The 116,449-nt window shown below is 37.9% G+C and overlaps 11 protein-coding genes and 7 pseudogenes across 15 annotated transcripts; 16 read left to right on the forward strand and 2 right to left on the reverse strand.

Moving 5' to 3' along the window:
- The first annotated feature begins 3,936 nt into the window (after positions 1-3,936).
- On the forward strand, positions 3,937-8,020 carry LOC145906861 (ribonuclease inhibitor-like). The gene is made up of 8 exons (XM_082994335.1): positions 3,937-4,089; positions 4,652-4,819; positions 4,881-5,036; positions 5,289-5,450; positions 5,805-5,966; positions 6,445-6,606; positions 7,172-7,333; positions 7,787-8,020. Exons 1-8 carry the CDS (start codon positions 3,937-3,939, stop codon positions 7,889-7,891), a joined length of 1,230 nt encoding a protein of 409 aa, XP_082850461.1. The 3' UTR covers positions 7,892-8,020.
- A 1,132-nt stretch (positions 8,021-9,152) lies between these two features.
- LOC145906863 (uncharacterized) lies at positions 9,153-10,124 on the forward strand (annotated as a pseudogene).
- A 12,762-nt stretch (positions 10,125-22,886) lies between these two features.
- LOC145906864 (NACHT, LRR and PYD domains-containing protein 14-like) lies at positions 22,887-26,741 on the forward strand. The gene is made up of 5 exons (XM_082994336.1): positions 22,887-24,512; positions 25,446-25,598; positions 25,823-25,984; positions 26,337-26,498; positions 26,703-26,741. Exons 1-5 carry the CDS (start codon positions 22,887-22,889, stop codon positions 26,739-26,741), a joined length of 2,142 nt encoding a protein of 713 aa, XP_082850462.1.
- A 330-nt stretch (positions 26,742-27,071) lies between these two features.
- On the forward strand, positions 27,072-28,320 carry LOC145906795 (uncharacterized). Its single transcript, XM_082994243.1, has 3 exons — positions 27,072-27,134; positions 27,658-27,819; positions 28,197-28,320. The coding sequence occupies exons 1-3, from the start codon at positions 27,078-27,080 to the stop codon at positions 28,299-28,301; spliced, it is 324 nt and encodes a 107-aa protein (XP_082850369.1). The 5' UTR covers positions 27,072-27,077; the 3' UTR covers positions 28,302-28,320.
- A 2,074-nt stretch (positions 28,321-30,394) lies between these two features.
- Positions 30,395-33,833, forward strand: LOC145906865 (uncharacterized; annotated as a pseudogene).
- Positions 33,834-34,262: 429 nt separating this feature from the next.
- LOC145906866 (uncharacterized) lies at positions 34,263-39,047 on the forward strand (annotated as a pseudogene).
- A 1,454-nt stretch (positions 39,048-40,501) lies between these two features.
- Positions 40,502-43,099, forward strand: LOC145906079 (uncharacterized). Its single transcript, XM_082993461.1, has 3 exons — positions 40,502-40,660; positions 40,811-40,897; positions 40,982-43,099. The coding sequence occupies exons 1-3, from the start codon at positions 40,594-40,596 to the stop codon at positions 42,784-42,786; spliced, it is 1,959 nt and encodes a 652-aa protein (XP_082849587.1). The 5' UTR covers positions 40,502-40,593; the 3' UTR covers positions 42,787-43,099.
- Positions 43,100-43,291: 192 nt separating this feature from the next.
- On the reverse strand, positions 43,292-44,868 carry LOC145906128 (uncharacterized). The gene is made up of 2 exons (XM_082993537.1): positions 44,626-44,868; positions 43,292-44,535 (listed from the first exon to the last, which is right to left on the reverse strand). Exons 1-2 carry the CDS (start codon positions 44,690-44,692, stop codon positions 43,391-43,393), a joined length of 1,212 nt encoding a protein of 403 aa, XP_082849663.1. The 5' UTR covers positions 44,693-44,868; the 3' UTR covers positions 43,292-43,390.
- A 2,518-nt stretch (positions 44,869-47,386) lies between these two features.
- Positions 47,387-56,153, forward strand: LOC145905816 (NACHT, LRR and PYD domains-containing protein 14-like). 3 transcript variants are annotated; one of them, XM_082993108.1, is made up of 12 exons: positions 47,387-47,527; positions 47,595-47,693; positions 47,909-47,941; positions 49,770-51,088; positions 51,158-51,532; positions 52,090-52,257; positions 52,318-52,473; positions 52,707-52,868; positions 53,217-53,378; positions 53,830-53,991; positions 54,393-54,554; positions 54,999-56,153. In XM_082993108.1, the coding sequence occupies exons 1-12, from the start codon at positions 47,503-47,505 to the stop codon at positions 55,101-55,103; spliced, it is 2,928 nt and encodes a 975-aa protein (XP_082849234.1). In that variant the 5' UTR covers positions 47,387-47,502; the 3' UTR covers positions 55,104-56,153. The 3 variants fall into 3 exon arrangements, with proteins under 3 accessions (XP_082849234.1, XP_082849235.1, XP_082849233.1); XM_082993109.1 differs by having other exon boundaries at positions 49,770-49,970; positions 50,814-51,532; XM_082993107.1 differs by having other exon boundaries at positions 49,770-51,532.
- A 531-nt stretch (positions 56,154-56,684) lies between these two features.
- On the forward strand, positions 56,685-58,114 carry LOC145906867 (uncharacterized; annotated as a pseudogene).
- A 3,204-nt stretch (positions 58,115-61,318) lies between these two features.
- On the reverse strand, positions 61,319-62,850 carry LOC145906868 (uncharacterized). The gene is made up of 2 exons (XM_082994338.1): positions 62,024-62,850; positions 61,319-61,961 (listed from the first exon to the last, which is right to left on the reverse strand). Exons 1-2 carry the CDS (start codon positions 62,848-62,850, stop codon positions 61,319-61,321), a joined length of 1,470 nt encoding a protein of 489 aa, XP_082850464.1.
- Positions 62,851-63,152: 302 nt separating this feature from the next.
- On the forward strand, positions 63,153-64,106 carry LOC145906869 (uncharacterized). The gene has a single exon (XM_082994339.1). It carries the CDS (start codon positions 63,153-63,155, stop codon positions 64,104-64,106), a length of 954 nt encoding a protein of 317 aa, XP_082850465.1.
- Positions 64,107-67,879: 3,773 nt separating this feature from the next.
- Positions 67,880-73,275, forward strand: LOC145906221 (ribonuclease inhibitor-like). Of its 2 annotated transcripts, XM_082993647.1 has the most exons (10): positions 67,880-68,210; positions 68,276-68,967; positions 69,211-69,274; positions 69,741-69,908; positions 69,970-70,122; positions 70,352-70,513; positions 70,866-71,027; positions 71,467-71,628; positions 72,194-72,355; positions 72,800-73,275. In XM_082993647.1, the coding sequence occupies exons 6-10, from the start codon at positions 70,352-70,354 to the stop codon at positions 72,902-72,904; spliced, it is 753 nt and encodes a 250-aa protein (XP_082849773.1). In that variant the 5' UTR covers positions 67,880-68,210; positions 68,276-68,967; positions 69,211-69,274; positions 69,741-69,908; positions 69,970-70,122; the 3' UTR covers positions 72,905-73,275. The 2 variants fall into 2 exon arrangements, with proteins under 2 accessions (XP_082849773.1, XP_082849772.1); XM_082993646.1 differs by having other exon boundaries at positions 68,276-69,274.
- Positions 73,276-74,172: 897 nt separating this feature from the next.
- Positions 74,173-76,397, forward strand: LOC145906870 (uncharacterized; annotated as a pseudogene).
- An 810-nt stretch (positions 76,398-77,207) lies between these two features.
- LOC145906871 (uncharacterized) lies at positions 77,208-83,414 on the forward strand (annotated as a pseudogene).
- A 6,039-nt stretch (positions 83,415-89,453) lies between these two features.
- LOC145905778 (NACHT, LRR and PYD domains-containing protein 14-like) lies at positions 89,454-97,327 on the forward strand. Of its 2 annotated transcripts, XM_082993064.1 has the most exons (10): positions 89,454-89,744; positions 90,528-90,560; positions 91,528-93,290; positions 93,848-94,015; positions 94,077-94,229; positions 94,466-94,627; positions 94,980-95,141; positions 95,625-95,786; positions 96,350-96,511; positions 96,930-97,327. In XM_082993064.1, exons 1-10 carry the CDS (start codon positions 89,735-89,737, stop codon positions 97,032-97,034), a joined length of 2,880 nt encoding a protein of 959 aa, XP_082849190.1. In that variant the 5' UTR covers positions 89,454-89,734; the 3' UTR covers positions 97,035-97,327. The 2 variants fall into 2 exon arrangements, with proteins under 2 accessions (XP_082849190.1, XP_082849189.1); XM_082993063.1 differs by having other exon boundaries at positions 89,454-90,560.
- A 2,078-nt stretch (positions 97,328-99,405) lies between these two features.
- Positions 99,406-100,323, forward strand: LOC145906873 (uncharacterized; annotated as a pseudogene).
- Positions 100,324-107,133: 6,810 nt separating this feature from the next.
- On the forward strand, positions 107,134-107,802 carry LOC145906874 (uncharacterized). Its single transcript, XM_082994340.1, has one exon. The coding sequence runs from the start codon at positions 107,134-107,136 to the stop codon at positions 107,800-107,802; it is 669 nt and encodes a 222-aa protein (XP_082850466.1).
- Positions 107,803-116,449: the final 8,647 nt, after the last annotated feature.

Here is a 116,449-nt window from a genome sequence, read left to right on the forward strand (position 1 = left end):
AGAATTTTAAGTCATAGATTCTACGTAAATAAGTTATGAAAAATAATTTTTTTTGTGTTCTAATACATGATTTACCACACAAATGACAAGTTATGCTGATTAACAACAGATACATCTCAGAATACAAATGCCCAATCATCTCTCAATGTTGGAAGTCAGGTTGCGATTCAGGGCAATGCCACTCAAACATTTAACTTTAACCTATATGCAGGTTAGTGTATTGTTATACAGTAGTTTCAAAGAAGGCATGTAAAACATTTTTGTTGAAACATTTCCCTATGTAGAGACGTGCTTAGTATGACATTGTCATTGTTGAACTAACTGTCATTGAATTAAAGGCCGCTGCTTCAGAGAAAAAAAAGTCAAACTTATGTTGACGTCATTGATGCGTAAAATATATATTAACTGTCGTTTTGCATGTAATTTATGTTGTTCTATGTTGTTTCATACTGTAATTTGTTTTTCAGGTGGAAGTTCATCAAACAGCTCAAATCTAAATGGTAAGCGCAGAGTTGGGTTATAAAGCATTTATAAATATCATAATAATGTTTTTGTGTAGTAACCACATTATAAAAGATTATATACATTTTTACCTGAAATACTTTTGAAAGAACTAAAAGCTATTCTTCTAGGGCAGTGGCAGATCTAGGGAGGGTGGGTTTGGTGTCAGAACACCCCCCTCAGCATTTCGGCATATTGTTTTAAGGGGGGTAAAAGTGTTGTTAAATTTCTGCTACGCAGTATTTAACACTACGACCAAGTGTTCGTCTCTGCTTTGTTTATTGATTGGACTCACTGCATTCATGTGGTGATGACCGCTTATGAAAAAATCGTTTGACGTGCCGTTGGTCAATAACCCATCAACTGTTTTCAAAAACGTGACCTTATAAGTTATTTATTTCTGCCACAATTTCTATACAGAAGCTGTATGCTGTAAGAGTTACAATTGTTTGACAAGATTCCACCAAAATATATATAGCTAATCGCAAATATTTATCTACTGCTGAAACATTGATGTATATTTAGCGGTGCAAGACCACATCCTAGACCATTAAAGATTTATTTTTTGTAGGCACAGTTTAAAAACAATTCCACCGCAATTACACTCTTTGACGATACAAACACATTCGTATTGTTTTGTATTATGGGGTTTGTTTTGCGTTTTTTTGTTAAACTGGACAAGCGCACATGCACAAAAGCAACTAAAAAGTCTAGTGTTCCGCGGAAGTTGTTTGATATTTTACTACTGTAATGCATTACCTGTTTTTTAAAGCTAAATTTGCATGGTAAATGTCCCCCAAAAAATTGTAATGCATCTAACGGCTTCATTAATTAGGTACCAGAACCGATCACCCCCCTCATATTTTTTCTAGATCCGCCACTGCTCTAGGGGTATCTTTTTGAAGTGCGCAACAAAATTTTTGGAATTTATCAATATATAATTTTTATGTGTATTTTAACGTTTTCAAAAAATTAGTTCAAAGTTTAGCCCATGAATTTTACACATTATCATCAAAATAATTTTGACATTTACATCATATTGATTTGTCTTTTGGTCCCTTTAATGCAACTGTCTGTGAGCCAGTGATTATTCTGGCTTGTTATATGACATGTACAAATTTCATTCATTTTAATGTTAATTGTATATATGAAATTAACATTAAAATGAATAAAATTTCTACATGTCATATACCGAGCCAGAATAATCACTGACCCACAGACAGTTGTGCATATTTTATCACACTATTAGGTCTTATTATAACAGCTGGTGGTTTGTCACTGTTGTTTGGGACCCATCAGATAAGCATTAACTTAAAAGTATCAATGTCTCAACTGTCTGTAGCTCAAACGTTGAATGGTTTTCATTTATTGTCACACCAAGATCACTGTCAACCAAAAATTGACATTACTTAATGTATGGAATACATGTTAGCATTGATTTTTAAGTGCAATATCCGACTAAATATTTGCAAAATATATCATAAGCTAAATTGAAAATTAAATGGTTTATAGGGTTCTAATTGTACTTTCTGTTACAAAAATTAAAAAAAGTAATGTTGACTCACAAAAACATGTGAAGTTAACCTTATCTGAAATCGCATGTGGAAGTTAACCCTTCAATATTGTTCCCACTAAGTAAACATCACACTTCACAGATTCAATCATAACAATATCCAGTTACATGTAGCAAGATCTTGTATTTAAATGAACTGCAGACAGGGTCACTGATTTGAGCTGTTATGTGTTTTAACCTATTGGAGCAGTCAGTCTGTCTGCAGCTCACCAAAACATTTATGGGTTTTATTGCTAATATCACATGTTTGTAGTTGAGGATATCAAGAAAGAATTACGAAACCATGCTGAGAAGGAATCGTCATTAGAATGTGGTCAAGAGTATGGGAGGATTGTGGATCCAGTTGAACTTGTCCTTGCTAAATACTCTGGGGGATCAAATTCTGATGAAAAAGATCCCCAAAAACGTCGAAAACGGTTGGCTAAGTTAATAGATCAAGGAAGTGGACTCAAAGGTGACATAACAGTGGAAAACATGTTTAATACGGCAAAACTTGAAGCACAATACAAAGTTAAACACAATAAATTGAGTGAAGTGAATGTTGATAAATACAGCAAATCAATTGCAGTTGTTGGTGTAGTTGGTGTTGGCAAAAGTACTTTGACCAAAGTCTACATCAAACATATATTAAACAAAACAAATCTACCAAATTCTTCTTGGGTTTTTTACATTAAGATGGGTGAAATTGACCAAACTAAAGAGTGTGACTTGTACACACTTCTGTTTGCCCCGCTAATAAACCAAAAAAAAATATCAAGCAAGAATGAAAACAACCTGATCGAAAATATCGAGCTTGACCCTGAAGTGAGGATCATTATAGATGGTTGGGATGAAGCTGGCACTACAAGTTTTCAGGATGCTGACAAGTTAAAATCTATCGACTCAACAGCCAAACCTATTGCTTGGTTGCTGAACATTTTAAATGGAACTCTCCTTCCTCATGCTTATAAGCTTGTGACATCCCGAAAATCAGAGTTTATGGATGTCCCTTTGAAATACCGACCAGAGTTTGTTGTTGAAATCTTAGGTCTCAGCTCAAATGCTCAGAAACAACTAACTGAGCGTGTTTGTGGAGAACAACATGAAGAAGTTCAAGACTTGCTAAATGCCAACTGTACACTGTTGGAAAACTGTGGTGTGCCTGTGAGAATGCTGATGATCCTCAACTACTTGTTGCAAAGGATTAAGTCTGGGGACGAAAGTACAGAACCGATAACTCTTACTGGCGTTTATGTTGCCATGCTAAACACATATATCCGATCAAAGCATTGTTGTTTTGGTGATGATGTTGATGCTGTAAAGAACCTCTCTGACTTGGCATGGTATGGATTTCAAGACAGGAAAGCAATATTTACAGACAATGACCTGGCCAAATTTGGCATTCCATTGAGAGCTCAACAGTCATTTGTTGATACTAATGTTGAATCAGATGAAAATCTGACAATGGTCATTCTACGACAAGACAAAATAAGTTTCTTTGTGCATCGCTCATGGCAAGAACTGTTGGTTGCACTCAAGCTTGTTCTCTTCAGGAATTTGGATGAGATGAAAAAGGATTTAAAAGATTCTCATGAATTGGGGGAATGGGAAAATATTCTCACATTCTGTTTTGGTCTCTGCAATGATCAAATTTTTAAAGAGGCCAAGAAACTGACCCAATTTGAACAAAATCAAAAAAAGGAAACGATTTTGGGAAGGCAAAGCATTTTGTCTGATGCTGTTGTAAACATAGCAAAACCTCTCGAGAATATGCCAGACCTTCCAAACTTGGCAGACTGGTTTCATCTTTTTGGATGTTTAAATGAACTAGACAACAAGGTCATCATAGTAAGGTCAAACCATATTTACATTCTGAATATAACATGAAAGGATTAACTTTCTCCTCGGATGTGAAAAATTTCCGCACAGTTTTTGAACATTGTGATGAATATCCACGTTTCTACTATGTTGATTTTCCTGTTGTTGGAAATGTCTTCGAAAGTTTTGCAGGATTTGTGAAAGAACATGAGATTGAGGTTAGTTGAGGTTATCAGTCAAACTATTGATGCAAAGATACTTCACTTGTTGACAGCACAAACCTAACTTTTATATATGTGTTTGTGATTAACATTGCTTAGTTGCATGAGTGTATATTTTCTAATGAGTTGAATGCCACCTGAATATGCAGTGATATTAACTCATAAATGTTCAGCCCAGAGCTTGGCAACCCCTGACATGCTAAGAACCAGTTAGAATCTTTTGTAATAAACCACATCAAACTCGAGGCCACGAATGATGGCAAGTATTATTTTTCCCTTCCAAAACACATAAACCAAATTAAACATCACAATTTTTTGTGAACTTGCAAAACATACAGAAACAGTCAAGTGCCACCAAAAGTGTGAAATTTATCTTTGTTTGTGTATTTTCCCTAAAGAAGCTTGTGGTTTGAATGGAGCCAAAGTGTACAGTGAAAGAGCCACATGGGGCTCCCAGAGTCATGGGTTGTCGACCTCTTGTTCAGCCAGTGTGATTTACTGTTCCGTTTGCATTGTTGTCATCAGCATTTGTTCCAGCATTAAACTTTTTTCATCATAGATTTTTGACCTAAACTTAGAGAAGTGGAATGACGAACAAGCAACACATCTAGCAATGTGCATTCCATTAACAGAATCACTTGCATTGTCTTCAAACCATCACAACTCACCGTGTTTAAAAACATTGAATTGCATTAAGGACTCTCTAAAAAATGAACGTCCACATAAGGTTTAAACTTTCTTTTATTAACGAGTGTTTGTATATTCTGTAGTCATTTGTTTTATTTCAGCTTAAAGCCCTGCTTCTAAATGGATTTAATATAAGCAATAATGATCTTCTTTGCTTGGGTGAAATTCTTCATTGTTTTGAAGATCTTTGGATTGTTAGATGTAATGTGACTAAAGTGGACAATTTTGCCACTGCTTTGGCCAAACTAGATACACCAGTAAGTCTTATTATGTTTCTGTGATGTTTCCTAATGTAAACACATGGTATGTAGTATTTGTACTTGCAAAAATTGCATATTAAAACTTTAGTGCATATTAATGCCAGATATCTACTTACTTTATAAATTAAAGCCAATGCAAAGCACACTGCCATGCTACATTTTGACAGCAGGCTATGGGTACAACTGTCTTTAATTGAACTCGCCTAAAATATCTTTGTCGCCCATAGGCCCAATTTTGTTTACTTTTAGATGAAATCATTTTCTCTGCATACAAACAACATCGGAAACTCTGGAGCAGAAAAAATTGGAAAATGTTTGAAGAATGTACAAAACCTGCACTTGGACACATGTGGAATCACTTCAGAAGGAATTCCGTATTTGTCTTCAGCTTTGCTCGAACTACCAGCTCCAGTAAGGTTTTGCAATAATGTAACTTGTATTCAACCAAACTACTTCTGAGAGAAAATTAGGCTACCTCTACAATATGTTGCTGGTTGAGATGGAAAGGACACTAATATGTTTATTTAGTTTTATTTGAAGTTTTGCAAACACATATATAAACAAACCTGATTACAACCTTTCATTTGATCTTGAAGCTTTAGTTTGAGAACAGTAACTTTTCTTATTAATTAGGATCATTACAGCATATTGTGTTGATAATTATCAAACAAAAGTTCACTCCTGCAAATTTAGCTTGAAAACATCAATAGTTATTTCAAGCATGCATAGTTATTTTATGCTGCATTCATACTAAATATTTTTTAGATGAAATTACTTGATTTGTGTGGAAATAACATTGGGAACTCTGGTGCAAAAGAAATAGCAAAATGTTTGAACAAAGTACAGGGACTGTGCTTGAGGAGTTGTGGAATAACATCAAAAGGAATTCCACATCTGTCTTCAGCTTTGCTCGAATTACCAGAACCAGTAAGGTTTCAGTTCTGTTTTAGTTCACTGCTATATTCTGTAAAATACAGGTTTACCAGTGGGATTTGCTAATTCTGAGAACATTACTTTGGTATTACTTTCCCAATAAATTAATTGTTGAACTATCACCTTTCATGAATGATATGAATGGGTTTCATGCACTCTGACTCAGAATACTTTCAAGTTCAAACTTTTTGCATCAGAGTGCAGATATTATTGATTACAATATAGAAGGACACTGATAAGTTTATCTAGTTTTGTTTAAAGTTTGACAGAATGCTAACACTGAAATGAACAAAACTTGAAGCTTTAGTTTGATAATAGTAACTTTTCTCATTAATAATGATGTTTACAGCATGTTGTGCTGATAATTATCAAACAAAATTTTATAAATGCAAATTTGGCTCAAAACGTCAATAGTTATTTCAAGCATACATAGTTATTTTATGCTGCTTTCATATTAATTTTTTTTTTTTAGATGAAAGAACTTTATCTGAATAGAAATAACATTGGTAACTCTGGTGCAAAAGAAATAGCAAAATGTTTGAACAAAGTACAGGACCTTAACTTGGGTTATTGTGGAATAACATCAGAAGGAATTCCACATCTGTCTTCAGCTTTGCTCGAACTACAAGAACCAGTAAGGTTTCAGTTCTGTTTTAGTTCACTACTATATTCTGTAAAATACCGGTTTACCAGCTGCACTTGTTACTTATAAGAACATTACTTTAGGGTTCCATTATTCATAGGTTTTAAACAATTCAACTTTAATGAATGACATGAATGGGTTTCATGCACTTTGACTCTGATTCAAAATACTAAATTTGTATCAGAATCAACATGTTATTGGTTACAAGAGAAAAAGGACAAAGATATGTTTACATAGTTTTGATTGAAGTTTAACATGATGCTAACACTGATATGAACAAAACTGGTCACAACATTAATTTTTATCTTGAATCTTTAATTTGGTAACAACAATGTGTTGCTGGTGGCACACACATATCTGTTCACTGCTTGGTTTGTGTTTATTATGACATAGTGCTTTTCACATTTAGAAAAATAAATAATTTAAAAAATATATTTTGATTTTTTATCATTTTGTCTTGGATGCAAAATTTCACTCATGGTTTTTGAGGACAGTTTATTATTTGTTTGTTTACCCTGAAGTTGACCTTTAAATGCTTAGCTTGAAATGTTTTTAGATTCAGAAAGTCAATTTAATTGGAAACCCTATTGGTGATGATGGCTGCAAAAAACTGTCAAAAAGTTTGGCTAAAGTGAAGAACCTCATTTTGTTTAGCTGTGGAATTACTTCTAATGGATTAAATGCATTGGCAAAAGAATTGTCAAAGTTGGAAGATCCAGTAAGTTACAATAAGTGGAGTCCCAGCATCTTTCATACATGAGTAGAATATCAGTCTGTAAGATGGTAACTTGACTGAATTGTATGGCTAGTTGTTGAAGTTTATTTTTGTGTTTGGAGGTTAATTTTTGTTTACAAATACTGAGATTCAACATTCAAGAATTTTACAACTAAGTTTGAATTTTCAGCATTTTGTGACAGACTAATGAAGAAATTTACAGCTTTACATCATGCTAGCAGTGCTAATCACTTATAATTGAAAACAAATTTAACTGATTACATGTTTACTATTAATGCCATAAGTTTACTATTACCATAAGTTCATAGTTTGCCAATCATGCCAGATTAACCACTACATACAGTTGTGTGTTTTCTACCTGCAAATATGTTGGTCTTTGTTACAGTTCTAATACTGGTAGGTTTATGTTTAATTACATCAAGATTTATTTATTAGATGGAATCCTTGAACATTAGTCCAAACAACGTGACGGAGGAAGAAGCTGAAAACATTTTCGGGGAAGTTCGAGGAAAAGTACAGAACTGGCGTGGTTTGTTTTAATGGGTCCACGCTGATTAACAACACTGTTTAAAGGAAAGTCAAACATTTAAGTCTTATGTGCTGTATAACTCTTATGTGCTGTGTAAGTTTTATGGGCTGTGTAAGTCTTATGTGCTGTATAACTCTTATGTGCTGTATAACTCTTATGTGCTGTATAAGTCTTATGGGCTGTATAAGTCTTATGTGATGTACAACTATTATGTGCTGTATAAGTTTTATGTGATGTACAACTCTTATGTGCTGTATAACTCTTATGTGCTGTGCAACTCTAATGCGCTGCATAACTCTTATGTGCTGTATAACTTTAATGTGCTGTATAACTCTTATGCGCTGTACAACTCTAATGCGCTGCATAACTCTTATGTGCTGTACAACTCTTATGTGCTGTATAACTCTTATGTGCTGTATAACTCTTATGCGCTGCATAACTCTAATGTGCTGTACAACTCTTATGTGCTGTATAACTCTTATGTGCTGTGCAACTCTAATGCGCTGCATAACTCTTATGTGCTGTATAACTTTAATGTGCTGTATAACTCTTATGTGCTGTAGAACTCTAATGTGTTGCATAACTCTTATGTGCTGTATAACTCTAATGTGCTGTATAACTCTTATGTGCTGTATAACTTTAATGTGCTGTATAACTCTTATGCGCTGTACAACTCTAATGCGCTGCATAACTCTAATGTGCTGTATAACTCTTATGCGCTGTACAACTCTTATGTGCTGTATAACTCTAATGTGCTGTATAACACTAATGTGCTGTATAACTCTTAAGTGCTGTATTTGTTAATGTATATATTAAACTGGTCGTTAGACTTTGGGTTGGAAAGTAGCCTTTTTATCAGGAGTCAGATATACGGCAGTGTTATTATTTTGTGTAGACGTTTTAAATGACGCCCTGCATAAAATTTGGTGACCCCGACGTGATATTTAAATGGGCAATTTAACATTCTGTTGTGTTTTTACGTGCTTTAATTATGTCGTAAAAGGCTTCTGGTGTAATTCCCCAATTTATAGAAAGTGTGATTAAATTAAAAGGGGTAGGAAAGTCAGACCCGTTGATCACGCCAGGTAATTTCGATGCTCTATGTCACGCAGCTACAGAGGCAGACATAAGTTAGCACAACAGCGATTATGTTGATTATTTACCAGGTAACGATTTGTTCCGTTGCGGTTTAAACGTTACAGGCAGTGCCGCGCCGCATTGTTAAACACGATTATTTGGCCAATCACTGCAAATCCCCAATCATCATATTCTATGCCTCAGCCTCGCTCGAGTTATTTTGCTCCCCCTGGAAATAATGACCAGGCCGCATCCATGTTTTTGCCTCGGGGTCGGGCACCGTTTTCGACGCCTTGTTATCCTGGTGTATCCGCACCGCATTCCCCCCCTAGCCGAACTGCACCTGTCACACCTATGGCAGCGAAAGTAAAATTAGGCTCAATGTGGCAGGATGCTGTAAAGTTGTGGTTAGCGACCGTTGAAGGTATTTTTCAGAACCATCAAATACCATCTGACGACGAGAAATTCAACTTAACCATTTCTTCCCTCAATCAAGAACAAGCTCAACGGGTTGGTCACGTCATTCTGGGTAAGGTTGGTCGTCGCTCTTATGGTGATTGAAACAAGCGCTTTTGAAGGCATTTGATAGTAACCCCATTACTGAAGTGCATGAATTATTTCACGATCTTGCGCTGGAAAATAAGCGTCCAAGTGTACTTTTGAATCGCATGAAAGTTCTCTTGGGTAATTACCAAGATTTATGCCCAGATGCGGAAAAATTATTAAAACAGTTGTTTTATGACAGATCAGAATGATATTGGGGCCTGACTATGGTTTGTCAGTTGATTTATTGGCTGAAAAAGCTGATTACATAATGTTGATTAGCGAACCAGGTAAGTTTCAGTCACACCAAGTGGTTAATAAACATCATGTTCCACATAATGTTTCGGATTCCAAAACATTTTTGCCAGCACTCAAATGGTAATAAATGATAACATAGAGAGGCGTCTAAGGGAAATGACCGAAGAGTTACAGGCGTTAAAATCTGATCAAACTGTAACTTCTGCAACTCCCCGATTTCAGGCACCAAGAGGGCAAAATGGCGGATATCACAGGTCCGTAAACTTTGCCGCACGCAACAACAATTATCGACCACCACAGCGCCGAGAATTTACTGCTCGACCTGGCCCGAGACAAACAAACTTTAATGGCGGACGGGACTTCTAACGACCGCGCTTCGCATAGGCGCCACCTTCCGACTTGTGTTATTATCACAGCAGGTATGGTTCGCATGCATATAATTGTATTCCGCCATTTTCTTTTGATCATCAGAAAAACGGTCAGCGTCTCTCTCATTAAGGGTGAACAATGTCAGGGGCGTCGAAAAGCATTCTAGCACTTTCACCATTTTTGATAAGAATCATAAACTTAATGTTCTTGTAGATACTGGCAGTGCTTTAAGTCTTATTCCCCGCAACTTAGAGCGTGAATTTTATCCTAGTTTACCTGTAAAAATGAAATGCGCGCTGGGTAACGAAAATCTTATAGGGAAATATTATCGTAAACTTACCTAAATAATGTAAACGAACAAAAAAATGTGGGGTAAATTCAGAATTCTATACCGCATATGCGCAAGTTATGTCAAATTACGCGACTCGTATTTAGAAACATTGCACTTTAGGCGACGCAAAGGTTCCTTTCTCCTGTAAAGTGACGCATTCTCTAGTCGCCTTTGCGCCCTTGTACGAGGTCCTAACGAGATGTGCTCGGCAAATCATTTTCCGTTCCTCGCTCGTAAACGCCTCGTTAAAATCAGATTTAACGAGCTCGTTTGTTTAACGAACGAGGGTCGGTTAATTAACAACTGCTAGTCGGCACTCGGTTCGTACGTTTGCACCAACAGCTTTTTAACAGGATGGAGAAGGAACGAAATATAAAATACTGTGATTAAATGTACAGAGAACACGATGCGTGCGTGATTCAAAGATTCCCACATTACTGTTTTAATGCAGTGATTCCCGACCTTTTTGTGGTTGCGTACCACTTGGAGGTAAAACAATTTCGACGCGTGTACCACCTAGTTGAGTGTTACAAATGAACCTAAGTCCTAAGGGATGAAGTAACAAACATTTCGAGATCACTTCCGATTTTTTAAATGCAAACCATCCGCAAACTACTGAAAGGTGCTCACGTATCTCCTGTAATGCCGTCACGTACCACCTGTAAAGCCGTCACGTACCACCGGTTGAGAAACACTGGTTCAATGACCCTACATTTCTCGTGACTTACAATGACGTACTTTGGAGTGTTTACTTTTCTCACAAAGGAAAGTTTACCCATGGAACTGCTTTTGTAATAAGCACCTGTGTTGGGCGTCATTGCAAATTTGCTTTCAGTGAGTTTTTGTCGGCGAAGCGAAACTCAACCCGCTCACAGTCTTCAACGTAGATTCAATTTAGCAGACTTGATGGGCGATTATCGTCCTGTAGCGGGAATTTGAGATAGACCTAAATGGATTTATGATGTATTGAATTTGGGAAATCCCAATGTTACAACTTTGTTTGACTTTACGAATTTTATTTGTTTAGGATGTAAAATTATGATATATGTTTTGTTTGTGATTAATGAATAAAAACTGGGCCAATTTAAAACCAAAGGCCCCTGGCAGGCTGTCGATCGCTCACCGTATCGATATAATTATATATTAAAATCCCAAAAAGCAATCTGTGGAAAGCTCAAATGGATTTTTTAATGAGAAAAATATATTTAGCCTAAAAACAGCCACCAATTGGAGAAACTGATGATGCCGTTTTTAGGCGAAATATATTTTTCTCATTAAATAATCCATCTGAGCTTTCCACAGATCGCTTTTTGGGATTTTAATATATAATTATGTTTTGTTTGGATGCAAATTAATTAATAAAATTATTTTCTTCGGCAATGTAGGTACAGTTTTTATCGAGGAAACATTTTGTTAATTGGTTTGTTGTCATTAGGGATCTTTGTTGCAATAAACTAAGTTCAAGGAGCAGTTTTACTTAAGAAGAGCCGAAGGTGGCCTCAGTATTTTCGTTGAACGAGGAGTTTTCGACTGGCACTTTCTGCAGATTCTTGGACATGTCTTGCAAACGAAAAAATGAAGGCATTGCGAATAATTCTGAACCTCCCTTAAAAAAAGGTCGTTCAGGTACGACTATAATTTGTTATTTTAACATATTGTTGGTTTAAATTTAGGCTATTTTATTAACTGTACAGAAACAAAGAATATGTTAGCTTTTTGAAGTTAAGATAATTACATAATTTGCAAAGTTATATTTTCACTTTTATTTTTGCTTCATGTTTGGTTCTTAAACTATGCTTTGTAGAGTTTATGTTAAGTTTATCTGTGATAACACAAAACCTAACTATGACTCCAAAAAGACTCCAACACTGTGCAATTAGTAATTACTGGGTTGTATTAAAATTAGTAAAGCATTCGAATACTCACAATAAAAGATGCAATTTCAATGGGGCAGTTCGAGTAAATACAATGATGTGTAATGAGACAGTACAATTGTTTGATGTTGCGGTTCAGAAACTGTCTGACTTTACAGCTCAAGCGGTCAATTATGAAGACTGAATTTCAGGCGTGTTTACCGGATAAAAATGTCATAAAACAAACGTGAATAACAAAGAATCGTAAAGCTTAGGTTTGCGAAAAATTCTGGTGTTACTAAGCTGACCAAGATTAATTTCTCTCACGTGCGAGAGCGGCTTATCAGAATAATAACGCACGAGAATCTCGACAAGGCGAATTACAGAGTGACCTGCGTTAATGAATGAATCTTGGTTAAACAATTAAAAGCGATAAAATACAATTTTAACTACATATTATATTCCCCCGTTTGCAAGACCTTTCTTGCAAAAAAGTTTGTAGCCGTTAGAAATCCGTGTTGCTCTTCACCATTTATCTTCATGAAGGTCTTCGATGATGAGGAAAACATTGTCTGTTGGTTCAAACTCATTCGGATGTAAACAAACAATCGTTTGTGTGTATTCGACCATGCCACCGCTGTGACTTCGCGTGATTGGTCGATTGTGTGTGATTGCGTACTTGGCATGGCTTGACAATTCTTTAAGCCGTCGTGAATTTGTGTTTGGCGTCGCGCGTATGAAGTTTCATTTCTTTGTTGATTCGTTGGTCTCCTGGACGATGAAAGGTGGTCAACGGGCATTGGTATGGTGTTGATTGATTGAAGCTCTGTCTTTAGATAGCGTCTCCAGCGAATAGCAAGGTATGATGATTGAATAGTGTTGTGTTCAGTGCACTCTGGAGGACGTAATAGCTTGGGTTGGTGTCTTGAGATCAGCGTCATGACTTCGTTACGTTGTTGTCTTGTAGTGTTTTGTGTCGTCATTTCTTGGCTTTGTTGATATGGTTTGTTGTTTGTGGTGCTGTGCTTGACGTCATGTGCGCTCGGTGCTGTGTTGTAGCTTGCCTTGGCTCGAACTGAGGTGTGGCGTTGTTTCCTGGGGCGGTGTGTAGAATCGCTGGTGACGTTTTAATGCGTTTCGTGATGACGTGGACGTTGGGTTGTTGAAGAAGATGCGTGGAAACGTATGGATGTGTCTCGTTTTGACGTTGAGATCACTTCTCATTGACGTAATTGCGCGATCAACGTTGTCGATGGCTCGTGTCTACGCGTTTCACAAAGTTTGAATGTTGTACATCGAATAAGGAACTATATCTTCAGCTTTTTATCTCTCGATGCGGCCAAACGGGGGTGAATGTGACGTCATATCTGTGAATGAACTTACAAAGCGGTACCAGTACAAAACAAATGCGTTGAAATTGAAAAAAAGAGTAAGGGCTAAACTGTGGGGCCTTCAAAAAGTAATTGGCTCATAATTCTCGCGTAAGCAGTCATCAGAAAAAAAAACTTTCGCCTCTCATAAACAGTAAGCAACGGCAGGTGGTTTACGCACGAGGTTTATCCCCTCGTAAAAAACATGCATACGCTGCAAGAAAACGTCTTTAAGAGCAGACGGGGATTTAATTTTGTTGCACTGAGAGCAAAAAAAATGTTTCGTTATCCTACAGCAACAAACGTCATAAAAACCATAAATGGTTAGTATTACGTAACCACTAAGGGCTAGGCGTTTGCTTGAAAGAGTAAAAGCGAAAACAATATGCGCATTACCAGGTAATTTTCGATAATGTTCCGACGTTTGTAGGCAAGATTTCTTGATGGATCCTTGATGCTTACAATGGCAGATAAAAATTCATTGCGTTTAATAATCCATGACTGTTGACAGTGAAATTGTAAAGTCCAACAACATTCCATAGGTGTGGCTGTAAAGTTCTTGAAAGTGGAAACCACCTGCCCCTCACGGCAGACTTTGCCTGTTCTCATTCTTGCCTGTTGGATTCTGGTTCAACACAGTTTTTGTTCTGCCGGAATTGTCCGTTTGATTTCCCGCAGCGACAACACCGACGCCCTCCGGCCGTCCTTGCCAAACCATTGAGACGGCTAAAAACTGCCCGCCAAACCAACGGTTCCGAAACTGACTCTTTTGCACAAACAATATCGTTAGAAGAATTTCTTACCTGCTTCATCTCAATATCATGTTCTATTTATGTCGGTTGGGATTAATTTTGAAAGGTTTGTCGTGATCGACACGATCCACGAGAGATCTCACCGTTAATTCCTTTTGCATAGCAATAGCAGTTGGTTGTATTTGGCATAATCTGTGCGTTTTGACATCCACGAGGATATCGTGAAACTCTAAAAAGTCTACTCCTAAAATACATTGGTTAACATCGCAAACAAGAAATTTCCATTAAAACAACCAATATTCAAGCACAGATTCAGTGTTATAGATCCGTAAGAACAAAATTCCGGTCCGTCTCTGAGGTTATATTGTGGTTTTGAAAAATCATGTCAATGGATGCCCTCCACAGTTTTACAAAGCCACTCCAAAATTCGGGAAACTTAACCTTGGACAGCGACCCCGGGTAACCTATCACGTTGCTAGTATTAGGGTTGAAAACCGTAGGCAACCGGGTGAAACGAAAGTAGTTTCCGTAAAAAGGGTTCGGCCATTCTGAGAGGGGTTGAAATTGGGGTAGTTATTGTAACCGGAAAGTATTCGTTAGAGCGGGGGTTGATTGAATTTCTGCGGGAATTTGGGGGTTGTCACTAACTACCGAGTAAGCGGCCTCCATACCCTGTCCCTCTACAGGCGAATCACACACCGACTCGCTTTGCGACATGGTTTATGAACACAATCGGCGTGGTCAATGCACTGCCCGCTAATGTAATAAGCGGTTCACTATCACACGCAACAGTCTTACCTTTACTACTAAATTTGATGATGCTAGGAAAAAATGAGATTTTCTTACTGGCCATTAAACAACAAAGATATACGTCAATAGCAATTTCACCGTACATGCAACGTACAATGGTTATTAAAACATGCAATTTGTGCACAGTTCTTGCAACAAGGACTTTGACAATACTACACAAAAATTACGAAAGTTCAGGCGCTAAATTAAGAGATACAATGACTTTTAAACGTACAAAAAGGCGATAAGTACGATTGCAGATCAGAAGGTATTTACATTGCGTAATTAAATCACGTGGGCGGGAAACCACTTGTAGAGTTTATGTTAAGTTTATCTGTGATAACACAAAACCTAACTATGACTCCAAAAAGACTCCAACACTGTGCAATTAGTAATTACTTGGTTGTATTAAAATTAGTAAAGCATTCGATTACTCACAATAAAAGATGCAATTACAATGATGCAGTTCGTTATAAATCCAATGAGGGATGAGACAGAACAATTGTTTAATGTCACGATTCAAAAACTGTCTGGATTTTCAACCCGAGTGTTCAATTATATAGACTCAATGTCAGGCGTGTTGGTCGAGTAAAAATTATATAAAACAAACGTAAATAACAGAGAACTCATAAGGCTTAGGTCAGCGGAAAATTCCAGTGCAGCAGAGCTGACCGATTAATTTTCTGTCACGTACAAGAGTGGGCTTATCAGGTTAATAACGCACGAGTATCATGACTTGGCGAATTAAAGAGTGACGTGCGTTAATGAACGAATGTTGGTTAAACAAACAAAAGCGATAACAAACAATTTTCATTATTTTCTACATTTTATCTCCCCCCGTTTACAAGAGCTTTCTTGCAATAAAGTTCGTGGCCGTTAGGAATCCGTGTTGCTCTTCTGCGTTTGAAGGTCTTCGATGAATAGAAAAACATTGTCTGTTGGTTCAAACTCATTCGGATGTGAATGAACAATCGTTCGTGTGTGCGTGTTCGACCAAGCCACCGCTGTGGTTTCGCGTGATTGGTCGATTGTATGTAATTGCGTACATGGCATGGCTTGCCAGTTCTTTGAACCGTCGTGCATTTGTGTATTGCGTCGTGCCTATGAATTTTCATTTCTTCGTGGAGTCGTTGGTCTCCTTGACGATGAGGTGGTCGACGATCAAAGGTGGTCAACGGGCGTTGGTATGTTGTTGATAGATTGATGGCGACTCCAGCGAATCGCAAGGTATGATGATTGAATAATGTGGTGTTCAGTGCACCCTGGATGACGTAATAGCTTGCGTTGGTGTCTTGATTAGCGTTATGGCGTCGTTACGTTGTAGCTTGCGGTGGTGCGAACCGATGTGTGGCGTTGTTGCCTGGGGCTTTTGTTTGCTCTGCCGGAATTGGCGGTTTGATTTTCCGCAGCGACACTCCCAACGCCCGACGGTCGTCCTGGCTAAACCATTCAGACGGTTCGAAAACTGTCTGCCAAGCGATTGAGACAGAACCCGTCCGCCAAGGCAAACATTATTTTCTACATGTTCGACGCGCGACACCACTGTTCGACACGGACGGAGTGAATAAATGTTGAGTTATACCGGTATACAGTACCGCGAACAGACCAACGCTATTGTTATCTACAAATGTCTATAAATTGAATTACTATAATAACTTAATTAAGTCTAACATATCGGGCACGCCAATCTTGCAACATTCACACCGTTCTTACTAGTTTTCTTTGTTCGAAGATTGGACGCCAACGATTTTCCTATTAACATATAGCCTTGTTGTCACTTTTTGCCGTAGATACTGGTGGCATAAGTGGTTCGAAGACGTTGGTGCCAATATAAGTCGTTTAAATTCAAACCGCAAACAATCATTTGGGGAGAAATTTGTGTTTCGAGTCACTATCAAGCAGCAGTCTGTATTTAACTGAACGGTTACGTAGTGTTGAAAACTTAATAGCATTATCGTTTAAGATCCCACCCCAAAATAAATATGTCTGTTTAGATGGCTAAATAAACGAAATCGCAATAAATTTTCGGACAAAATCCATGCAAAAACCTATCAGCACTTACTTTAACGTTCAGCGAATAAGCACATTTATACCTAAAACTAACCAGCATTGTTTCTAAACATAAGGCGTTATTACAGAACACGTGGCATTGTTACCAACAATGTTGCATTGTTATGAAACAAGTGCCATTCTTCGTTCAATCGGACCTTAAAAGAGACATATCAGTTTGCAACATGCAAGGTTTTTAATTGGTTTGTCGCTATTTTAACGTGTATTCCAAACTTATGCAAGTACAAGAATCCTGTAATCGAAATAAGCCTGGTCGTTCTAATGCGTTAGTTACCAGATACGACATTTTTGCTATTCGACACGCACGACAATTTTTCTCAAGATGTTCGACACGCAATAAAAAATCGATGACCTGCTCACAATAAAACATGCAATTTCAATGAGGCAGTTCGAGTACATCCAATGATGCGAATGAGACAGCACAAATGTTCAATGTGGTGGTTCGGAAACTGTCTGACTCTACAGCTCGATAAAATACAATTTTAACTACAGATTCATTAACACAACGATGCCAGACTCCTGGGTTCTGAAAAGGTGCAACACAACAATGTATTAGAATTTGAGTTTCTTTTCTGCCAAGAATTTTGGGTCATAGATTCTAATTTTTTTTTCTAAACATGCAAGTTATACTGACAATGGTTTCATTTAATAAGATTTTGCTTTTTTAACAACAGATGCATCTCAGAGTATAGATGCCCAATCATCTCACATTAGTGGTCGAAGTGTGGTTGGGGTTGGAGGCAATGTTATCCAAATAAACTTTACCTTACCTGCAGGTTAGTGTGTTATTATACTGGTTTCAAAGAAGCCATGTAAAACATTTTGTTATAACCTTTTCCTAGGAAGCGACATGCTTTAGTATAACATTGTCATTGTTGAATTGACTGTCATTGATCTATAGTCTGCAGTTTCAAAGAAAATTAAGACAAAATTGTATTGATGTCATTGGTGTGAAACTAAGTAATAAATTTTATGAGCAGTAAATATATATTTACTGTTGTTTCACATGTAATTTATATTTTTGTATGTTTTCTTACTGCAACTTTTTTCAGATGGAAGTTCATCTAAGAGCTCAAATCTAAATGGTAAGCAAAGAGTTATATGGCATAAAAATGTGACTGTGGTCCATAATAATATTTTAGTGTAGTAACTATATTATAAATGATTATGTACATTTTTACCTGAAAAACTTTCAAAAGAACTAAATGCTATTCTTCTTGGGGTATCTTTTTTGAACTGTGCTACAAAATTTTCAAAATTCAAAAATTAAGAATTTTTATATTTGTGCTTTGACATTTTCAAAAATAATAATTCAATGTTTAGCCCATGAATTTGACACATTGTCATCAAAATAATTATGCCATTCACATCATATTAATTTCCCTTTTCGTCCCTTTAATACAGGGGTGTCCAACCTTTTTGGCCAAAGGGCCACATGTGGTTTGAGGCCATTTGAGTTTTACTGCTAATTTGTAATCTTAGAAATAACTGTCTTATCATTTCTAATTAAAACCCTCACACCAAACTTCTAACTATTAGAAGTGTGTATGATTCACTTGTGCAAACATTACAACAAACATACCAAGAGTAAAGTCAACAAAGTTTTTGCTGAACGTTGACATTTCAATGTGAAGTTTGGCACTGTTTTTCTCCAACGTGTTTGGAATATTTGGTGAGATGGACGATGTAGCAATCCGAAGCGAGTTTTCCATATGGCTGTCAGAAATTAGTGATCTCACCGGAGATTTTACATTATTCATCGGCGAAAAAACTTGCTCGCACAATAAGTCTGTGCTGCCAAATAGTGAGGTCACGAAAACTGCCAATCTGTGAATCCTCTTTCTAGCAAAGTCTTTGAAATTCTACCTTAAATCAGATGAGCATTTGAAGAGCACTCCATCTGTAGGTTTTCAGGTACCTCTTCTATCTGAAAAGAAAAGGGGCGGGAAAACACATTGAAATACATGGCAGACTTTTTAAAACACACAAATTTTTACCTCACACAGTTTTTTGCTTCCTCGCGTTAGGACAAAACATGCACAACAATTATTAAAATATTACTGTGTCCCTATGTGGAATAAATTGCCCCAAACCATCAAAAATTTTAGCATCACCGAGTTGAAACATGCCGTGAAAGAATATCTTCTCGACAAGTAACGCCACGTACTTTTTTGTAAACATCCCTTGCGGTCTGTTTGGGCATTGCAGCAAAATCACACTACGATTGGGTTGCAAATGTTATCGCCTTCTGTTTATATCTTCTCTTGTGTATGAAAGTTTTTACCTTGCGTTTTCTTCCCTTTCATGTGTATTTTTGAATATGTGTTGTTTAAATATGTCAGTATCTCCACCTTCTCTCGGCAGCTTCTCGATAACCGCCTACGGTTCAAAGCTGTGTAAAAAGCGCCCAACTGGCAACACTGGATGTAACAATGTGGAATATGTGATGCGTAACAATGCGCATTGTGATACAACAAAAATTAGCTTACACTGTTTTGTACCCCTGCACTAGAGACTATAGAACAGTGGGTTCAACCACAACCCATTTTAGCAACACCATGTAGCTAATGACCCCCTGCCAAAAATTTGCATTCAGGCATACATGTTTTTTTGTATTACATTTTTGTATGCACTATTATTTATCAAAATTTTAGCAAACGACCTCCAGAAAAATGGAAAATGACCCCAGGTTAAAAACCACTGCTATAGAGCAATAGACAAAGAAAAAAAATGCTGTATCAAGTCCATCAGCCATGGCTAAAGTCTCAGCAGCCAGGGTGCTCTTTACTACTCTTCTTATTCGTTTAGATTGCCAACTTAGTAAATTACTTTTTCCATCTTGGCCAACGAGAATAACTAAATGAGCTCCTTGACTTCCTCCATCAGGAAGATTTGCAAAAGCCGCATCAGTAAACACAAAAATTTTCAAAGAGGAGTTGCTTCCAAGATTAGAATATTTCAAATTAATACAGCTTGACTGTGCCTTCCGAATTATTTTATTACATGCAACTAAGTCCCGGACTACAGCATTTTTATAATTTGTTGCTGAAACACAGACATCGAAACTTAAATCTGGTCTAGTTTGAGTTGCAAGCCAAAGAAGTTGTCCAATTTTTTATCGCAAAATATCCCTTTCTTCTTGTGTGAGTTTATCAGTAGGTTGTTTTTTTCGTTGAGATGATATTGGAATTTCCAGCAAATTTTTGACATAGGCAGATTGACTTAATAAAATGCTTTCCTGATCCTGTTTCAATTCTAATCCAATGTATTTAAATTCGCAAAGCCCTCCTAACCTTTTCTGAAATTTGAACTGCCATAATTTTTTTCCTTGCCAGACTGACAGATGCGACCCAACAGTACCATAGCCTTCTTCTAAAGCTGGAAGGCCATCTGTGAAAATAGAAGGTGGTCTTGGATTGCTTCCAAAAACAATCTGACTAGGACTAAATCCAATGTTGTTAACGAGTGAGTTTTTAGCTGAAAGTGCCCAGGCAAGACGTGTGTCCCAATCACATCCTGTATCAAGCTTGATCTTCTTCAAGATATCTGTGATAATCATGTTGTGCCTTTTTATAAACACCATTACTCCATGGAGAGTATGCAGGAGTGGTTTTTACTTCAATACCAAACTTGGAGCACATATCTTTAAATTCTTGGTTATTAAATTCTCTGCCGTTGTCACTCAGTACATTCTTTGGGGCACCAAAAATGCTTACCCAATATTTCAAAAAGTTTTTTACAATGACTGGAGCAGACTTGTTTCTGATAATCACAGCACAACTAAGCCGTGAGAATAAATCAATCATATGAAAATACCATAAACTGGGCTCAATTTCATGCAAATCCATTGCTACAGTTTCATTTACATCATTTGTCCAGGGAAGTGCAACAATGGGTCTTGCAACAGGACGTTTGTGTAAAGCAGAAACTTCACAATTTTGAATCACATTACAGATTACTTCAGAAAAATCATCTTTCCAAGCCTTTGCATCTTTCAATAATTTCATCAAATTTTCTTCTGACACATGTCCAAATTGAACATGTAACTTCCGCATGCACTTTAGAGCTTCGTCTGGAGGCAAGTTATCCAATATCAGGATATCATCACTTTCTCTGGAATTATTGCAACTAGGTAATATATCAATGCAGTAGTGACCACTGCTGGTCAGGTGAACTTGAATCCTTTTACCAAACATTGTCACTTTATCTTGAGATAAGTCAAGTTGAATTGGTGCCTTTTTCAAAGATGCTTTACTTGATAAAAGAGCGGTTTCTGACGGTACAATACACACTCTAATAGATAAACTCTTTCCAGCAATAAAAGCAGGAATCACAGTTTGCTTTTCACAATCTCCAAACTTGAAGATTGATTGCTGGTTAATGATTTTTAATTTATTTTTAAGAAGCTCAGTTAATTTTTTAAAATACCCATCAAACCAAGCTTTACTACACACAGTCTTCGTGCAAGCAGTGTCCAAAATGGCTGAGCATGAAGATTCCACTACGAAAATGTCATTGGAAGACAGACCAGTAGCCAATATTATCTCCACTTCTTCACATTGTTCTGCACTAACATCTTTTTGTCAGTTCTTCCACACAGTGTGCCCCATCTTTATGAGGACATGTGGGCGCCCAATGCATGATAGAATCACAAATGCTACATCTAGTGGGACGGCCCGATTTGTCGGGAGGATTTTGTTTACTTTTAAAAGTGTTTCTCTTTGTAAGAAACTTTGAGCCACCAATATAAGATTCCTCCTTAACAGATTAAAAAGATTCAGGGTTTTGAAAAACCCTTTTTAGAGCTGACTTCATTGTACAAAATTTTAATTCACTGCCAACTGTGAGAGCCAACTGTCTTTCACTTGGGCCTAAGTTAGCACCATCTAGCAGTTTGAAGGCCAGTATAGTATCTGGAAGTTACATGTCATGCAACGTTAGCCGATGGTGCAAGTGAACTCTAAGACATAATCATTCATTGACATACCTGCTTTTTTTAAAGAAGCTTGTAAAATTTGTACATGCAGAATATGCATCATCCACTTTTTCTGTTTTGAAGGCAAGAAGCTGTACACTATAAGAGTTGCAATTGTTTGACAAGATTCCAAAATATATGTAGCTAATCGCAAATATTTATCTACTGATAAAACATTGATGTATATCTAGCAGTGCAAGGCCATTACAGATTTATTTTTAGTAGGTACTTTGTTTTTGCATTTTTTTTTAAATAAACAGTTCCGCGGAAGTTGTTCGATTTTTCGCGAGTGTAATGCGCTACCTGTTTTTAAAGCTGAATTTACATGCGGTAAATCTCCGAAAAAAAAATTCAACTGCATCTAACGGCTTCATTAATTAGGTCCCTAAACCAAACACCCCCCTCATATTTTTTCTAGATCCGCCACTGCTCTAGGGGTATCTTTTTTGACGTATGCAACAAAATTTTTGAATGATAAGCAAAGTGGAGCCAATAATATGAATTTAAATGAGCTGCACACAGGGTCACTGATTTGACCTGTTATGTGTTTTGACCTATTGATGCAGTCAGTCTGTCTGCAGCTCAACAAGACATTTATAGGTTTTGTTGCTTATATCACATGTTTTTAGTTGAGGATATCAAAAAAGAATTACGAAACCATGCTGAGAAGGAATCTTCATTAGAATGTGGTGGAGAGTATGGGAGGATTGTGGATCCAGTTGAACTTGTCCTTGCTAAATACTCTGGGGGGTCAAATTCTGATGAAACAGATCCAAAAAAACGTCGAGAACGGTTGGCTAAGTTAATAAATCAAGGAAGTGGACTCAAAGATGACATAACAGTGGAAAACTTGTTTGAAAGTGCAAAACTTGAAGCACAAGATAGAGTTAAACACAAAACATTGAGTGAAGTGAATGTTGATAAATACAGCAAATCAATTGCAGTTGTTGGTGTAGTTGGTGTTGGCAAAAGTACTTTAACCAAACTCTATATCAAACATATATTAAACAAAACAAATGTACCAAATTCTTCTTGGGTTTTTTACATTAAGATGTGTGAAATTGACCCAACTAAAGAGTGTGATTTATACACACTTCTGTTTGCCCCGCTAAGTCTTTCATTAAGCAAAGATGAGAAACACAACCTGATCCAAAATATCGAGCTTGACCCTGAAGTGAGGGTCATTATAGATGGTTGGGATGAAGCTGGCACTACAAGTTTTCAGGATGTTTACAAGTTAAATTGTTTCGACCCAACAGCCAAACCCATTGCTTGGTTGTTGAACATTTTAAATGGAACTCTACTTCCACATGCTTACAAGCTTGTGACATCCCGAAAATCAGAGTTTATGGATGTCCCCTTGAAATACCGACCAGAGTTTGTTGTTGAAATCTTAGGTCTCAGCTCAAATGCTCAGAAACAACTAACTAAGCGTGTTTGTGGTGAACAACATGAAGAAGTTCAAACCATGCTACATGATAACTGTACACTGTTAGAAAACTGTGGTGTGCCTGTGAAAATGCTGATGATCCTTCAATACTTGCTGCAAAGAATTGAGTCAGGAAACGAAAGTACAGAACCGATTACTCTTACTGGTGTGTATGTTGCCATGCTAAACAGATACATCCGATCGGAGCATTGTGACTTTCCTGAAAATGTAGATGTTGTAGAACAGCTTGCGGGTTTGGCTTGGTATGGATTTTGTAACAAGAAAACAATGTTCTCTGAAAGTGATTTAAAGGAGTTCAAAATTCCGTTGAGGGATCAACAGTCATTTGTTGATACCAATGTTAAATCAGATGAAAATCTAACTATGAAGATTTTGGAACATGACAAAATAAGTTTCTTTGTGCATCGCTCATGGCAAGAACTGTTAGTTGCACTCAGGCTTGTTCTCTTTATGAATTTGGATGAGATGAAAATGCATTTAAAAGATGCTCACAAATTGGGGGAATGGGAAAATGTTCTCACATTCTGTTTTGGTCTCTGCAATGATGTCATTTTTAAACAGCCCATGAAACTGACCCAATTTGACCAAAAAAAGGAAACGATTTTGGGAAAGCAAGGCATTTTGTCTGATGTTGTTGTAAACATAGCAGAACATCTCCAGAATGTGCCAAACATGGCAGACTGGTTCCATCTTTTTGGATGTTTGAATGAACTAAACAACAAGGTCATCACAAGAAAAGTCAAACCTTATTTACTTTGTGAATATGACATAGTAGGATTAACTTCGCCCTCGGATGTAAGAAATTTCCGCACAGTTTTTAAACATTGTAAGAAATTTCCACGTTTCGAATATGTTGAATTTTCTGTTGTTGGAAATGGATTCCAAAGTTTTGCAGAATTTGTGGAAAAACATGAGATTGAGGTTAGTTGAGGTTTTCAGTCAAACTTTTAATGCAGAGATACTTCACTTGTTGACTGCACAAACCTATGTTTAATCTAAATTTTATATATATTACATGTTTGTGATTAACATTGCTTAGTCGCATCAGTGTATATTTTCTAATGAGTTGAATGCCTCCGGAATATGCACTGATATTAACTCATAAATGTTCAGCCCAGAGCTTGGCAACCCCTGACATGCTAAGAACCAGTTAGAATCTTTTGTAATAAACCACATCAAACTCGAGGTCACGAATGATGGCAAGTATTATTTTTCCCTTCCAAAACACATAAACCAAATTAAACATCACAATTTTTTGTGAACTTGCAAAGCATACAGAAACAGTCAAGTGCACAAAAAGTTTGAAATTTATCTTTATTTGTGTATTTTTCCCTAAAAAAGCTTGTGGTTTGAATTGAGTCAAAGTGAAGAGTGAAACAGCCACATGGGGCTCCCAGAGTCATGGGTTGTTGACCTCTGGTTTAGCCAGTGTGATTTTTTGTTCCATATGAATTTTTGTCATAAACATTTGTTCCCGTATTAAACTTTTTCCGCTGTAGATTGATGGCCTATTGTTAGAGAAGTGGAATGACGAACAAGCACGATATCTAGCAATGTGCATTCCATTCACAGAGGGACTTACATTGTCTTCAAACTATCACGACACACGATGTTCAAAAACATTGAATTACATTAAGGACTCGCTAAAAAATGGACGTCCACATGAGGTTTAAGCTTTCTTTTATTAATGAGTGTTTGTATATTCTGTAGTTATTTCTTTTATTTCAGCTTAAATTCTTGACTCTGAATGACTTCAATATAAGCAATGATGATCTTCTTTTGGGTGAAATTCTTCATTACTTTGAAGAACTTCAAATTGATAGTTGTAAAGTGACTAAAGTGGACAATCTTGCCACTGCTTTGGCCAAACTAGATACACCTGTAAGTCTTATTATGTTTCTGTGATGTTTCGTAATGTAAACACATGTTATGTAGTATTTGTACTTGCAAAAATTGAATAATAATGCCAGATATCAACTTACTTTATAAATTAAAACCAATGCAAAGCACACTGCCATGCTACATTTTGACAGCAGGCTATGGGTACAACTGTCTTTAATTGAACTCACTTTGTCGCCTATAAACCCAATTTTGTTTACTTTCAGATGAAAGCATTTTCTCTGCAAAACAACAACATCGGAAACTATGGAGCAAAAAAGATTGTAAAATGTTTGAAGAATGTACAGAAACTGGACTTGGGTAAATGTGGAATCACTCCAGAAGGAATTCCGTATTTGTCTTCGGCTTTGCTCGAACTACCAGATCCAGTAAGGTTTTGCAAGAATGTAATTTGCATTCAACCAAACTACTTATGAGAAAATTAAACTACCTGTACAATATCTTGCTGGTCGAGATGGAAAATGACACTGATATGTTTATTTAGTTTTGTTTAAAGTTCTGCGAACCCAGATATAAAAAAACCCAATCACAACCTTGTATGTGATCTTGAAGCATTAGTTTGAGAACAGGAACTTTTTTATTAATAAGGATCATTACAGCATATTGTATTGATAACTATTAAAGAAAAGTTCACTCCTGCAAATTTAGCCTGAAAACATCAATAGTTATTTTAAGCATACATAGTGTTTTTATGTTGCATTCATACTAAATATTTTTTAGATGGAATCCCTTGATTTTTCTGGAAATAACATTGGGAACTTTGGTGCAAAAGAAATAGCAAAACATTTGAAGAAAGTACAGGGACTGGGCTTGAATGATTGTGGAATAACATCAGAAGGAATTCCACAACTGTCTTCAGCTTTGCTCGAACTACCAGGACCAGTAAGGTTTCAGTTCTGTTTTAGTTCACTGCTATATTCTATAAATACAGGTTTACAAGCTCAATGTTTTACTTCTGAGAACATTACATTAGTATCACTTTCCCAATAAAGCAGTGATTTCACTACCCACCTTCTTGAATGATATAGGTTTCATGCACTTTGACTCTGACTTAAAATTCATTCAAGTTTAATTAATTTGCTTCAGAATCCAGATGTTATTGATTACAATATAGAGGTACACTGATATGATTATGTAGTGTTGTTTAAAGTTTGACAGAGTGATAACCCTGATATGAACAAAACTTGAAGCTTTAGTTTGATAACAGTAACTTTTCTTATTAATAATGATGTTTACAGCATGTTGTGCTGATAATTATTAAACAAAAACGTAAATGCAAATTTGGCTCAAATCGTCAATAGTTATTTAAAGCATGCATAATTATTTTATGCTGCATTCATACTAAATATTTTTTAGATGAAAGAACTTTACCTGAATACAAATAACATTGGGAACTCTGGTACAAAAGAAATAGCAAAATGTTTGAACAAAGTACAGAGACTGGACTTGGGTGATTGTGGAATGACAGAAGAAGGAATTCCACATCTGTCTTCAGCTTTGCTTAAATTACCAGATCCAGTAAGGTTTTAGTTCTGTTTTAGTTCGCTGCTATATTCTGTAATTTACAGGTTTACTAGCCAGACTTGTTACTTTTGAGAACATTACTTTGGTAATATTTTCCCAATAAATTTATTATTATTAAAGCTTTCAGAACAACATGAATGGGTTTTAAGCAATCTAACTTTCATGAATGATGTGAATGGGTTTCATGCACTTTGACAATGATTCAAAATACTAAATTTGTGTCAGAGTCAACATTTTATTGCTTACAAGAGGACACAGATGTGTTAGTTTTGCTTGAAGTTTAACATAATGCTAACAGTGATATGAACAAAGCTGCTCACAACATTAATTTTTATCTTGAAATCTTTAATTTAGTAACAACAATCTGTTGCTGATTGTACGCACATATCTGTTCACTACTTGATTTGTGTTTATTATGACATAGCTCTTTTTATATTTAAAAAACAAAATAATTAGTTTGTTGTTTGTTTGCTTCACCAGAAGTTGACCTTTAAATATTAGCTTGAAATATTTTTAGATTCATTTAGTCGATTTATCTGGAAACTCTATTGGTGATATCGGCTGCAAAAAACTGTCAGAAAGTTTGATTAATGTGGAGAGCCTCATTTTGTTTGGATGTGGAATTACTTCTATTGGATTAAAAGCATTGGCAGAAGGATTGTCAAAGTTGGAAGATCCAGTAAGTTACTATAAGTGGAGTTCCAGCAATGAGTAGAATATCAGTGTGTTAGATGGTGACTTGACTAAATTTTATGGCTAGTTGCTGAAGTTTATTTTTGTGTTTGGAGGTTACTTTGTGTTTACAAATACTGAAATTAAACATTCAAGAGTTTTACAACTAAGCTGGAGTTTTTACCAATTTGCTACAGACTAATTTTCAGTATTGGTGGAATTTCAGTATTGTGCGACAAATTTCATTATCTTAGCAGTGCAATTCATTATAATTTAAAACAAATTTAACTGATTACATGTTTACTATTCATGCTGTAAGTTCACAGTTTGTCAATCATGTCAGATTAAAGTTTATGTTTAATCACATCAAGATTTTTTTGTTAGATGAAAACATTGAACATTCATAACAACGTGACAAAGGAAGAAGCAAAAAATATTTTTAGGGACGTCAAAAAAAAAGTAAAGAATTGGTCACTTTTGTTTCAATGAGTCCATGATGATTAACAACACTGTTTAAAGGAAAATCAAACATAAAGCCTTTGTGTCCAAAGACATTAATTTATCATTTTACATAGAAATGATTTTCTTATCTGCTGTATAACTCTTATGCAGTGCATAACTCTTATATGCTGTATGACTCTTATGTGCTGTAAAACTCTTATGTGCTGCATAACTCTTATGTGCTGTATAACTCTTATGTGCTGTATAACTCTTATGCACTGCATAACTCTTATATGCTGTATAACTCTTATGTGCTGTATAACTCTTATGCGCTGTCTAACTCTAATGTGCTGTATAACTCTAATGTGCTGTATAACTCTTATGTGCTGTATAACTCTAATGTGCTCTTTAACTCTAATGTGCTCTATAACTGTAATATGCTGTAAAACTCTAATGCGCTGTCTAACTCTAATGTGCTGTTAAACTCTAATGTGCTGTATAACTCTTATATGCTGTATAACACTTATGTGCTGTATAACTCTTATGTGCTGTATAACTCTTATGTGCTGTAAAACTCTTATGTGCTGCATAACTCTTATGTGCTGTATAACTCTAATGTGCTGTTTAACTCTAATGTGCTGTATAACTCTTATGCGCTGTCTAACTCTAATGTGCTGTATAACTCTAATGCGCTGTATAACTCTTATGTGCTGTATAACTCTAATATGCTGTAAAACTCTAATGCGCTGTTTAACTCTAATGTGCTGTATAACTCTAATGTGCTGTAAAAATCTTATGTGCTGCAAAACTCTTATGTGCTGTATAACTCTAATATGCTGTAAAACTCTAATGTGCTGTATAACTCTAATGTGTGCTGTAAAAATCTTATGTGCTGCAAAACTCTAATGTGCTGTATAACTCTAATATGCTGTAAAACTCTAATGCGCTGTCTAACTCTAATGTGCTGTATAACTCTAATGTGCTGTAAAAATCTTATGTGCTGCAAAACTCTTATGTGCTGAATAACTTTTATGCGCTGTCTAACTCTAATGTGCTGTATAACTCTAATGTGCTGTAAAAATCTTATGTGCTGCAAAACTCTTATGTGCTGTATAACTCTTATGCGCTGTATAACTCTAATGTGCTGTATAACTCTTATGTGCTGTAAAACTCTTACGTGCTGCAAAACTCTTATGTGCTGTATAACTCTTATGTGCTGTAAAACTCTTACGTGCTGCAAAACTCTTATGTGCTGTATAACTCTAATGCGCTGTCTAACTCTAATGTGCTGTATAACTCTAATGTGCTGTAAAAATCTTATGTGCTGCAAAACTCTTATGTGCTGTATAACTCTTATGCGCTGTCTAACTCTAATGTGCTGTATAACTCTAATGTGCTGTAAAAATCTTATGTGCTGCAAAACTCTTATGTGCTGTATAACTCTTATGCGCTGTATAACTCTAATGTGCTGTATAACTCTAATGTGCTGTATAACTCTTATGTGCTGTACAACTCTTATGTGCTGTATAACTCTTATGTGCTGTATTTGTTAATGTATATATTAAACTGATCAATTGACTTTGGATTTGATAGCAGCCTTTTTATCAGGAGTCAGATATACGGCAGTATTATTATTTTGTGTAGACGTTTTAAATGACGCCCTGCATAAAATTTGGTGAACCCGACGTGATATTTAAATGGGCATTTTAACCTTCTGATTTAACATTTTTTTGCGTGCTTTAACTATGTCGCAAAAGGCTTCTGCTGTAATTCCCCAAATAATAGAAAGTGCGATCAAATGAAAAAGGGGTTGGAAAGTCGAACCCATTGATAACGCCAGGTAATTTCGATGCTATATCTCATGCAGCTACAGAGGCAGACATGAGTTCGCACAACAGCGATTATGTTGATGATTTACCAGGTAACGATTTGTTGCGGTTTAAACGCTACAGGCAGTGCCGCGCCGCATTGTTAAACACGATTATTACGACCGATCACTGCAAATCCCGAATCATCATATTCTATAGCTCCAGCCTCGCTCGATTCCCTGGAATTAGTGACCAGGTCGCCTCCATGTTTTTGCCTCGGGATCAGGGTCCGCACCGCATTTTCCCCCTAACTGAACTGCACCTTTCACACCTATGGCAGCGAAAGTAAAATTACCCTCAATATGGCAGGATGCTGTAAAGTTGTGGTTAGCGACCGTTGAAGGTATTTTTCAGAGCCATCAAATAACATCTGACGACGAGAAATTCAACTTAACCATTTTTCCCTCAATCAAGAACAAGCTCAACGGGTTGGTCACGTCATTTTGGGTAAGGTTGGTCGTCGCTCTTGTGGTGATTTAAAACAAGCGCTATTGAAGGCATTTGATAGTAACCCCATAACTGAAGTGCATGAATTATTTCACGACCTTGCGCTGGAAAATAAGCGTCCAAGTGTACTTTTGAATCGCATGAAAGTTCTCTTGGGCAATTACAAAGATTTGACTATGGTTTGTCAGTTGATTTATTATTGCATAATCAGGGCATCGATTTTTTATTGCGTGTCGAACATCTTGAGAAAAATTGTCGTGCGTGTCGAATAGCAAAAATGTCGTATCTGGTAACTAACGCATGAGAACGACCAGGCTTATTTCGATTACAGAATTGTTGTACTTACATCACTTTAAAATAACGACAAAACAATTAAAAAACCTTGCATGTTAAAGTCTGCTATGTCTCTTTTAAGTTCCGATTGTGTGAAAAATGGTACTTGTTTCGTAACAATGCCACGTGTTCGGTAACAATGCTCTATGTTTGGAAACAATGGTTAGTTTTAAGTTTAACGAGCTTATTCACTGGACGTAAAAGCAAGTGCTGGTTGGTTTTTGCATGGATTTTGTCCAAATATTTATTACCATTTCGTTTATTTAGCCATCTAAACAGAAAAAATTATTTTAGGTGGAGTTCCCAAACGATGATGCCATTAAGTTTTCAACACTATGTAACCGTTCAGTTAAATGCTGTTGTTTGATAGTGACTCTAAATACAAATTTCTTCCTAAATAATTGTTTGCGGTTTGAAATTAAACGACTTATACTGGCACCAACGTCTTCGAACCACATTTGCCACCAGCATGTATGGCAAAAAAATGACAATTACATGTTAATAGGAAAATCTATGTGAATGTGGCAAGATTGGCGTGACCGATATGTAGGCTTCATAAGGTTGTTATAGTAATTTAATTGATGGACAATTGTTGATAACTACAGCGTTTGTCTGTTCATGGTACTGCATACCGGTAACTTAACATTTATCCATGCCGCCCGTGTCGAACAGTGGCGTCACATGTCGAACACTTAGAATGGTGAAAAAGGCATAAATCGACACCCTGTACATAATGTTATTTAGCAAACCAGGTAAGTTTCAGTCACACCAAGTGGTTAATAAACAGCATGTTCCACATAACGTCTCGGATTCCAAAAACATTTTTGCCAGCTCTCAAATGGTAATAAATGATAACATAGAGAGGCGTCTAAGGGAAATGACCGAAGAGTTACAGGCGTTAAAATCGGCTCAAACTGTAAATTCTGCAACTCCTGCAACTCCCCGATTTCAGGCACCAAGAGGGCAAAATGGCGGATATCATAGGTTCGGAAACTTTGCCGCACGCAACAACAATTACCGACCACCACAGCGCCGAGATTTTACTGCTCGACCACGCCCGAGACAAACAAACTTTAATGGCGGACGGGACTTTCAACGACCCGCGCTTTTCACAGGCGCCACCTTCCGACTTTTGTTATTATCACAGCAGGTATTGGTCGCATACATATAATTGTATTCCGCCATTTTCTTACAATCATCAGAAAAACGGTCAGCGTCCCTCTCATTATGGGTGAACATAGTCAGGGGCGTCGAAAAACATTCTAGTACTTTCACCATTTTTGATAAAAATCATAAAACTTAATTTTCTTGTAGATACTGGCAGTGCTTTAAGTCTTATTCCCCGCAACTTAGCGCGTGAATTTAATTCTAGTTTACCTGTAAAAATGAAATGCGCGCTGGGTAACGAATTTCAATCTTATGTGGAAATATTATCGTAAACTTACCTAAATGATGTAAACGAACAAAATATTGTGGGGTAAATTCAAGATTCTATACCGCATATGAGGAAGTTATGTCAAATTACGCAACTCGTATTCAGAAACATAGTACTTAAGTCGACGCAAAGGTCCCTTTCTCCTGTAAAGTGACGCATTCTCTATAGTTGTCTTTGCGCCCTTGTACGAGATCCTAACGAGATGTGCTCGGAAAATCATTTCTGTACCGAGTTCCTCGCTCGTAAACGCCTCGTTAAAATCAATTTTAACGAGCTCGGTTGTTTAACGAACGTTGAACTTTTCATCATGCCGCCCCAGGTAACTGTTTTTAAGTTGCTAACTTTTCGTCACTTGTACCTTCAAACAATTATTTTTATGCAACTTTTTGAAACTTGATCTTTTGGAAATACTTGAGGAATTAAATTCATATTTCTCGTTGTGAAATTTGTTGTCCAAAAAACAGCTTGGATTAATTGAATATCCTCATGGTAGTTTTTGTTAATTTCAAATCAATTTGATTCTTGTTGTTATTTTCAGATGGAGAGTTTGGATGTTGGGTGGAATGTAAAAAAAGAGGACGCTAAACAAACTTTTCTGAAGGTGAGAGACAAGGTCATGGATTGGGGGAGTCGTTTCAAGTGATCACCAGCACCCACCAGTAACAATGTGTGAATATCCAACATACACAGTTTTTGAGTGGAATTTCTTCACTTTGACAATGTTTAAACAAAACATCAACGCAATCTTAACTTCGAACACGTGCTTTCGTTCAGCTGTTGTTTCTACTTTCTGTGTGGAATTTTGGTGTCTTTTCTATTCCACAGTATTCTCGCACTGTTTGTTTGCATGGATCACATCTTAAACGCCTGTATATGACGCATGTTAATACTTCCTACGTTGTCAGTGATAAAGTCATGTGACCAGTTTTAAGCCAATCACATTTAGCTGACAACACTTGAAAGCTACAATTTTTCCAACCCATTATGTACTGTTGCATATACAGCATTAAGGTGTTGTGCATTACAACCGGGTATTACTGATCAGATAAAGAGTGTGTGTCAGAACAGGCTGTCGGTTAATTAACAACTGCCAGTCGGCACTCGGTGCCTGTATACCATGCTGTGAACCGCAGGCCAATTAAATATCCACAGTGTTTACCTTCGTGTTCAACACTAACTGGTAACTCTCAATAAAGCTTGTTTGTTATTTTTATTGTTAATTCGAACTTTTGACACATGACAATACTCCAAGCTATTATTGCTTGTTTATTATCCTCAGATTTTCTGTCCTTGTTGTTATCGCAGGGCTTGAATAAAATGTCACTTGCTTCATTGCAACAAAACCGAAGCTGTTTGTCACGCAAAAAGTTTGATGAATACGTGACAATTTATATTAACGTGAAAATATTACCTGATAACATGCCTAGGAAACTTAACCATTGTTTGTTCGAGTATGTCTACAGATTACTATTGCAACAGTTCTACGATCTCCATTGAACTACAGCGCACACTAGAATGCTACGGTACGTTCGAACGATATATCGATACGATTGTTTCGTGAAGACATTCGGAACGATTAAAACGGTTGGGAAAGAATATCACACGAAGGACGCGAATCACATGAATACACAACCGTTGCTATCGCTACACTTTGAAATGAAACACGCTTGACAAGACGCTACCTAAGAATGCTTTTACCCACAAACCAATGGAGAGAGATTTCGAAAAATGGCAACCTTAGTCCATAAATGCAAACGTTTACATGCAACGTAAAATTACGCTGCACCCATGACGCACGTACATCAGCTGACAACCACTAACAAAACCTTTTCTGAACCTGGGGGCTCCTGCATCAAACTTTATTATTCATTGTTATTTTTTGTTACATTTTGTACCAAACTTTAATTACGTCGCATACTTGCGCATATGGAATTCTGGCTTAATCGTGATATAAGGTATGTTATATATGTGCAAAAAAGCCATGATGTTGGAGAGCTGCAGACAGGGTGTGTAGACGCACTGTTTCGACCTGTAAGGTCTCATCAGTGCAGCTGTTGACAGTGGCACTGTGCCAGCTTTTACACTAACGGGCACACTAATTTCCACTTTGTTGTACCTTTTGGTCAACGTAGATCCGTTGGGTACCCTATACTGAGTACCAAACAACAGAGAAGAACCACTGTGGAGCGCACTATGGCCAAACGAATCTGCTTGATAACCCATAGTGCTAAGGCGAAAACACCAATGTAATATTGGTAAGGCATAGTGATGTTCCCAGTTCCAAATTATCCGGCCCGGCCGGATCCGGATAGTTATTAATCAAATCCGGCTGGATAGAATGACAAGGATGAAATCAGTTACTTGAACGAGTTTTTAAACAGGACATCTTTGCAAGGCAAGAAACCCTCTGAATTGTTGCATGAAATGTTAATTCTTCTTAACCATTCTGGAGATTTAGAACCTAGTACAGAGCGCTTGTTAAAACGTTTCTTCATAGACAAGTTGACGCCGAATATTCGCTTAATTCTTGCTACCGATTATGATTTGGATTTGAATACTCTTGCTCTTAAAGCTGATGCCATGTTGTCCATAAGTTCTCCTAGTTAGCCTATTTCCCGTGTTGAGGAGGAAACATCAGTTAATGCTCAGATGCTTATGAATGACCATCTTGATCGAAAAATAAAACAGATTAGTTTAGTGGACTGTCTTCGCCGAAATCTTTTCCAACACATTCTTATAAACCGCAATATTCTTGCAATCATTCGTATCGCCCGAGGCGTGTTCATGACCAATCTTGGGTTAACTCTGCTCGAAGAAATTGGAATAGCTATGATAATCGCTTTCGAAATTCTTTTTCATCAGCTCCTAGACGTTTTTAAAGTCAAGTCAAAACATTTGTTACTCGCGTTATGGTTTTAATGCTCGGTCGTGTATTCCGCCTTGTTCCTTTCCACATTCGTTTAATGGTCCAAAAAACTAAGGCCGGCCTCCTCAAGGTGGGGTTGGAGAGGCCATAGGTTTTCTCACGAAACCTTTAACGTTTATGACTCCCGTTTGAATTTATTTTTTTTGTTGACACTGGATCTGATGTATCGTTGGTTCCTTTATGGTTTGTTAAGCATTGCTTCCAACGAGTTAACACCGTATTTCGCGGCATTTCTGGCAGTTGTCTTAAGATTTTTGGAATAACGCACTTGGAGGTAAATTTTGGTCCAAATCGTTCTTATTCTTGGAAGTTTTATGTTGCAGATATTGACCAAGGCATAATTGGAAGTGATTTTCTAAAATATTTTGATTTTCTTGTTGATGTCAAAGAAGACGTTTGATTAATAATTTTAGATCCTTTTCGCGCAACAGAGATGGACAGGAAGGCTTGCGTGATTACCATAATGCCCATGAAATGCGTAATTTTTATTCCAAATTACCATCTTATGAGCGTTATAATCATTACGCACGTAATAATCGACGCATATCTTTTCATGTAAACAATAAAAAGAAGTTTGTTCGTGTTGTCCAGCGAAGTAATAATAGTTATGGTGCAGTGACGTCAGATGTTGATAACAGAAATAATTAAGTGACTTTTGAACGAAAAGAAAAAAGTAGAATGAATTTGAGAAAATTATATCTGAATTTCCCAAGGTTACAGAGCCTATGCGCAGGGTGTCGATTTATGCCTTTTTCACCGTAATTGTTCGACACGCGACGCCACTGTTCAACACGGGGAGCGTAAATAAATTTTAAGTTACCGATATGCAGTACCACGAACAGAACAACGCTTTGTTATCTACCATAAATTGAATTACATATAATTACTCAATTTAGCCTAACGTATCGGTTAAGCCAATCTTGCAACATTCACATTGATCTTACTAGTTTTCTTTTTTCGAAGATTGGACGGCAACGATTTTCCTATTCACATGTAGTTGTCATTATTTTTTTGCCATACATGCTGGTGGCAAACATGGTTAGAAGACGTTGGTGCCAGTATAAGTCGTTTAATTTCAAACCGCAAACAACTTTTTGGGAAGAAATTTGAATTTCGAGTCTGTATTAAACAACAGCTTTGAACTGAACGGTTGCGTAGTGTTAAAAATTCAATGACATAATCGTTCGGGATCCCCACCCCAAAATAAATTTGTCTGTTTAGATGGCTAAATAAACGCAGCCGCAATAAATTTTTAGACAAAATCAGTTGTCGACCTAGACGCTTGTCTCCGGAAATGCTTAAGGTTGTACATGAACAGTTCGATGAACTTGAGACCAAAGGTATTGTTCGCCCTAGCAATTCTCCTTGGTCTTCTGCTATTCATGTTGTTCCTAAACCCAATCGTAAATGGCGCATCAAAAAGGCTAAATTTGATTACTGAGGCTGACAGATACCCAATTCCATATTTGGCTGATTTTGTTAACAATTTTAATGGTGCTGCTTGTTACATCTTATTTGCCAGTAATTGCTGATTTTTGTAAATGTACATTTTTCTCTACACTAATGTGTGACGTAATAATAAGAGACCAAGTTTTAAGTGACAACGCAACGTGGTTTTGTCCTTTTTGTGTCCGACAACTGTGCAGCACAGTGCTACGTCATTTTGATTCAGCAAAAGGTTTTTTGTGTTGCAAGCGAGCATTTTCTGGTGAGTCTATTTGTACATATATGTGTAACGACTGAAGTACCAAATAACCGAAATGTGTAAATTGTAATTTTGGCAAATTTAACTGCGATGACTTAGAAGTCAGTTCGCTGAACAGTATAGCTGCCCTTGTTGATGTGATTAAGTTTACACACGGTGTTGACGCTGTCTTTGTACTCACAGTGTCTCTCTTGCATTTGTACTAGTGATATTCCCAGTTCCAAATTATCCGGCCCTGCCGGATCCGGATAGTTATCAATTAAATCCGGCCGGATAATTTGGATCTGGCAGTTTGTTAACACCGATTCGTTTATTTTATCGGTATGGCAAAAATGTTTAATTGCCAAACAGAATGCTATGCTTATCATTAGGAACAAATAAACGTAGCCATTTATTAATATAGTAAAACACGTCAAGAAAAACCTAATAACAAACTACAGAAAAATCGGATGTCGGCAAGTATCACAGACAGGGCCCCAAAAACGAGTAATTTGCGAAATGTTTGTCCGTTTTTAGGACAAAAATGCTTTCCCAACTATCCGGTAAAATTAAGTGTATTATTCGGCCGGGTCCGGGTATTGAAAATTGGTCAATATCCGGCCGGGTCCGGGTACCCGGATCCGGAGCAACACATCACTAATTTGTACACACGTGAAGCGTGTGGTATTCAATCTTCTGTCGCCCAAAGTAATCGGTAAGCATTGTGTGTGTTACGTCATAGTGGCGCATTGTAGTTTATGCTGCCTGTTTCGTTTAGGTGTGCGACAGTAACTGCTTGGACCGTCTCTGTGGTCCAGAGTTTCCCGGTTCCCAAATAGTTGGTGAGCGTTATGCTGTAATTATCTACGTGAAGTGTATTTGTTTGACACATTGCCTTCTGTGTAGAAACCGTGTTCTAAGGGTCCACGTGTCCTACATGACCTTTCGTCTCCTCCCGACGTCTACGTCTACATTTCAAATTCATTCTTTCTTGCGTACTGCACACTCGACAACAAGAATAACATCAACTGAGTGGGCGAGTTTGAGGCCCATTACGGATACGCGTTTTAACCGCGGGAATTCCGCCTCGTGTGACGTTCCGCGCCAAGAACCGGGGCGCGTTCAACGGATTTTACAGATTTGTTTGGTTGCGGTTTAAACGCTACAGACAGCGCCGCGCCGCATTATTCTGCCACATTTTCAAACGCGACTATTCGACCGATTACTGCAAATCCCCAATCATCATATTCTACAGCTCCAGCCTCGTTTAAGTTATTTTGCATTCCCTGGAATTAATGACCAGGCCGCATCCATGTTTTTGCCTCGAGGTCAGGCACCGTTTTCGACGCCTTGTTATCCTGGTGTGTCCGCATCGAATTTCCCCCCCAGCCGAACTCCACCTTTCCACACCCATGGCAGCGAAACGATCTTGCGCTGGAAAATAAGCGTCCAAGTGTACTTTTAAATCACATGAAAGTTCTCTAGGGCAATTACCAAGATTTAAGTTAATATGCGGAAAAAGTATTAAAACAGTTGTTTTATGACAGATCAGAATGATATTGGGGCGACTATGGTTTGTCAGTTGAATTATTGGATGAAAAAACTGATTACATAATTTTGATTAGCGAACCAGGTAAGTTTCAGTCACACCAAGTGGTTAATAAACAGCATGTTCCACATAACGTCTCGGATTCCCAAACACATTTTTGCCAGCACTTAAATGGTAATAAATGATAATATGGAGAGGCGTCTAAGGGAAATGACCGAAGAGTTACAGGCGTTAAAATCGGCTCAAACTGTTACTTCTGCAACTCCCCGATTTCAGGCACCAAAAAGGCAAAATGGCGGATATCATAGGTCTGGAAACTTTGCATCACGCAACAACAATTACCGACCAACACAGCGCCGAGAATTTACTGCTCGACCACGCCCGAGACAAACCAACTTTAATGGCGGACGGGACTTCCAACGACCGCGCTTCTCACAGGCGCCACCTTCCGACTTGTGTTATTATCACAGCGGGTATGGTTCGCATGCATATAATTGTATTCCGCCCTGTTCTTTTAATCATCAAAAAAACGGGAAGCGTCCCTCTCATTAAGGGTGAACATTGTCAGGGCCGTCGAAAAGCATTCCAGCACTTTCATCATTTTTGATAAGAATCATAAACTTAATTTTCTTCTAGATACTGGCAGTGCTTTAAGTCTTATTCCCCGCAACTTAGCGCGTGAATTTAATCCTAGTTTAACTGTAAAAATGAAGTGCGCGCTGGGTAATGAATTTCAATTTTATGTGGAAATATTATCGTAAACTTACCTAAATAATGTAAACGAACAAAATATTGTGGGGTAAATTCAAGATTCTATGCCGCATATGCGCAAGTTATGTCAAATTACGCAACTCGTATTTCGAAACACTGGACTTAAGTCAACGCAAAGGTCCCTTTCTCCTGTAAACTGACGCATTCTCTATAGTTGTCTTTGCGCGCTTGTACGAGGTCCTAACGAGATGTGCTCGGCAAATCATTTTCCATACCGAGTTCCTCGCTCGTAAACTCCTCATTAAAATCAGTTTTAATGAGATCGGTTGTTTAACGAACGAGGGTCGGTTAATTGACAACTACCAGTCGGCACTCGGCTCGTACGTTTGCACCAACAGCTTATTAACAGGATGGAGAAAGAACGAAATATAAAATACTGTGAATAAATGTACAGAGAACACGATGTGTGCGTGGATCAAAGATTCCCACATTACTGTTTTAATGCAGTGATTCCCAACCTTTTTGTGGTTGCGTACCACTTGTAGGTAAAACAATTTCGACGCGTATACCACCTAGTTGAGTGTCACAAATGAACCTAGGTCCTAGGGGATGAAGTAACAAACATTTCAAGATTACTTCCGATTTTTTTTAAATTTAAACCATCCGCAAATTACTGAAAGGTGCTCACGTACCACCTGTAATGCCGTCACGTACCACCGGTTGGGAAACACTGGTTCAATGACCCTACATAACTCATGTCTAAGGCCGGGTCCACACTCACGCTTTGCGCCGGCGGATTCTTTGTTTGTTTCATTGCCGCGGGCGTATACGCCGGCGTGCGGGCGTACGCTCAGGACAAAGCTTGGAAGCGTGAGCTTTCGCCCACAAGAGGTCGCGGGCTTGCGAGCGCTCGGCGTATTACGCCCGCGACTTGCCGCTGAGTACGGTGGCCCACAAGTGCCACCGCGAAATATTAACGAATCGCGAAATATATTTTCACTGCGCGAAATATATTTACATCGCGCGAAATATATTTTGACTGCGCAAAATATATTTCGAGATCGCGAAATATATTTGCACTGCGCGAAATATTTTTTCACCGCGCGAAATATATTTTGACTGCGCGAAATATATTTGCACTGCGCGAAATATATTTTCACCTCGCGAAATATATTTTGACTGCGCGAAATATATTTGCACTGCGCGAAATATATTTGCGCTGTGCGATGTATATTTTCTTCGCGCGAAATATGTTGTTAGTTTTTATTAGAAATGCCTGGCGGGAAGTCTAGTTGTTTCAAGTTTTCACGTACATCTATATGCTACAGTCTGTGCATTTAAGTTCAAATAGAAAAATAGTTTGAGTGTTTTATCCCTATTTGTAATCATGTACTGCACAAATTGTGGAAGGCTACTTTTTCAAGAACACTTGTATTGCGCACATTGCGGACGCGGTAAGTGGTTTATTCTTTAATTGTCGTTTATCAGCCTTGTCAATCTGTTGTTTTGAGGTAACATTCTTGTAAATGTTAATATATCAGACAGACATATATGCCAGTAAAATAATATTGTGCAAGTATAATTAGATTGATTCTGTGTTGCAGAGAAAGCCCATGGCAGCAATCATCCTACTTTGTCTAAATCTGAAAATGAGGGTTCTGTGATTGAAAATGTTAATTCCAGTATAAATGGTTAGTATGCCAAACAACCTGTAGCTGAACAACTTTGGTTAACTTTGCAAAACAAAAGTTTAATAATACATGTAAAATCTACAGGTACATCATCCATGAAACGCAAAAGTGCAACAGAAATTTTGCCATTTAGTGAATTTAAAGCAATGAAAGGCTCACAATGGAAGCAAAGAGTGTCGAAAAAGGATGAAAATGAGGAAGTGTGTGTTAACATAGGCATGCTTGAATATGGAGGGAAAGATTTTAAGTTGAAGCCAGTTCGGGGTCAATCCATTATAATTAATGTTGGAAGAAAAGAGTGTGTTCAATCCATACTGAATAAAGCCAAAGAACGGTACTTTCAATTTTATCCAAAGAGTCAAAGACATGGTGCAGTATACCACCTTGCTTTTAAAGATGGACGAATTGTTGAAGTATTGCCTGGAACAAATGAGCCATTCACTCTAGTCAAATACAAGGAGAGCATTGGTAAAGATTACAAGAAGATCATGTTATATCTACTTGAATGTGACAGTGAAGATGATGAAACAAATGATGCAAGTAACATTGAATGCTCTGGTAATGGAAAACAATCTCCCTCTATTCTACAAAGTTCATTGCCTGATTTTACTGATTACTTTGATTCTAGTGAACTGGACAATATTATTGGCAATCAATGTGATTTGTTAGCCCCAAAACTCGAAAGGTATGATGGCAAAAAATTCAATGATTTGAATGCTGCACTAGAGTCATTGCATAAAAAAGTTGATGATTTAGACCAGTTGTTTATTTGTGTGCGCCGTGGGGCTCATATTCAACGTCAACTTAACTTGTGGAAAAGAGAAACCAAAAAGAAATCAGCAGAAAAGAAATTGGTTGTCCAATTTCAAGGTGAGACAGGGATTGATTCTGGTGCAATGGCTAAGGAGTTCTTTAGTCTTGTTTTGCAAAGTATTTGTGAACAATTCTTTCCTGATGGTGCCCCAGTTGACTCAATGCTTCATGTCCAAAATGGACATTTCAAAGCATGTGGTGAAATAATAGCTGCAAGTTTGGTGCAAGGTGGGCCAGCTCCACATTGCTTACACCCAAATGTGTTCACAATTCTTGCTAACATGGATTCAGTTGATATAACCAAACTAAATCTTGACCAACACTTTACTGAGAATGAAGGTCAACTGATACAGAGAGTTTGTGCTGACCCACTTGTTCATACTGACATAATAACAGAAAATGGATACACAGGCAAAATCAATATTGATAGCGCCAGTGAAATTAGTCGCACAATCATGGTGAGCATCACTAATAAGCGGCTTTGCTACCTCAAAGAGTTTGCTTCAGGGCTGAGTCTGTTTGGTTTGTTCAATGTTGTCAAAAATAATGCCTTACTTTTTGCACCTTTATTCATTCCAGGCAAATTGACTGTTGATGCCAATTATGTGTCAAGTTTACTGCAACCGCAATATTCCTCAAAAAATTCCACAAAGCGGTGCGTAGAGGAGAAGATAATGGATAACTTTCAAGATTTCTTGAACTATATTGAGGATAACTGTATTCGGGCCCCCACAGAAGAGGTTTTGGCTTACTGCTGTACTAACAGTGAAAATGAAGTCAATGTAGAAAATATTGGAGAGACAATGACTGCAGCAGCTGATTGTACTCCAGCTGGTGTGCTAGGTTGGCTAACAGGCCAAAAACATAGGCCAATATTTGGTGACAGTTTGTCCATATCTGTGGAATTTAATCATGACTGCATGAGCAACAACCCAAACCACACCATCTGTTTTCCTGTTGTTGGTGCATGTGCGAAAACAATTACGCTCCCTACAAAACATATGGAAGAACTTCAAGATTTCAAATCCATCTTTATTACAGCAATGTCCAATGGCCAGGCATTTGGTTTACATTAAAAAAATTCTTCTGTTTCATTGTTTATATTCATAAGTAGTTGTCACTTCATTGCATGTTTCAAGTGTTATATGGCAAAACAGCAATTTAGATTTTTTACGTACTCACTATTGTGTTCGTGACCGTCAGCATTGTCGAAGCAAAATTAGTGTTTTATTTTTTTATTCAACTGCCTCGTGTTTGTTTTGGTGAAACGTATTTCATCCTTTTATACCAAAATTGTTTTTACCTGACACTTGCTATTGCATTTTTGAGGTACTGCTGCATAATTGTGAGATTTTTGTGCCACTGCTACTTGCCACTGTACATTTATGCACTCACTTTTCTTCATTTACACTGCATGTTGTCTTTCACACTTTTCTATTCCATCATCTGTTTGCAATACAATGGGAAAAAAATTCGATTTGTATCCTAGCATTTACAAACCACCTCTTTTAGATTCTAGTAGTGCAGTACGCTGATTGTTAATCAGTGAGTAAAAAAACAATTTTTCACAAAGTTGCCTGTGTTTGTTGGTGTAATTTGACAATTAACATACTTGCACTAACAACAAAGTTCAATATACTGAAGTACAAACATGCATACATGGCTGTGGGCTTTGACTTTTTATTCTTTTGCAACCTCCATTATCCCTTTGTACATTGCCAGTGCTTCTGCACAGGAGGTTGGCATGACAAATCCAAGTTCAGTTCGAACATAGTCAAAATATTCCTCATATTCGTTCACTTCTTCGGGTGGGGAAATATCATTGCACACCACTTGAAATTTCTCTTGTGAGACTGCATTTATCATGTCTGCTCTTCCACCATACCTTTCTGGCATTAAGTAAAGTAAATTTGGGCGACCAGCTATAACATTGTGTCTTGATTTTCGTATTCGATGACTATTCCAGTGATCCATTACAAAATTTAAGTCACTTTGTAGAACTTTGGAGAAGCAATACCACACACACTCCTTGCTTAAAGGAAGTGAATAATCAACAACACCTTTAAACTCGAGATCACCAAAAAAGTTTCGCCACCAAGAAGTACGAAACTTGCACAATGTTGACCACCAACTTTCAATTCTCTGATTCCTTGGTGAAGGAACGTATCGATGTGCATTAATACTGTTTCTGAAAAAGCACTGTGCTGCTGCCAATATCCCATTTTCTGTGCCCAAATCAGACACAATTTGCACTGGACAACCTTGTACATGTGAAACAGTTCTAAGGTACATGGAAGCTATAGTGTGTGGGCATTTATTGGAGCGTATAACATGAAGCCATAGGACCTTACGACTAAAACCATCAATGGCTGCATGTATGGAAAAACCAAATGGCTTTAATTTATCATAACCATCTATATGCCAGGCATAATTGGGCCCTGGATTGTTATACTCTCTGCGCTTCAGACGATGGCCCCTCCTGAGTTCACAGCCATCAGGATCAATTTTATTCAAAACTTCTGCAACAAAGGATCTTGGAACTCTCAAACCCTCCATCTCCAAACCATGCCACACAGAACGGTACCCCCCACATGAAGATGGACCTTCTAAAATTTCTTTGATTCGTTTTTCAGCATCATTTATAATATTCGGATCTTTTTGCCAAGCACCACGTCTATGCAGCCCCATTTCTTGTAAGCGTCTTTTCAAGGTTCTCAAACTGAAAGTTACATTGTGGTAATTTTGCAACAAATGCAAAATTTCAGAGTGTTCATATCCTAGTTGAAAGTAGTGGGTGATGAGGTGTGTTTCATCAAAGGTGGTCCCTGCAAGGAAAAATTGTATTGTCCAAACCGAAATAACAAAATTGCAATGAATGTAGGCCAACTGGAAATACACAATACAAACACACTTACCATGGCCACAATGGGTACAAAATGAATGATCAAGTCCCACATAGTGATCACAATTTAAACAATTCATTCAGTTGAACAGTCCCTGCCAACAACTGGAGTAGGTAAATGCTTACTTAGCTGATATAGTCGGTCACCCGTCGTGCAAACATACGAACGGAGTGAAATCAACGAGAACCTGGCCTGTCACTACATTTTGCGTCACAAGAAATATATTTCGCGCGATGTAAATATATTTCGCGCGATGTAAATATATTTCGCGCGATGTAAATATATTTCGCGCGATGTAAATATATTTCGCGCGATGTAAATATATTTCGCGCGATGTAAATATATTTCGCGCAGTGAAAATATATTTCGCGATGTTACGAAATTTTATTTGTAGCGGTCGAAATATATTTCGCGATCTCGAAATATATTTCGCGCAGTGAAAATATATTTCGCGAAGTGAAAATATATTTCGCGCGATGTAAATATATTTCGCGCGGTGAAAAAATATTTCGCGCAGTGCAAATATATTTCGCGATCTCGAAATATATTTTGCGCGGTGAAAATATATTTCGCGCGATGTAAATATATTTCGCGCAGTGAAAATATATTTCGCGCTTCGTTAATATTTCGCGGTGGCACTTGTGGGCCACCGTAGCTGAGCGTATACGCCGGCGAAATCATTTTGATTTAGCTCACGCCCGCAAGCTTTGGAATTAGGTTGTGGGTCGAAGGTATAGGTGTTGTAAGTGGAAGTTTGATGTGGTCTAGAGTATTTTTTGAGTTTAATTACTTTCGAAAATTAATCACAAACTGTTTTTTTTTAAAAACTTTAAGTAACAAGACATTTTACCTTTGAAACCAAAATAGAAATTTGTTAAATCATGTTAGCTTTATAAAGTTGTAAGAACAGTTTTAGTAGAATTAACGCTTCAAAAGAACATGTCTAGTATTATGTAGAAGGGCAAAATCAACTTATCAAGATAATTTACACGTTGATTATACCATGGCATGTTTATATCTTCCAGGTTCCAGCTTTTGCATAGTTTAGGTATTTCCATTTAGCTAGTGAAAAAGCTGTTTAAATAGAAAATGTAAATTGTGCTCTTGCTGGCCAATTCACCTAAAAACCAAACAGCTTTTTGTTGTACAATAAACTAATGGATATTTAGACATGATTTCAATATCTTTTGGAGCAGTATTTCATGTGGTTTTATTTGAAATGCTTTGAGCAAGCCTCCTTTCTATTTTAAAGTGAAGTATCTTTCATTGGAATATGAACATGCATCCACTAACAATCAACATGTTTAAGAAAATGTTGCTGGTTTTGATCATACCATAATAAAGGTTGCTCATGTTTTCAAAATGTTGAATTGTTATATTTGGTATAGCTATCTTTTGCATCATCTACTGTTTAGCTTTAAAAATTGCATGTGATGTGATGCTTTAATTAAGTGATACATTGTATGGTTTCATGATACTGTATATTTGTCTAAAATGTGTGCTCTTATTTCTTTGTGAGGTTTTCTTCAATGTTGCCTATACATTTTTCTGTGTTTATTCAGCACTCGTTGCCAAAACTCAGCAGCATTGTTCAGAAAAATTTAAAAAGGAACCCAATAAATTCAATAACATGAAAGAATACCAGTTCACCATGACAACTACTCCAGTGATTAAAGTACTAATAAACATAATGATCATAATATCCGCCATTGATTTCAAACCAGTAACTTCTCATTTCATTTCTCGTATTACTTGTTCATTTGTGTTTTAGTCAATTCCACAAAATAAAAAGGTTTCATTTGGTGTTATTGTTCCATTGTAGATGCAGGCAAAAGTTTTTAAACAGGGCCTTTTGAATGTGGTCATTGCATGAGTTGTGCAAAACCAGCCAAACATACTTCAGTTGTTCTTGGTGATGGTTTTGACTAATGCAATACTTTTTGCCTTTGAGCACTTTCTCATCATTAACACCAGCATTCACCACGGCCGTAATGTCTTCGGTAATAAACAGCACATTTCTCACGTTTTTAAACGCCATACAAAACAAAGGACCAAGTGTGATAACTGGCAGCGAAAATACGCCGAGCGTGAGTGAGGACGCCGATTTTTTCTTTCCGCCAGCGCGCGAGCTCGCCAGCCCAAAGTTTCTCTCTCTGTGTGGAAGCCAATGCGCCAGCGCGCGAGCGTACGCTACGCTCGCGACAGTTTCTGTGTGGACCCGGCCTTAAAGTGACGTACTTTGGAGTGTTTATACTTTTCTCGCAAAGGAAAGTTTACCCATGGAACTGCATTTGGTGTAATAAGCACTTTTGTTGGGAGGCGTCAAAGAGAAAAAAAACAATTCTCATCAAAGAGATTTTAAGACCAAGTAGCATTCGGTGCAAAATTCGTGACTAAAATAGAGTTTCTATATTTCACGCGTGTTGCCCCAGAAGATGCGTGCAATGTTTAACTGAATTAAACTTATGAGTCAGCATGTTAGTGTGAAAAGTTGTCAGGTCAAAAGATTTGCTTGCCAACAACAGTGCAATAAATCGGAGCGAATTTACGACAAGTTTTATTGCAGCTTGTAAATTTGAGTTTTTATTGGCGAAGCGAAACTCAACCAGCTCACAGTCGTCAACGTAGATTCAATTTAGCAGATTTGATGGGCGAGTATCGTCCTATGTAGCGGGAATTTGAGATAGACCTAAATGGATTGATGATGTATCGAATTTTGGAAATCCCAGTGTTACAACTTTGTTTGAATTTATGAATTTTATTTGTTTAGGAGGTAAAATTAAGATGTATGTTTTTTGATGTAAAATTAGTTTCCTTCTGATAAAATCAAGAGTCCTGATTAACGATATTCTCAGATTGTGAAAAAAAGGGTGTTGAGAATTTTCGGAAATGGCGGAAGAAAAACATTCAACCAGTAACTGAATTTTGTGTTACTTATTGTTAATATTTTTAACTAACACTACTTTCAACGTTTCAAACAGACTCTACGTTCAAAGATTGCACATTTAAGGATGTCATAATAAACACAAATGCTGGTGATGTGAACACTGTTGAACCTCCAGCTAAGAAACTTTGTCCAGGTATGTTTTTAACGTACAAAACTTTTATATATTTAGGTTGTCCATTTCTGGACGTAGCCCAAATGATAATATTTCTTAGGTGCAGAAAACTTGGAGTTTACTAATTTAAGTCAAACTTATGTTGACGTCATTAATGCGTAAAATATATATTAACTGTTGTTTTGCATGTAATTTATGTTGTTCTATGTTGTTTCATACTGTAATTTGTTTTTCAGGTGGAAGTTCATCAAACAGCTCAAATCTAAATGGTAAGCACAGAGTTGGGTTATAAAGCATTTATAAATATGATAATAATGTTTTTGTGTAGTAACCACATTATAAAAGATTATATACATTTTTACCTGAAATACTTTTAAAAGAACTAAAAGCTATTCTTCTAGGGCAGTGGCAGATCTAGGGGGGGGGGGGGATGGGTTTGGTGTCAGAACACCCCCCTCAGCATTTTGGCATATTGTTTTAAGGGGTGTAAAAGTGTTGTTAAATTTCTGCTACGCAGTATTGAACACTACGACCAAGTGTTCGTCTCTGCTTTGTTTATTGATTGGACTCACTGCATTCATGTGGTGATGACCGCTTATGAAAAAATCGTTTGACGTGCCGTTGGTCAATAACCCATCAACTGTTTTCAAAAACGTGACCTTATAAGTTATTTATTTCTGCTATAATTTCTATACAGCAGCTGTATGCTGTAAGAGTTACAATTGTTTGACAAGATTCCACCAAAATATATGTAGCTAATCACAAATATTTATCTACTGCTGAAACATTGATGTATATTTAGCGGTGCAAGACCACATCCTAGACCATTACAGATTTATTTTTTGTAGGCACAGTTAAAAAACAATTCCACCTCAATTATACTCTTTGAGGATACAAACACAATCGTAATGTTTTGTATTATGGGGTTTGTTTTTGCGTAGTTTGTTAAACTGGACAAGCGCACATGCACAAAAGCAACTAAAAAGTCTAGTGTTACGCGGAAGTTGTTTGATATTTTACTACTGTAATGCATTACCTGTTTTTTAAAGCTAAATTTGCATGGTAAATGTCCCAAAAAAAATTGTAATGCATCTAACGGCTTCATTAATTAGGTACCAGAACCGATCACTCCCCTCATATTTTTTCTAGATCCGCCACTGCTCTAGGGGTATCTTTTTGAAGTGTGCAACAAAATTTTTAAAATTCATAAATTTAGAATTTTTATGTGTGTTTTTGACGTTTTCAAAAAAAATTATTCAAAGTTCAGCCCATGAATTTTACACATTATCATCAAAATAATTTTGACATTTACATCATATTGATTTGTCTTTTGGTCCCTTTAATGCAACTGTCTGTGAGCCAGTGATTATTCTGGCTTGTTATATGACATGTACAAATTTCATTCATTTTAATGTTAATTGTATATATGAAATTAACATTAAAATGAATAAAATTTCTACATGTCATATACCGAGCCAGAATAATCACTGACCCACAGACAGTTGTGCATATTTTATCACACTATTAGGTCTTATTATAACAGCTGGTGGTTTGTCACTGTTGTTTGGGACCCATCAGATAAGCATTAACTTAAAAGTATCAATGTCTCAACTGCCTGTAGCTCAAACGTTGAATGGTTTTCATTTATTGTCACACCAGATCACAGTCAACCAGAAATTGACATTACTTTATGTGTGGAATACATGATGTTAGCATTGATTTTAAGTGAAATATCCAACTAAATATTTGCAAAATATATCATAAGCTAAATTAAATGGTTTAATGGGTTCTGATTGTACTTTCCATGAAAAAAATTAAAACGTAATGTTAAATTACAAAAATATGTGAAGTTAACCTTATCTGAAATCGCATGTGGAAGTTAACCCTTCAATATTGTTCTCACTAAGTAAACATCGCACTTCACAGATTCATTCATAACAATCCCCAGTTACATGTAGCAAGATGTTGTATTTAAATGAACTACAGACAAGGTCACTGATTTGAGCTGTTATGTGTTTTAACCTATTGGAGCAGTCGGTCTGTCTGCAGCTCACCAAAACATTTATTGGTTTTATTGCTAATATCACATGTTTATAGTTGAGGATATCAAGAAAGAATTACGAAACCATGCTGAGAAGGAATCTTCCCTAAAATGTGGTCAAGAGTATGGGAGGATTGTGGATCCAGTTGAACTTGTCCTTGCTAAATATTCTGGGGGGTCAAATCCTGATGAAACAGATCCAAAAAAACGTCGAGAACGGTTGGCTAAGTTAATAGATCAAGGAAGTGGACTCAAAGGTGACATTACAGTGGAAAACATGTTTGATAAGGCAAAACTTGAAGCACAAGAAAAACTTAAACACAAAGAAATTAGTGAAGCAGATGTTGATAAATACAGCAAATGTATTGCAGTTGTTGGTGTAGTTGGTGTTGGCAAAAGTACTTTGACACAAATTCTTCTGAAGCATATATTAGACAAAAAATGTTTGATAAATGCTTCTTTTATATTCTACATAAAGATATGTAACATCGATTTTGAACGGAAAACGGATTTGTACAACTTTCTTTTTTTCCCCCTTATTGCAAATGTAAGTCTGTCTTTAGGAAAAAAAGCAATAGGAGAGTTGATTAAGTTTATCCTAAAAGATCGGAACACAGCAGTGCTTATAGATGGGCTGGATGAAGCTGGTACTAAAAATTTAAAACAAAACTACAAACCAATTTCGCCTCTTCTCAAATACAAACCTATGGCTTTTATATTTAATATTTTAAATGGAACTCTTCTACCCCATGCTTACAAGCTGGTTACTTCCAGAAAGACAGAATTTATGGATGCCCATCCAAAATACCGACCAGAGTTTGTTGTTGAAATCTTAGGTCTTAGCTCAAATGCTCAGAAAGAACTAACTAAGCGTGTTTGTGGCAAACAACATGAAGAAGTTCAAGCCATGCTACATGATAACTGTACACTGTTAGAAAACTGTGGTGTGCCTGTGAAAATGCTGATAATCCTTCATTACTTGCTGCAAAGAATTAAGTCAGGAAATAAATGTGCAAAACCAATTACGATTACCAGCATATATGTTGACATGCTAAACACATACACCCTAACAAAACATTGTACTTCCCCTTTCAATGTAGATGCTGTAGAACAGCTTGCTGGTTTGGCTTGGAAAGGATTTCATGACAAGAAAACAATGTTTTCTGAAAGTGATTTGGAGAAGTTTAAAATTCCGTTGAAGGATCAACAGTCATTTGTTGATACTAATGTTGAAATGCATCCAATAATGGGGATTTTTACACAAAACAAAACAAGTTTCTTTGTGCATCGCTCATGGCAAGAACTGTTGGTTGCACTCAGGCTTATTCTCTTCATGAATTTGGATGAGATGGAAATGGAGTTAAAAGATGCTGAGGTATTGGGGGAATGGAAAAATGTTCTCACATTCTGTTTTGGTCTCTGCAATGATGACATTTTTGAACAGGCCAAGAAACTGACCCAATCTGAACAAAATCAAAAACAGGAAACGATTTCGGGAAAGCAAAGCATTTTGTCTGATGTTGTTGTAAACATAGCAAAACCTCTTGAGAATATGCCAGACCTTCCAAACTTGGCAGACTGGTTTCATCTTTTTGGATGTTTAAATGAACTAGACAACAAGGTCATCATGAGTAAGGTCAAACCATATTTACGTCCTGAATATAACATGGAAGGATTAACTTTCTCCTCGGATGTGAGAAATTTCCGCACAGTTTTTGAACATTGTAAGAAATTTCCATGTTTCAACTTTGTTGATTTTCCTGTTGTTGGAAATGTCTTCCTAGATTTTGCAGAATTTGTGGAAGAATATGAGATTGAGGTTAGTTGAGGTTATCAGTTAAACTATTGATGCAAAGATACTTCACTTGTTGACAGCACAAACCTAACTTTTATATATGTGTTTGTGATTAACATTGCTTAGTTGCATGAGTGTATATTTTCTAATATATGTTAGTATATGCAGTGATATTAACTCGTAAATGTTCAGCCCAGAGGTTGGCAACCCCTGACATGCCAAGAACCAGTTAGAATCTTTTGTAATTAACCACATCAAACTCGACGCCACGAACGTGTGTTGGCAAGTATTATTTTTCCCTTCCAATACACATGAACCAAATTAAACATCACAATTTTTTGTGAACTTGCAAAACATACAGAAACACCCGAATGCACCAAAAGTTTGAAGTTTATCTTTATTTGTGTATTTTCCCTAAAAAAGCTTGTGGTTTGAATGGGGTCAAAGTGGGGAGTGAAACAGCCACATGGGGCTCCCAGAGTCATGGGTTGTCGACCTCTGGTTTAGCCAGTGTGATTTTTTGTTCCATATGCATTGATGTCATCAGCATTTGTTCCAGAATTAAACTTTTTCCATCGTAGATTTATGAACTATGGTTAAAGAAGTGGAATGACGAACAAGCACCATATCTTGCAAAGTGCATTCCATTAACAGAAAGACTTACATTGTCTTCAAACCATCCCAACAAATCATGTTTAGAAACATTGAATTGCATTAAGGACTCGCTAAAAAATGGATGTCCACATAAGGTTTAAACTTTTTTTATTATTGAGTGTTTGTATATTCTGTAGTCATTTGTTTTATTTCAGCTTAAATTCCTGATTCTGGATGACTTCAATATAAGCAATGATGATCTTCTTTGCTTGGGTGAAATTCTTCATTGTTTTGAAGTACTTCAGATTGTTGGTTGTAAAGTGACTAAAGTGGACAATCTTGCCACTGCTTTGGCCAAACTAGATACACCAGTAAGTCTTATTATGTTTCTGTGATGTCCTAAATGTAAACACATGTTATGTAGTATTTGCACTTGCAAAACTGGCATATTAATGCCAGATATTAACTTACTTTATAAATTAAAGCCAATGCAAAGCACACTGCCATGCTACATTTTGACAGCAGGCTATGGGTACAACTGTCTTTAATTAAACTCGCCTAAAATATCTTTGTCGCCCATAGGCCCAACTTTGTTTACTTTCAGATGGAATCATTTTCTCTGGAAAACAACAACATCGGAAACTCTGGAGCAGAAAAAATTGGAAAATGCTTGAAGAATGTACAGAAACTGGGATTGGGTAAATGTGGAATCACTCCAGAAGGAATTCCGTATTTGTCTTCAGCTTTGCTCGAACTACCAGCTCCAGTAAGGTTTTGCAATAATGTAACTTGTATTCAACTGAACTACTTATGAGAAAATTAGGCTACCTCTACAATATGTTGCTGGTTGAGATGGAAAGGACACTAATATGTTTATTTAGTTTTTGAAAGTTTGCAAACACATATCTAAAATAAAAACTGATGACAACCTTTCATGTGATCTTGAAGCTTTAGTTTGATAAAAGTAACTTTTCTTATCAATTGGGATCATTACAGCATATTGTAATAATTATCAAACAAAAGTTCACTCTTGCAAATTTAGCTTGAAAACATCAATTGTTATTTCAAGCATACATAGTGTTTTTATGTTGCATTCATACTAAATATTTTTTAGATGGAATCCCTTGATTTGTTTGGAAATAACATTGGGAACTCAGGTGCAAAAGAAATAGCAAAATGTTTGAACAAAGTACAGAGACTGGACTTGGGGTATTGTGGAATAACATCAGAAGGAATTCCACATTTGTCTTCAGCTTTGCTCGAACTACCAGAATCAGTAAGGTTTTAGTTCTGGTTTAGTTCACTGCTATATTCTGTAAAAACAGGTTTACCAGCTCGAAGTGTTACTTCTGAGAACATTACTTTGGTATCACTTTCCCAATGAATTAATTGTTAAACTATCACCTTTCATGAATGATATGAATGGGTTTCATGCACTTACATTTTGCATCAGAGTCCAGATATTATTGATTACAATATAGAAGGACACTGATAAGTTTATCTAGTTTTGTTTAAAGTTTGACAGAATGCTAACACTGAAATGAACAAAACTTGAAGCTTTAGTTTGATAACAGTAACTTTTCTCATTAATAATGATGTTTACAGCATGTTGTGCTGATAATTATTGAACAAAATTTTATAAATGCAAATTTGGCTCAAAACGTCAATAGTTATTTCAAGCATGCATAGTTATTTTATGCTGCTTTCATATTAATCTTTTTTTTTAGATGAAAGAACTTTATCTCAATATAAATAACATTGGTAACTCTGGTGCAAAAGAAATAGCAAAATGTTTGAACAAAGTACAGAGACTGGACTTGGGTAATTGTGGAATAACATCAGAAGGAATTCCACATCTGTCTTCAGCTTTGCTCGAACTACCAGAACCAGTAAGATTCAAAATACTAAATTTGTATCAGAATCAATATGTTATTGGTTACAAGAGAAAAAGGACACAGATATGTTTACATAGTTTTGTTTGAAGTTTAACATGATGCTAACACTGATATGAACAAAACTGGTCACAACATTAATTTTTATCTTGAATCTTTAATTTGGTAACAACAATGTTTTGCTGATTGCACGCACATATCTGTTCACTGCTTGGTTTGTGTTTATTATGACATTGCTCTTTTCACATTTAGAAAAATAAATAATTTAAAAATATATCTCGATTGTTTATCATTTTGTCTTTGATGCAAAATTTCACTTATGGTTTTTGACGACAGTTTATTATTTGTTTGTTTACCCTGAAGTTGACCTTTAAATGCTTAACTTGGAATGTTTTTAGATTCAGAAAGTCAATTTAATTGGAAACCCTATTGGTGATGATGGCTGCAAAAAACTGTCAAAAAGTTTGGCTAAAGTGAAGAACCTCATTTTGTTTAGCTGTGGAATTACTTCTAATGGATTAAATGCATTGGCAAAAGAATTGTCAAAGTTGGAAGATCCAGTAAGTTACAATAAGTGGAGTCCCAGCATCTTTCATACATGAGTAGAATATCAGTCTGTTAGATGGTAACTTGACTGAATTGTATGGCTGGTTGTTGAAGTTTATTTTTGTGTTTACAAATACTAAAATTCAACATTCAAGAATTTTACAACTAAGTTTGAATTTTCAGCATTTTGTGACAGACTAATGAAGAAATTTACAGCTTTACACCATGCTAGCAGTGCTAATCACTTATAATTGAAAACAAATTTAACTGATTACATGTTTACTATTAATGCCATCAGTTCACAGCTTACCAATCATGTCAGATTAACCACTACATACAGTTGTGTGTTTTCTACCTGCAAATATGTTGGTCTTTGTTGCAGTTCAAATAAGTTGGTCTTTGTTACAGTTCTAATACTGGTAGGTTTATGTTTAATTACATCAAGATTTATTTATTAGATGGAATCCTTGAACATTAGTCCAAACAACGTGACGAAGGAAGAAGCTGAAAACATTTTCGGGGAAGTTCGAGGAAAAGTACAGAACTGGCGTGGTTTGTTTTAATGGGTCCACGCTGATTAGCAACACTGTTTAAAGGAAAGTCAAACATTTAAGTCTTATGTGCTGTATAACTCTTATGCGCTGTACAACTCTTATGTGCTGTATAAGTCTTATGTGCTGTATAACTCTTATGTGCTGTATAACTCTTATGTGCTGTATAACTCTTATGTGCTGTATAAGTCTTATGTGCTGTATAACTCTTATGTGCTGTGTAAGTTTTATGGGCTGTGTAAGTCTTATGGGCTGTATAACTCTTATGTGCTGTATAACTCTTATGTGCTGTATAAGTCTTATGGGCTGTATAAGTCTTATGTGATGTACAACTATTATGTGCTGTATAAGTTTTATGTGATGTACAACTCTAATGTGCTGTATAACTCTTATGTGCTGTACAACTCTAATGCGTTGCATAACTCTTATGCGCTGTTTAACTCTTATGCGCTGTTTAACTCTTATGCGCTGTATAACTCTAATGTGCTGTATAACTGTTATGTGCTGTATAATTCTTATGTGCTGCATAACTCTTATGCGCTGTATAACTCTTATGCGCTGTATAACTCTTATGGGCTGTATAACTCTAATGTGCTGTATAACTCTTATGTGCTGTGTAACTCTTTATGCGCTGTTTAACTCTTATGCGCTGCATAACTCTTATGCGCTGTATAACTCTTATGGGCTGTATAACTCTTATGCGCTGTATAACTCTTATGTGCTGTATAACTCTTATGCGCTGTATAATTCTTATGGGCTGTATAACTCTTATGCGCTGTATAACTCTAATGTGCTGTATAACTCTTATGTGCTGTATAACTCTTATGCGCTGTATAACTCTAATGTGCTGTATAACTCTTATGCGCTGTATAACCCTAATGTGCTGTATGACTCTTATGTGCTGTATAACTCTTATGCGCTGTATAACTCTTATGCGCTGTATAACTCTAATGTGCTGTATAACTCTTATGCGCTGTATAACTCTAATGTGCTGTATAACCCTAATGCGCTGTATAACCCTAATGTGCTGTATTTATATATTAAACTGATCGTTTGACTTTGGGTTACTGAGTAGCGCTTTTATCAGGAGTCAAATACACGGCAGTGTTGTTATTTTGTGTAGACGTTTTAAATAACGCCTTACTTAAAATTTGGTGACCCCGACGTGATATTTAAATGGACATTTTAACCTTCTGATTTAACGTGTTGTTATGTGCTTTAATTATGTCGCAAATGGCTTCTGGTGTAACTCCCCAATTTATAAAAAGTGCGATCAAATTAAAAGGGGTTGGAAAGTCAGATCAGTTGACCACGCCAGGTAATTTCGATGCTATATCTCACGCAGCTACTTAGGCAGACATGTCAGACATGAGTGCCGCGCCGCATTGTTAAACACGATTATTACGACCGATCACTGCAAATCCCGAATCATCATATTCAATACCTAAGCCTCGCTCGAGTTATTTTGCACCCCCTGGAATTAATGACCAGGCCGCATCCATGTTTTTGCCTCGGGGTCAGCCACCGTTTCCTTGTTATCCTGGTGTGTCCGTACCGCATTTTTCCTCTAGCCGAACTGCACCTTTCACAACTATGGCAGCGAAAGTAAAATTACCCTCAATGTGGCAGGATGCTGTAAAGTTGTGGTTAGCGACCGTTGAAGGTATTTTTCAGAACCATCAAATAACATCTGACGACGACAAATTCAACTTAACCATTTTTCCCTCAATCAAGAACAAGCTTAACGGGTTGGTCACGTCATTTTGGGTAAGGTTGGTCGTCGCTCTTATGGTGATTTAAAACAAGCGATTTTGAAGGCATTTGATAGTAACCCCATAACGGAAGTGCATGAATTATTTCACGATCTTGCGCTGGAAAATAAGCGTCCAAGTGTACTTTTAAATCGCATGAAAGTTCTCTTGGGTAATTACCAAGATTGATGTCCAGATGCGGAAAAATTAGAAAATAAGTTGTTTCATGACAGATCAGAATGATATTTGGGCCTGACTATGGTTTGTCAGTTGATTTATTGGCCGAAAAACCTTATTACATAATCAGGGCATCGATTTTTTATTGCGTGTCTAACATCTTGAGAAAAATTGTCGTGCGTGTCGAATAGTAAAAGTCTCGTATCTGGTAACTAACGCATGAGAACGACCAGGCTTATTTCGATTACAGAATTGTTGTACTTACATCACGTTAAAATAACGACAAAACAATTAAAAAACATTGCATGTTAAAGTCTGCTATGTCTCTTTTGAGTTCCGATTGTGTGAAAAATGTTACCTGTTCCGTAACAATGCCACGTGTTCGGTAACAATGCTTCATGTTTGGAAACAATGGTTAGTTTTATGTGTAACGCGCTTATTCGCTGGTTTATTTAGCCATCTAAACAGAAAAAAATATTTTGGTTGGGGATCCCAAACGATTATGCCATTAAGTTTTCTACGTAACCGTTCAGTTAAATGCTGTTGTTTAATAGTGACTCGCAATACAAATTTCTCCCCAAATAATTGTTTGCGGTTTGAAATTAAACGACTTATACTGGTAACAACGTCTTCGAACCACTTTTGCCACCAGCATCTACGGCAAAAAATTGAACTACATGTTAATAGGAAAATCTATGTGAATGTTGCAAGATTGGCGTGACCGATATGTAGGCTTAATAAGGTTATTATAGTAATCTAATTGATGGAAATTTGTTGATAACTACAGCGTTTGTCTGATCGAGGTACTGCATACCGGTAACTTAACATTTATCCATGCCGCCCGTGTCGAACAGTGGCGTCGCGTGTCGAACACTTAGAATGGTGAAAAAGGCATAAATCGACACCCGGTACATAATGTTATTTAGCAAACCAGGTAAGTTTCAGTCACACCAAGTAGTTAATAAACAGCATGTTCCACATAACGTCTCGGATTCCAAAAACATTTTTGCCAGCACTCAAATGGTAATAAATGATAACATAGAGAGGCGTCTAAGGGAAATGACCGAAGAGTTACAGGCGTTAAAATCGGCTTAAACTGTAAATTCTGCAACTCCCCGATTTCAGGCACCAAGAGGGCAAAATGGCGGATATCATAGGCCCGGAAACTTTGCCGCACGCAACAACAATTATCGACCACCACAGCGCCGAGATTTTACTGCTCGACCACGCCCGAGACAAACAAACTTTAATGGCGGACGGGACTTTCAACGACCCGCGCTTTTCACAGGCGCCACCTTCCGACTTTTGTTATTGTCACAACAGGTAAGGTTCGCATGCATATAATTGTATTCCGCCATTTTCTTTCAATCATCAGAAAAACGGTCAGCGTCCCTCTCATTAAGGGTGAACAATGTCAGGGTCGTCGAAAAACATTCTAGCACTTTCACCATTTTTGATAAGAATCATAAACTTAATTTTCTTGTAGATACTGGCAGTGCTTTAAGTCTTATTCCCCGCAACTTAGCGGGTGAATTTAATCCTAGTTTACCTGTAAAAATGAAATGCGCGCTGGGTAACGAATTTCAATCTTATGTGGAAATATTATCGTAAACTTACCTAAATGATGTAAACGAACAAAATATTGTGGGGTAAATTCAAGATTCTATACCGCATATGAGGAAGTTATGTCAAATTACGCAACTCGTATTCAGAAACATAGTACTTAAGTCGACGCAAAGGTCCCTTTCTCCTGTAAAGTGACGCATTCTCTATAGTTGTCTTTGCGCCCTTGTACGAGATCCTAACGAGATGTGCTCGGAAAATCATTTCTGTACCGAGTTCCTCGCTCGTAAACGCCTCGTTAAAATCAATTTTAACGAGCTTGGTTGTTTAACGAACGTTGAACTTTTCATCATGCCGCCCCAGGTAACTGTTTTTAAGTTGCTAACTTTTCGTCACTTGTACCTTCAAACAATTATTTTTATGCAACTTTTTGAAACTTGATCTTTTGGAAATACTTGAGGAATTAAATTCATATTTCTCGTTGTGAAATTTGTTGTCCAAAAAACAGCTTGGATTTAATTGAATATCCTCATGGTAGTTTTATTAATTTCAAATCAATTTGATTCTTGTTGTTATTTTCAGATGGAGAGTTTGGATGTTGGGTGGAATGTAAAAAAAGAGGAGGCTAAACAAACTTTTCTGAAGGTGAGAGACAAGGTCATGGATTGGGGGAGTCGTTTCAAGTGATCACCAGCACCCACCAGTAACAATGTGTGAATATCCAACATACACAGTTTTTGAGTGGAATTTCTTCACTTTGACAATGTTTAAACAAAACATCAACGCAATCTTAACTTCGAACACGTGCTTTCGTTCAGCTGTTGTTTCTACTTTCTGTGTGGAATTTTGGTGTCTTTTCTATTCCACAGTATTCTCGCACTGTTTGTTTGCATGGATCACATCTTAAACGCCTGTATATGACGCATGTTAATACTTCCTACGTTGTCAGTGATAAAGTCATGTGACCAGTTTTAAGCCAATCACATTTAGCTGACAACACTTGAAAGCTACAATTTTTCCAACCCATTATGTACCGTTGCATATACAGCATTAAGGTGTTGTGCATTACAACCGGGTATTACTGATCAGATAAAGAGTGTGTGTCAGAACAGGCTGTCGGTTAATTAACAACTGCCAGTCGGCACTCGGTGCCTGTATACCATGCTGTGAACCGCAGGCCAATTAAATATCCACAGTGTTTACCTTCGTGTTCAACATTAACTGGTAACTCTCAATAAAGCTTGTTTGTTATTTTTATTGTTAATTCGAACTTTTGACCCATGACAATACTCCAAGCTATTATTGCTTGTTTATTATCCTCAGGTTTCTGTCCTTGTTGTCATCGCAGGGCTTGAATAAAATGTCACTTGCTTCATTGCAACAAAACCGAAGCTGTTTGTCACGCAAAAAGTTTGATGAATACGTGACAATTTATATTAACGTGAAAATATTACCTGATAACATGCCTAGGAAACTTAACCATTGTTTGTTCGAGTATGTCTACAGATTACTATTGCAACAGTTCTACGATCTCCATTGAACTACAGCGCACACTAGAATGCTACGGTACGTTCGAACGATATATCGATACGATTGTTTCGTGAAGACATTCGGAACGATTAAAACGGTTGGGAAAGAATATCACACGAAGGACGCGAATCACATGAATACACAACCGTTGCTATCGCTACACTTTGAAATGAAACACGCTTGACAAGACGCTACCTAAGAATGCTTTTACCCACAAACCAATGGAGAGAGATTTCGAAAAATGGCAACCTTAGTCCATAAATGCAAACGTTTACATGCAACGTAAAATTACGCTGCACCCATGACGCACGTACATCAGCCTAAAACTTCTGAAATTTTACATTTTTGAGTACTTATCAGCATAGATTGGTGTCGCTAATACAATGAGAATGTCTAGTGTTGGGCTAGACACTGACAAAATAAAGGAACTAATCTTACATCACAAATATTTTCACTATAACTTGACATGGTCTATCTTCGTCTGCGTCAATTCACGCAGCTGAAAGAAATTCCACTCCATGTGTTCTAATATGCCTTGTGTAAGAGAATTAACTTGCAATTTACAGTCCCAAAATCTACCAAACCACCAAAGATAGGCAAATTTATTGCATAACTATAAATAAGGTAATTGTGACAAAGGCGGACTTTACGCCCAGTTGAAGAACCCATATATTTTTTATTTACAGACGTATTTGGGCAACCAGAAATATTGGTAAATATTTGCCAGAGTTGATAGAAGTAAATTGATTTGCAAAGGGGAAGTCAAGATTTTTGCTTGATCAAAAATAAACTTAAAATATATGTCTGAAAGCTACAGTAACAAATTATTTGCTGGACTGCTTGTATAATGTAGCGGCACAGAAGTGAGAAATACGTCAAAACATAAGCAATTGTTTGTTGCTAACGCTGCCAGGCATACTATTTAGTAATGAAAAGCTCGTCTGGCAAAAGAAAAACTTGTTTGTTCGACGTTTCGGTTGTTATACAACAAACCTTCATCAGGATAATGAAGTAAAAACGCCCACACGGCGATAAATAGTCACGCGCGCATAAAGCAAAAAAGGCAAAAAAAGGCAAAAAAGGGCGAAAAAAACAACACAAGCTAAGAAGCGGGGAGGGGGGAACACCATTAATAGAAAATGCGCGCCAACCGGACGTTACCGAGGTCTAAAGCATCGCGCCTCGAGGTGCGCAAGACCATCACGTTCAACCAGGGGGCATGTCGTGCAGACCGTTTATCAAATTGCGATAAACGGGTGGAAAGAAGGTTTCCCTCTTATCATTAAGTGCAAACCCATGTGCGTTTATATGAACAGACTCGATGAACATCCTCTTGTACCTGTCCTTTTCCCGGTCCAGAATTACTGTGTCCTCAAAATTAATCGTGTGTCCTGTTGCTGCAACATGTTGCGACAATGCCGTCCCTGCTGCCTTATTGGGTTTGCCAACATCCCGTTGATGTTCCTTTAGACGTGTTCGTAGGGCGCGACCCGTCTCACCAATGTACACCTTCTCACACCCTCCACATGGAATGCGGTATATCACCCCTCTAGCATCTAACGTACCACCAGCGCGATCTTTAGGATGCGATACCAAGGAGCGTAGTGTAACCGCAGGACGCTCGTACACCAGGATGGAAAAGTCCCCCAGCAGTCTCTTTGAGGTCTCTGAAAGTCCTGGAAAATATGGGAGAACAACCACACCCGCGGTGGGACTTTTGTTGCACTTAGGCAGGGATGCAGGATTTTGGCGAAGAAAGGAGCTTGGGTAACCATTTCTTAAAAGAGCATCCCGCACACTACCCACCTCTTGTTCTCGGGCCTTTTCCTCTGTAACAAGATTGTCCGCTCTGGTGTATAGTGCACGGCCCGCTTGTGGGACATAGGGTGCGCTGACCGGAAGGATAGATACCTGTCAGAATGTGTCGGTTTTCGGTAAACACCCCTTTGAACAGCAACATCTAAAAACGATAAAATCCCACCATGCTCAACCTCCATGGTGAACTTAATGCTCGCTTCGATCGAGTTGAGGTGCTCAAGCAGCGATTCCACGTAGTCGCGATGCACAACCACAAACGTATCGTCCACGTAACGTCGCCACAAGCGTGGGGGACTCAAAAACGTTGACAACGCTCTTTGCTCCACGGATTCCATGACTATGTTGGCGACCACAACTGAAAGCGGAGACCCCATGGCTGTACCAAATATTTGCTTGTAAAATTCACCTTTGAACGACAAATAGGTGGCGTCCAGACAAAGTTGAATGCATTCCACGATCTCCGGTAGTGGCCACGAACAACGCGCCTCCAATGTTTCATCTCTCTGCAGTCTTTCTGCCGCCAACTTCACCGGTACGTTTGTGAAGAGAGAGACGATTACCTCCTCGTGGTCCACGCGCAATTCTTTCATCTGTGCTGCAAAATGAATAGAATTCCGGACGGCCTCATCCGTTGCACCCACAAGGGGGGCCAAAATACGGGCCACATGTTTAGCAAGGTTATACGTTGGAGATCCTACGAACGACACAATAGGCCTAAGTGGAACCCCAGGTTTATGAATCTTTGGAAGACCATAAAGACACGGCGTCCGCCCATCCGTGCTATGCAACTCGAAAAACTCCCTTACTGATAACACTTGCTTGTCCCTGTGTAAGCGACCAATCATTGCATTAACCTTTTGTTTAACAATGTGACAGGGATCCCTCTTCACCTTGCTGTAGGTCTTTTCGTCAGCCAACATTAACTTAAGCTTGTTCTCATAATCTCATCTATTCATAACCACCGCCACATTTCCTTTGTCCGCAGGGAGTATTACAATGTCATTATTATGGCGTAACTGCTTGATAGCTGCGAATTCTTCCCTTGACAAATTAGGCTGCGCCCGTTGATGGCTCTTGATGCAGTTAACCACTTTGCTCTGCAACATAGATTTTATGTGGGCCGGCTGGTGCGCAATTCCTTTTTCTACAGACGCTACGATTTGCCTCCAGGGTACACTTGACTGCGCGACGGCGAAGTTCAGTTGTGTTCGCCAACATAGTTATGGAATCTGTGGAGCAAAGAGCGTTGTCAACGTTTTTGAGTCCCCCACGCTTGTGGCGACGTTACGTGGACGATACGTTTGTGGTTGTGCATCGCGACTACGTGGAATCGCTGCTTGAGCACCTCAACTCGATCGAAGCGAGCATTAAGTTCACCATGGAGGTTGAGCATGGTGGGATTTTATCGTTTTTAGATGTTGCTGTTCAAAGGGGTGTTTACCGAAAACCGACACATTCTGACAGGTATCTATCCTTCCGGTCAGCGCACCCTATGTCCCACAAGCGGGCTGTAGGTCGTGCACTATACACCAGAGCGGACAATCTTGTTACAGAGGAAAAGGCCCGAGAACAAGAGGTGGGTAGTGTGCGGGATGCTCTTTTAAGAAATGGTTACCCAATCTCCTTTCTGCGCCAAAATCCTGCATCCCTGCCTAAGTGCAACAAAAGTCCCACCGCGGGTGTGGTTGTTCTCCCATATTTTCCAGGACTTTCAGAGACCTCAAAGAGACTGCTGGAGGACTTTTCCATCCTGGTGTACGAGCGTCCTGCGGTTACACTACGCTCCTTGGTATCGCATCCTAAAGATCGCGCTGGTGGTACGTTAGATGCTAGAGGGGTGATATACCGCATTCCATGTGGAGGGTGTGAGAAGGTGTACATTGGTGAGACGGGTCGCGCCCTACGAACACGTCTAAAGGAACATCAACGAGATGTTGGCAAACCCAATAAGGCAGCAGGGACGGCATTGTCGCAACATGTTGCAGCAACAGGACACACGGTTAATTTTGAGGACACAGTAATTCTGGACCGGGAAAAGGACAGGCACAAGAGGATGTTCATCGAGTCTGTTCATATAAACGCACATGGGTTGGCACTTAATGATAAGAGGGAAACCTTCTTTCCACCCGTTTATCGCAATTTGATAAACGGTCTGCACGACATGCCCCCTGGTTGAACGTGATGGTCTTGCGCACCTCGAGGCGCTATGCTTTAGACCTCGGTATCGTCCGGTTAGCGCGCATTTTCTATTAATGGTGTTCCCCCCTCCCCGCTTCTCAGTTTGTGTTGTTTCTTTCGCCCCCTTTTTTGCCTTTTTTTGCTTTATGCGCGCGTGACTATTTATCGCCGTGTGGGCGTTTTTACTTCATTATCCTGATGAAGGTTCGTTGTATAAGAACCAAAACGTCGAACAAACAAGTTTTTCTTTTGCCAGACGAGCTTTTCATTACTAAATAAGCAATTGTGTGGCGAACTATGTTTTTCGCAAAAGACAGCTTTGCTGGACAGAAAATTTGCTGTTATTGAGGAAGATTGAAAACCACGGATGATTGTCGAACTTATTTACATTTACACTAATGTTAGCACGATTTTTGTTGGTAACGAAACTTTTTATATATTTTGAACACATTTAGCTGATCTGGATGTTTGCGTTATAACAGGAAAGGTTTCGCCTAACATTCATCACCAGTTCAAGGAAGTAATCAAGCAGCCTCAGCCTTCGCTTGAAACCTCCCTACTCAGAAAGCAATCATGGTAATGAAGCCAACACGAAGGTGGCTGTGCAATCAAGTTCGTCTAGTGAATATGATAGAGTTGGCGAGGAGACCAGGAAGGCGAGAAACCTTAAATCTATCATCGACGTCATATCACGTCGATAAATGCAAGTAAGACAAGGTTGGTGAGTTAATTGGTCGAACCTGGGTCGCCTCAGACCAGATCAAGATTCTATGGAAAGGGACCAATCACAACAAACACCTCCAAGCAACAATTTGTGTGGTTGTTGTTTTTATTACTTGTTATAATTGTCGCAAACCCGCCATCCCTGGACTTATCACATGAAACTGCCAGCAAGTAGTTCTTATATTGGTTCCTTGCATTGAAAGGAATCGAAGAGCGTGAAGAAGCCTCGACCCATTAATTGGGGATTCACAAGCTTTTACTTGAAGGGTAACGAATTTTATGCCATATCATATTCCGTCACCTTTCCGTTGCTGCAATGATAAAAGTTTTCATATAAGTTCGTGAATTCACACCTAAGAAAGTTTAACAAAACCGTAGTTTCATTTTCCCTAAAATGGTCAACATTTTTTGTTGAGTGTGCGTAACATTTTATTAGCGGGAAATGCGTCACCGGGTCCATGAAAGTTGAGAGCAACTGATCCATTGTTTAAAGGTGAGCGGACCTGCGCGAGAAACTTTCTGTTTCCTGTTTAGAGCTTTTGTGGAAGTTTCCTTAATGCTTGAACTCACCACAGTAGTTGAATATTGTTACAGACAGTGGAGGGCTAAACTAAACCCTCATGTTGCTTACCACGAGTGAAGGAATTGCATTGGATTTACCCGTGGAATGAAGAAGCTCTGCAACTAATATCCTGAACTTATCAGTGTTTTGTTGTGAGTAAGGATATGAGTTGACAGAGGTTTCAACGAATTGTGAAGTGTTGGCGTTCTAAGGCCAGGTGCACAATATGGATATGATTCCATTAAAAATAGAATAAAGATGAACAAATCAAATCCTTGAAAGCTAAAGACAGGTTTACACATTGTTTCAGTGGAGTTGGTGACTGCGGCACTGGTCTCGCTTTTACAATAACAGACACATAGATTTGTGGTCTAAAAGGTTAATTCATTTAAGTTTGCGCAAAACTACTACGCAAATGAAGAATAAACACAAGAAACAACGTGGCAAAAACAGTGGTGACGTGACTGCAAGTTTGTCGCAGAGAATCACAATGGTGTTGAGTTGCGACCGGCGACGTTAGATGTCACTCATGAGTAGAAACGGTTCGCATCAGATGTCAGTGTTTGACGCCAAACCACATCGTCCCACTGTGCGGTGAACTTTCACCTAAATCTCCCTCCTTTCTTCTCTCCAGACACAGTAGGTGATTCCCCTCGTTGATAGTAAACGACTTGTTGTTTAACCTAAGACGCTAGATGTCGCTCATGAGTAGAAACGATTCGCATCAGATGTCGGTTTTGACGCCAACCACGTCGTCCCACTGTGCGGTCGGTGAACTTTTTGCTGAATTTCTGAAAGGAAATGATTACTTTAATCGCTCTGTTGTTTGTGATATGAACGTTCTGTTGTAACCACTGTGCTATGTGGAAGTCGGTAACCTGCGCAACCCCCATCATTACAATCCAACCCGGCGCCTCTTGCGAAAAGAAGGGTATTACTGCCAGTCGCGTGCTATAATACTTCCGTGTAAATTGTAGAGATATTTTGAACAAAGTAAGGTTGTATTTCAAATAAAATGTCCCAAAGTCGCATTCTCGAACAACGTAATAAACAGTGAAGAGTTTTGAATATAAAAATAGTAACGCCCCACTGAGACATTACAGAGTTTGGATTTGTTCCGCGGTTAGATTGTCGATGTCTGGTCTGGATGTTTGCGTTATAACAGTAAAGGTTTCGCCTCGCATTCATCACCAGTTCCAGGAAGTAATCAAGCAGCCTCAGCCTTCGCTTGAAATATCCCTACTCGGGAAGCAATCACGATATTAAAGAAATATAGTTTTCAGTCATAAGCCGACCCACATTAACCAAATCTTCTCTTTTTTTTTCCACACAAAATAAGATGGCAGTCGTTATATCTCCGCTTCGGAAGTTTAATATTATGCCTCATATAATACTTCGCAGAAATTCTAAAAAAGATAAAAGATATGACTAAATCAACTTTTTCATGTGATGCTGGTTTTCATTGAATCGCCCATGGGTTGATCATTTGCAACAGGTTACATATGACGTGCTGTTTTGATTCTCTTATAAATAACTTATAAATACCACGTGGGCTCGATAGACTTATAAAAACCCTATCCACTGCCAAACAGTAATGGAGTATTGTTTGTCAGGCTCTTGTATTGTGAAGGTGGTTTGCATACCATTGTCTAAAATTAACTAAACATTTGCACATTTGACATGTTTGTTGATTTAGGAAATACGTTTTCTTCTTGTGTAAAGAATGAGACTATATGTGATTTTGCCTAACAATGTGCAAATAAAACTTGCATCACGTGATATTTGAAAACCAGGGGCGGCATTACGAACACATCTCGCTAAGTTTAGCGAGCTCGGTATTGACGCACGACCTCGTTAAGTCGAGATTTGGTATTACGAACTGCCGTCTCGCTAACCGGACCTCGCTAAACTCCTCGCTAAGTAGCGAGGAGCTGAGACCACTCGCTAACGCCAAAATATTCCGGACAAAGCCGCACAGCTGCGTCGGCAATTAATAATGGCTGTCTATTTGGCCGCTAAACGCTCATATAAACGAAAAAAGGTAAGACAAAATCCCCTGGAAATGTCGGATTTAGAATTAATTTCAGAATAGCGAATGCCCAAAGCTGTGATAATGGAATTGTGCAACCACTTGCACCAAGATTTAAATCCAAAGAGTGCCAGTAAAAGATGTCTTACAGTGGAAGAACAAGTTTTGATATCATTAAAACTTTTGGCATCGGGAAGCTTTCAAAATTCAGCAAAAGGACAATATTAATGTTTCACAACCAACTGTCAGTGTATTGCTAAGTCGATTTATGGATAGTTTGATTTCAAAACGACATCAATTCATCCACATGCCAAACAGGATGTCTTCAACAATGATAAAGCAACACTTTTACTCAATTGCACGGTTTCCTGACGTCATAGGGGCCATTGATGGAACACATATTCCCATAATTGCACCAAGTGAGGAAGAACATCTCTTTGTCAACAGAAAGGGTTACCATTCCATCAATGTGCAGGCAAGTTGCATACTTTTCCCTTGAGATAAATTGGTTTTGACTTCAAATTCTGTTTGCAGGCTATATGTGACGCCAATATGGTATTTCTGGATGTGGTATGCAAGTGGCCTGGCTCATGTCATGATTCATTCATTCTTCGACAATCAAATGTGTACCAGGAGTTTGAGAGTGGAAAATATCACGATGACATTTTGCTGGGTGACAGTGGTTATCCATTAAAACCTTGGTTAATGATACCTCTTAGCCATCTAAGTACCCCTTCACAACAGAAGTATAATAAGGCTCACAAACAAACACGGCCAACTATAGAGAAGTAAGTTACACTTGTCTTGCACCTCATAACATTAACATAAATGATAATAAAGCTTTGTTGTTTAGGGCATTTGGTGTTTTAAAACAGAGATGGAGAGTTATTGATCACACAGGAGGAAGGTTATGTTATTCACCTTTACAAGTTTGTAAAATTACAATGTGTTGTTTCATTCTGCACAATATTTGTCGCCTTCACAATGTGCCACTGCCAGCAAATGCTGACATAGATTCACTACTAGACACCACCACAACAAATGAAATTCATGACTTACAAGGTAGTACTGTGAGAGATTCCATTGTTTCTACATTCCAATAAAGTCATGTTTGTGAAATGTTTTTGCGTTTGTTTATTGAAAAAAGTGGCTGCACAGCAACAGATTTGGACTTTTCAAAAAACTACAGTTTACACGATGACTAAACACAAGAAATAAAATGATTCGTCATAAAACTTGCAAAACAATGCCGCCAATGTCCACGTGAAGCTCAACTACCAACACAAAAAGCCTTCCGTAAGATGTCGCATAGCGCGACTTCCTAATTTTGCTGAGACAGACGTCTTTTTTCTCACGATTTTGACGCATTCTCTCGTTTTTGCGTCAGGCTTCAGCGAGGCGTTTGCGAGGACACTTCGTAATACCAAATATGTTACCGAGTTCCTCGCTCGTTAAGTCCTCGCTAAAAATTATTTTAGCGAGCTCGTTAACTTAGCGAGCGAGCAAGTGTTCATAATGCCGCCCCAGATCAACCGCAACTTTAAGGTGAGATTTTCGACAAAAATCATAGCGACCAATTTTTGTCAGGGAAAAGTGGCTGATCCAGCTAGGCTGCAGTGCCTGGGCTGTGAAGCCTGTAGACCTAGTGTTTAATATTTAATATTATATTTTTGACCTCAATGCAAAGCTACCACCTTGAAATGTTTCTATTTTAATAATATAAGCGTCACAAAAGTTTGTAATATTTTGTTGTCTGTTGGTAAAACTATTAACAAGCATATTTCCTAGCAAACTTTGAAGGAACGTTGAAACTTGCAGACAAATATATCATCATCTGCCCCACAAGAACAAGGTGACGTTAAGTCAACTTATATAAATACTTGAGTGCTCTGGAATTAGTTGGTTCAGTAAATATAATCCCTTTGCTCTGTCCACATGAAATGGTTTAAGGGTGAACAATGTCAGGGGCGTCGAAAAACATTCTAGCACTTTCACCATTTTTGATAAAAAAAATAAATTTAATTTTCTTGTAGATACTGGCAGTGCTTTAAGTCTTATTCCCCGCAACTTAGCGCGTGAATTTAATCCTAGTTTACCTGTAAAAATGAAGTGCGCGTTGGGTAACGAATTCCAATCTTATGGGGAAATATTATCGCAAACTTACCTAAATAATGTGAACGAATAAAAAATGTTGGGTAAATTCAAGATTCTATACCGCATATGCGCAAGTTATGTCAAATTAGGCAACTCGTATTCAGAAACATGGACTTAAGTCGACACAAAAGCATAAAACTGGAACAAAAGCTTTTCCATCTTAGATTCAAGAACTATGGTTAAAGAAGTGGAATGACGAACAAGCACCATATCTTGCAAAGTGCATTCCATTAACAGAAAGACTTACATTGTCTTCAAACCATCCCAACAAATCATGTTTAGAAACATTGAATTGTATTAAGGACTCGCTAAAAAATGGATGTCCACATAAGGTTTAAACTTTTTTTTATTAACGAGTGTTTGTATATTCTGTAGTCATTTGTTTTATTTCAGCTTAAAGTCCTGGAACTGGATGGATTTAATATAAGCAATGATGATCTTCTTTTGGGTGAAATTCTTCATTACTTTGAAGAACTTTACATTGTTAGTTGTAATGTGACTAAAGTGGACAATTTCGCCACTGCTTTGGCCAAACTGGATAAACCTGTAAGTCTTATTATGTTTGTGATGTTTCCTAAATGTAAACACATGTTATGTAGTACACATGCAAAATTTGCATAATAATGCCAGATTTCAACTTACTTTATATATTAAAACCAATGCAAAGCACACTGCCATGCTACATTTTGACAGCAGGCTATGGGTACAACTGTCTTTAATTGAACTAGCCTAAAATATCTTTGTCGCCCATAGGCCCAACTTTGTTTACTTTCAGATGGAATCATTTTCTCTGCGAAACAACAACATCGGAAACTCTGGAGCAAAAAAGATTGTAAAATGTTTGAAGAATGTAGAGAAACTACACTTGGGTAAATGTGGAATCACTTCAGAAGGAATTCCATATTTGTCTTCAGCTTTGCTCAAACTACCAGCTCCGGTAAGGTTTTGCAATAATGTAACTTATATTCAACCAAACTACTTCTGAGAAAAATAAGCTCCCTCTGCAATATGTTGCTGGTTGAGATGGAAAACGACACTGATATGTTTATTTAGTTTTATTTGAAGTTTTGCAAACTCAGATATAAACAAACCTGATTAGAATCTTTCATTTAATCTTGAAGCTTTAGTTTGATGACAGTAACTTTTCTTATTAATTAGAATCATTACAGAATATTGTGTTGATAATTATCAAACGAAAGTTCACTCTTGCATTTTAGCTTGAAAACATCATTAGTTATTTAAAGCATGCATAGTTATTTTATGCTGTATTCATACTAAATATTTTTTAGATGGAATTCCTTGAATTGTGTCGAAATAACATTGGCAACTCTGGTGCAAAAGAAATGGCAAAATGTTTGAACAAAGTACAGAAACTGGACTTGAGGGATTGTGGAATAACATCTGAAGGAATTCCACATCTGTCTTCAGCTTTGCTCGAATTAACAGAACCAGTAAGGTTTCAGTCCAATGCTATATTCTGTAAAACACAGGTTTACCAGCCGGATTTGCTAATTCTAAGAACATTACTTTAGTATCACTTTCCCAATAAATTAATTGTTGAACTATCACCTTTCAGGAATGATATGAATGGGTTTCATGCACTTTGTCTCTGATTCAAAATCAAACATTTTGCATCAGAATCCAAACATTATTGATTACAATATAGAAGGACACTAGTAAAACTATGTAGTTTTCTTTGAAGTTTGACAGAATGATAACCCTGATATGAACAAAACTTGAAGCTTTAGTTTGATAACAGTAACTTTTCTTATTAATAATGATGTTTACAGCATGTTGTGCTAATAATTATCAAACAAAATTTTATAAATGCAAATTTGGCTCAAAACGTCAATAGTTATTTTATGCTGCTTTCATATTAATTTTTTTTAGATGAAAGAACTTTATCTGAATATAAATAACATTGGCAACTCTGGTGCAAAAGAAATAGCAAAATGTTTGAACAAAGCACAGAGACTGGACTTGGAGAATTGTGGAATAACATCAGAAGGAATTCCACATCTGTCTTCAGCTTTGCTCGAACTACAAGAACCAGTAAGGTTTCAGTTCTGTTTTAGTTCACTGCTATATTCTGTAAAATACAGGTTTACCAGCTGCACTTGTTACTTTTAAGAACATTACTTTAGGGTTCCATCATTCATGGGTTTTAAACAATCCAACTTTCATTAATGATATAAATGGGTTTCATGCACTTTGACTCTGATTCAAAATACTAAATTTGTATCAGAGTCAACATGTTATTGGTTACAAGAGAAAAAGGACAAAGATATGTTTACATAGTTTTGATTGAAGTTTAACATGATGCTAACACTGATATGAACAAAACTGGTCACAACCTTAATTTTTATCTTGAATCTTTAGTTTGGTAACAACAAAGTGTTGCTGGTGGCACATACATATCTGTTCACTGCTTGGTTTGTGTTTATTATGACATAGTTCTTTTCACATTTAGAAAAATAAATAATTTAAAAAATATATTTTGATTTTTTATCATTTTGTCTTTGATGCAAAATTTCACTCATGGTTTTTGACGACAGTTTATTATTTGTTTGTTTACCCTGAAGTTGACCTTTAAATGCTTAGCTTGAAATGTTTTTAGATTCAGAAAGTCAATTTAATTGGAAACCCTATTGGTGATGATGGCTGCAAAAAACTGTCAAAAAGTTTGGCTAAAGTGAAGAACCTCATTTTGTTTAGCTGTGGAATTACTTCTATTGGATTAAAAGCATTGGCGGAAGGATTGTCAAAGTTGGAAGATCCAGTAAGTTACAATAAGTGGAGTCCCAGCATCTTTCATACATGAGTAGAATATCAGTCTGTTAGATGGTAACTTGACTGAATTGTATGGCTGGTTGTTGAAGTTTATTTTTGTGTTTACAAACACTAAAATTCAACATTCAAGAATTTTACAACTAAGTTTGAATTTTCAGCATTTTGTGACAGACTAATGAAGAAATTTACAGCTTTACACCATGCTAGCAGTGCTAATCACTTATAATTGAAAACAAATTTAACTGATTACATGTTTACTATTAATGCCATAAGTTCACAGCTTACCAATCATGCCAGATTAACCACTACATACAGTTGTGTGTTTTCTACCTGCAAATATGTTGGTCTTTGTTGCAGTTCAAATAAGTTGGTCTTTGTTACAGTTCTAATACTGGTAGGTTTATGTTTAATTACATCAAGATTTATTTATTAGATGGAATCCTTGAACATTAGTCCAAACAACGTGACGAAGGAAGAAGCTGAAAACATTTTCGGGGAAGTTCGAGGAAAAGTACAAAACTGGCGTGGTTTGTTTTAATGGGTCCACGCTGATTAGCAACACTGTTTAAAGGAAAGTCAAACATTTAAGTCTTATGTGCTGTATAACTCTTATGTGCTGTGTAAGTTTTATGGGCTGTGTAAGTCTTATGGGCTGTATAACTCTTATGTGCTGTATAACTCTTATGTGCTGTATAAGTCTTATGGGCTGTATAAGTCTTATGTGATGTACAACTATTATGTGCTGTATAAGTTTTATTTGATGTACAACTCTTATGTGCTGTACAACTCTTATGTGCTGTACAACTCTAATGCGCTGCATAACTCTTATGTGCTGTATAACTCTAATGTGCTGTATAACTCTAATGTGCTGTATAACTCTTATGTGCTGTATAACTCTAATGTGCTGTATAACTCTTATGCGCTGTACAACTCTAATGCGCTGCATAACTCTAATGTGCTGTATAACTCTTATGCGCTGTACAACTCTAATGCGCTGTGCAACTCTTATGTGCTGTATAACTCTTATGTGCTGTATAACTCTAATGTGCTGTATAACTCTTATGTGCTGTACAACTCTTATGTGCTGTATAACTCTAATGTGCTGTATAACTCTTATGCGCTGTATAACTCTTATGTGCTGTATAACTCTTATGTGCTGTATAACTCTAATGTGCTGTATAACTCTTATGCGCTGTATAACTCTTATGCGCTGTACAACTCTTATGCGCTGTATAACTCTTATGTGCTGTATAACTCTTATGCGCTGTACAACTCTAATGCGCTGCATAACTCTAATGTGCTGTATAACTCTTATGCGCTGTACAACTCTAATGCGCTGTGCAACTCTTATGTGCTGTATAACTCTTATGTGCTGTATAACTCTAATGTGCTGTATAACTCTTATGTGCTGTACAACTCTTATGTGCTGTATAACTCTAATGTGCTGTATAACTCTTATGCGCTGTATAACTCTTATGTGCTGTATAACTCTTATGTGCTGTATAACTCTAATGTGCTGTATAACTCTTATGCGCTGTATAACTCTTATGCGCTGTACAACTCTTATGCGCTGTATAACTCTTATGTGCTGTATAACTCTTATGTGCTTTATTTGTTAATATATATATTAAACTGGTCGTTTGACTTTGGGTTAGAGAGCAGCCTTTTTATCAGGAGTCAGATATACAGCAGTGTTATTATTTTGTGTAGACGTTTTAAATGACGCCCTGCATAAAATTTGGTGACCCCGACGTGATATTTAAATGGGCAATTTAACCTTCTGTTGTGTTTTTATGTGCTTTAATTATGTCGCAAAAGGCTTCTGGTGTAATTCCCCAATTTATAAAAAGTGCGATCAAATTAAAAGGGGTTGGAAAGCCAGATCAGTTGACCACGCCAGGTAATTTCGATGCTATATCTCACGCAGCTGCAGAGGCAGACGTAAGTTCGCACAACAGCGATCATGTTGATGATTTACCAGGTAACGATTTGTTGCGGTTTAAACGCTACAGGTAGTGCCGCGCCGCATTGTTAAACGCGATTATTCGACTGATCACTGCAAATCCCGAATCATCATATTCTATAGCTCCAGCCTCGCTCGAGTTATTTTGCACCCCCTGGAATTAATGACCAGGTCGCATCCATGTTTTTGCCTTGGGATCAGGCACCGTTTTCAACGCCTTGTTATCCAGGTGTGTCCGCACCGCATTTTTCCCCTAGTCGAACTGCACCTTTCACACCTATGGCAGCGAAAGTAAAATTACCCTCAATGTGGCAGGATGCTGTAAAGTTGTGGTTAGCAAACGTTGAAGGTATTTTTCAGAGCCATCAAATAACATCTGACGACGAGAAATTCAACTTAACCATTTCTTCCCTCAATCAAGAACAAGCTCAACGGGTTGATCATGTTATTTTGGGTAAGGTTGGTCGTCGCTCTTATGCTGATCTAAAACACGCGCTTTTAAAGGCATTTGATAGTAACCCCATAACGGAAGTGCATGAATTATTTCACGATCTTGCGCTGGAAAATAAGCGTCCAAGTGTACTTTTAAATCGTATGAAAGTTCTCTTGGGCAATTACCAAGATTTATGCCCAGATGCGGAAAAAGTATTTAAACAGTTGTTTTATGACAGATCAGAATGTTATTGGGGCCTTGCTATGGTTTGTCAGTCGATTTATTGGCCGAAAAAACTGATTACATAATTTTGATTAGCAAACCAGGTAAGTTTCAGTCACACCAAGTGGTTTATAAACAGCATGTTCCACATAACGTCTCGGATTCCCAAACACATTTTTGCCAGCACTCAAATGGTAATAAATGATAACATGGAGAGGCGTCTAAGGGAAATGACCGAAGAGTTACAGGCGTTAAAATCGGCTCAAACTGTAACTTCTGCAACTCCCCGATTTCAGGCACCAAGAGGGCAAAATGGCGGTTATCATAGGTCCGGAAACTTTGCCGCACGCAACAACAATTATTGACCACCACAGCGCCGAGAATTTACTGTTCGACCACGCCCGAGACAAACAAACTTTAATGACGGACGGGACTTCCAACGACCGCGCTTTTCACAGGCGCCATCTTCCGACTTGTGTTATTATCACAACAGGTAAGGTTCGCATGTATATAATTGTATTCTGCTCTGTTCTTTTAATCATCCAAAAAACGGTAAGCGTCCCTCTCATTAAGGGTGAACAATGTCAGGGGCGTCGAAAAACATTTTAGCACTTTCAACATTTTTAAAAAGAATCATAAACTTAATTTTCTTGTAGATCCTGGCAGTGCTTTAAGTCTTATTCCCCGCAACTTAGAGCGTGAATTTAATTCTAGTTTACCTGTAAAAATGAAATGCACGCTGGGTAACGAATTCCAATCTTATGGGGAAATATTATCGTAAACTTGTCAAAATTATGTAAACGAACAAAATATTGTGGGGTAAATTCAAGATTCTATGCCGCATATGCGCAAGTTATGTCAAATTACGCAACTCGTATTCAGAAACATGGACTTAAGTCGACGCAAAGGTCCCTTTCTCCTGTAAAGTGACGCATTCTCTAGTTGTGTTTGCGCCCTTGTACGAGGTCCTAACGAGATGTGCTCGGCAAATCATTTTCCGTACCTCGCTCGTAAACGCCTCGTTAAAATCAGTTTTAACGAGCTAGGTTGTTTAACGAACGTTGAACTTTTCATCATGCCGCCCCAGGTAACTGTTTTTAAGTTGCTAACTTTTCTTCACTTGTACCTTCAAACAATTACTTTTATGCAACTTTTTGAAACTTGCTGATCTTTTGGAAATACTTGAGGAATTAAATTCATATTTCTCGTTGTGAAATTTGTTGTCCAAAAAACAGCTTGAATTAATTGAATATCCTCATGGTAGTTTTTTTAATTTTAAACCAATTTGATGTTTGTTGTTGTTTTCAGATGGAGAGTTTGGATGTTGGGTGGAATGTAAAAAAAGAGGAGGCTAAACAAACTTTTCTGAAGGTGAGAGACAAGGTCATGGATTGGGGGAGTCGTTTCAAGTGATCACCAGCACCCACCAGTAACAATGTGTGAATATCCAACATACACAGTTTTTGAGTGGAATTTCTTCACTTTGACAATGTTTAAACAAAACATCAACGCAATCTTAACTTCGAACACGTGCTTTCGTTCAGCTGTTGTTTCTACTTTCTGTGTGGAATTTTGGTGTATTTTGTATTCCACAGTATTCTCGCACTGTTTGTTTGCATGGATCACATCTTAAACGCCTGTATATGACGCATGTTAATACTTCCTACGTTGTCAGTGATAAAGTCATGTGACCAGTTTTAAGCCAATCACATTTAGCTGACAACACTTGAAAGCTACAATTTTTCCAACCCATTATGTACTGTTGCTCATACAGCATTAAGGTGTTGTGCATTACAACCGGGTATTACTGATCAGATAAAGAGTGTGTGTCAGAACAGGCTGTCGGTTAATTAACAACTGCCAGTCGGCACTCGGTGCCTGTATACCATGCTGTGAACCGCAGGCCAATTAAATATCCACAGTGTTTACCTTCGTGTTCAACATTAACTGGTAACTCTCAATAAAGCTTGTTTGTTATTTTTATTGTTAATTCGAACTTTTGACGCATGACAATACTCCAAGCTATTATTGCTTGTTTATTATCCTCAGATTTTCTGTCCTTGTTGTTATCGCAGGGCTTGAATAAAATGTCACTTGCTTCATTGCAACAAAACCGAAGATGTTTGTCACGCAAAAAGTTTAAAGAATACGTGACAATTTATATTAACGTGAAAATATTACCTGATAACATGCCTAGGAAACTTAACCATTGTTTGTTCGAGTATGTCTACAGATTACTATTACAACAGTTCTACGATCTCCATTGAACTACAGAGCACACTAGAATGCTACGGTACGTTCGAACGATATATCGATACGATTGTTTCGTGAAGACATTCGGAACGATTAAAACGGTTGGGAAAGAATATCACACGAAGGACACGAATCACATGAATACACAACCGTTGCTATCGCTACACTTTGAAATGAAACACGCTTGGCAAGACGCTACCTAAGAATGCTTTTACCCACAACCCAATGGAGAGAGATTTCGAAAAATGGCAACCTTAGTCCATAAATGCAAACGTTTACATGTGACGTAAAATTGCGCTGCACCCATGACGCACGTACATCAGCTGACAACCACTAACAAAACCTTTTCTGAACCTGGGGGCTCCTGCATCAAACTTTATTATTCATTGTTATTTTTTGTTACATTTTGTACCAAACTTTAATTACGTCGCGTACTTGCGCATATGGCATTCTGGCTTAATCGTGATATAAGGTATGTTTTATATGTGCAAAAAAGCCATGATGTTGGAGAGCTGCAGACAGGGTGTGTATACGCACTGTTTCGACCTGTAAGGTCTCATCAGTGCAGCTGTTGATGTGGCACTGTGCTAGCTTTTACACAAGCGGGCACACTTAGTTTCCACTTTGTGGTACCTTTCGGTCACCGTCGATCTGTTGGGTACCCTATACTGAGTACCAAACAACAGAGAAGAACCACTGTGGAGCGCACTATGGCCAAACGGATCTGCTTGGTAACCCATAGTGCTAAGGCAAAAACACAAATGCAATATATGTGCAAAAATGCATTGTCAAAGATTCATTCAGATCAGATCACTCGACTCGATGCCATTCTGACTTTTTTCGAATGATGGTCCTCTGTATTTGACTGAAGTTCTTGAATGCATTGACAGTTTTGTTGTTGGAAGTTGTAACATAGATAGTTTGGAAAATTTTGCTTCTAAAAAAATCGATGCCATTCTGACTATTTCGATAACGAACGTTTAAAATGATAACTCAACTCTGTATAGTACTAAAAAAAGCAGTAGCTTTTTTGTACAGGATCAGCCTGGCTTTTGATCAGGAATATATATTTCACCCCAAGGACATCTTCAGTTCCTTGCAGTAAACACGATACAAGATATTAAGACATCTGCAGTTTTGGGTAGATCCCATTATTTCAATTTCTGAAGTCAACTCCGTATTTGCTGTTTTCATGTCTGTCAAGTTTTGCCATCTTAATAAAAGATTGTTTATTCTTGTGATGCAACAAGTGAGTCACAGAAATTTAACTACACTCTCTCTTGTCTAAATGAGGAAAAATCTCAAAGGTAGGACATGTAATATCGTATAGGGACACTGAAAGAATTTATGCTGCGCTTAAAGAGCCTTTGTTGAAATTTTATGACAAGGATGAAATCAGTCACTCGAACGAGTTTTTAAACAGGACATCTTTGCATGGAAAAAAAGCCCTCTGAGTTGTTGCATGAAATGTTAATTCTTCTCGACCATTCTGGAGATTTAGAACCTAGTACAGAGCGCTTGTTAAAACGTTTCTTCATAGACAAGTTGACGCCGAATATTCACTTAATTTTTGCTACCGATTATGATTTGGATTTGAATACTCTTGCTCTTAAAGCTGATGCCATGTTGTCTAGTTCTCCTAGTTAGCCTATTTCCCGTGTTGAAGAGGAAACATCAGTTAATGCTCAAATGCTTATGAATGACCATCTTGATCGAAAAATAAAACAGATTAGTCAAAAGAATAGTGAACTGTCTTCGCCGAAAACTTTTCCAACACATTCTTATAAACCGCAATATTCTTACAATCATTCGTATCGCCCGAGGCGTGTTCACGACCAATCTTGGGTTAACTCTGCTCGAAGAAATTGGAATGGCTATGATAATCGCTTTCGAAATTCTTTTTCATCAGCTCCTAGACGTTTTTAAAGTCAAGTCAAAACATTAGTTACAAGCATTATGGTTTTAATGCTCGGTCTTGTATTCCGCCTTGTTCCTTTCCACATTCGTTTAATGGTCCAAAAAACTAAGGCCGGCCTCCTCAAGGTGGGGTTGGAGAGGCCATAGGTTTTCTCACGAAACCTTTAACGTTTATGACTCCCGTTTGAATTTATCTTTTTTGGTCGACACTGGATCTGATGTATCGTTGGGTCCTTTATGGTTTGATAAGCATTGCTTCCAACGAGTTAACACCGTATTTCGAGGCATTTCTGGCAGTTGTCTTAAGATTTTTGAATAACGCACTTGAAAGTAAATTTTGGTCCAAATCGTTCTTATTCTTGGAAGTTTTATGTTGCTGACATTGACCATGACATAATTTCAAGTGATTTTCTGAAATATTTTGATTTTCTTGTTGATGTCAAAGAAGACGTTTGATTAATAATTTTAGATCCTTTTCGCGCAACAGAGATAGACAGGAAGGCTTGCGTGATTACCATAATGCTCATGAAATGCGTAATTTTTATTCCAAATTACCATCTTATGGACGTTGTAATCATTACGCACGCAGTATTCGACGCATATCTTTTCATGGAAATATTAGAAAGAAGTTTGTTCGTGTTGTCCAGCGAAGTATTAATAGTTGTGGTGCAGTGACGTCAGAAGTTGATAACAGAAATAATTAAGTGACTTTTGAACGAAAAGAAAAAGAGTTGAATGAATTTGAGAAAATTATATCTGAATTTCCCAAGGTTACAGAGCCTATGTGCAGGGTGTCGATTTATGCCATTTTCACCATTCTGAGTGTTCGACACGCAACGCCACTGTTCGACACGGGGAGCGTGAATAAATGTTAAGTTACCGGTATACAGTACCACGAACAGACCAACGCTTTGTTATCTACCATAAATTGAATTACATATAATTACTCAATTTAGCCTAACGTATCGGTTACGCCAATCTTGCAACATTCACATCGATCTTACTAGTTTTCTGTTTTTGAAGATTGGACGCCAACGATTCAACTATTCACATGTAGTTTTCATTATTTTTTTTGCCATACATGCTGGTGGCAAATGTGGTTCGAAGACGTTGGTGCCAGTATGAGTCGTTTAATTTCAAACCGCAAACAATTATTTGGGAAGAAATTTGAATTTCGAGTCTTTATTAAACAACAGCTTTGAACTGAACAGTTACGTAGTGTTGAAAATTCAATGGCATAATCGTTCGGGATCCCCACCCAAAATAAATTTGTCTGTTTAGATGGCTAAATAAACGCAGCCGCAATAAATTTTTGGACAAAATCCATACAAAAACCAACCAGCACTTGCTTTAACGTTTGGTGAATAAGCGTGTTACACCTAAAACTAACCATTGTTACCGAACACGTGGCATTGTTACGAAACAAGTTGCATTTTCCGTTCAATCGGACCTTAAAAGAGACATAGCAGCCTACAACATGCAATGTTTTAATTATTTTGTCGTTATTTTAACGCGTATTCCAAACTTATGCAAGTTCAAGAATCCTGTAATTGAAATAAGCCTGGCCGTCAAGCGTTAGTTACCTAATACGACATTTTAGCTATTCGACACGCTCGACAATTTTTCTCAAGATGTTCGACACGCAGAAAAATATCGATGCCCTGCTATGCGTATTGGTAAGCCTGCTCAACACACAGTGAAGCATAAGATTATTACTAAAGGCTACCCTGTCAGTTGTCGACCTAGACGCTTGTCTCCGGAAATGCTTCAGGTTGTACATGAACAGTTCGATGAACTTGAGAACCTAGCAATTCTCCTTGGTCTTCTGCCATTCATGTCGTTCCTAAACCCAATTGTAAATGGCGCATCAAAAAGGCTAAATTTGATTACTGAGGCTGACAGATATCCAATTCCATTTTTGGCTGATTTTGTTGACAATTTTGATGGTGCTACTTGTTACATCTTATTTGCCAGTAATTGCTGATTTTTATAAATGTACATTTTTCTCTACACTCATGTGTGACGTAATAATAAGAGACCAAGTTTTAAGTGATAACGCAACGTGCAGTGTTGTCAGTCGCTTTTTACGCCCAATTGGGCGTGTTGTCTTGGGTGTTTGCGCTTTTTTATTGCACCTTGCGCTTTGGGCGCATTTGGGCGTGTTTAAGAAATTTAAAAATTTGATAATTAACTCATTAATTATGTAACAAAACGCTGTTTCAGCCGTATTTAAAATACTGCAAACTGACCACACAACGAAATATGACGTCATAATCATATTTAAAAGACGACTGTAATCAAAATATTTAGTGTTACAGGTGTTGCGTCCTGCTCACGGTCTTAGTTTACGGTTTTAGTGTTCAACCATAAGCATAAAATGACCATTGGTGTACGTAACTGATATGTGTAAACTTCATTAACATTGGGCACATTTGGACGTGTTGTGTTTGCAGAAATTGGCGCTTTTGGGCGTGTTGAAACAAAAAATTAGGCGCTTTTGGTAAAAAAAATCTGCACTGGCAACGTGGTTCTGTCCTTTTTGTGTCTGACAACTGTGCAGCACAGTGCTACGTCATTTGATCTGTAAAGGATTTGTGTTGCGAGCGAGCATTTTCTGGTAAGTCTATTTGTACATATGTGTGAAACGACTGAAGTACCGAATAACCGAAATGTGTAAATTGTAACTTTGGCAAATTTAACTGCGATGACTTAGAAGTCAGTTCGCTGAACAGTATAGCTGCCCTTGTTAATGTGATTAAGTTTACACACGGTGTTGACGCTGTCTTTGTACTCACAGTGTCTCTCTTGCATTTGTACACACGTGAAGCGTGTGGTATTCAATCTTCTGTCGCCGAAAGTTATCGGTAAGCATTGTGTGTGTTACGTCATAGTGGCGCATTGTAGTTTATGTTGCCTGTTTCGTTTAGGTGTGCGACAGTAACTGCTTCGACCGTCTTTGCGGTCCAAAGTTTACCGGTTCCCAAATAGTTGCTGAGCCTTGTGCTGTAATTATCTACGTGTGCAGTGTATTTGTTTGACACATTGCCTTCTGTGTAGAAACCGTGTTCTAAGGGTCCACGTGTCCTACATGACCTTCCGTCTCCTCCCGACGTCTGTACCGTCTACATTTCAAATTCATTCTTTCTTGCGTACGATTGCGTACTGCACACTCAACAACAAGAATAACATCAACTGAGTGAGCGAGTTTGAGGCCCATTAAGGATACGCGTTTTCACCGCGGGAATTCCGCCTCGTGTGACGTTCTGCGCCAAGAACCGGGGCGCGTTCAACGGACCTTACAGATTTGTTTGGTTGCGTTTCAAACGATACAGGCAGCGCCGCGCCGCATTATTCTGCCGCATTTTCAAACGCGATGATTCAACCGATTACTGCAAATCCCCAATCATCATATTCTACAGCTCAGCCTCGTCTAAGTTATTTTGTACCCCCTGGAATTAATGACCACGCCGCATCCATATTTTTACCTCGAGGTCAGGCACCGTTTTTGAAACCTTGTTATCCTGGTTTATCCGCACCGCATTTTTCCCCCAGCCAAACTGCACCTTTCCACACCCATGGCATGGCAGCGAAACGATCTTGCGCTGGAAAATAAGCGTCCAAGTGTACTTTTAAATCACATGAAAGTTCTCTTGGGCAATTACCAAGATTTAAGTCCAGATGCGGAAAAATTGTTAAAAGAGTTGTTTTATGACAGATCAGAATGATATTGGGGCCTGACTATGGTTTGTCAGTTGATTTATTGGCCGACAAAACTGATTACATAATTTTGATTAGCAAACCAGGTAAGTTTCAGTCACACCAAGTGGTTAATAAACAGCATGTTCCACATAACGTCTCGGATCCCAAAAACATTTTTGCCAGCACTCAAATGGTAATAAATGATAACATAGAGAGGCGTCTAAGGGAAATGACCGAAGAGTTACAGGCGTTAAAATCTGATCAAACTGTAACTTCTGCAACTCCCCGATTTCAGGCACCAAGAGAGCAAAATGGCAGTTATTATAGGTCCGGAAACTTTGCCGCACGCAACAACAATTATCGACCACCACAGCGCCGAGAATTTACTGCCCGAGGCAAACAAACATTAATGGCGGACGGGATTTTCAATGACCGCGCTTCTCACAGGCGCCACCTTCCGACTTGTGTTATTATCACAACAGGTAAGGTTCGCATGCATATAATTGTATTCTGCTCTGTTCTTTTAATCATCAGGAAAACGGGAAGCGTCCCTCTCATTAAGGGTGAACAATGTCAGGGGCGAAAAACATTCTAGCACTTTCACCATTTTGATAAGATTCATAAACTTAATTTTTTTGTAGATACTGGCAGTGCTTTAAGTCTTATTCCCCGCAACTTAGTGCGTGAATTTAATCCTAGTTTACCTGTAAAAATGAAATGCGCGCTGGGTAACGAATTTTAATGTTATGGGGAAATATTATCGCAAACTTACCTAAATAATGTGAACGAATAAAAAATGTTGGGTAAATTCAAGATTCTATACCGCATATGCGCAAGTTACGTCAAATTACGCAACTCGTATTCAGAAAAATGGGACTTAAGTCGACGCAAAGGTCCCTTTTTCCTGTAAAGTGACGCATTCTATAGTTGTCTTTGTGCCCTTGTACGAGGTCCTAACGAGATGTGCTCGGCAAATCATTTTCGTACCTCGCTCGTAAACGCCTCGTTAAAATCAGTTTTAACGAGCTCGTTTGTTTAACGAACGAGGGTCGGTTAATTAACAACTGCCAGTCGGCACTCAGCTCGTACGTTTGCACCAACAGCTTATTAACAGGATGGAGAAAGAACGAAATATAAAATACTGTGATTAAATGTACAGAGAACACGATGCGTGCGTGGATCAAATATTCCCACATTACTGTTTTAATGCAGTGATTCCCAAACTTTTTGTGGTTGCGTACCACTTGGAGGCAAAACAATTTCGACGCGTACCACCTAGTTGAGTGTTACGAATGAACCTAAGGTCCCAGGGGATGAAGTAACAAACATTTCGAGATCAAATATAATGTTTTTCGAGATCACTTCCGATTTTTTTAAATTTGAACCATCCGCAAATTACTGATAGGTGCTCACGTACCACCTGTAATGCTGTCACGTACCACCTGTAATGCCGTCGCGTACCACCGGTTGAGAAACACTAGTTCAATGACCCTACATTACTCGTGACTTACAGTGACGTACTTTGGAGTGTTTACATTTCTCGCAAAGGCAAGTTTACCGATGGAACTTCATTTGGTGTAGTAAGCACTTACGTTGGGAGGCGTCAAAGAGAAAAAAAAACAATTCTCTTTGAAGAGATTCCAAGACAAAGTAGCATTGGGAAAATATAGTTTTTTATATTTTACGCGTGTCGCACCAGAAGATGCGTCCCATGTTTAACTGCGTTGTATCGTTTTGTTCATTCGTTAAGCACCAAAACTTCAAAGACAAAATTGTTTTTGGCAACTGACCAAAAATTAAACTTATGAGTCTGCATGTTGGTGTCAAAAGTTGTCAGGTCAAAAGATTTGCTTGCCAACAACAGTGCAATAAATCGGAGAGAATTTACGACAAGTTTCATTGCAGCTTGTAAATTTGAGTTTTTATTGGCGAAGCGAAACTCAACCAGCTCACAACGTTGATTCAATTTAGCAGACTTGATGGGCGAGTATCGTCCTATGTAGCGGGAACTTGAGATATACCTAAATGGATTTATGATGTATCGAATTTGGGAAATCCCAGTGTCGCAACTTTGTTTGCATTTATGAATTTTATTTGTTTAGAAGGTAAAATTAAGATATATGTTTTTGTTTGGATGCAAATTAATCAACAAACTTATATACTTCGGCAATGTAAAGTTTTTATCTAGTAAACATTTTGTTATTTGTTTTGTTGTCATTAGGGATCTTTGTTGCAATAAACTAAGTTTTAAGGAGCAGTTTTGCTTAGAAGAGCCGAAGATCGCCTCAGCATTTTCGTTGAACGAGAGATTTTCGATTGGTACTTTCTGCAGATTCTTGGACATGTCTCGCAAACGAAAATATGCAGACATTGGGAATAATTCTGAACCTCCCTTACAAAAAAATTGTGCAGGTGCGAATATAATTTGTAATTTTAATGCATTGTTGGTTTAAATTTAGATTAACAATAAATTCTGAAATGTAGCATTTGAATTTTGTGTTACTTATTGTTTATATTTGTAACTAACACTATGTTTAAACAGGCACTACATTAAATAATTGCCAATTGGAGAATGTCACAATACTCACAACTGCTGGTAATGTGAACAATGGTGAACCTCCATGTAAGAAACATTGTCCAGGTATGTTTTATAATATAAATAAACTTTTTTCATTTAGGTTGTCAATTTCTGGTCAAATGTAGGCTAAATAATAATATTTCATAGGTGCAAAAAACCTAGATTTAACTAATGTAAACAAAAAAGATTTGTTATACAAAATATTTCTACCTTCCGTCAGTGTCAATCTGCGTAGTTTGTTTTTTGTTTGCGTAATTGCAGCCTCATTTGTACAGAATTTGATATAATATAATGTACGTGTGGTTCTTGTGCTATCAGCTGGTTCATGGACTTGTCAAGGGTTCTAACGTTCCCTAGGTGCAGGTCGTCGATTTTTTTCTGCGTGTCGAACATCTTGAGAAAAATTGTCGTGCGCGTCGAATAGTAAAAATGTCGTATCTGGTAACTAACGCATGAGAACGACCAGGCTTATTTCGATTACAGAATTCTTGTACTAACATAAGTTTGAAATACACGTTAAAATAACGCCAAAACAATCAAAACCTTGCATGTTGTAAACTGATATGTCTCTTTTAAGGTCCGATTGAAAGAAAAATGGTACTTGTTTCGTCACAATGTAATATGTTCGGTAACAATGCAGCGTGTTCGGTAACAATGCGCCATGTTTGGAAACAATGGTTAGTTTTTAGGTTTAACGAGTTTATTCACTGAACGTTGAAAAGCAAGTTTTGGCTGGTTTAGCATGGATTTTGTCCAAAAATTTATTGCGGCTGCGTTTATTTAGCAATCTAAACATACAAATTTATTTTGGGGTGGGGATCCCGAACGATGATGACGTTAAGTTTTCAATACTCAGTAACCGTTCAGTTAAACGCTGTTGTTTAATAGTGACTCGAAACACAAATTTCTTCCCAAATAATTGTTTGCGGTTTGAATTTAAACGACTTATACTGGCACCAACGTCTTCGAACCACTTTTGCCACCAGCATGTACGGCAAAAAATTGTCAACTACATGTTAATAGGAAAATCGTTGGCGTCCAATCTTCGAAAAAAGAAAACTAGTAAGATCGATGTGAATGTAAGATTGGCGTAACCGATACGTTAGGCTAAATTGAGTAATTATATGTAATTCAATTTATGGTAGATAACAAAGCGTTGGTCTGTTCGTGGTACTGTATATCGATAACTTTCACGCCGCCCGTTCGAACAGTGGCGTCGCGTGTCGAACACTTAATGGCGAAAAAGGCATAAATCGACACCCTGCCTAGGTATACAAACCATACTTACACCAACATATTCTGCTCTATTTCCATTTTAAAACTTTTTCACAATTGGATTGTAATTTAATTTTCTGCACATGCCATTACAAAGCAATGTGAATCATTGACTGACACCAACTCACTGTTGAGTTCTGGTAAACTTTGGTTGCAATTGGACAAAATAACAAAGTTTTAAATATTGTTTATGAAGATAACATTTGATAACTTTTTCACAACAGATATATCTCTAATTATAAAAAGAAATATTTTTGGAAACAAACTTTACCACTGAAATGATAAGTTATACTGGTGATTTATAAGGGTTTCATTTCATAGCATTTTTTAACAACAGATGCATCAAATCAAATCAAATCAAATCAAATCAAATCATATCATGTTTATTTTTGCGAGAAAAGCAACTACGCGACGAACAAAAAACAAGGAAATGAAATGGCATGGGCACCGATAAAACCATAAAGGTTATCGAGTCAGGCCCCCATGTAAAGGTGATTTCCTCACGGAGAATCACCGTCTGCCGTGGGATCGCAGCCAGGCGCACTGGGAGGTGATGGGTTGCGACAAGCTGCATGTGACGAAAAGGTGGCCACCCGGCCGTGCTGGCCAAAGCAAAACCCATCGAAACGCAAACGCCAACTCGGTTCTCAGAACGTTTCCTTTAATCCACATCGACAGACCTTAACGTCCCGAGGACAGTCCAAACGTGGTGGTTTTGGTTGGAGATGGTCGGGATCGTCTGGAGGTTGCGTTTGTTGAATCATCGTAGGTCTTGCTGATGGTCCAGCGCACGTTGTGATGTTGGTGTGCAGCGCTCCTAGATCTGAAACAACAACGGATCCTACGGCAGTAAATTGTTCATTTAGGCGTAGAGTGTACAATGGAATATAGATAAAAACACCATAAAACAAAGACAGAAGAAACGCAATAAACGACAGGAGGACTACAAGAAAAAGGGAAAAACGGACTGCTAACAGGGTGGATGAAAAAGGAAGTTAATACTGAGATGTGAAACATTGGCGGATTTTTTTTTAAATGATGGACGGGAGAGCGATCTAATGGAAGGGTTTATTTCCTCCCATATCTGTGGGCCCCTGTATTTTAGCATACGTAAGCCGAAGGTGGTGTTAACTCTTGGGTGAAATAAGTTCTTTTGCGATGCATTTCTTGTGAAATGATCGTGTACTGTGTCTACTAACGAAAATAAGGAGTTGTAGGAGGCCGGTAGATTGCCGGTATGGAAATCGTGCATTGCTTTGGCCAGTTCGAGTTTGTAAATGTCTCTAATTTTTGTGAGATCTAATTTCTTGTATAATGGCGTGACGTGGCTTTGAAAGGAACTAAAGGTTATGGAGCGGAGTATGTTATTATGAATAGTGTTGAGTTTTTTCAGTGAGAGTGCCGATCCTCCACCCCAAGTACCAATAGCGTACTGATTATGGGAATATACAAATGAATAGTAAACATTTCTCAACGTTTTAACGTCAAGATAATTTCGCAACTGAAAAAAAGTGCCGCATGCTTGTGACAATTTCTTTTCCAAGTAATGAATGTGAGTTGTCCAGGTTAGTTTGTCATCAATGTATACACCGAGGTACTTAATATTATCTGATCGCAAAAGTTTTTCATGACCGATGGTGACGGTGAAATTGCCAGTGCTTGAGGTGGAAGGGGAAAACAATAGGAACTTTGTTTTCCGAATGTTGAGAGAAAGTCGATTGTGCCTTAACCAGTTGTCAACATTTGTGAGTTGTTCGTTAACGCGGGATTGTAAGTCAATAAGTGAAGGGGAGGGCATTGAAAGAACCGTGTCGTCAGCGAACAATTTGGTTGTAAAAGAGGATACTTGCGGAAGGTCATTGATGTACAATAAAAAAAGTAAAGGAGTTAATGGCGAACCCTGTGGACAACCGCATGTTATGGGTTTAATATCCGACACAGAATTTCCTATTCTAGTGCATTGACTTCTACCTACAAGGTAACTGTGGATTAAGTGTAGGGTATTTCCCCTAATTCCATACCGGCGCTCTAACTTTTCCAACAACTTCTCGTGATTTACGGTGTCGAATGCCTTAGACAGGTCTAGAAAAATGGCGCAGTGGTATCGGTTTAATTTTTTAGTATGTTGGTGTAGGAACCCTTCTGGTTGTTTGTGCTTAATTTCAAGTTTATGCAACGTCTTTTTCATTGTTACGTACAATTGTACACTATGGAACCTTATTAACGCCAACGTCGCTAAAGCGTGTTAACGTCGGTTGACGTTTTGATGATTTTTGAGAGAAATACTTGTTGGATTGTGTTGAGAATGGGCTCGATTGTCAAGGAGGGACTCTTGTTTATAATATTCGAGAACGGATTAAAATCGACTTTAAATGTAATTGTTACGTCACAAACAAATATTTGTCGTCAATAAACAAAGGGTTAATAAAGTGCTACCCAGTTAACTTTTTAGTATGTTGGTGTAGTCACCCTTGTGGTTGTCTGTACCAAATTTAAAGTTTGTGTGACGTCTCCTTTATTGATACGTATGGATGTATACTTTGGGACATGTTTACCGCCAACGGCGCTAAAGCGCGTTAACCCCGACTTTCATTTTTTCATATGTTGGTTTACGCACCCTTGTGGTTGATCGTACCCAATTTCAAGTTTCTCACAGGTTTGTTTCATTATGTAATCAATGAAGCGTAAAAATGTATTTCTTCGTTGCTGTTGTGCCTTTTGCCGACCTTCAGGTGCCTGCAGGAGAACCGCGTATGTGTGCGTGGGCGAGAAACTTCGTCGTTTCATATCTTCGGTTAGTGACGTCACAGTGACGCAAATTTTTGGTGTGACGTCATAACTTGACCCCACCTTCATTGTGACGTAATTTGGGTGTTCCCTGATTTTTAGAAGATAGGTACGTGCAATAGTACACTAGACCCCATATGACCAACAGTGGGTATGCCCAGCCATGAGGGAAGGCTTTGACACTTTTTCAGCAACTAAATTTGATGCCATTGCATAGAGAAAAGTTGGAACTTACAAAAAAATGCAAATGAGTGCGTAGTTGAACGATTCATTTTTCTACAAAATCCAGTTCCAATTTTTGTTGCTTTTTTGTCAAAATATTGACTAACCAGGGGGGAAAATGCCCCCAGGGGGTGGCTAAACCATTCTTCTAGTGACTAATTTTAATCAAAATTTGTAGATATGGGATGGATCTTTCATAAAATCACAAATGATTGCACACTTAAACGATTCATTTTTCCACAAATACAGCCTGAAATTTTTGCTCCATTTTCAACATAATTTTCAGCAGCACCCACCAGCAAGTAACTACCTGATTAAAATAGCCCAAAACCCCACCAAAACTGTCCCAAACACCCTAAAATCCGCCATTGACAGCAGCACACACATGTGTGCTTGTTCAACCGAAAAATTGAGCCCTTTGCATCACTGGTTTGCTTTGTGACGTAAAATTTCTATTGTGACATCGGTCTACACGGTGGGCATTTCCCAGCACCAAAACTTATTTTCATAGAAATACCAATATGCGTCCTTAATCATCTCACAAAGGATGCAGTTTAAGGATTTTTGTTATGACAAGAAATTCCCATCTTACCATTATTCTAGGTAGCGACATGCTTAGTACACCACTGTCATCATTGAACTTATACCATTGATCTAAAGTCTGCTACTTTAAAGAAAAATAAGACAAAATTGTATGGATGTCATCGGTGTGAAACTAAGTAATAAATTTTACGAGCAATAAATATATATTTCTTGTTGTTTCGCATGTAATTTATATTTTTGTATGTTTTTCTTACTGCAACTTTTTTCAGATGAAAGTTCATCAAAGACCTCAAATCTAAATGGTAAGCAAAGAGTTATATGGCATAAAAATGTGACCATGGTCCATAACAATGTTAATATAAATGATTATGATACAATTTTACCTGGAGAACGTTTAAAAAAACTAAATGCTTTTCTTCTAGGGGTATCTTTTTTGAAATGGGCTACAACATTTTTAAAATTCATAAATATATAATTTTTATGTGTATTTTGACGTTTTCAAAAAATTAGTTCAAAGTTTAGCTCCTGAATTGGACACCTTATCATCAAAATAATTTTGCCATTTACATCATATTAGTTTGTCTTTTGTTCACTTTAATACGGAAATTAACATTAAAATGAATGAAATTTCTACATGTCATATACCGAGCCAGAACAATCACTGACCCACAGACAGTTGTGCATATTTTATCAACCAATAATAAGGTTTTATTATTACAGCTGGTGGTTTGTCCCAGTTGTTTGGGACCCAACAGATCAACATTAACTTAAAAGTATCAATGTCTTAACTGTCTGTAGCTCAAACGTTGAATGGTTTCATTCATTGCCACACCAAGGTCACAGTCAACCAGAAATTGTCATTACTTTATGTTTGGAATGTTAGCATTGATTTTTAGTGCAATATCCAACTAAATATTTGCAAAATATACCATAAACAAAATTAAATGGTTAAATTGGTTCTGATTATACTTTCTGCTACAAAAATTAAAAAAAGTTACTTTGAAGTACAAAAACATGTGAAGTTAACGTTATTTGAAATCTCATGTGGAAGTTAACCCTTCAATATTGTTCCCAATAAGTAAATATCGCACTTCACAGATTCATTCATAACAATCCCCAGTTACATGTAGCAAGATGTTGTATTTAAATGAACTGCAGACAGGGTCACTGATTTGAGCTGTTATGTGTTTTAACCTATTGGAGCAGTCAGTCTGTCTGCAGCTCACCAAAACATTTATTGGTTTTATTGCTAATATCACATGTTTGTAGTTGAGGATATCAAGAAAGAATTACGAAACCATGCTAAGAAGGAATCTTCATTAAAATGTGGTGTGGAGTATGGGAGGATTGTGGATCCAGTTGAACTTGTCCTTGCTAAATACTCTGGAGGGTCAAATCCTGATGAAACAGATCCCAAAAAACGTCGAAAACAGTTGGCTAAGTTAATAGATCAAGGAAGTGGACTCAAAGGTGACATAACAGTGGAAAACTTGTTTGAAAGTGCAAAACAAGAAGCACAAGAAAAACTTAAACTCAAGAAAATTAGTGAAGCGGATGTTGATAAATACAGCAAATCAATTGCAGTTGTTGGTGTAGTTGGTGTTGGCAAAAGTACTTTAACACAAATTCTTCTGAAGCATATATTAGACAATGAATGTTTGAAAAATGCTTCTTTTATATTCTACATAAAGATAGGTGACATCAATTTTGAACGGGAAACGGATTTGTACAACTTTCTTTTCTTCCCACTTATTGCAAAGTTAAGTCTGTCTTTGGATGCAATAAAAGAGTTGATTGAGTTCATCTTAAATGATCGGAACACAGCAGTGCTAATAGATGGACTGGATGAAGCTGGCACTGAAAATTTAAAAAAAAACCACAAACCAATTCAGCCTTTTTCCAAATACAAACCTATGGCTTTTATATTTAATATTTTGAATGGAACTCTTCTACCCCATGCTTACAAGCTGGTGACTTCCCGAAAATCAGAATTTATGGATGTCCCCTTGAAATACCGACCAGAGTTTGTTGTTGAAATCTTAAGTCTCAGCTCAAATGCTCAAAAAGAACTAACTAAGCGTGTTTGTGGTAAACAACATGAAGAAGTTCTAGCCTTGCTAAATGCCAACTGTACACTGTTAGAAAACTGTGGTGTGCCTGTAAGAATGCTGATGATCCTCAACTACTTGTTGCAAAGGATTAAGTCTGGGGACGGAAGTACAGAACCGATTACTCTTACTGGTGTTTATGTTGCCATGCTAAACAGATACATCCGATCGAAGCATTGTCGCTTTCCTAGAGATGTTGATGCTGTAAGGAACCTCTCTGACTTGGCATGGTATGGATTTCAGGACAAGAAAGCAATATTTACAGACAATGACCTGGCCAAGTTTGGCATTCCATTGAGGGCTCAACAGTCATTTGTTGATACAAATGTTGAATCAGATGAAAATCTGGCAATGGACATTCTACAACAAGACAAAATAAGTTTCTTTGTGCATCGCTCATGGCAAGAACTGTTGGTTGCACTCAAGCTTGTTCTCTTCATGAATTTGGATGAGATGAAAAAGGATTTAAAAGATTCTCATGAATTTGGGGAATGGGAAAATATTCTCACATTCTGTTTTGGTCTCTGCAATGATCAAATTTTTGAAAAGGCCAAGAAACTGACCCAATTTGAACAAAATCAAAAACAGGAAACGATTTCGGGAAAGCAAAGCATTTTGTCTGATGTTGTTGTAAACATAGCAAAACCTCTCGAGAATGTGCCAGACCTTCCAAACTTGGCAGACTGGTTTCATCTTTTTGGATGTTTAAATGAACTAGACAACAAGGTCATCATGAACAAGGTCAAACCATATTTACATCCTGAATATAACATGGAAGGATTAACTTTCTCCTCGGATGTGAGAAATTTCCGCACAGTTTTTGAACATTGTGAGAAATTTCCATGTTTCAACTTTGTTGAATTTCCTGTTGTTGGAAATGTCTTCCTAGATTTTGCAGAATTTGTGAAAAACTATAAGATTCAGGTTAGTTGAGGTTATCAGTTAAACTATTGATGCAAAGATACTTCACTTGTTGACAGCACAAACCTAACTTTTATATATGTGTTTGTGATTAACATTGCTTAGTTGCATGAGTGTATATTTTCTAATATATGTTAGTATATGCAGTGATATTAACCCGTAAATGTTCAGCCCAGAGGTTGGCAACCCCTGACATGCCAAGAACCAGTTAGAATCTTTTGTAATTAACCACATCAAACTCGACGCCACGAACGCGTGTTGGCAAGTATTATTTTTCCTTTCCAATACACATGAACCAAATTAAACATCACAATTTTTTGTGAACTTGCAAAACATACAGAAGCACCCGAATGCACCAAAAGTTTGAAGTTTATCTTTATTTGTGTATTTTCCTTAAAGAAGCTTGTGGTTTAAATGGGGTCAAAGTGGGGAGTGAAACAGCCACATGGGGTTCCCAGAGTCATGGGTTGTCGACCTCTGGTTTAGCCAGTGTGATTTACTGTTCCGTTTGCATTCTTGTCATCAGCTTTTGTTCCAGCATTAAACTTTTTCCATCTTAGATTCAAGAACTATGGTTAAAGAAGTGGAATGACGAACAAGCACCATATCTTGCAAAGTGCATTCCATTAACAGAAAAACTTATATTGTCTTCAAACCATCCCAACAAATCATGTTTAGAAACATTGAATTGCATTAAGGACTCGCTACAAAATGGATGTCCACATAAGGTTTAAACTTTTTTTTATTAACGAGTGTTTGTATATTCTGTAGTTATTTGTTTTATTTCAGCTTAAACTCCTGGAACTGGATGGATTTAATATAAGCAATGATGATCTTCTTTTGGGTGAAATTCTTCATTACTTTGAAGAACTTTACATTGTTAGTTGTAAAGTGACTAAAGTGGACAATCTTGCCACTGCTTTGGCCAAACTAGAGAAACCAGTAAGTCTTATTATGTTTCTGTGATGTTTCCCTAAATGTAAACACATGTTATGTAGTATTTGCACTTGCAAAACTTGCATATTAATGCCAGATATCAACTTACTTTATATATTAAAACCAATGCAAAGCACACTGCCATGCTACATTTTGACAGCAGGCTATGGGTACAACTGCCTTTAATTGAACTCGCCTAAAATATCTTTGTCGCCCATAGGCCCAACTTTGTTTACTTTCAGATGGAATTATTTTCTCTGGAAAACAACAACATCGGAAACTCTGGAGCAGAAAAAATTGGAAAATGTTTGAAGAATGTAGAGAATTTGCACTTGGGTGAATGCGGAATCACTTCAGAAGGAATTCCGTATTTGTCTTCAGCTTTGCTCAAACTACCAGATCCAGTAAGGTTTTGCAATAATGTAACTTGTATTCAACCAAACTACTCATGAGAAAATTAGGCTACCTCTGCAATATGTTGCTGGTTGAGATGGAAAGGACACTAATATGTTTATTTAGTTTTATTTGAAGTTTTGCAAACACAGATATAAACAAACCTGATTAGAATCTTTCATTTGATCTTGAAGCTTTAGTTTAAGAACAGTAACTTTTCTTATTAATTAGAATCATTACAGCATATTTTGTTAATAATTATCAAACAAAAGTTCACTCTTGCAAACTTAGCTTGAAAACATCAATAGTTATTTTAAGCATGCATGGTTATTTTATGCTGCATTCATACTAAATATTTTTTAGATGGAATCCCTTAATTTATCTGGAAATAACATTGGCAACTCTGGTGCAAAAGAAATAGCAAAATGTTTGAACAAAGTACAGGAACTAAACTTGGGTAATTGTGGAATAACATCAGAAGGAATTCCACATCTGTCTTCAGCTTTGCTCGAACTACCAGAACCAGTAAGGTTTCAGTTGTGTTTTTGTTCACTGCTATATTCTGTAAAATACAGGTTTAGCAGCCGGATTTGCTAATTCTGAGAACATTACTTTAGTATCACTTTCCCAATAAATTAATTGTTGAACTATCACCTTTCATGAATGATATGAATGGGTTTCATGCACTTTGACTCTTGACTCAGAATACTTTCAAGTTTAAACATTTTGCATCAGAGTCCAGATATTATTGATTACAATATAGAAGGACACTGATATGTTTATGTAGTTTTCTTTGAAGTTTGACAGAATGCTAACACTGAAATGAACAAAACTTGAAGCTTTAGTTTGATAACAGTAACTTTTCTTATTAATAATGATGTTTACAGCATGTTGTGCTGATAATTATTGAACAAAATTTTATAAATGCAAATTTGGCTCAAAACGTCAATAGTTATTTTAAGCATACATAGTTATTTTATGCTGCTTTCATATTAATTTTTTTTTTAGATGAAAGAACTTCATCTCAATATAAATAACATTGGTAACTCTGGTGCAAAAGAAATAGCAAAATGTTTGAACAAAGTACAGGACCTTAACTTGGGTAATTGTGGAATAACATCAGAAGGAATTCCACATCTGTCTTCAGCTTTGCTCGAACTACCAGAACCAGTAAGGTTTCAGTTGTGTTTTAGTTCATTGCTATATTCTGTAAAATACAGGTTTACCAGCCGGACTTATTACTTTTAAGAACATTACTTTAGGGTTCCATCATTCATGGGTTTTAAACAATCCAACTTTCATGAATGATGTAAATGGGTTTCATGCACTTTGACTCTGATTCAAAATACTAAATTTGTATCAGAGTCAACATGTTTTGGTTACAAGAGAAAAAGGACAAAGATATGTTTACATAGTATTGATTGAAGTTTAACAGGATGCTAACACTGATATGAACAAAACTGGTCACAACATTAATTTTTATCCTGAATCTTTAGTTTGGTAACAACAATGTGTTGCTGATTGCACGCACATATCTGTTCATTGCTTGGTTTGTTTTTATTATGACATTGCTCTTTTCACATTTAGAAAAATAAATAATTTAAAAATATATCTCGATTGTTTATCATTTTGTCTTTGATGCAAAATTTCACTTATGGTTTTTGACGACAGTTTATTATTTGTTTGTTTACCCTGAAGTTGACCTTTAAATGCTTAACTTGGAATGTTTTTAGATTCAGAAAGTCAATTTAATTGGAAACCGTATTGGTGATGATGGCTGCAAAAAACTGTCAAAAAGTTTGGCTAAAGTGAAGAACCTCATTTTGTTTAGCTGTGGAATTACTTCTAATGGATTAAAAGCATTGGCAAAAGAATTGTCAAAGTTGGAAGATCCAGTAAGTTACAATAAGTGGAGTCCCAGCATCTTTCATACATGAGTAGAATATCAGTCTGTTAGATGGTAACTTGACTGAATTGTATGGCTAGTTGTTGAAGTTTATTTTTGTGTTCACAAATACTAAAATTCAACATTCAAGAATTTTACAACTAAGTTTGAATTTTCAGCATTTTGTGACAGACTTATGAAAAAATTTACAGCTTTACATCATGCTAGCAGTGCTAATCACTTATAATTGAAAACAAATTTAACTGATTACATGTTTACTATTAATGCCATCAGTTCACAGTTTGCCAATCATGCCAGATTAACCACTACATAAAGTTGTGTGTTTTCTACCTGCAAATATGTTGATCTTTGTTGCAGTTCTAATACTGGTACGTTTATGTGTAATTACATGAAGATTTATTTATTAGATGGAATCCTTGAACATTAGTCCAAACAACGTGATGAAGGAAGAAGCTGAAAACATTTTCGGGGAAGTTCGAGGAAAAGTACAGAACTGGCGTGGTTTGTTTTAATGGGTCCACGCTGATTAACAACACTGTTTAAAGGAAAGTCAAACATTTAAGTCTTATGTGCTGTATAACTCTTATGCGCTGTACAACTCTAATGCGCTGTATAACTCTTATGTGCTGTATAACTCTAATGTGCTGTATAACTCTTATGTGCTGTATAACTCTAATGTGCTGTATAACTCTTATGCGCTGTACAACTCTAATGCGCTGTATAACTCTTATCTGCTGTATAACTCTTATGTGCTGTATAACTCTTATGTGCTGTATAACTCTTATGTGTTGTATAACTCTAATGTGCTGTATAACTCTAATGTGCTGTATAACTCTAATGTGCTGTATAACTCTAATGTGCTGTATAACTCTTATGTGCTGTATAACTCTAATGTGCTGTATAACTCTTATGCGCTGTACAACTCTAATGCGCTGTATAACTCTTATCTGCTGTATAACTCTTATGTGCTGTATAACTCTTATGTGCTGTATAACTCTTATGTGCTGTATAACTCTTATGTGTTGTATAACTCTAATGTGCTGTATAACTCTAATGTGCTGTATAACTCTAATGTGCTGTATAACTCTTATGTGCTGTATAACTCTAATGTGCTGTATAACTCTTATGCGCTGTATAACTCTTATGTGCTGTATAACTCTAATGTGCTGTATAACTCTTATGTGCTGTATAACTCTAATGTGCTGTATAACTCTTATGTGCTGTACAACTCTTATGTGCTGTATAACTCTTATGTGCTGTATAATTCTAATGTGCTGTATAACTCTTATGTGCTGTATAATTCTAATGTGCTGTATAACTCTTATGTGCTGTATAATTCTAATGTGCTGTACAACTCTTATGTGCTGTATAACTCTAATGTGCTGTATAACTCTTATGTGCTGTATAACTCTAATGTGCTGTATAACTCTTATGTGCTGTATAATTCTAATGTGCTGTACAACTCTTATGTGCTGTATAACTCTAATGTGCTGTATAACTCTTATGCGCTGTATAACTCTTATGTGCTGTATAACTCTAATGTGCTGTATAACTCTTATGTGCTGTACAACTCTTATGTGCTGTATAACTCTTATGTGCTGTACAACTCTTATGTGCTGTATAACTCTTATGTGCTGTATAATTCTAATGTGCTGTATAACTCTTATGTGCTGTATAACTCTAATGTGCTGTACAACTCTTATGTGCTGTATAACTCTAATGTGCTGTATAACTCTTATGTGCTGTATAACTCTTATGTGCTGTATAACTCTAATGTGCTGTACAACTCTTATGTGCTGTATAACTCTTATGTGCTGTATAACTCTTATGTGCTGTATAACTCTTATGTGCTGTACAACTCTTATGTGCTGTATAACTCTTATGTGCTGTATAACTCTTATGTGCTGTATAACTCTTATGTGCTGTATAACTCTTATGTGCTGTATAACTCTTATGTGCTGTATAACTCTTATGTGCTGTACAACTCTTATGTGCTGTATAACTCTTATGTGCTGTATAACTCTTATGTGCTGTATAACTCTAATGTGCTGTACAACTCTTATGTGCTGTATAACTCTTATGTGCTGTATAACTCTTATGTGCTGTATAACTCTTATGTGCTGTACAACTCTTATGTGCTGTATAACTCTTATGTGCTGTATAATTCTAATGTGCTGTATAACTCTTATGTGCTGTATAACTCTAATGTGCTGTACAACTCTTATGTGCTGTATAACTCTTAAGTGCTTTATTTGTTAATGTATATATTAAACTGGTCGTTTGACTTTGGGTTGGAAAGCAGCCTTTTTATCAGGAGTCAGATATACAGCAGTGTTATTATTTTGTGTAGACGTTTTAAATGACACCCTGCATAAAATTTGGTGACCCCGACGTGATATTTCAATGGGCATTTTAACCTTCTGATTTAACGTATTTTTTGTGTGCTTTAATTATGTCGCAAAAGGCTTCTGGTGTAATTCCCCAATTTATAGAAAGTGTGATCAAATTAAAAGGGGTTGGAAAGTCAGATCAGTTGACCACGCCAGGTAATTTCGATGCTTTATCTCACGCATCTACAGACGCAGACATAAGTTCGCACAACAGCGATTATGTTGATGATTTACCAGGTAACGATTTGTTCGGTTGCGGTTTAAACGCTACAGGCAGTGCCGCGCCGCATTGTTAAACACGATTATTACGACCGATCACTGCAAATCCCGAATCATCATATTCTATAGATCAGCCTCGCTCGAGTTATTTTGCACCCCCTGGAATTAATGACCAGGCCGCATCCATGTTTTTTTACTCCGGCATCAGTTTCCTTGTTATCCTGGTGTGTCCGCACCGCATTTTTCACCTAGGCGAACTGCACCTATCACACATATGGCAACTACAGTAAAATTACCCTCAATGTGGCAGGATGCTGTAAAGTTGTTAGCAAACGTTGAAGGCATTTTCTAGATGCATCAAATAACATCTGACGACGAGAAATTCAACTTAACCATTTTTCCCCCTCAATCAAAAATAAGCTCAACAGGTTGGTCATGTTATTTTAGTTAAGGTTGGTCGTCGCTCTTATGGTGATTTAAAACAAGCCCTTTTAAAGGCATTTGATAGTAACCCCATAACTGAAGTGCATGAATTATTTCACGATCTTTCGCTGGAAAATAAGCGTCCAAGTGTACTTTTAAATCGTATGAAAGTTCTCCTGGGCAATTACCAAGATTTATGTCCAGATGCAGAAAAAGTATTAAAACAGTTGTTTTATGACAGATCAAAATAATATTGGGGCCTGACTATGGTTTGTCAGTTGATTTATTGGATGAAAAAACTGATTACCTAATGTTGATTAGCGAACCAGGTAAGTTTCATGTTCCACATAATCTTTCGGATCCCAAAAACATTTTTGCCAGCACTTAAATGGTAATAAATGATAACATAGAGAGGCGTCTAAGGGAAATGACCGAAGAGTTACAGGCGTTAAAATCGGCTCAAACTGTAACTTCTGCAACTCCCCGATTTCAGGCACCAAGAGGGCAAAATGGCGGATATTATAGGTCCGGAAGCTTTGTATCACGCAACAACGATTACCGACCAACACAGCGCCGAGATTTTACTGCTCGACCACGCCCGAGACAAACCAACTTTAATGGCGGACGGGACTTCCAACGACCGCGCTTCTCACAGGCGCCACCTTCCGACTTGTGTTATTATCACAACATGTAAGGTTCGCATGCATATAATTGTATCCCGCCCTGTTCTTTTAATCATCAGAAAAACGGGCAGCGTCCCTCTCATTAAGGTTGAACAATGTCAGGGGCGTCGAAAAGCATTCTAGCACTTTCATCATTTTTGATAAGAATCATAAACTTAATTTTCTTGTAGATACTGCTGGCAGTGCTTTAAGTCTTATTCTTTGCAACTTAGCGCGTGAATTTAATCCTAGTTTACCTGTAAAAATGGAATGTTCGCTGGGTAACGAATTTCAATCTCATGGGGAAATATTATCGTAAACTTACCTAAATGATGTAAACGAACAAAAAATGTGGGGTAAATTCAAGATTCTATAGCGCATATGCGCAAGTTATGTCAAATTACGCAACTCGTATTCAGAAACATTGCACTTAAGGCGACGCAAAGGTCCCTTTCTCCTGTAAACTGACACATTCTATAGTTGTCTTTGTGCCCTTGTACGAGGTCCAAACGAGATGTGCTCAGAAAATCATTTGCCGTTCCTCGCTCGTAAACGCCTCATTAAAATCAGTTTTAATGAGCTTGCTTGTTTAACGAACGAGAGTCGGTTAATTAACAACTGCCAGTCGGCACTCGGCTCGTACGTTTGCACCAACAGCTTATTAACAGGATGGAGAAAGAACGGAATATAAAATACTGTGATTAAATGTACAGAGAACACAATGCGTGCGTGGATCAAAGATTCCCACATTACTGTTTTAATGCAGTGATTCCCGAGCTTTTTGTGGTTGCGTACCACTTGTAGGTAAAACAATTTCGACGCGCGTACCACCTAGTTGAGTGTTACGAATGAACCTAGGTCCTAGGGGATGAAGTAACAAACATATCGAGATCACTTCCGATTTTTTAAATTCAAACTATATCCGCAAACCACTGAAAGGTGCTCACGTACCACCTGTAAAGCCGTCACGTACCACCGGTTGAGAAACACTGGTTCAATGACCCTACATTACTCGTGACTTACAGTGACGTACTTTGGAGTGTTTACTTTTCTCGCAAAGGCACGTTTACCCATGGAACTGCTTTTCCTGTAATAAGCACTTATTTGCTTTCAGTGAGTTTTTATTGGCGAAGCGAAACTCAACCAGCTCACAGTCGTCAACGTAGATTCAATTTAGCGGATTTGATGGGCGATTATCGTCCCATGTAGCGGGAATTTGAGATAGACCTAAATGGATTTATGATGTATCGAATTTGGGAAATCCCAATGTTACAACTTTGTTTGAATTTATGAATTTTATTTGTTTAGAAGGTAAAAATTATGATATATGTTTTGTTTGTGATTAATGAATTAAAACTGGACCAATTTAAAACCAAAGGCCTCTGGCAGGCTGTCGATCGCTCACCGTATCGATATAATTATATATTAATTTTCACAAAGCAATTAAATTTGGTCTCCAGCCACCAATTGGAGAAACTGGTGATGCCGTTTTTAGGCGAAATATATGTTTCTCATTAAAAAATCCATCTGAGCTTTCCACAGATCGCTTTGTGGGATTTAATATATCAATATGTTTTGTTTTGATGCAAATTAATGAACAAAATTATTTTCTTCGGAAATGTAGGTACAGTTTTTATCTAGTAAACATTTTGTTAATTGTTTTGTTGACATTAGGGATCTATGTTGCAATAAACTAAGTTTCAAGGAGCAGTTTTACTTAAGAAGAGCCGAAGGTGGCCTCAGTATTTTCGTTGAACGAGAGATTTTCGATTGGCACTTTCTGCAGATTCTTGGACATGTCTCAAAAACGAAAAAATGAAGGCATTGCGAATAATTCTGAACCTCCCTCACAAAAAGTTCGTTCAGGTACGAATATAATTTGTTTGTGGTTTAAATTTTTTTGTGGTTTAAATTTAAATAATATAAAAAAATATAGTTTGTAATTTTAACACATTGTTGGCTTATATTTAGGCTATTTTATTAATTGGGCAGAAACAAAGAATATGTTAGCTGTTTGAAGTTAGGATAATTACATAACTTGCAAAGTTATATTTTTACTTTATATTTTCGCTTCATGTTTGGTTCTTAAACTATGATTTGTAGAGTTTATGTTAAGTTTATCTGTGATAACACAAAACCTAACTATGACTCCAAAAAGACTCCAACACTGTGCAATTAGTAATACTGGGTTGTATTAAAATTAGTAAAGCATTCGAATACTCACAATAAAAGAAGCAATTTCAATGAGGCAGTTCAAGTAAATCCAATGATGTGTAATGAGACAGTACAAATGTTTGATGTTGCGGTTCAGAAACTTTCTGGCTACAGCTCAAGCGGTCAATTATGAAGACTCAATTTCAGGCGTGTTGACCGGGTGAAAATGTCATAAAACAAACGTGAATAACAAAGAATCGTAAAGCTTAGGTTTGCGGAAAATTCCGGTGTTACGAAGCTGACCAAGATGAATTTCTCTCACGTGCAAGAGCGGGCTTATCAGATTAATAACGCACAAGTATTGTGACGAGACGAATTACAGAGTGACGTGCGTTAATGAATGAGTCTTGGTTAAACAATTAAAAGCGATAAAATACAATTTTAACTACATATTATCTCCCCCGTTTGCAAGAGCTTTCTTGCAAAAAAGTTTCTGGCCGTTAGGAATCCGTGTTGTTCATCACCATTTATCTTCATGAAGGTCTTCGATGATGAGGAAACATTGTCTGTTGGTTCAAACTGATTCGGATGTAAACAAACAATCGTTTATGTGTATTCGACCAAGTCACCGCTGTGACTTCGCGTGATTGGTCGATTGTGTGTAATTGCGTACATGGCATGGTTTGCCAATTCTTGAAGCCGTCGTGAATTTGTGTTTGGCGTCGCGCGTATGAATTTTCATTTCATTGTTGATTCGTTGGTCTCCTGGACTAACTGACTGACTGACTAACTAACTGATGATAACTAATGATAACTGATGATAACTGAAACTGATGATAACTGATGATAACTGATGATAACTATGTGGTCAACGGGCGTTGGTATGGTGTTGATTGAAGGTCTGTCTTTAGATGGCGTTTCCAACGAGTAACAAGGTATGATGATTGAATAGTGTTGTGTTCAGTGCACCCTGGATGACGTAATAGCTTGCGTTGGTGTCTTGAGATCAGCGTCATGACGTCGTTACGTTGTTGTCTTGAAGTCAGCATAGCGTTGTGATGTTGTCTTGTAGTGTTTTGTGCCGTCATTTCCTGGCTTTGTTGATATGGTTTGTTGTTTGTGGTGCTGTGCTTGACGTCATGCGCGCTCGGTGCTGTGTTGTAGCTTGCCGTGGCGCGAACTGAGGTGTGACGTTGTTGCCTGGGGCGGTGCGTAGAATCGCTGGTGACGTTTTGATGCGTTTCGTGATGACGTAGACGTTGGGTTGTTGAAGAAGATGCGTGGAAACGTATGGATATGTCTCGTTTTGACGTTGAGATCACTTCTCATTGACGTAATTGCGCGATCAACGTTGTCGATGGCTCGTGTGTACGTGTTTCATAAAGTTTGAATGTTTTACATCGAATAAGGAACTATATCTTCAGCTTTTTATCTCTCGATGCGGCCAAACAGGGTGAATGTGACGTCATATCTGTGCAAAAACTTACAAAGCGGTACCAGTACAAAACAAATGCGTTGAAATTGAAAAAAAGAGTAAGGGCTAGTGGTTTACGCACGAGGCTTATCCCCTCGTAAAAAACATGCATACGCTGCAAGAAAACGTCTTGAAGAGCAGACGGGGATTTAATTTTGTGGCACTGAGAGCAAAAAAATGTTTCGTTATCCTACAGCAACAAACGTCATAAAAACCATAAATGGTTAGTATTACGTAACCACTAAGGGCTAGGCGTTTGCTTGAAAAAGTAAAAACAAAATCAACATTCGCATTACCAGGAAATTTTCGATAATGTTCCGACGTTTGTAGGCAAGATTTCTTGAAGGATCCTTGATGCTTACAATGGCAGATAAAATTTCAGTTAATAATCCATGACTGTTGACAGTGAAATTGTAAAGTCCAACAGCATTCCATAGGTGTGGCTGTAAAGTTCTTGAAAGTGGAAACCACCTGCCCCTCACGGCAGACTTTGCCTGTTCTCATTCTTGCCTGTTGGATTCTGGTTCAAAACAGTTTTTGTTCTGCCGGAATTGTCCGTTTGATTTCCCGCAGCGACAACACCGACGCCCTCCGGCCGTCCATGCCAAACCATTGAGACGGCAAAAAACTGCCCGCCGAACCAACGGTTCCGAAACTGACTCTTTTGCACAAACAATATCGTTAGAAGAATTTCTTACCTGCTTCATCTCAATATCATGTTCTGTTTATGTCGGTTGGGATTAATTTTGAAAGGTTTGTCGTGATCGATACGATCCACGAGAGATCTCACCGTTAATTCCTTTTGCATAGCAATAGCAGTTGGTATTTGGCATAATCTGTGCCTTTTCACATCCACGAGGATATCGTGAAACTCTAAAAAGTCAACTCCTAAAATACATTGGTTAACATCGCAAACAAGAAATTTCCATTAAAACAACCAATATTCAAGCACAGATTCAGTGTTATAGATCCGTAAGAACAAAATTCCGGTCCGTCTCTGAGGTTATATTGTGGTTTTGAAAAATCTTGTCAATGGATGCCAACCACAGTTTTACGGAGCCACTCCAAAATTCGGGCAACTTAACCTTGGACAGCGATCCCGAATAGCCTATCACGTTGCTAGTATTAGGGTTGAAAACCGTAGGCAACGGTCTACCGGGTGAAACGAAAGTAGTTTCCGTAAAAAGGGTTCGGCCATTCTGAGAGGGGTTGAAATTGGGGTAGTTATTGTAACAGGAAAGTATTCGTTAGAGCGGGGGTTGATTGAATTTCTGCTGGAATTTGGGGGTTGTCACTATTTACCGAGTAAGCGGCCTCCATACCCTGTCCCTCTACAGGCGAATCACACACCGACTCGCGTTGCGACATGGGTTTATGAACACAATCGGCGTGGTCAATGCACTGCCCGCTAATGTAATAAGCGGTTTACTATCACACGCGAAATACTCACAATAAAAGATGCAATTTCAATGATGCAGTTCGTTATAAATCCAATGAGGGATGAGACAGAACAATTGTTTAATGTCACGATTCAAAAACTGTCTGGATTTTCAACCCGAGTGTTCAATTATATAGACTCAATGTCAGGCGTGTTGGTCGAGTAAAAATTATATAAAACAAACGTAAATAACAGAGAACTCATAAGGCTTAGGTCAGCGGAAAATTCCAGTGCAGCAGAGCTGACCGATTAACTTTCTGTCACGTACAAGAGTGGGCTTATCAGGTTAATAACGCACGAGTATCGTGACAAGGCGAATTAAAGAGTGACGTGCGTTAATGAATGAATGTTGGTTAAACAAACAAAAGCGATAACAAACAATTTTCATTATTTTCTACATATATTTCCCTCGTTTACAAGAGCTTTCTTGCAATAAAGTTTGTGGCCGTTAGGAATCCGTGTTGCTCTTCTGCGTTTGAAGGTCTTCGATGAAAGGAAAAACATTGTCTGTTGGTTCAAACTCATTCGGATGTAAACAAACAATCGTTTGTGTGCGTGTTCGACCAAGCCACCGCTGTGACTTCGTGTGATTGGTCGATTGTGTGTAATTGCGTACATGGCATGGCTTGCCATATCTTTAAGCCGTCGTGAATTTGTGTTTGGCGTCGCGCGTATGAATTTTCATTTCTTCGTGGAGTCGTTGGTCTCCTGGACGATGAGGTGGTCGACGATCAAAGGTGGTCAACGGGCGTTGGTATGTTGTTGATAGATTGATGGCGACTCCAGCGAATCGCAAGGTATGATGATTGAATAATGTGGTGTTCAGTGCACCCTGGATGACGTAATAGCTTGCGTTGGTGTCTTGATTAGCGTTATGGCGTCGTTACGTTGTAGCTTGCGGTGGTGCGAACCGATGTGTGGCGTTGTTGCCTGGGGCTTTTGTTTGCTCTGCCGGAATTGGCGGTTTGATTTTCCGCAGCGACACTCCCAACGCCCGACGGTCGTCCTGGCCAAACCATTCAGACGGTTCGAAAACTGTCTGCCAAGCGATTGAGACAGAACCCGTCCGCCAAGGCAAACATTATTTTCTACATGTTCGACGCGCGACACCACTGTTCGACACGGACGGGGTGAATAAATGTTGAGTTATACCGGTATACAGTACCGCGAACAGACCAACGCTATTGTTATCTACAAATGTCTATAAATTGAATTACTATAATAACTTAATTAAGTCTAACATATCGGTTACGCCAATCTTGCAACATTCACATCGTTCTTACTAGTTTTCTTTGTTCGAAGATTGGACGCCAACGATTTTCCTATTAACATATAGCCTTGTTGTCACTTTTTGCCATACATGCTGGTGGCAAATGTGGTTCGAAGACGTTGGTGCCAGTATAAGTCGTTTAATTTCAAACCGCAAACAATCATTTGGGGAGAAATTTGTGTTTCGAGTCACTATCAAACAGCAGTCTATATTTAACTGAACGGTTAGGTAGTGTTGAAAACTTAATGTCATCATCGCTTGGGATCCCCACCCAAGATAAATTTGTCTGTTTAGATGGCTAAATAAACGCAATCGCAATAAATTTTCGGACAAAATCCATGCAAAAACCTATCAGCACTTACTTTAACGTTCAGCGAATAAGCACGGTATTGTAGCGCTCACTTTACCGCATTTTAGCGAAGCGGATTAATTGCCTTTTTCGCCGCGTTTCTCTTTTGCCGCTGTTGCGTAGACTCGTTGAGTCATTCTTAACTTTGCAACGGAATAAAGCTGTGTAACGCTTTAATGGTGACCCCGACGAGTCAGAAACGTATATTTCTTGACATAAATTTCAAGTTAAGATGGATGGTGGTGATCAAAACGCTGTGGCTATTAAACTCCCCACATTTTGGATGTCGCAGCCACGTGTTTGGTTCCAGCAAGCGGAAGCTCAATTTGCTTTGAAGAAAGTGACAGCTGACGAAACCAAGTACTTTTACGTTGTGTCAGCTCTCGATCAGAACACAGCTAGTCGCTTGATTGATTTACTTGAACAACCGCCGCATGAAGACAAGTATGCAGCAATTAAGGAGCGATTGCTGACTACTTTTACTTTAACACCGTCACAAAGAGCTCAACAATTACTCCACATGCCAACTTTGGGTGACCGGCTGCCAACTGCCCTAATGGACGAAATGCTGGCGTTGCTTGGGAGTGAGGAACCTTGTTTTTTGTTCAAAGAATTATTCCTGGAGAAGATGCCCGCTGCCGTACGCACGGGTTTGGCTGGAAAGGATTTTCTTTGTGCTCGCGTTTTAGCGCAACAGGCGGATGCTCTGCTCTTGGCTAGTAGAAAAGACGAGGAATACGAGGTATTAAAGGTGCGACGCTCGAGGTTCAGTTCTACTACACCACAACAAGTAAGAAACGCTCAAAAATTTTGCTTTTACCACCGTCGTTTCGGTAAAAACGCACGTCAGTGTTGTCCTCCATGTGTGTTTCGGGGAAACGAGCAAGCCGACCGTCTTTAGCTGCTGCGACGGCCGGCAAAACGAGCAGCCTCTTTTTTTTAATGGACCGCTTATCTGGGCGTAATTTTCTTGTCGACACGGGGGCAGAAATCAGCGTTTTACCACCGACTCGCTTTGAGCGCCACACAAACAGGCCCGGCAAAACCCTTGTGGCTGCGAACGGCAGCAGTATTCGGACGTACGGCTCACGTCTGATCTCGCTTAATTTGCCCGCTGGGAAGTTTAAATGGAATTTTGTTTTGGCGGATGTCTCCAGGCCATTGCTCGGCGCCGACTTCTTGAGAGCACATTCTTTGTTAGTTGATCTTCAACGACAGCGTTTGGTCAGCGCACAAACGTTTGCAAGTTTTCCTATTCGAAAAGCCGGATCTTTATTTCAACGCATAAATGTTCTCACCTCAGACAAGTGTGATTACGCGCGTTTGCTGGCCGCATTTCCCGCAGTTACAGCGCCTCACTTCTCTGAATTGCTCCCCAGGCACGGCGTGCAGCATTTCATCACAACAAGTGGACCTCCAGTTCACGCGCGTGCTCGGCGCCTTCCTCCTGAGAAACTCACTTTGGCAAGAAATGAGTTCGCCAATATGTTAAAAATGGGGATTGTCAGACGCTCGTCCAGCCCCTGGGCTTCGCCACTACACATGGTTCCAAAGTCTACAGGCGGTTGGAGGCCGTGTGGCGATTACAGGCGATTAAATGCTGCTACTCTGCCAGATCGTTATTCTATTCCTCACATTCAGGACTTTTCAGCAAGTTTGGCAGGATCTACCATTTTTTCCAAAATCGACCTTGTGCGTGGCTACCACCAAGTTTCAGTTGCCCCCGCGGATGTTGCCAAAACGGCGGTAATTACACCTTTCGGTCTTTTTGAATTTCTGCGCATGCCATTTGGGTTAAAAAATGCCGCCCAAACATTTCAACGTTTAATGGACACAGTTTGCCAGTCTCTTGATTTTGTATTTGTGTACCTAGATGACATCTTAGTAGCAAGCAAAACACCTGCTGATCACTACAACCATTTAAAACGACTTTTACACGGTTGGCAGATCATGGTCTGGTCATCAACGTAGCCAAGTGCCAGTTTGGCGTTGACCAAATTGATTTCCTCGGTCACAGAGTCAATATGCATGGTGCGTGTCCGTTGCCTCACAAAGTGAAAGCAATCCAGCAGTTTCCTCGTCCTACAACCATCAAGGGCCTTCAGGAATTCGCGGGTATGATAAATTTCTACCACAGGTTCATACCAAACGCAGCACGCATAATGTCCCCAATCTATGAAGCGTTTTCGGGCAAAGCAACACAACTCGTCTGGAGCAATCGCCTGATTTCAGCATTTGAAAAAGCGAAGGCAGCACTTGTGCGCGCGACGCTTTTACACCACCCTCTGCCTCAAGCGCCAACTGCCCTCACTACTGACGCGTCACAAACATCGGTTGGAGCAGTGTTGCAGCAATTCATTGATGGTGTCTGGCGACCGTTAGCATTTTTCAGTAAACGTCTTCGACCACCAGAAGTAAAGTATAGTGCATTTGACAGAGAACTTCTCGCTTTGCATTTGTCCATCAGACATTTTCGCTACTTTCTGGAAGGTCGCTGTTTTGCGGCTTACACTGACCACAAACCGTTGATTTTTGCCTTCACAAAAGTTTCCCAACCTTGGTCTGCGCGACAACAACGTCACTTGACCGCCATTTCCGAGTTCACTACCGATGTGCGATACATCAAAGGAAAGCAAAATCAGGTCGCAGATGCTCTATCCCGAGCCTCCATCGACTCCATTGACTTTCCTTTGGACTTGGATTACTCCGCTTTAGCAACCGCGCAGCTTGATCCGGAAGTTCAAGCATACCGCACGGCTGTGACCAATCTCAAGTTGCAAGACATACAGTATGGTATTTCCGAGGACACCATACTCTGTGATGTTTCTAAAAACGTCCCACGCCCCATTGTACCCAAGTCTTGGCAGCGTAAAATTTTTGAAATTGTGCATGGTTTGTCGCACCCATCTATTCGAGCCACCCGCCAGCTAATTGCTTCCAAATTCGTGTGGCATGGGATGAAACAGCAGGTTGTATTATGGGCACGGAACTGCATACAATGTCAAAAATCGAAAATCCAACAACATGTACGTTCACCGCTCGAAAACTACCCGCCTCCACGGGCTCGTTTTGCTCATGTTAATGTGGACATAGTCGGTCCACTTCCGTCTTCACAGGGCAATACCTATTTGTTTACAATGGTCGACCGCTTTACGAGATGGCCAGAAGCTGTGCCTTTTCCTGATGCTACCACGCCAACGTGTGCTAGGGCATTTGTTTACCACTGGGTGTCGCGTTTTGGTGTACCTTTGGACATTTCCTCCGACCGTGGTCCACAATTCACGTCTGATTTATGGACATCTTTCAATAGGTTTCTTGGTGTCAAGCTTCATCGCACGACGGCTTATCATGCCCAATCAAATGGTCTGGTCGAACGTTTCCATCGACACTTGAAGAGTGCCCTTATGGCTCGGCTCACCGACAGCAATTGGATGGACGCTCTGCCCTGGGTTATGCTTGGAATCCGCACCGCTCCAAAAGAAGATCTCGGGACATCGTCTGCTGAGCTCGTTTACGGTTCACCGTTGACTGTACCTGGCGATTTCATTGGTTCAACACCCACCGAACCGTCCCCGCGTCAACTTTTGCCCGCTTTGCGGTCGGCTGTTGGCAGGTTCCTGCCGACACCAATGTCGCGTCACTCACATCCGCATGATAATGTTCCAAAGTCATTGGACACTAGCGCTTATGTATTCTTGCGCACAGACAAACATCGCCCGCCTTTGACACCTCCGTATGAAGGGCCATACCGGGTCATAGCAAGAACACACAAAACGTTCACCCTGGACTTCGGTGGACGCCAACAGACAGTTTCTGTTGACCGTTTAAAACCTGCCCACGTCGACCTGACACGACCGGTCCGAACGGCTCAACCACCGCGTCGAGGAAGGTGGCGGGGGGTTATGTAGCGCTCACTTTACCGCATTTTAGCGAAGCGGATTAATTGCCTTTTTCGCCGCGTTTCTCTTTTGCCGCTGTTGCGTAGACTCGTTGAGTCATTCTTGACTTTGCAACGGAATAAAGCTGTGTAACGCTTTAGTATACCTAAAACTAACCAGCATTGTTTCCAAACATAAGGCGTTATTACAGAACACGTGGCATTGTTACCAACAATGTTGCATTGTTATGAAACAAGTGCCTTCGTCCAATCGGACCTCAAAAGAGACATATCAGTTTGCAACATGCAAGGTTTTTCATTGGTTTGTCGCTATTTTAACGTGTATTCCAAACTTATGCAAGTACAAGAATCCTGTAATCGAAATAAGCCTGGTCGTTCTAATGCGTTAGTTACCAGATACGACATTTTTGCTATTCGACACGCACGACAATTTTTCTCAAGATGTTCGACACGCAATAAAAAATCGATGACCTGCTCACAATAAAACATGCAATTTCAATGAGGCAGTTCGAGTACATCCAATGATGCGAATGAGACAGCACAAATGTTCAATGTGGTGGTTCGGAAACTGTCTGACTCTACAGCTCGATAAAATACAATTTTAACTACAGATTCATTAACACAACCATGCCAGACTCTTGGGTTCTGAAAAGGTGCAACACAACAATGTATTAGAATTTGAGTTTCTTTTCTGCCAAGAATTTTGGGTCATAGATTCTTATTTTTGTTTTGTAAACATGCAAGTTATACTGACGATGTTTTCATTTAATAAGATTTTGCTTTTTTAACAACAGATGCATCTCAGAGTATAGATGCCCAATCAGCTCACATTAGTGGTGGAGTTGTGGCTGCGGTTAGAGGCACTGTTTACCAAACAAACTATAACTTTCCTGCAGGTTAGTGTGTTATTATACTGGTTTCAAAGAAGGCATGTAAAACAATTTTGTTATAACCTTTTCCTAGGAAGCGACATGCTTTAGTATAACATTGTCATTGTTGAATTGACTGTCATTGATCTGAAGTCTGCAGTTTCAAAGAAAAATAAGACAAAATTGTATTGATGTGATTGGTGTGAAACTAAGTAATGAATTTTATGAGCAATAAATATATATTTCTTGTTGTTTCGCATGTAATTTATATTTTTGTATGTTTTTTTTACTGCAACTTTTTTCAGATGGAAGTTCATCTAAGAGCTCAAATCTAAATGGTAAGCAAAGAGTTATATGGCATAAAAATGTGACCGTGGTCCATAATAATATTTTAGTGTAGTAACTATATTATAAATGATTATGAACATTTTTACCTGAAAAACTTTCAAAAGAACTAAATGCTATTCTTCTAGGGGTATCTTTTTTGAACTGTGCTACAAAATTTTCAAAATTCAAAAATTAAGAATTTTTATATTTGTGATTTGACATTTTCAAAAATAATAATTCAATGTTTAGCCCATGAATTTGACACATCATCAAAATAATTATGCCATTCACATCATATTTTCTTAGAAATGACTGTCTTATCATTTCTAATTAAAACCCTCACACCAAACTTCTAACTATTAGAAGTGTGTATGATTCACTTGTGCAAACATTACAACAAACATACCAAGAGTAAAGTCAACAAAGTTTTTGCTGAACGTTGACATTTCAATGTGAAGTTTGGCACTGTTTTTCTCCAACGTGTTTGGAATATTTGGTGAGATGGACGATGTAGCAATCCGAAGCGAGTTTTCCATATGGCTGTCAGAAATTAGTGATCTCACAGGAGATTTTACATTATTCATCCGCGAAAAAACTTGCTCGCACAATAAGTCTGTGCTGCCAAATAGTGAGGTCACGAAAACTGCCAATCTGTGAATCCTCTTTCTAGCAATGGAAAGTCTTTGAAATTCTCCCTTAAATCAGATGAGCATTTGAAGAGCACTCCATCTGTAGGTTTTCAGGTACCTTTTCTATCTGAAAAGGAAAGGGGTGGGAAAACACATTGAAATACATGGCAGACTTTTTAAAACACACAAATTTTTACCTCACACAGTTTTTTGCTTCCTCGTGTTAGGACAAAACGTGCACAACAATTATTAAAATATTACTGTGTCCCTATGTGGAATAAATTGCCCCAAACTATCAAAAATTTTAGCATCACCGAGTTGAAACATGCCGTGAAAGAATATCTTCTCGACAAGTAACGCCACATACTTTTTTGTAAACATCCCTTGCGGTCTGTTAGGGCATTGCAGCAAAATCACACTACGATTGGGTTGCAAATGTTATCGCCTTCTGTTTATATCTTCTCTTGTGTATGAAAGTTTTTGCCTTGCGTTTTCTTCCCTTTTATGTATATTTTTGAATATGTGTTGTTTAAATATGTCAGTATCTCCACCTTCTCTCGGCAGCTTCTCGATAACCGCCTACGGTTCAAAGCTGTGTAAAAAGCGCCCAACTGGCAACACTGGATGTAACAATGTGGAATATGTGATGCGTAACAATGCGCATTGTGATACAACAAAAATTAGCTTACACTGTTTTGCACCTCTGCACTAGAGACTATAGAACAGTAGGTTCAACCGCAACCCATTTTAGCAACACCATGTAGCTAACGACCCTCTGCCAAAAATTTGCATTCAGGCATACATGTTTTTTTGTATTACATTTTTGTATGCACTATTATTTATCAAAATTTTAGCAAACGACCTCCAGAAAAATGGAAAATGACCCCAGGTTAAAAACCACTGCTATAGAGCAATAGACAAAGAAATCAAGTCCATCAGACATGGCTAAAGTCTCAGCAGCCAGGGTGCTCTTTACTACTCTTCTTATTCGTTTAGATTGCCAACTTAGTAAATTACTTTTTCCATCTTGTCCAACGAGAATAACTAAATGAGCTCCTTGACTTCCTCCATCAGGAAGATTTGCAAAAGCTGCATCAGTAAACACAAAAATTTTCAAAGAGGAGTTGCTTCCAAGATTAGAATATTTCAAATTAATACAGCTTGACTGTGCCTTCCGAATTATTTTATTACATGCAACTAAGTCCCGGACTACAGCATTTTTATAATTTGTTGCTGAAACACAGACATCAAAACTTAAATCTGGTCTAGTTTGAGTTGCAAGCCAAAGAAGTTGTCCAATTTTTGACCGTAAAATATCCCTTTCTTCTTGTGTGAGTTTATCAGTAAGTTGTTTTTTTTCGTTGAGATGATATTGGAATTTCCAGCAAATTTTTGACATAGGCAGATTGACTTAATAAAATGCTTTCCTGATCCTGTTTCAATTCTAATCCAATGTATTTAAATTCGCAAAGCCCTCCTAACCTTTTCTGAAATTTGAACTGCCATAAATTTTTTCCTTGCTGCATGTCAGACTGACAGATGCGACCCAACAGTACCATAACCTTCTTCTAAAGTTTGTAGGCCATCTGTGAAAATAGAAGGTAGTCTTGGATTGCTTCCTAAAACAATCTGACTAGGACTAAATCCAATGTTGTTAACAAGTGAGTTTTCAGCTGAAAGTGCCCAGGCAAGACGTGTGTCCCAATCACATCCTGTATCAAGCTTGATCTTCTGCAAGATATCTGTGATAATCATGTTGTGCCTTTCACACCATTACTCCATGGAGAGTATGCAGGAGTGGTTTTTACTTCAATACCAAACTTGGAGCACATATCTTTAAATTCTTGGTTATTAAATTCTCTGCCATTGTCACTCAGTACATTCTTTGGGGCACCAAAAATGCTTACCCAATATTTCAAAAAGTTTTTACAATGACTGGAGCAGACTTGTTTCTGATAATCACAGCACAACTAAGCCGTGAGAATAAATCAATCATATGGAAATACCACAAACTGGGCTCAATTTCATGTAAATCCATTGCTACAGTTTCATTTACATCATTTGCCCAGGGAAGTGCAACAACGGGTCTTGCAACAGGACGTTTGTGTAAAGCAGAAACTTCACAATTTTGAATCACATTACAGATTACTTCAGAAAAATCATCTTTCCAAGCCTTTGCACATTTTAATAATTTCATCAAATTTTCTTCTGACACATGTCCAAATTGAACATGTAACTTCCGCATGCACTTTAGAGCTTCGTCTGGAGGCAAGTTATCCAATATCAGGATATCATCACTTTCTCTGGAATTATTGCAACTAGGTAATATATCAATGCAGTAGTGACCACTGCTGGTCAGGTGAACTTGAATCCTTTTACCAAACATTGTCACTTTATCTTGAGATAAGTCAAGTTGAGTTGGTGCCTTTTTCAAAGATGCTTTACTTGATAAAAGAGGGATTTCTGACGGTACAATACACATTCTAATAGATAAACTCTTTCCAGCACTAAAAGCAGGAATCACAGTTTGCTTAAAGGAGATTACCTTTTTACAATCTCCAAACTTGAAGATTGATTGCTGGTTAATGATTTTTAATTTATTTGTAAGAAGCTCAGTTAATTTTTTAAAATACCCATCAAACCAAGCTTTACCACACACAGTCTTCGTGCAAGCAGTGTCCAAGATGGCTGAGCATGAAGATTCCACTACGAAAATGTCATTGGAAGACAGACCAGTAGCCAATATTATCTCCACTTCTTCACATTGTTCTGCACTAACATCTTTTTGTCAGTCCTTCTACACAGTGTGCCCCATCTTCATGAGGACATGTGGGCACCCAATGCATGATAGAATCACAAATGCTACATCTAATGGGACGGCCCGATTTGTCGGGAGGATTTTGTTTACTTTTAAAAGTGTTTCTCTATGTAAGCAACTTTGAGCCACCAATATAAGATTCCTCCTTAACAGATTAAAAAGATTCAGGGTTTTGAAAAACCCTTTTTAGAGCTGACTTCATTGTACAAAATTTTAATTCACTGCCAACTGTGAGAGCCAACTGTCTTTCACTTGGGCCTAAGTTAGCACCATCTAGAAGTTTGAAGGCCAGTATAGTATCTGGAAGTTACATGTCATGCAACGTTAGCCGATGGTGCAAGTGAACTCTAAGACATAATCATTCATTGACATACCTGCTTTTTTTAAAGAAGCTTGTAAAATTTGTAAATGCAGAATATGCATCATCCACTTTTTCTGTTTTGAAGGCAAGAAGCTGTACACTATAAGAGTTGCAATTGTTTGACAAGATTCCAAAATATATGTAGATAATCGCAAATATTTATCTACTGATAAAACATTGATGTATATCTAGCAGTGCAAGACCATTACAGATTTATTTTTAGTAGGTACTTTGTTTTTGCATTTTTTTTTAAATAAACAGTTCCGCGGAAGTTTTTCGATATTTCGCGAGTGTAATGCGCTACCTGTATTTAAAGCTGAATTTACATGCGGTAAATCTCCGAAAAAAAAATTCAACTGCATCTAACGGCTTCATTAATTAGGTCCCTAAACCGAACACCCCCCTCATATTTTTTCTAGATCCGCCACTGCTCTAGGGGTATCTTTTTTGATGTATGCAACAAAATTTTTGAATGATAAGCAAAGTGGAGCCAATAATATGAATTTAAATGAGCTGCACACAGGGTCACTGATTTGACCTGTTATGACCTATTGAAGCAGTCAGTCTGTCTGCAGCTCAACAAGACATTTATAGGTTTTATTGCTAATATCACATGTTTGTAGTTGAGGATATCAAGAAAGAATTA

The sequence above is a fragment of the Ascidia mentula genome, chromosome 6 (genome assembly GCF_947561715.1).
Source record: "Ascidia mentula chromosome 6, kaAscMent1.1, whole genome shotgun sequence".
NCBI classification, from domain to species: Eukaryota; Metazoa; Chordata; class Ascidiacea; order Phlebobranchia; family Ascidiidae; genus Ascidia; species Ascidia mentula.

Excerpts from the sequence above, each read along its gene's own strand:
- LOC145906861 (XM_082994335.1), top strand. The coding sequence starts at position 3,937 with ATGAAAGGATTAACTTTCTCCTCGGATGTGAAAAATTTCCGCACAGTT. Across the intron at positions 4,090-4,651 it reads TGAAAGAACATGAGATTGAG|ATTTTTGACCTAAACTTAGA; the intron begins GTTAGTTGAGGT and ends TTTTCATCATAG. Across the intron at positions 4,820-4,880 it reads AAAATGAACGTCCACATAAG|CTTAAAGCCCTGCTTCTAAA; the intron begins GTTTAAACTTTC and ends GTTTTATTTCAG.
- LOC145906795 (XM_082994243.1), top strand. The coding sequence starts at position 27,078 with ATGACAGAAGAAGGAATTCCACATCTGTCTTCAGCTTTGCTTAAATTA. Across the intron at positions 27,135-27,657 it reads TGCTTAAATTACCAGATCCA|ATTCATTTAGTCGATTTATC; the intron begins GTAAGGTTTTAG and ends AAATATTTTTAG. Across the intron at positions 27,820-28,196 it reads TGTCAAAGTTGGAAGATCCA|ATGAAAACATTGAACATTCA; the intron begins GTAAGTTACTAT and ends TTTTTTTGTTAG.
- LOC145905778 (XM_082993063.1), top strand. The coding sequence starts at position 90,500 with ATGTTTTTCTTACTGCAACTTTTTTCAGATGAAAGTTCATCAAAGACC. Across the intron at positions 94,628-94,979 it reads TGCTCAAACTACCAGATCCA|ATGGAATCCCTTAATTTATC; the intron begins GTAAGGTTTTGC and ends AATATTTTTTAG. Across the intron at positions 96,512-96,929 it reads TGTCAAAGTTGGAAGATCCA|ATGGAATCCTTGAACATTAG; the intron begins GTAAGTTACAAT and ends TTTATTTATTAG.
- LOC145905816 (XM_082993107.1), top strand. The coding sequence starts at position 47,503 with ATGGCGGAAGAAAAACATTCAACCA. Across the intron at positions 47,694-47,908 it reads AGCTAAGAAACTTTGTCCAG|GTGGAAGTTCATCAAACAGC; the intron begins GTATGTTTTTAA and ends TTTGTTTTTCAG. Across the intron at positions 47,942-49,769 it reads AAACAGCTCAAATCTAAATG|TTGAGGATATCAAGAAAGAA; the intron begins GTAAGCACAGAG and ends ACATGTTTATAG.
- LOC145906868 (XM_082994338.1), bottom strand. The coding sequence starts at position 62,850 with ATGTTGGCTGACGAAAAGACCTACAGCAAGGTGAAGAGGGATCCCTGT. Across the intron at positions 61,962-62,023 it reads AAACCGACACATTCTGACAG|AGCGGACAATCTTGTTACAG; the intron begins GTATCTATCCTT and ends ACTATACACCAG.
- LOC145906079 (XM_082993461.1), top strand. The coding sequence starts at position 40,594 with ATGTACTGCACAAATTGTGGAAGGCTACTTTTTCAAGAACACTTGTAT. Across the intron at positions 40,661-40,810 it reads TTGCGCACATTGCGGACGCG|AGAAAGCCCATGGCAGCAAT; the intron begins GTAAGTGGTTTA and ends TCTGTGTTGCAG. Across the intron at positions 40,898-40,981 it reads TGTTAATTCCAGTATAAATG|GTACATCATCCATGAAACGC; the intron begins GTTAGTATGCCA and ends TAAAATCTACAG.
- LOC145906869 (XM_082994339.1), top strand. The coding sequence starts at position 63,153 with ATGGAATCTGTGGAGCAAAGAGCGTTGTCAACGTTTTTGAGTCCCCCA.
- LOC145906128 (XM_082993537.1), bottom strand. The coding sequence starts at position 44,692 with ATGAATTGTTTAAATTGTGATCACTATGTGGGACTTGATCATTCATTT. Across the intron at positions 44,536-44,625 it reads TTGTACCCATTGTGGCCATG|GGACCACCTTTGATGAAACA; the intron begins GTAAGTGTGTTT and ends TTTTCCTTGCAG.
- LOC145906874 (XM_082994340.1), top strand. The coding sequence starts at position 107,134 with ATGGATGGTGGTGATCAAAACGCTGTGGCTATTAAACTCCCCACATTT.
- LOC145906221 (XM_082993646.1), top strand. The coding sequence starts at position 70,352 with ATGGAATCATTTTCTCTGCGAAACAACAACATCGGAAACTCTGGAGCA. Across the intron at positions 70,514-70,865 it reads TGCTCAAACTACCAGCTCCG|ATGGAATTCCTTGAATTGTG; the intron begins GTAAGGTTTTGC and ends AATATTTTTTAG. Across the intron at positions 71,028-71,466 it reads TGCTCGAATTAACAGAACCA|ATGAAAGAACTTTATCTGAA; the intron begins GTAAGGTTTCAG and ends AATTTTTTTTAG.
- LOC145906864 (XM_082994336.1), top strand. The coding sequence starts at position 22,887 with ATGTTTTTAGTTGAGGATATCAAAAAAGAATTACGAAACCATGCTGAG. Across the intron at positions 25,985-26,336 it reads TGCTCGAACTACCAGATCCA|ATGGAATCCCTTGATTTTTC; the intron begins GTAAGGTTTTGC and ends AATATTTTTTAG. Across the intron at positions 26,499-26,702 it reads TGCTCGAACTACCAGGACCA|AATCCAGATGTTATTGATTA; the intron begins GTAAGGTTTCAG and ends AATTTGCTTCAG.